The following is a 142,940-nucleotide window of genomic DNA, read 5'->3' on the forward strand; positions in this document are numbered from 1 at the left end:
TCTGTTGGGGTCTCCCAAGTGGGTGGCAGGAACACGGATCCTTGAGTCATCCCCCATGCTTCCCAAGAAGTCCCTTACCAGGACGCAGAAGTGGAGCCTACATTAGAGGACCCAGGCACCCTATGGGGATGTGGGTGCCTAGACTAGAGGACCCAGGCCTCCTAGAGGGGATGTGGGTGCCTACATTAGAGGACCCAGGCACCCTATGGGGATGTGGGTGCCCCAGCCGCTGTCCTGCCTTTACTTCATATCTTAACAATAATAAATTAGTATTCCAATGAATTCCTGTGTGCCAGGCATGGAGGTATCAGCTATACGTGCACCAGCTCATGTTACACTCCTCACTAGAGCCTCTGAGCAGAATTATTATCTAAATTTCTTTCTCTTTTTGGAGATTTATTTTTATTGGAAAGTCAGATATAGAGAGAAAGAGGAACAGAGAGGAAGATCTTCCATCTACTGGTTTACTCCCCAAGCGGCCTCAATTGCTGGAGCTGCGCCTATCTGAAACCAGGAGCCAGGAGCTCTTCCAGGTCTCCCAAGCGGGTGCAGGGTCCCAAGGCTTTGGGCTGTCCTAGATTGCTTTCCCAGGCCAAAAACAGGGAGATGGATGGAAAGTGGGGCTGCTGGGACACAAACCAGCGCCCATATGGGATCCCAGTACATGAAGTGAGAATTTTAGCTGCTAGGCTACTGCACTGGGCCCTATCTACACTTTTTTTTTTTTTTACCATTTCTTTTTAAATGTATGTATAATTGCAACAAATGTAACATGCAGTTGACTATTTTAATCACTTTTGTTAAAGATTTATTTTAGGACCCAGCACAATGGCTCAGTTGGCTAGTCCTCCCCTTGGAAGCAGCAGAATCCCAATTGGACGTGGGATAGTCCTGGCTGCTCTACTTCCCATCCCAGCATCCTCCTTGCTTGTAGCCTGGGAAAGCAGTCAAGGACTGCCCAAAGCCTTGGGACCCTGCACCCACGTGGTAGACCCAGGGGGAGCTCCTGTCTTCAAATCAGCTCTGCTGCTGCCACTGTGGCCATTCAGGGAGTAAAGCAGAAGAGGGAAGATCTTTCTGGCTCTCTCCTCTGTAAATCTGCCTTTGTAATGAAAATAAATGAATCTTTTTTAAAAAGGAGATTTATTTTTATTTGAAAGGCAGATCTACAGAGAGAACGGAAAGATACAGAAAGAGAGATCTTCCATTCACTGGTTCACTCCCCAAATAGACACAAGAGCCAGAACTGGGATGGTATAAAACCAGGACCCAGGAGTTTTTTTCTCCAATACAGGTGCATAGTTCCAAAGACTTGGATCATCTTTTGATGCTTTCCCAGGCACAGTGGCAGGGAAATGGGTTAGAAGTGGAGCAACCATGATTCTAACCTGCACCCATATGGATGCCAGCACTGCAGGTGGACGCTGAGCCTACTACACCAAGGCACCAGCCCCTCTCTTAACCATTTCTGATTATGCAGTTAGATGTATTCACATAATTGTGTAAGCAATCTTTAGAACGTTTTCATTTCCGTAAACCAGCAACCTTCCATTTCCCCTGTAAAATGAAAAATAGACCTGCTATGCCATCCAACTGCCAAGCTTCTGGATGTGTCCTCTAAGGCAATGAAATCAGGCTGTTAGAGAAGTACTTGCAGTCTGTCCACTGCAGCACTACTCACAATGTTAAGAATATGGGAGCAGGGCCTGGCACAGTAGCCTAGTGGCTTAAGTTCTCATCTTGTACACAATGGGATCCCAAATGGGCACTGGTTCATGTCCCGGCAGCTCCACTTCCCTTCTAGTTCCCTGCTTGTGGCCTGGGAAAGCAGTTGAGGACGGGCCAAGGTCTTGGGACCCTGCACCTACCTGGGAGACCCGGAAGAGGCTCCCGACTGCAGGCTTCAGAACAGCTCAGTTCCAGCCGTTGTAACCATTTGGGAAGTGAACCAGTGGATGGAAGATCTTTCTCTGTCTCCTTCTCTCTGTAAATCTGCCTTTCCAATAAAAACAAATAAATCTTTTTTGAAATTAAGATTTTTAGTTTCGTTGTATATATGACATACATAAACACATTTTGTTTATCCATTCATTCACTGAGAAACACTCGGCTGCCATGAATTCACTCCCATTTTTTTAAAGAGAAACGTGAATCTTTTCTGTTAAATTAACCTTGTGAGTTGTGTCTAACCTTCCTATCATCTTCTAGAAGGAGCAGGTATGCGTCATCCTCCATGAGTTCTGAAGGTCAGAATATAGTGTGGGCTAGCATTGGCCAATAGCTCCCTCTATCAGCCGATCGGCCAAAAACATTTGATCACAGGTTTCCAATGAAATCTGTGAGAGAGGGGACTCAGAACAAGGGGCCCAGCCAAAGAATGTTCTGTAAGGCTTCAAGGTCCTTGAAGTTCAGGAGTAAGTCAGCCTCTGGCCACTGTATTCTAAGAACACCTAAGGATCCCCCCAACAAGTCTGAGGGAGCCCCTCTGGCCCTAGTTCTGTTAAAAATAAAAATTATAGGGGCCTCTTGTTTTGGACCAAACTTCCGCACAGACCAGGCTGGAAGTCAAAAGGAGTCGCTTATGCTGACACTGTATGCCACTAAACTAAAACCCAACTGTGTGTCTGAGTAGCCAAGAAATCGGTGGTGCAGGAGTGTTGTTGTTGTTGTGTGTGTGTGTGAGCACTGTAGTGTACCAGGGTAAGCCAGGGCTCATGACCCCAGCATCGACTTGATTGATCTAGCTCCCTGCTAATTCACCTGGGAAAGCAGCAGCCGAGGAAACCTCCAAGTGCTTGGGCCCCTGCCATGCTTGGGGGAGGCCCAGATGGAGTTCTGGCTGCTGGCTTCACCTGGCCCAGCTTTCATTATTGTGATGAACTGGGGAATGAAGGAGCAGCAGGAAGGTAGATCTCTCTCTCCATCATTCTGCTTTTTAAATGAATAAATAACAAGTCATTAAAAAAAAAAAACAGAATGAGAGAAGTGACAACCGCATTTCACAGGCTGGCCAATTCAAGCAGCACAGTTACAAAGTCCCTGAGTCTTAATCCTTACAGCGAAGCAGTGACTGAAAATAATAACCTTCTATCTCCTGGACTCACTTTGCCCACTCCCCAAGAGAAGTAACTTTGAAGTGATCAATTGGCTGTTTGTTTGTTTCTACTTTCTGTAGCCCTTCCTTGGCTATGTAAACAATATCAATAAAATTTTAAATGTTAAAAAGATCTGCTTTTATTAAGTCAGACATTAAAGAATCTTGTAAAAATGCAATAGGAAGTCATCCCTCTTCCTAACATGTTTTTGTTTGCTTTGGAAAAGATAAATATCTTCTATTTAAAAAGTCTTATTTATGCCAGTATGCGATAAGCTAACTGTTGCTATTTTTAAACTAACGTTAGAAAATGTTAACAGCTTCTGTTTTAATTTCTAATTGGAAAACAAATTCACATACATTTAAGCTTCTGGGGTCCTTAGTCATTCCTTTTTTTTTTTAAACAAAGATTTATTTTTGTTTGAAGGGCAGATTAGTAAAGAGGAGACAGACACACAGAGAGATCTTCCATCTGCTGGTTCATTCCCCACATGGCTGCAATGGCCAGAGCTGAGCTGATTCAGAATACGGGAGTCAGGAGCTTCTTCCTGGTCTCTCATGTGGGTGCAGAATTCCAAGGTCTGAGCCATCCTCTGCTGCTTTCTCAGGCCATAAGCAGAAAGCTGTACTGGAAGTGGAGCAGCTGGGACATGAACCAGCGTCGATATGGGTTGCTTGGCACTACAGGGCAAAGAATTTGTCTGCTGTGTCACCACGCCAGCCCCCTTAACCATTCTCATGTGTAAAGAAGTAGGGTGGGGCACTGTGGCACAGCATGTTAATCCCAGGGAAGTGCCAGGTCAAGCCCTGAATGCTCCATGTTTTAAAAGATGTATTTTTATTTGAAAGGCAGGTTTTACAGAGAGAAGGGGACAGAGAAATCTTCCATCTGCTGGTTCACTCCCCAAATGGCTGTAACAGCCAGAGCTGAACTGACCCAAAGCCAGGAGCCAAGGAACTTCTTATGGGTCTCCTGTGTCCCGAGGCTTTGAGCCATCTTCCACTGCTTTCCCAGGCCACAAGCAGTGAGTTGGATGAGAAGTGCACCAGCTGGGACATGAACCAGCGCCCATATGGGATCCCAGCACTTGCAAAGTGAGGATTTAGCCGTTGAGCCATTGCACTGGGCCCTGGTCCACCTCTGATCCTGTTGCCTGTTAAAGTGCCTGGGAAGGCAATGGCAGGTGGCACAAGTGCTAGGGCTCCTCCTTCACATGTGAGATCTGGGTGGAGGGCGAGGCTCCTGTCTGGCCTGGCCCAGCCCTGGGTGTCAGAATCCAGTGGCTGGAATCTCTCTCTTTGGCTGATTTAGCTATTTTTGAGGAAGGCTATTTAATTTCATAATTGTACACATTTATACTGTAGTTATGGTGTCCTAGCAATAACTCAAACAGCTATTTATACTTGGACTCCTTGCTTGACTGGTGAAAACTTCTTTAAAGAAGCAAGCTCTCGGCCCGGCGGCGGGGCCTAGCTACTAAAGTCTTCACCTTGAACGCGCCAGGATCCCATATGGACGCCGGTTCTTATCCCGGCTGCTCCACTTCCCATCAAGCTTCCTGCTTGTGGCCTGGGAAAGCAGCCGAGGACGGCCCAATGCTTTGGGATCCTGCATCCGCGTGGGAGACCTGGAAGAGGTTCCAGGTTCCCGGCATCGGATCAGCGCGCACCGGCTCGTTGCGGCTCACTTGGGGAGTGAAACATCGGATGGAAGATCTTCCTCTCTGTCTCTCCTCCTCTCTGTATATCCAGCTTTGTAATAAAAAATAAATAAATCTTAAAAAAAAAAAACAAAAACACTGTACTACCTGATGCCCCAACGCAGGGCAAGCGCCGCCCCTGGGCCCTGGGCGCCCACCCACCTGGCTTGCCAAGGTCCCAAGGGCATGCCGATCTGGAGCTCCTCCCTAGTCAGCCACGCGCGAGGGGTGCTCCTGACAGAGGCCGGGACAGCCGAGGCCGGGGCAGGGGCACGGAGGGCGATGCACCTGCACCTCATCGTCCTTGGACATGGAGTGGATGCTGTACTTCAGCCGCAGCTCCTTGGACAGCGGGGAGGACATGATCCTCCGACGCACATGCGAGGGCGCGTTGAAGTGGGGCGTCATGAAGGGGGTTGAACTTCATGGTGACCGTCTGCGGACAGTGGCTTGACTGGGGGTGTGGGGGGACTCCTGCCCCGTTCTATCCTCGCCTGAAGTGCTGCCCCCGGCGGACGGGTGGCCTCGGAACGAGAAGGGTGAAGGAGCAGAGTGGAGGATGCCAGCGGTGTGCCAGTTACAAGCGCAGACCTGAGCCAAGGGGTCGCGCGCGGCGTGGAGAGGGTGGTCCTTGGGCGCCTTGCAGCTCTGAGGAAGGTTCGCTCGGGCCAGGGCAGTGCGCAACTGGGGGTTCGCGGAGAGATCTCGGGGAAGGAGGGGCCCAACGGGGTCCAGGGCTCCTGGAGTCGGAGAAAACAGCTACTTCCACTCGCCTTCTTGGAGCCGGATCCCGCCCGCCAGCGCGCCGAGATCCCGGGAGGCTCCCTTGCCTTTGGCGTGGAGCAGACGGGCGCCCTCTGCGGCCCGGGGGTGAGGTCGCAGCGTCTCGTTTCCTCCCACGCTGGGAACCCCAAAAGGTGTCACCTGGAGGGATGAGCGCCTGTTTTCCCAAGGTCTGTGGCGGGAGCGGTGGTGGTGGGTTCCTCCTGGGTCAGTAGTCTGTCTTGCCCCTGTAGTGCGCGGGGCGACCTCCTCCGTCCATCAAAGATTTGCTCACACCTCATAACGCAGGGTCGCTCCCAGACCCGAGTTTCAGATCCAGCTTTCCGCTGATGTGCCTGAGAAAGCAGCGGGAAGGCGGTCACAGGTTTGGTTTTTTTGTTTGTTTGTTTGTTTGTTTTTTGGTTCCCGCCACCCACGCAGAAGCTCCGGAGGGAGTTCCTGGTTCTTGGCTGTGGTCTGGACAAGCCTTTAAGGAATAAACCCACAGAAGGAATATCCCCTCTGCTTCACGTCTCTCCCACAGTGTCTATAGGACCCCAAACTCGGGTGTCTGGGACTCCATCCCCAGAGGACCCCAGCTTAGGCTGGCGGCCGCTGCCCCGCGCCTGCCTTCTGCATCCCTCGGGGGTCTTCCTTCGCCTCAGGTTGGTCGCCCGCGGCCTCCTTCGCTGACCGCCCAAGGCTGGGGGTGCGGACGCCCCCTGGTGGCTGAGCCCAGCCTGTGGAACATCTCCAGGTCTCCGGGGTCCAGGCTAATCCACAGGCAGACAGCCACCATGTGAAGGGCTTCTTCGTTCTTTGGAAAGGTAGGTTGACAGAGAAAGATCTTCCGTCCAATGGTTCACTTCCCAAGCGGCTACAACAGCAGGAGCTGAGCTGATCTGAAGCCAGGAGCTTCTTTCGGGTCTCCTATGCAGGTGCAGGGTCCCAAGGCTTTGGGCTGTCCTCAGCTGCTTTCCCAGGCCACAAGCAGGGCGCTAGATGGGAAGTGGAGCAGCTGGCATCGTATGGGATCCTGGCACATGGAAGACGAGGATTTAACCACTGAGCCGTTGTGCCAGGCCCAGCCCCTTGGTTCTTGAACTCATCCATTCACTCATTTGTCTCGTATCTACTGAACACCTGCTTTGTGTTAGATGTGAATTTGTGTTGCTCAGTTACTAGAAGGGAACCCTGAAATTCGCAGGGGAAGAGTACCTTGCCCTCCCCAAATCCCTTAGCCACACTCCGGCAGCTCTTCTACACTCTCTGTTTATTCATGATGCCCAACGCACGGTGGTGAAATAGTCAAACACCCAGATGGTCTTGCACCACCCATGCAGGGATCAGTGTTCATGCCTGGGGCGGCTCGGTCCTACCTCAGGTTTTAGTTCAGATCCTGTGCAGTCAGTGTTGGACGATGGCCACCCCTGAGCTGTCTGCAAAAGCCTGCCACCGAACAATAAGCCGAGGTAAAGTGATTAAGGCAGCAGCAGCCACTCTGCCACCCAGTGAGTGTGCCCCAATCTAAAAGTAGGGAGGAGTCGATCCTAAAAATGAAAGTCACCCCGTTTAGCAGTGCAGGGACAGATACTGGCATGACCGAGGGTACATGAGAGGGGTCAGAGGTCCTCTGCAGGGTGGCCATTGTAGAGCCATGCCCGCTCCCTTCAAGCGCATTCTCTCACTGGCTCCGTCTCTGCTCACGCCTGCATCAGACATTGCATCTCCTGTCATGCGTGAACTCACTGGACACATCCATTCATTTGCTCATCCATTTTACTCGATGCAGCCAAAGGAGAAATCATAAAAATGATACCCAGGGCCAGGATGTGGTACAGAAGGATGTGATGCCAGTGTCCCTTGCCATCGCCGGTGTGAATCCTGACTGCCCCGCTTCCAGGCCAGCCCCCTGCTAATGCACATGAGGGCACATTGGAGGATGACCACCCAAGTGCTTGAGACCAGATAGAGTCCCCAGACTTTGGCCTGGCTCAGCCTTGGCCTTTCGGCCATTTGGGGAAGTGAACTAGAAGATGGAAGATGTGTCATTTTTGTTCTCCATGCGTGTGGCAGGGACCCAAACAGTCATTACCAGCTGTCTTCTTGGGCTTGCATGAGTAGGAAACTGCACTCAGGAAAGGAGGGACTGAACCAGCTGCTGGACGTGGATTCCTGACAGGCGCTGTCTGCGCCCAACGCCCACCGCATCCCTGGTGTTGACCCACACTGATGCTGTTCAGGTGAGGGCCTGGACCATAGGACCGGAGCCATTCTCAGTAGCTGCTGCTGCTGTCTCTTTGTGGAACTGCAGGCCAACTGTAACAGGAGGATGCCAGGGCCTTGGGGAATTTATGAAACACGTTATGGATGGAGCTGCTGGTTCAAAGCCATGGGAGAAGTGTTGTCAAGGAAATGTTACTATATTAGGGAGTTACTCACATGCAGCAGCAGCTGCCGCTTACAAAGGCTTTCCTAACTCCTAGGCAATTTCTTCATACCTACTCAAACTGCATTTCCACAATGGCCCTTTGAGGTCGTTTCATTTCCATCCCTGTTTGCATCCAAGGATACTGAGGCATGGAAGGATTAAGGATGTAGACCGAGATGTCAGGCAGACGGTGGCAGACACAAGCAAGGGCTGAATCCACACGGTCCCAACTTTCTCACTATCCTAGGACCTTTTCCACACTTTCAACTCCTCCCCTTGAGAACAGCATCCCCTCTGCTCTGACAGCAGTCCCCCACAGCCCGCTCCTCCCAGGGCTCCCCACCCCCAACTGAGGCAGTAAGACCCACGCAGCCGTACTTGAGAAAATCAGACTTTTAATCATCTCATATTTGAATCCAACAAGGAGGGGAAACATTAAACATTTGTTTTTTTTTTTCCTTGAGATCTTGGTTGCAAGAGGTGCCTCTTGCATAAGAGACTGACATCCCTTATGTCTTCAGGGTTTTGTTTTTAATATATGCATACAAGTGGGATTCTGACCCCTGTGCATGCCACACGTAACCTACCCCACCCTCCACAGGGCACGCACTCATACCCGGGTGTGTGTGTGTGTGTGTTTGGAGGGGCGTGGGGGGAACTCCCTTCTGTAACCAGAGAACAGAATGTGAAACAAATCCATTCAAGTGGCCCTGGATACCAGAAATAGCCAAAGACCATTTATATGCACAGCACTGGTCAGTTCCTATGCCCAAAGGGAAGCTCCAGAAGCAGAAATCTGGAGCCCCAAACTACAAATGGTCAAGGCTTGAGCTACCTTTATAGATAATTAAAAAATAATAACAACAAAAAATGTCCTTCCACTGGCACTCCCCTTCATTACAAAAGTATGCAAACCATCTTGATATAAATGGAAAACAGGCAGGCTGCTGTTTCCTTGGGACATGGGGCCTGGCTAGAATTCCTTGTGTGGAATTCTAGCCTAAATCAGTACCCGCCCCCACACCTCCTTATAGCACAAAAGGGGGGGGGAGCAGTGGGGCAGGGACCCAACTCAGGAGCCACAGGGGAGACACTGAAGTCAGGCCATGGGGCCAGTCAAGGTCAAGTGAACCGCGGCTCTGTGCCCCTGGGAGCCTGGGAGGTGGAGCTCCAAGAAGGGAGGAGGGCTGGACCACGTGGCTCGCCCACATGTGGGCTGGGGATCACTGGTGGCTTATTTCAAGGCTAAGGGGAAGGATGTTGTGTCCTGGATAAGTACCTGGTCTCCAAGTCCCATCACCCCCATCCTTGCCACTACAGACCCCAGCAGAACTGTGTGTGCGTGTGGCGGGGTGTTGGGGGAAGATGGGAGGGGGAACCAGCCCCTCTACCAAGAGCTATTAGTGCCAGATGGGGCACGAATCACTGAGACACAGTGGTGACCAGAGGAAGAGGACCAAGAAGGGCTCACCTAGGACCTGGAAACGCAGTCTGAGTCTCTATTGTGGCACCTGCTCTCAGGAGAACAGGGGTGAGGATGAGTGTGAGACCCACGTGGGCTCTGGATGGGCAGGAGAGGAAGCGCGGGTTCGATCGACAGGGCCAAATCTCAAGGGCACCGAAGGCAGTGCCAAGTGGGAGACCCTCTGGGCAGTGTAGTCCCAGAGCTGAGAGCCCAGGCAGAAACCAAGCCATGAATGTTTTGGGGGGTGGCGGTGAGGGGGAACTACACTCTCATTCCAAGGATTGAGGGGCTGTACGATTGTCAAAGCCAGGCTGACAATGGAGCTGTGGGGATTCTGGCTTTTTCCCCATGGGGTTGTGGGGGAAGGACTGCAGTGAACTGGGGTTGGTGGGCAGGAAGGTGGCGGGGTAGGGGTTCCCAACCTCCCTGGGACTTCTCTCTTCAATGCCTGACTCCTGTCTTAGGAGTCCCCAGGGAAAAGGGGCACAACTTTTCAGGCAGGGACATTTGCCTAAAAGCAAACACGAAGAAAAAAGGTAGCTGCAGAACTTGGAGCCACCCCTTTCCCTTTAGCCCCAATTCGGGGACACAGCCAGGTCCTCGGCCAGGAGTTGGCCCCGGCTGCTGGTCCTCGGGGCCCGGCAGCAGACAGCATGGGCGGTCAGTGGATCTTGCCCAGCTGGATCTTCTTCCAGGCCTCTGAGGCCGTGAAGATGCAGGAGTCCAGGATGCCGGCGACAGTGAAGGTCCCGCCAATGATGGCACAGATCTGGAGGAGGGCAGAGGGAGAGGCAGAGGCAAGCCCCAAATCAGAAGCCATCAGGAAGGAAACACCAGGCCAGATCCCTCCCAGACCACCAGAGGGGGTGTCCGCACCCACAGAACCTCTGTCCCCCCACTTGTGGCCAGCATGCTTGCCACCAAGGTCATCAGTAGTGCCTGGGACTGCTCAAGTGTGATGATAATGAAGGGGTTTCTCACACCAGTGCCTTGAATTCCCACACAAATTCTCCGAATGGGGAATCATTTCACAGGCGAGAACAAGGCCTAGTCAGGTGATCTGCCTCCATGATGACTGTACAGTGATCACTTGCCCTGTGGTCAGCACTGACCCTGAATCCTACGGTTTTTTTTTTTTAAATTTTCTTTGGAAAGGCAGATTTACAGAGAGGAAGAGAGACAGAAAGATCTTCCATACGTTGGTTTACTCCCTAAGTAGCCGCAATAGGCAAAGCTGAGCTGATCCAAAGCCAGGAGCCTCTTCTGGTCTCCCAGGTAGGTGCAGGATCCCAAATCCTTGGGCCATCCTTAACTGCCTTCCTAGGCCACAAGCAGGGAGCTGGAAAGGAAGTGGAGCAGCCAGGACATAAACCGGCATCCATATGGTATCTAGGCACTTGCAAGGCGAGAATTTAGTCACTGGGCTATTGCGCAGGGCCTGATCCTGTGGTACTTAACCTCTACTTTACACTTATCAAGGACAGGTATTTAATTTGGCCTGGCAGTTAAGACGCTCACAGCCCACATATGGAAGAGCTGAGTTCAATTCTAGGCTCTGGCTCCTACTAGTGTGGACCCTGGGAAGCAGCAGGTGAGGGGCCAAGTCAGGTTCCTACCACTCACAAAGGAGACCTGGATTGAGTCCCTGCCTCCCCACTTTGGCCCCACCTGAGCCCCAACCTTTGGGGAATGAACCATAGGATGGGAGCTCTCTGTATGTCAAGTAAAATAAATGAAAACCGAATAAAATGCTTAACTGGCCCAAGGGCAGAAAGAGGATGGACATTCAGCATTGCGGGTAAGACTCCTGGGTCCTCCACTGGAGTACCCGGGTTCAATACCTGGCTCTGGCTAGGGACTTCTGCTTCCTGCTAATGCAGGCCCTGGGAGGTATCAGGGGATGTTCACATCACTGGGTCCCTGGCACCCACATGGAAAACTTCTGTAGGTTATCCACCTCCTGGCTTTGGGCTGGACTGGCCCTGGCTGTCAGGGGTATCTGGAGACTGAGTCTGTGGATGGAAGAGTTCTCTTTCTCTCTATCAATGAATGAAACAGATGTCCTTAATAGCTATTTATAATCCAATTTCAGATGAGGTTCTGAAAGGCAATGCTACCAGTCCCATGTCACACAGCCAGGAAATGGCAATCCTGGGACCCGAACCTGGGTCAGACAGACTCAAGGCCCAGGGCTGCCGGAGAACAGGTGGAGAATCATCATACAGGTGAGAGAGGAGAGAGATCTCCCATCTGCTGTTTTGCTTCCCAGAGCTAGGATGGCTAGGATGACCAGAGCTAGCAGCCTGGAACTCAGTCTGGCTCTCCCACTGGGGTGGCAGAACCCAAGTACTTGAGCTGAGCACTGCTGCCTCCTGAGTTGGGCATCAGCAGGAAGCTGGAATGGAGAGTGGAGCCAGGATTCAATCCTAGGCTCTCTGATATGGAGATCTTGAATGTGGGTACCACAAGCAGTGTCCCACCTGCTAGGCCAGACACCCATACCCAGACAATTCTGCATCGCAGGGGGTTGGTTGTTCTATGCACAAAAGGCTACTTAGCAGCATTCCTGGCTGCCACTCAGGGATGTTTCCAAACACTGCCAGATGTCCCCTGGAGGTCAGGAATGACTGCAGTAGCAGGGGTGATGATGTCGCCTGTACATCTGTACTTCCTGCTTTATGACACTATGGCAACCACAGACACATGCTACTCAAAGACCCAACACCTTCTTGGGGCCAGGCACAAGAGCTACCTGACCAGCCCCACCATGGCACGCAAGTTCTGTTCTCTCACGGCTAGAGAAACTGAGGCACAAACACCCCAAATCGCTTGTCCAGTGTCACAGCAAGTGGCCAAAGTTAGGTTCCAGCTGTCAGGTCTGTCTTAATATGCCACTGAGCAGTGTCTGAGACGCCAAGCATCCACTTCACTGAATTATAGCTGTTCCTTACAGTGGCTTTTCTGGCCTTGCTATGGTGCCCAAGTGTTTCCACATGTCGCTTCGACCATGGCAATGAATCAATGACACGAACTATTCAACAATTTGATCTATTCAGTAGGTTTTGAGCATAATGGCTGGGCATACCACTTAAGTTCAGGGTGGTGTGGAAAGGTCCTGAACCTGGCAGGCTAGGCTGATTCACTGCACTTCTGACTTAACATCTGCAGCTTACAATAGGGGCTTAAGCTGGTTGTGGCCCCCCATCCTAAGTACAGGAGTACCTGCACCAACTCTGTTTTGAAGTGGCTAAACTCCAGGAGTGACTTATCAAAACCCAACATCTGATGGCCTAGAGATCGCTTACTCATGACTTCAAAGAATCAACTAAATGCCCGCAGGACTCCAGAGGAAGCCACAGTCAGTTAGGGAAGCCCCTGGGGACGGCTTGGAGCCGGGGAGCCGTGGAACTGTGGAGCCATGGAGATGTTGTGGGACTGCGGCCAGCCATGGATGTGGGACCACTGGACGCCTCTGGGGAATGTCTGCACCTTCCTGGGTCAGTAGGTGCCAAGTGATGGCAAGCCAGGACAGCACAGGCAAGGAGGGTTGGGCGAATCGGACGGTTGTTTGTTTCATGAAATGACATTTCCATGAGATGAGCTAAGCAGAGGCCTGCAACGGCCCCAGACGGACAGAGTGGGTCTGTACGGGTGCTCTGTAAGTGGAGCAGCTGGCATTCCAGTAATAACAGGCTGCGACGCTGCAGCAGCCTCCCAGGGCGTGCGGGGGGCCGGCGGGCGCTGGGGGTGGGGGATTAGGTTGAAGTGTTTTGAAGCAGGCAAGGCTCTCCCCACCAGCATCTCCATGCATGACTCAGGGGCACTTTTCGGGGATGATGACGGCAGGGGAGTGGGTTAATTTCAGCGGAGTGGGTCAGATGATAGGAGATTTTTTAGACCACAAAATGCTTTTAGAGCTTAGATCACAGGATAGGAAAGCATGACTGAAGTGCAAGGGAGCAAAAAATAAAAAAACAACCACACACACACACACACAATCTGTATTCATCTATACACGGTTTGGAACCCAAGCACCTATGAGTCACAGGCACCTGGCACTGGCTCTGAAAGCCTTCTTTCACGGAAGCTGGGGCAGAGGGAGACAACACACGCATTGCGAGGTACACAAGGAAACATGTGGCCTGTGGGGAAATGGAGGCTTGGGGAGGATGGCAGCAGTCAAGCCAACCACCTAGTCACACAGCAAGTGACCGTGAGCACCAGGGCTAGGGGATCCTGCGCGAGTTCCTATGTATATGCACTGATGTCACCGAACTTGATTCAACCATGTAGCCCTGTGACTCTCCACATGCTGAAGGATCGAATGAGGAGCTCTGTGTGTTGGGGGAGAATTCTGGCCCATTGCCTGGAGGTCCCTCTAAACTGCCAGGACCTCCTGATCTCATGACACACTCCAAGAGCTCTGGTGCTACTATGAGAAAGTTTCATTTACAAATTAGCATGTGGGAGCAGGTGTTTAGCTTAGCAGTTAAGATGCCAGCATCCCATACTGGAGTGCCCCCAGTTGCAGTCCCAGCTCCAGCTTCTGACTCCAGCTTCCTACTAACACTACCTTGTGAGGTAGTAGCGAAGGTTCAAATCACCGGGTCGCCCACGTGGGAGACCTGGATTGAGTTCCTAGCTCCTTGGCTTCAGCCCTGGCTGTTGCAAGCATCTGGGGAGAGAGTTCTTTATCTCTTTGCCTTACAGATAAATTAAAAACAATGTTAGGGGTCCAGCATGATGGCTCAATTCATTGATACTCCTCATGCATGCACTGGGATCCCCTTTGGGCACCAGTATGTGTCCTGGCTGCTCCACTTCCCATCCAGCTCACTGCTTGTGGCCTGGGAAAACAGAAGAGGATGGCCCAAAGCCCTGGGATCCTATACCCATGTGGGAGACCTAGAAGAAAGTCCTGGCTTCGGATTGGCTCAGCTCTGGCTGTTGCAGCCATTTGGGGAGTGAACCAGCGGATGGCAGATCTTGCCCTCTGTCTCTTCTCTCTCTGTAATCTGCCTTTCCAATTAAAAAACCTATGTATTAAAAAATGGTGATAATCATGTCTGTAATAAGATACATAAAAAACTTACAAATCGTTTATTTATGAAAATGTTCAAGTATTTTTGGACCTCGGGTAACTGAATGTGAGAACCAAGACTGTGCCCAAGACAGGAGAGGGTGCTGCTACATTTTCTCTTCCACCTGTTCTGGCCTCCCTGACATGCTGGTGTCTGTCAGCGGGGACGGATGTTGATGGAAAGCAGGGCCCAAAGGTGGGGCTCTGGGGATTCCCAGGCTGCAGCGCTCCTAGCATTTTGTCACCAGGACACAGACACCCCAAGCGCCAAGATGCAATTCTGCCTTGCTAGAGAAGTAGCGTCCTCGTCCTGCCAAAGGTTCCTACAAGGTCTGAAACAAGCGGAGTGACGCCTCAAGGTTGCCCATGAGGGCACGTGGTTTTAGGTTCAAGTCCTATGGTGGCCGCACCCAAGATCCCTGGAATACAGGCAAAGATGACCTTGGCAGAGACCACCACGAGGCTACAGGAAATGCCAGGGACCCAGAACACAGACTGGACACTGAGCACAGGGATGCCACAAGCAAAAGGGATGGGGCGGGGAAGGGGACTCCACCGCTTCCTGACCGTGAAGACAAGACACACACAGAGCACAATATAGCAGGTAGGCACTTGGCCCGGCAGTTACACTGTCACTTGGGATGCCTGCATCTGACACAGAGGTTCCTAGGTTCGATACCCAGTTCTGGCTCTTGACTCCAAGCTTGCTGCTACCACAGACCCTGGTAGGCGGTAGTGTTCAAGCAATTGGTTCCTGCCAATCAAGAGGGAGACTTGAATTCCTGGCTCTTGGTTTTGGCTGCCAGGCTGGCCCAGAGCTACTTTGGGCATGTGGGCAGACAACCAGCAGATGGAAGCTCTATACTTGTCTCTACGAAACAAATACTCCTCGGTCAATGGCTCAATCGGCTAATCCTCCACCTCTAAGTGCTGGGATCTTATAAGGGTACTGGTTTGTGTCCTGGCTACTCTACGTCTGATCCAGCTCCCTGTTAATGTGCCTGGGAAAGCAGTGGAAGATAGCTCAAGTCCTTGGGACCCTGCACCTGGGTGGGGGGCGACCTGGCTCCTGATCAGCTCAGCTCTGGCTGTGACAGCCATTGGGGGAAGTGAACCAGTGGATGGGAAGATCTCTCTCCATCTCTCCTTCTCCCCATAAATCTGATCTGCCTTTCCAAGAAAATGAATAAATTAAAAAAAACATAGAAAATAAGCAAATCACTCCTACAACATGTTGTTCTTCGTACAGACAAGCCAGGAGGAGGGCCCGGCGGCGGGGCCTAGAGGCTAAAGTCCTCGCCTTGAAAGCCCCGGGATCCCATATGGGCGCCGGTTCTAATCCCGGCAGCTCCACTTCCCATCCAGCTCCCTGCTTGTGGCCTGGGAAAGCAGTTGAGGATGGCCCAATGCATTGGGACCCTGCACCCACATGGGAGACCCGGAAGCGGTTCCAGGTTCTCGGCATCGGATCAGCGCGCACTGGCCCGTTGCGGCTCACTTGGGGAGTGAATCATCGGACGGAAGATTTTCCTCTCTGTCTCTCCTCCTCTGTATATCTGACTTTGTAATAAAAATAAATCTTAAAAAAAAAAAAAAAAAAGAAAAGCCAGGAGAATGAGGCCTCCTTGGGGGCGCTGTAGGCAAGGCTGGGAGGTGTGTACCTGCAAGGCAGGGGGTGTTCAGTGAGGCCCAGGGAGTTCCCAGCGGGTGAAGGTGGCCTTTGGAGGCCGGGTCCTGAGTATTGGTATCTGTGGTGTGGAAGCTCAGTGGGAAAGCCACTCCTGAAGTCAGTAACACACATGGAGAGAGGGAAGAGACAGAGAGAGAGAGACAGAGAGAGACATATCTTCCATCTGCTGATTACCTCCCAGTTAGCCCAAGTTAGGAGCCATGACTTTGTCCCAGGTCCCATTAGTGATGGCAGGAGTCCAAACCCTTGGGCCAGCTCCCACTGTTTTCCCCAGGCCATTAGCAGGGAGCTGGACAGGAAGTTGAGGAACACGAACCGGTGCCCATGTGAGATGCTGGCGCCATAAGTAGTGGCCTTAGCCGCTAAGCCACATGCCATTTCCTGAGATTTAGAGTTTTCTAAGCCTCTCTGAAGAACACGGATAGAAAAAACGGGCAAAACACCAGTAATTCCCCTGGAGCAGACCCTTGTGCACCTGGCACCCCAAGCAGAGGAACAAGTTCACTCCCTGATGATCAGGTTCGAAGAGGAACCTGAGGGTCCCCCGAAGCCCTTTCAGCACCCCATAAACAGATGGGGAAGCTGAGGCCCAGAAGGAGTTTTTCCCAAGATGAATGAGGGGGAGGGTTCTGACGTGACAAATCAGTAAAAGAACGACTTAGGGAAGGAGCAGAATTCCACCCTCGGGGCGGAGCCAACGCGGGGGTGGGGGGGAAGGCGGCGCTGACGTTAAGGTGGGTGGGGAGAAGATTTCATTCTGCCCACACTCAGTCGCCAGCGCCCTCCAGCTGTGGGGCAGGGGGCCCTGTGCCACCACCGAGAGCTGCTGGCTTGGCAGCGTGGCACAACTTGCTCTGGATTCACCCCATTCACATGCCCCTTGGTGTCCCCATCTCCCCATGCCTCAGGTTTCTCAGTTTTCAAAACAACACTGTCTTCGCCATCAGGCCCTAAGGGAGGGGACAGGCTGGGGTACAGGGTCGCCCGACAAGGGCTGAGGGAATGGGACTGCTGAGCCAAGAAGGACCACCCCAGCCCTGCCCTCTGGTGAGTAGCCCCTAGTACCAGCGACGACAGCAAGGACAAGTCGAATGCCAGGCGACAGCACATCTGGGTAGAGCACCTCCAGGATGCCCATGCAAAGTCACCAAGGGTACCTCCCTGTCCCAGCCACTCATGGGGACAATAACCAAGCCAGGGTATCTAGTAAAAGGTGGGTGCTGGGGCAACACCCCTTCCATTCTGCTCACAGCCCCACGCTCCTTCTCACATGGCAAGGACGTGTTCAGGCCATGCTGGCCCCAGCCATTCCTCACTCACACACATGGGACGCAACCCCTGTGGGACGGGTGGCCTGGGTGACTCCCTCAACACTCCCGGGGTGGAAGCCCAGCTTTGCGAGGTTGGCCCCGGGAAAGCCAGGATTCCTTCCCTAGCCTCAGTGTCTCCCATCTGTACAATGGGGCCTGCTGGGAGGGCCCGGACAGCTGCTGACCAGCTAAGCATCCGGAAAGGGCTCCTTTCCTTTCCTGCTCTGCTCAGCTCAGGTTTCAGGGCTTGTGGAAAAGGCACAGTCTAAGGAAATAAATAATGAATGGAGGCTCATCAGATGGCAGGGCGGCGGCAGACAGGCTGGAGCCGCGGATGAGAGCAGCTCTCTCAGGCGGCAGAGGCGGGGCAGTCGCACAAGGGTGGAGGGGAGGGCGTGGTGGTCTCCACCCAGCTGTGTGGGTGCCTGCCAGACCCCATCACCCGCACCTCCTCCCACAGGCCCGGAGCAAGGCTCCTGCCCCCGCACCCCGCCACTTACAAGAGCTGCAAAATAAGTCCTGTCGTCAAACTCCCACTTTGGTTGAACACCTACTATGTGCTGGGCCTGAGATGTTTTTCTGCCATTTCTCAGATGAAAAAGCAGAGACTTGGGGTGAGGGAGGTGGGGGCTGGTCCGAAGGCACACAGCCACCAAGCAAGGGACACGGGATTCAGGCTGCTGGGAGAGGAGGGGGGCTTCCCTTCTAGCCCAGAGCCCCTCAGGGCCTCTTTTCTGTATTCCTCCACCAAAATCAAATCCCCTGGGGTGGGCGCTGAGTGCAACTGTTAACTTGCTACCTGGAAGGCCTGCGTCCCACCCACCCACAGCCAGAACAGAGCTGATCAGGAGCCGGGGGCTTCATCCGGAGTGCCAGGGTTCAAATCCGGCTCCTCCTGCTAGTCCACCTTTCTGCTGATACATGCTTTGGAGGCAGAAAGAGATGGGTTTCTACCCCTGTAGAAGACCCGAGTGGGACTGCAGGCTCCTGAGTCTGGTCCAGCTGAGCTCTAGCTGTGGGGGTCTTTTAGTACATGAACCACAGAGTGGAAACCTCTGTCTACCTTTCAAATAAATTAAGCATACACATAGGATTAAAACTTTCAGTTGTAAAATATAAAATATCCTGAAATCAGAGATGCCCATCCAGGAGAGTCAATGAAGTAAGAAAATTGTGTGGCCATGAAAATAGGCCTCAATTTGCCCCTTGGAGCTAGCAGGCAGACATTCCTTGCACGCCCCCAAACCTGCCTTAGAAAAGTGACATCTGGCACAATAGGTCAGTAGGCTAAATCCTTGCCTTGTAAGCACCAGGATCCCCTATGGGCACTGGTTCCTGTCCTGGCTGCTCTACTTTTCATCCAGCTCCCTGCTTGTGGCCCGGGAAAGCAATTGAGGATGGCCCAAAGCCTTGGGACCCTGCACCTGCGTGGAAGATCCAGAGAAATTTCCTGGTTCCTGGCTTTGGATCAGCTCAGCTTTGCCTATTGCGGCCATTTGGGGAGTGAACCAGTGGATGGAAGATTTTTCTCTCTGTTTCTCCTCTCTGTAAGTCTGACTAACTTTCCAATAATAATAATAAAAAAAACCCCAAACATTAAAGAAAAGAAAAGCAGGCAGCAGGGCTTGGTGCCGTGGCACAGTGGGTACGGGTGCAGGCTGTGATGCTGGCGTCCCCCATGGGCACCTGTTGCTGTTCTGGGTGTTCAGCTTGCAATCCAACTCCTTGCAAATGCACTTGGGAAAGCAGCTGAAATGGCCCAAGTGCCTGGGTCCTTCCACTCACGTGGGAGACCCAGATGGAGTTCCAGACTCCTGGCTTCAGCCTGGCCCAGCCATGGTCATGTACAGCCATTTGGGGAGTGAACCAGTATATACAATCTCCATCTCTCTCCGCACCTTCCCGCCCCCCCGCCGTCCACCTCCTCAAACTCTACTTTTCAAATAGAAAGATAATTGGCAGGGGCCTGAGCTCTGGCTTCAGACTGAGCTGGATCCACCTGTCCCTAGTACGCTACCTTCTTGAAGTTCTTTTTTAGCTTCAATGCCCTGGATGGACAAACGGAAGTTGATCACAGCTGTGAAATTCCTAACTCAGGTTCTGCTCTGGTCTTTGGGGAACCCAAGCTTAGCCCTTAGTTATCATCCCCTGCTGCTCTAGAGCAGGGACAGCCAGAGCCCACCCTTGCTGGAGGTCCGAGTGCACATAGGAGAAGCCCAGAGAAGGAGGCATTGACCGGGGCAGGCAGGGACAGAGGGTTGAGTCCAGCATGCCTCCTTCCGCAATGGGCACGGCGGCCTTCCCAACTCAGTCCATCGTCACAGGTATGACCACAGTCAAGTTCATTTCCTATCAGTTCTTCTTAGCACCCCCGCTTCCCCCACAACAGCATTGGCTGCATTTTCTTCCCACTAAGATGCTCACAGAAGGGCTTACAGAAGGCCAAGGAGAAGCACCAAGATGCAACCCAGCCAGTTGGCTGCTGCGTAGGTTTGCAGGTGGGAGTTCCCCGACTTCACCACACGTGCTCACGGCATTGCCTTGTGGCCTGCTATGGAATTTCTTCCTGACTCCCAGGAAGGAAGTCACTTGGATCAAGGGACCCTGATGTTCTGCCAAGGGCTCTGGGACCTCAGGGCATCTCTGCTGTGGCTACACCCTGGAGAGCCATTTTTTTGGGGGGGTAATTGTGGTGGGAGGAAACGCGGGGAAGATGGAAGCTCCTGAGCCAGAGTGAGGGGCTGGATCGGATGATGCGGGGTCAGGCCCTGGAGTTAAGTCCCAGCCTCGCCATTCACTGGCTGTGTGCTGTGGCATGTATTTCTCCACCTCTCTGAGCCTCAGTTTAACTCACACCCCGCAGGATCACCCATCTCAAAGGGTCTCTGAGAGGAGCCACAGGGGACTTGAGTGGGATGACCTGGCCTAGAGCAGGTGTTTAAGAAGGAAAGCCCCTATCATCACATCTTCAGGCAGCTGCCCCTTGGGTCAAATTTGGGCTCCTCTGTTCTGGCCAGGCCCTGGGCTGGCTGCAGGGCACATGCAGGTCTTGTTTACCCCCGGCAACTGCAGTCAAGTACAATCTCAAGTTTGTGGATGACTTCACCGCTAAGGAAAGCCTGGGGGAGTGGGTGGGCGGGGCTGAGAGTGCCAACCCTCCTGCTCTTCCGGGCTAGCTCTGGCTGCCACTTGAACTCAAGGAGCTGCATGATGCTCCCGGCATGGTTTGAAGTAGCCACTCAACAAGAATATGTCACTGCCACCTGGTACTTCTTGGTAGGCAAAAACCAAACCAAATACAACAAATAACATAATAAAAGCCAACCAGAAAAAAAAAAAACCTGCCAGATGGGCCTCCAAAATAAAACAAACCCCTCCAAAATAAAACAAACCACATTGGGCAAGTGATCTGACACTTTTGAAGCTGGTCAATCTGTCAGCACGGCCCACTTATCTCCCACAGGGCATGTGGGCAAGTGCCAGGGCACAAATGTGTAGGCGTGGGAGGGAGGGAGGGCAGCAAGCAGAAGGGAGTCCTTGGACGCTGGCCAGCGGCTGGCATGGCCCTTTGGGGGTGGCACTTGCTGGTAGAGCACCCAAGGTGGGGCTGAGTCATGGAGCCCTACAGCACAGAAAGGGCTAGCCTGGCTGGAGGTGTGCAGGAGGACCACCTGTTCAGGCAGGGAACACCCCAGCCCTCTCCTCATTCCTGCCCACCCGCAGCTGCCTCCCACATGACCACGTGCCCTAAGCCCCCTCTTCAGGAGCAACCTCTCTGGGGAGCTATTTGCAGATCTCCCTGTTTGGGGAGCGGGGGCTTGGCACGCAAGTGCGTGCAATGTTACAAAGAGGGACACAGAAGCCACAGCAGGTGCCACCGCCTCCAGCCCGGCCCCACCCTGGTCTGCTGTGTGTGTGTGTGTGTCTGAGTGCCAACGTCATCCCACATCTGCAGCCTTGTGACAAGGGCCTTTGAAACCCTCCAATGATACCATTTGCCAGGGACAGCCAGCTGCCTCACTCAAAGCTGACCCCACGATGGCTGTGGTCACCATGATGGTGGTCCTGGGAGACTTCCAAGATACTGTCGGGCCGCTGGTGTGGGGCAGCTCTCTGCAGGAGCCTGGGATGTCCCTGACCCACATGGTGTGCAGGTGGGCAGGGCAGAGTCAGGGGGAAGAGAGGGAAAAGGCCTCATGAGGCATGGGTGACAAGAGAGGGGTCTCCCTTGTGGCTTCCAGGGCCCCCAGCTCTGTCAGTCAGTGGTTCCCCTGCACTTGATTGGGGGTCCCTCACCTGCTAAAGCAGGCTCTGTAGCCTTCCTGAGCCTCGTTTTATAACCACCCCCAACTCCCAGAGCTCGTGTTTGCCTTGGCGATCCCTGTGCCCAGTACCAGGCCTGACACATTCAGAACTCCAGCCAACAAGAGTGGTGGAAGGGTGCTCTCTGCTGCTGTCAGTGCCAGGGCCTCTGTGGAACCCACATACCTGCAGGCATGGAGGCACTGGGGTGCCCATTTGTGGCTGCTTGTGGGTATGCAGAGAACTGGAGTAACACAAGGCTGGCACTGTGGCTCAAAAGGCTAATTCTCTACCTGAAGTGCCAGCATCACATAATGGAATCAGTGTCCCAACTTCACTTCCCATCCAGCTCCCTGCTTGTGGCCTGGGAAATAGTCAGGGATGGCCCAAAGCCTTGGGACCCTGCACCTGCATGGGAGACCTGGAAGGAGCTTCTGGCTCCTGAATTTGGGTCAGTTCAGCTCTGGTCACTGCGGCCACTTGGGGAGTGAACCAGCGGATGTAAGATCTTTCTCTCTGTTCTTCCTTCTCTCTGTAACTCTGCCTTTTCAATAAAAATAAATAATTTTTTTTTTTTTAATGAAACAAAGAATCAGCACCCAGGGGCTGGTAGTATCCCATAGCAGGTAAAGCTGCTGCCTGAAATACCAGCATCGCACATGGGCGCCTGGTCCCACACAAGCACCTGCTAGGCCTCCTGGCCCCCGACACCTGCCCCTTCCAGGAACAGGCCCCTAGCTTCTCTCCTGAGGGTATCATCCGTACCACCCTCGAGGTCTGCCTTGGCTTGGCCCTAGATGGGGTGTACAGCTCAGGCCTGGCTAACTACAGCACTCTGGTCCCCCAAGCCACAAGCTTGGGCCTATGAGAGAACCGCCCTTTCTGGCACATGAGGTGGAATTCCCAGGAAAGCAGCCGTTTCTACTGATACATCCTGAGAATGAAGCCGGAGGAAAGACGATAAAAACAAAACTAAGCGAAATGCAGACAGCTGCATTCCTGAACTTTGTTGCTGGATCCAGCCATGTCTGAGTCCTCCCTAACCAGAAAGGCAGCATAAAGCAGGGTCCTTTCTCTTCTAGAACACCATCCTGACAGACACAGACCCACTTGTAGTAAGAAGTGAAAGAGTGGGCCCAGTGTGACAGCCTAGTGCCTAAAGCCCTTGCCTTGCACGTGCTGGGATCTCATATGGGAGCTCCACTTCCTATCCAACTCCCTGCTTGTGGTCTGGGAAAGCAGTCAAGGATGGCCCAAAGCCTTGGGATCCTGCACCCACATGGGAGACCGGAAGTTGTTCCTGGCTCCTAGCTTCTGATCAGCTCAGCTCCAGCCATTGTGGTCACTTGGGGAGTGAATCAGTGGATGGAAGATCTTCCTTTCTATCTCTCTTCCTCTCTGTATATCTGCCTTTCCAATAAAAACAAATAAATATTAAAAAAAAAGAAGTGAAAGGGCACAGACCATGGGTTATTACCAGCAGTGTGAGGAGAGAGGTGCTGTGTTTAGCTCTCAGCTTCCAATTGCGGAAAAAACCCTGAATGTGGTACAGCAGCCGGCTAGGCTCCGTCCACATCTCCTGGATCTATTGTCTGAAGCAGGGCAGGCTGGCCCTCGGCTCTGACTCCGGGGACACTCGGAGCAGACAAGGTCAGAAACCAGTCATCGTGACAGAGACGGGCTGATGTGCAGGAAAGGCAAGTGACACCCAGTGCAAGGTATCTTTGAGATAACTGGATGAGAAGAGACAACATAAAAAAAGAACAGATAAAAGATGAAAAAGAAAAAAAAAATCAGGCAAGAAGGAAAGAAAAAATCCTGAGCGTGTGAGCAGCTGTCATTGTACATCAGGCATAGGTTAAAAAAGCTAGCAAGTCAAGTCTTCGCTGTAAGATGTCTATAATGAAGGGTCAATGTGGCCACGAATGAGTTCTACAAGAGAAAATTGTCAAGCCCAGCCCAGTGATTTGCTGCAGGATTAAATGGTATCCCTCTCTCCTCCCTATGACATCTCCTTGACACTGACGGGCTAAGCTCCCGCCCAGCCTGGCCTTGGCGAGAGCAGGTGCCTCGGGACGCTCACCGTGGTGATGAACCTGTACAGTGGCTGCCGTCTCTCTGTGTACTTGACTGTGATGGGGCTCAGGTCGTAGCGGAACCAGATGGCCGGGATGATTCGGCCCGTGTGGCTGTAGGCGACGTACTCCTGGCGTGAGGGAGGGACAGCAAGGTCAGATGTCAGAGGCCCAGGTTGTATATCCTCGGGGGTTGGGGATTGGAAGCCACCCTCCTCCCCAACGGAGCCAGGCTCCACTGGCCCCTCTCATGGTCTTTCCTGCCCCTAGATTTTGCTGTCCACACATTCCGGTGGGCAACACCATTAGGGGTGTACTGGACCCCCCCTGGTTATTTGGAAACTGACCTTACACCCTGGAAGTGGCACCTGTGTCCAACTGCACTTGGGTACACAGGGCTGTAGCAGGCAACATGGCTTCCAAACAGGCCTGAACAAAGGTCTGTGTTCTCTCCCAGGCCCCTTTAATCCAGGCATACTCTACCATGCTGGCTGCTGCTGGGGACCCTGAAGTTGAGCAAGTTTCTTCCCTAGAGGGGGTCAGAGTCTGCAGCAGGACAGCAGGGCTGGCACTGAATGGCCAGCTGTCCCTAGGGGCTCCTGGGAGATGCACACAGCCCACAGCAGGCCAGCAGGAGCTCGGGCGGCTGCATGTACGTGAGTGTGAGCGAGGGTGAGCCTTCCAGAGAAAGCACGCAGCAAGGATGGAAGGGGTGTTCTGGGGCTGTGACCACCATGCCCCTGGGCCGGGCCCTCAATCCCCAGGGACTGCCCATGGACTCTCTCTCCAAGTTGGGCACTGGAAACCTCTGGGGCTGCGCCCACTTGTCCACAGCAACTGGAGGGCAAATCCAGCTGCCAGGGTGCCGCCAGCCCCAGCAGCTGGGCCTAGGCACTTCCACCTGCCCCCGGGGATGGCAATGCCACCTGATGTCCTGCCTGGGCACTTGTTGCTTGCTCCCTGGGCAGGTTGGGACCAGGGTTGTCCCTTAAGAATGCCAAGTGAGCTGTTCTGGCTGCCTGGGGCCCTGCCAAAGCTTGGGGGGGGGGCAGGAGCGGGCAGGAAGGAGTGAAGACGACTCCTCTTTCTCCAGGGAGATGGGATGGGCAAGGTAACAGCCTGGGTCTCCTCCAGGGCTGCTGGAGGGAACAAAGGCTGGCGACAAGCAGCATCAACATCAGCTTGTCACCTCCCTGCCCCCATACCAGAGCCTCCTCGGTGGGCTCGGCACGTCTGAAAAACAGGGCCTCATCTCAGACAGCGCGTACTGTCCCTATTTTACAGATGGGACCACTGAGGCACGCAGGTGGCAAGGGACAGTAAAAATGTGATCCTAGTGCCCCAGCTCTTCCTGCTCAGGTTGCGCCTGTATCCTCCTGGCTGTCAGCGGGTCTCAGTCTGGCCAAGTCCTGCCTCTCATGGGGGTCCAGCCAATGCTTGGGGGGGAGGCGGGGTGCTGGGGCATCCTTGCCAATGGACTGTGAGTCAAACAACAGTCAGCCCGGTGGGAGCTACCGACTTGTGACTTACACAAAGCGCTCTGCTTGCAAGGTGCTGTGGTGGGCTTGCCAGCAGAGGGTCTGAGTGTGCAGGACCCAGGGAGACGTGTGCAGCCACGGCGCCCATGGGGAAGGCTCCCCACCTACTCTCTCTCAAACAGACCAGGTCAGGATATCTCGCACTGACTCTGATCAACAGGACGGCAGGGACTGTGGTCTCCACTTAGGGAACTGCGACAGAGGGTGCGGATGCAGCCAGCCGGCACCTCCACTCTGGGCCAGCAGAGGGCGCGGTTGCACACGGCTGGACTCCCCCTGCCAGCCCCGCGCACCTTGTTGGCCACTGTGTACTGGTAGGAGTACTGCTGCTTGCCGCTCTTGTCCTCGTACACGGTGGGTACGATCTTCAGGATGTAGTCGTGGGAGGCCAGGGCTGTGGGAAGGACACAGCAAGGTGAAGACAGAGGGGGACACAGACTGCCCGACTGTCATCTCTCGGGGGCTTGGTGTCCACTGCTCCCCATTAGATCTTGACCTCTTCCTGCAGAGACGGGGTGGGGTGCTGTGAGACCCCACCTGCCAGGATCCTTCCTCCAGCACCATCTCTGACACTAAAATACTGCTGGTGGCCCAGGGGCTGCCAGCAGAGGGGCTGCTGGGACAGGACTTGTGTGGGGGTGGGGATGGTGGTTAAGGGACAAGAACCCAGACAAGGGAGCGTAAGCACAGCCTGTTTTGTGGCTGGGGAAGACAGTCTTGGCAGACACATGTGAGTAGAGAGAGGGGGACTTGGGGAGAGGCTCCCAAGTGCTGGGCGGCAGCAGACAGTGCTTGACAAGGGTCCCACTGCCTTAGACACCTCCTGGTGTTGTCTGAGCATTTGTGCTTTTGAAGTGAACTGATTTGGTTATCTCTCACCTTTTTAAAAAATCTATTTCCCTTTTGCATTTGAAAGGCAAAGACGTACATACACACACAGAGAGACACACACACACACAGAGACAGACACACACAGAACAATTTCCCATCTTCTGGTTTACTTTCCAAAGGCCTGCAACAGCCTGGTTAGAGCCTGGAGCCAGAACTCCATCTGGGCCTCCCCGGTGGGTGGCAGGGGCCCAGCCACTGAGCCATCACTTGCCGCCTCCCAGGATGCCGTGTCTTCAGCAAGCTGCCATCAAGGAGGAGTGAGGACTTGAACCCGGGTACTCCAATACGACAGGTGAGAGCCCCAAGTGGCGTCCTGCCCGTCCCCAGGTTTGCGTTTTTTGAAAGGACAGAGCCCACCCACCAGAAAATCCGCCTCTGCGAAGAACAGATCAATGGCTCCCTCCCTCTCCGTGCCCTGTCATGTTCCCCTGCAGCTCTCTGCCTGGTGGCAGGGGGAGGGCAGGGCTTACTCATCCACTGGTCCCCAGGGCTCTGCACGGGGCCTGGTACAGCGTGGACCTTAGCAAGCACTTCCTGGATGAATGAACCGGGGGGAAAAGATGACATGGATGAATCAGCTGCTCATAAGCATGAGGCACGCGGGATCAGACGCTGGGACCATGTGGGCCCGCGGCCGCCAAGCACCACCCAGGCAGGCGAGACTCCGGTCGGAGCCTCCTGGGATGCTAAGAGCCGCAAACCTGTCTATTCTTTCTTCCCTTTGCTGGACTCTCGAGTCTGGAGCCACAGAATTTTATGTTAAACACCATGGAAATTCACTCCTGTAGGCTTCAGTCCTTCTCCCACCTATCTGGGTCCTTGGATGTGTAAGAGGGGTGGGCAGGAAGAGAACATTCTAGGCCCTGACATGTCCTGCCGGTCTTTTCCTGCCGACAGCCTATCTCAGGCAGGGACACTGCTGCTTCCTGCACTGTTGGGCGGTGACGTCCCTGTATGCCTGGCCAAGCCCTGCAGCTGGGGACCCAGAAACACCAGGGTGGTTCTCAGAGCTCAGCTACTGCTCTGATCAGAGGCACACGCCCGTACCTGCTCTCCGGGAACGGGGGATGGGATGGGGAGTGAGGAGCTCCTACCAGGCAAGGCGAGGCTGAGGCTTCGAACCCATGAACTGCCCTGGAAACCCAGCATACCCAGTGCCTGCTGCTCTAGGGCAGAGATGTGGTAGTCGGTAAGGATGAATGATTCCTGAATCCCAGCTGCAGTACGTCTCACACAAGGAAGAAGAGAGACAGAGTGAGAACACTCCCAATGCTGGTTCACTCCCCGCATGTCTGCAACAGCCAGATCTGGGCCAGGTCAAAGCCAGGCGCCTGCAACTCAATCTGCGTGTCTCCAATGAACGGTCGCCATTACTGCTGCCTCCCTTCCGTGCCGTGCACATCAGCAGGCAGCCGGCCCTTGAACCAAGCACGTGGAGATGGCATGCCAGGGGCCCCAAACGGCAGCTTCACTGCTCCACCCAACAACTGCTCCTCCATCTTTAAACCAGCTGCCTGCACGGGTGAGGGTTCATTCAAAAGTGGGAGTGTTGGAGCTGTTGAAATGCTTGCACCCCTTGTCAGGGTGCCTAGCTGCTGCCCAGCTCCAACTCCCTGTAAGTGTAGACCCCAGGAAGCAGTGGGGATGGCACCAGTCATGGACTGTCACCCAGGTGGAAGACCTGGATCGACTCCCTGGCTCCAGGCTGGAGCTCAGAGCCCCCTCCTGGCCAGTGTGGGGATTGGGGGAGAGGAACGATGGGGCAGGACTGAGCACTGTCTGGCCGTCAAAAATGAAAGTTGGTGGGAGAAGTGTTAACTGGTGCAACGGCTGAGAGCATGTCTGGATGCCAGCAACCCATATCACAGTGCCTGGGCTGGCGTTCTGGCTCAAGAGGCTGGGTCCTGCCACTCGCAGGGCAGACCTGCACTGCTGCCCCGGCGGCTGGCTTCTGTTTGGTCCAGCTTTGGTTGTTGCGGGCATTCTGTGGGGAAGCAGTGGATAACAGGCTGCTCTCTGTCTGTCTCTACTTTGCAAATAAACTTAGAAAACCAGATTAAGGGGGCAGGGTAATTTTGGTTCAGAAAATTCTCAAATCCACTTTTCCCTAACATGCCTATTCCATGAACTTTCCTGAAGCTCTCGTGTGTATTCACTCACAGGTGGGTGACCTCTGCGAGTGATGAGCTTATTTCCATCCAGTGACAGCATCCGGCTCCACATCACAGGAGACCATGTCACGCACACATGATCTGCCTTAGATTCTGCCCCAGGATATCTTGGACCTGCGAACCTAGTGGCTTTCATTTGCTGAGCGCCCAGGACACACCCGGTCTGTGTCCGTAACCATTTACACATCTCTCAGTTTTACCTATGGCCAGGCTGTGGGTGAGGAGGATTCGCCCCACTTGACAGATGCAGAAACTGGGAGGAGCTGGGGACAGAGCCCAGGGCAAGGCCGAGTGCCTGAACTGGAGGTGGGGGACACTTATGCCTGCTTTGGGGTGACAGCTCAGTGGGGACACAACAGGGGCTGCACGCCAGGAGGGCAAGCAAGAGTGTTCCTGGGAGGGGGGGTCACGTCAGTGAGGTGGTCAGGGGCCTAGCGGGACAGCTCAATGGCTACATTCTCACCTTGCAAGTGCCACGATCCCATATGGTCACTGGATGGTGTCCCGGCTACTCCACTTCCCACCCAGCTCCCTGCTTGTGGCCTGGGAAAGCAGTGGAGGACGGCCCAAAGCCTTGGGACCCTGCATCACCCACGTGGAAGACCCAGAAGGAGCTCCTGTCTCCTGTCTTGGGATTGGCTCAGCTTTGGCCATTGTAACTACTTCGGGAGTGAACCAGCAGATGGAAGATCTTTCTGTAAATCTGATCTGCCTTTCCAATAAAAACAAATGATCTTTAAAAAGAAAAAAAAGGTAGTCAGGGAGGACTTTGCTGAGGTGGTGGTGCTTGTGCTAGGGCCTGAATGACAAGCAGCAGTGCCCACAGGAAGACCCAGGGGTGGAGGGACTACAAAGATGGAAGGCTAGTGTGGGACTGGAGCTGTGGAGCCAGCCCTGCCTGTGGCTGGCTTTTGGCCGATGGCATGCTTTTTCCTTTCCATTGAAGCCAGCCTGAGACAGTCTTTGCCACGAGCCCCATGGTGGGCAGGATCTCTGCCCACACCCCATCTGTTCTCATAGCTTTGTAGCTTGATCCTTCCCCAGCACGAGGCAGCTGAGCAGTGAGCCCTGGCCACCTTGGCACAGCTCCCTGGCCATTCAGGAGAGCCAGGAACAGGGACTGCATCGCCCTGGGAAGTCACCTCTCTGGCTGGCAACCGGATGCTCACATTCAAGCAAGGGTGCGTGTGGCCTGTCGGCGGAGGCAGCAGGAATGGCATGGACCTGACTGGAAAGGAACTGGGTACTGCTCAGAGCAGACCTCATATGCATCAGAAGCAGGGCTGTGTGGGCACAAGACTGGGAACTCGGGCAAGACAGCGCACGCAGGAATCACAGCAGAGCTGCTTAGGCCAACCGAGTGGCTGTGACACCCACAAGTACAGACCCTGTCAGGATGGGCTGGTGTTAGGGCACACCAAGCTACATGACCCCTGCCATACCAGCATCCCATAGGGGCATTAGTTCAAGTCCAAGCTGCTCTGCTTTTACTCCAGCTCCCTGCTCACGTGCCTGGAAAGGCACCAGAGATTGGCCCATGTGCTTGAGAACCCTGATTCTGGACGCAGGAGACCTGGGCAGACTTCCTGGCTCCTGGCTTCTACCTGGCCCAGCCCTGGCCATGGTGGTCATTTTGGAGGAGTGAACCAGCACATGGAAGATGGATCTTTCTTCTTCTCTCTCCATTTCATAAATAAATAACAATAAATACATAAGAACAATAACATCAAAAGCCTGCTGGAATCGAAGAATGCCAAGCACACAGGTCAGAAGCGAGCTGCCATCTGTGCCTGGGAAAACAGAAATGCCTTCCGGCCGAGGATGCCACGGGATAGAGACAGGTGCAGAGTCAGTGAGGTGTAGGGGCAGCTTGCAGAGGGGTGGGTTCCTGAAGGTGGGAGCAGAGGTGGATTTGTGCTAACAGTAAGGAGATCTGCAGGGTGGGAGAGGTGAGCTCTGGTAAGGCTGACAGCAATACAGAGGCAACCTGGGCCGCAGGACCCGTCCTACGGGTAGGGATGCATGGGCAGCCAGCCTCCTGGGCCCCGGCTGGGCACGCACCTGTGTGTGTGCATCTGTGCCTCTGTGGAGAGGTGACCCCATGTCTTTCAACTGATGAGGTGTCCAGGAGAGAGAGGACCCTGGGAGGGGTCGCTGGCAGGTGGGAGGGACCAGGCCAGAAGGGTATGTGTTTATGTGGGGACCAGGTTACTTGCAACAGAGTCCCTGGGTTCTCATGCAGTGTGACTTGCGACCAACATGGCCTCTGGCCGTGGGAGTCACATGAGCTCTCAGAGTAGTGCTGTGTCAGTAAGGCTGATGGCCGTGGCTGACAGCAGTCCTGTGCAGGATGTGTGGCTTTCCAGCCACACGTTAATCTCCTTTCCTCCCCCGGGAGATGGGGAGAAACTCATTTTTCACCAGTCCAGCAGTGGGCCTGGCGCTCACCTTGACATTGAGCAGCCCTAATCCCTGCTCCCCCGCCCTGGGCTGGCGTGCTGCATGGGGAGCCGAGGCTGTTCCAAGGAGAGTCTGAGGGGACTTACGGTTAGAGGTGAGCCTGTCTGCCCCGCCCAAAGCATTGAAGGCTCCATGGACATTCTGGACCTGGGGGAGAAAACATGGTGAGGTCACTTCTAGGCTTGACCCTGAGCACAGGGACTGGGGGAGGGGTCACCTGCTCTAAGGTCCTCACTTGGTCTCAGAGAGAAGTGACGGAGAACAAGTGACAGTACGGGCTGGGCACCTCGAGGGCAAAAGCTACCTTCCACCCTGAGCACCTGCCGTGAGCCACTGTGTCCTGGCCACTTCCTGTCGACTAACTGAATGCCCCTCTTGGTGAGTCACTGGGCCCATTTTACAGAAGAGTAAACCAAGGTAAAGAGAGGCTTGGGGGTCCAGCAGCTGAGGAGTGGTAGAACCAAACTCTGTCTGGGTCTGACACCAAGCCTGAATGCCTCCCATGGAGCCTGGCAGAAATGCCCAGCAAATGGAGCTGGTGGGCAGCGGCTCCTCCTCTGGAAAAGGCTTCCCCAGCCCCCCAGCCCTCAGAAGAGGCCCCCGTAGGAGCGGGGTTGGGAGTTCCTCACTGTGTCTGCTTGAGACACATGTGGGCAAGAAAATACTTACCATAGCAGGTGGTGAGAGATGTTCTTAAAAAAAGTTTTTTTTTTTTAATTTTTTGACAATGTTTACATAGTTCTTTTCTTTTTTTTTTTTTTAAAGTTCACGGAAAATGCCTGTTATGAAAACCTTAAGTGTGGACTGAACACTTTTTACACCAAAGTCAACTCACTGTAAATTCCATTTCCATAAAGTTTGTGAAGAACCCTCAAGGCGTGGAGCACAAAGCCACACACATCTCCCTTTTTGGAGGACATGGAACATCATCCCACAGGCCTGGTGAATAATGCATGAGACACTCTGGAGGACTTCCTGGAGGAAGTGATGCTGAGCTCTCAGAAAGCAGGAAGCTAACCAGACAAGCATCCCACACAAAGGTCTTAAGCCTAGACACTCATGGGGCAGCCAGAGGCTCCTTGTGGACACAGGGAGGAAGGTAGAAGGACTAGAGAGGTGAGTGGGGACAGGTTCCTACAAGAGAGGGCCACTCCAGGGGCAGCAAGCAGCAAGAGGTGACCTGCTGGGGCATCCTGGTCTCACTAGCAGCTGCATGCTGAGCGCGTTCCTGGCCAGTGTTCAGATACTGTCCCCTTTGCTATCCCGGGGAAGATTCGCTGTCTAGCTCACCAGCATGGTGGTTAGACACCTGGGTGCAGGGCCATTCCTTCACACACATTTATCCAACATTCACTTGTCCCATCCACATCTGCCTTCCCCCAACGGGCATGTGCAAGGTCCATCACACAGCAGGTGCTCAGAACAATGTACCAAGTGGGCGGATGGACAATGGGTGGAAGCGTGGGTTCCTCCCTAGGTTCTGTGCAAGCCAACTTCCTCTAGAGGCATGACCATGCATTTGGCTGCAGCTGTCCCCTCTGGCAGGTACTTCTGCACCCTTCATGGGCTTGCAAAAGCCTTCCTCTGTCTCCAGTCCACAGCATCCTCTGGGCTTAGACACCTGCTGCTCCTTTTCTCTCAAAGGAACCATGATTGTGATTGGTTGAATGGGACTCAGGGGGGGTTGTTGTTTGAGACCCCACTGCCTGGGATGCCTTGCTGGCCCCAAATCCTCCCGATCCTCAGGGACTGGCTGAGCCCACTTTCTCTGGGAGCCCCTCTCCCGATTACCCAGGCTGAAGGGGGGCAGTTCCCAAGGCCAACATCCCCATGCAGGACTCTGTGGCTCCCTTGCTCCATGATATCCTGTTCATATTCTCCCCTAGTCTTCCCTGGGGTGAGGGAGACCCCACCTCCTGTTGATATCCAGCACAGTAATCATAGGACCTGGCACCGAGTACAGCACCCAGGTCAGATGATGGAGACACTGGGAAGGGGAGAGGTGGAACCAGACAGCCCTGGCTTCAGCTGGGTGGCTCCACAGGACCCCCAACATCTCTCTGATGCGCTATACTTCATCAGCTACAACTCTGCCATGCAGCCTGGAGCTGTCCTGAGCTAGCTGTGCTGAAGGTGTGGGGTGGGGCAGCGGCTTGGTCCAGACCTTGGCTGTGAAGGGAACTGTGGGGCCTTGGGGTGTGACACTGAGCCTCAGTATCCCCCCACGCACACTGGAGGGCGCCCTGTCCCAAGCCACCTCAGAACCTGAACGTGTGTAATCTCCTAAAGCAAAGCTTGGGCTAGGATCCAGGGGGTCGGGGAGGGGTGGGGGGCCTCCGACCTTGGCAATGGAATTTACATTCAGCCTGGACCTGCTGTAGGGGGTAGAGAGGTAAGAGAAGAGAAATCCCCACCGCCACCCCAAAGCTGGTAGGAAACAGGTGGCAAACGTTTGGTCCTTTGGTGGGTCAGCGTTGTGGCTCAGTGGCTGAAGGGCCCTTCATGAGGCAGGGGTCTCCCACTGGAGCTCCAGTTCGCACCCTGACTGCTCTGCTTCCAATCTAGCTTCCTGTCGATGGGCCTGGGAAGGTGGACGAGGGTGGCTCCTCATGCCCATGGAAGACCTGGATGGAGCTCCTAAGTCTTTCTGGTCTGGCCCAGCCCTGACTGGTGCACTCATTTGAGTCTTGATCTCTCTCCAAGCCCCAATCCATATCTTATTATAAACAAGTAAATCATTAAAGAAAAGCTTGGTTTCTCTACTGTGTGTTTATAGCAAAGAACCCAGGGCCCCTGCTTACAGGGCAGGAAGCTGGCACTGGCACCTGCCAATATGGCCACCTGCAGCACAAGGACTCTCAGATTCCATCTTTCAGCAGGAGCTGCATCTCACAGAGAACACTGAGGTGCAAGAGTGTCCCCCAGAATGCACGTGTTGGGAGCTTAACAGCATTTGAGAGGTGGGATTTAGTGACAATGCCTGGGGGGCCAGGGAAGGCTCTGACTTCACAACCCGATGAATCCATTCATGGACTAGTGGATGAAGATGCTATCATGGAAGTGGCTTGCTTGCTTGGCCCAGGAGGAAATGCCCTCTGTCACATCAGGAAGCAATACAATGTTCTCACTGACATCATGTACTTGGGCTTCCCAACCTCTGTAACCAGGAGCAACATGAACGCAGCTCTGTGCTCATGCGAGAGGCAGAGAAACACCAGGAGACAGCAGAAGAGAGAGACAGAGAGCATGTCTCCCTGTAGGTTTACTCCTCACACACCTGCAGTGGCTGGGCCTGGGCTGGGAGTCAGAAACTCTCCCATTGTCTGCATTACCAGGAGGCTGGAGCCAGGGGCCAGAGGTCAGAGCCAGGTGTAGATGTGGGATGAGAGGGCGCCTACAGGTGCCTCCTGTGCAACGCCAAACGCCTGCCTCATAAACTATTCCTGATCAGTTTCTGGCAATCAGTGGCATTCAGTTACAGCAACAGAAAACAAACAAGACAGTCATGGAGGAGAGTGGGCTGAACTCCTGTGTCAGACACACCTGCTGGGGCCCCTGGAAAGATGCTATCCTAATGCCCATCCCCACATCTGCAAAAGGGGGGTCCTGCCACCCACTTCTTAAGCCTGCTCTCACACCGAAAAAGCATGGGGGCATGGAGTACCGCCTTGTGAAAAGCAAGCCTTTGCTCAATCCTAGGCCCCAAAGCCTGCAAGCCTGGGGCATGATCAAAAACTGCACTCCAGATGTGGTAACAAGGCCAGAGAGGGTGGCATCTCTATGTCCAGGGAGGACAAGGAGCACCCAGTGACGTGGCCCCCCGCATGCTCTCCCCGGCCATGCCACCCACCAGTATCCCCTGCTCACCTGCAGTGTGTCCCCAAAGGAGAGCTTGTGGATGACATGTGTCATGTCCGGGTTCTGTGGTTGGGCCGTGGCACTGTGTGTGGACACATGGAAATTGCCGGGGACCTGGGGAGAGAGGACATAGATGTCAGGAGTCTTGGTGGCTGTTCCGGTGTGTAGGGGCCGTGTGATCCACAGGACAGGCCACATACAGTACACTCAGCAGGCAGGCTATGAAGCTAACACTGGAAGTGGTGCTGCTTCCCTGCTTTCCCCACAACCCCTGTGGATTCTAGGGGTCCCGTGGGCACCTTCTCTGGCTCAAGGACTGAGTGTCACCTGCTGCTTTGTCCTGACCTTGGCCTTCTTTGTCTTAAAATGCAATTCCGCACAGGCAGGGAATCATGTCTGTCTTCTTCCCAGGTCCTGACCTGGCACAGGTGTCCAATGCCACCCAACGCTGGCTGAATAAATTATATGAAACTCTGAAATGATTCCAATTTTACGGAAAAACACGCTCAAGGCCAGGGCAGTGAGACACTTGGAAAGGTCCCATGTCAAGGGCAGTTTGCACTTGAACTTCTGCTGCTTGCTTTGCATATATTCCTTCCACACACTGGTGCTCGGACCCAGCAGCGCCAGGTCTGGGGACGATGGGCCACAAAGCAGCCCAGCAGACCCTGAAGGATGCGCACTGCCCCAGACACCTTCATGAGGAGGGCCACTGGCTCAACCAGGAGTGTTGGATGCACTCAGGGAGGGCTTCCAGGTGACTGGGCTGAGGGCTCACCGTGAACAGCAGTGGAGATCAGAAGTCACCCAGTGTGTGGGCGTATGCAGGGGGATGAGGAAAGCTTGCAAACAGGGACAAAGGGAGGTGGGGTCATTGGCTGAATATCACCCCAAGACAATCCGGTCCACCCAGGGTTTAACTCTGACTTGGCAAGGGTCGCCTAAGCTGCATTGTGTGCATGGGTTCCAGGCGCCACGGGGTGGACTCTCCCTAGGCACTCTGCTGTGTTCAGTACGGCCAGGCTCCCGACTGACACCAGAGGCATCAAGTCAACAGATGTGGCCCCAGCTTTGACGAGCCCTTGCTGTCGAAGGGCATAGTTCACGAGGGTCTTGGGAAGGGAGACAGCTTGGCAAGATCTCCCGACCAACAGAATCAAACTCCAATACAGCGCTACCTGGCCTAGGAGCCCAAGGCAAGGTGAACAACCATTATGCACCTTGATTTCCTTCCCCCGTTAGGAATATGGGGGCTGTAACCCAAGGTCACGGCGACGACCGAACTGAGGCATCAGCCGGCAGCTGGTACTACGGGGTCAGGTTTGCAGGATGCTGGCATCACACCAGACAGATGAGGCTCTTTCCAAAGAGAGGATGACATAGATGCTGGCAACCCGTGGGGGAGAAGGGCCCAGGGCGTTGAAAGCAAGTTGAACTTCATCTCCACCAGGATTAAAAAATACCTGGTTCCCATAATGCTAAGGGAAATGAGCCAATCCCAAAAGGTTAAACACCACATGTTTGCCTTAATTTAAGATGATATGATGTTATGTATAACATATTATGTTATATATGTTATATGTTGTGTATAAACCAAAATTGAAATGTCAACGAAGTGGTCACAGAAGGTGGTTAAGAACTTGCATTTACTCTTAACATATTGGTTACTCATTACTATGTCAATTAATTCCATAATGATGGAAATTTTTGCTGATGGTATGTTGGAGCTTTTAATGGACTGGGATGATACTCTGCTGGCTCTGTCTTCAGACCAGAGAGGGTACACCTAAGAAGCCGTTGAACTTGACTGGACAATAAGATGCTGGACTCTATGTTTGGTATATGCTTGCAATGGGGGATTCTCAACTGAACTTGAACTAAGGTTATGCAACAAGGTGGAGGAATCCACCTTGGTGGGAGGGTTTGGGGAGGGGTGGGGAGAATCCAAGTACCTATGAAACTGTGTCACATAATACAATGTGATTAATGAATTAATAATAATTAAAAAATACCTGGTTCCTGTAAGGTGGGCGGAACACACATTGTGTTGCCTACCACCCTTGCAAGAAAAACTGCTACTCTCATATGTAAAAAGCCCACCACAGGAACTCCCAGAGTTCTCTGCAGGGCCATGGGTAGACTTCAACCCTGGGAGCAGGGGCCTGGGCCTAACACAGACGCAAGGTGCAGTGTGCCTGGAGCTTGGTCCCTGGAGCACCTGCTGCCTGCTGGCTGCAGCCTGCAATGCTGTGACTCAGTCACCCGCTCTGGCTACACAGGTGGCTGAGTCATACCGGCACCCACTGGGGACCAAGACGGCAAAGACGACAGTTTGAGAGCCTGTGACTTAGGAACCTGCGTCAGCATCTCTGTCCCGATTTTAAAAATATATGGCTGGAGGGCAGGTGCTGAGCCAGCCCGCTCCCTTCCCATTCCAGTCTGCCCAGCTCCTGGGGTGACTAAGAGGGGTCACAGTGTGCCACTGCAGTTTCAGACACGGGAACCCTGACACCTGGCTGCCGGTCAGCTTCTTGATGGGCAGCCCGACGGGGCGGGTGGGTGCTGGTAGCGTCAGCACAGTGCATGGCCTCACCACTGGCTTCTTCCCTGAGCAACCCTCACTGGGCAGCTGCTTGGAGAAACAAACAGTTAAAGAGGAGAGCGGGTGGACTGTTGGGCTCCTGTCCGTGCCCGCCAACAGGGTGGCCTGGCTGCGTCCTGGTGTCTCCAGGCACTGGTCTCAGCATGAGTGATTTAGGTGTTGGAAACAGCAGCCACAGGTGCTTGGGCTATTCAGCCTGTGTCACCTTGAACTTCGGCACCAGTGCTTCAGGCTCCCCAGGGCTGCTGTGAGGGTCAAGGGTCACAGGGCTGGCTGGCAGCTGTGACGGGAGGGCACGTTTGAAGGATCCTGGCCCTCTGACAGGACTGGACTTGCGTCCAGGTGACAATGGATGCCACCTGATGAGACCCTGTGAATGGACTGCTCCGGTGCCTGTCCAGTCCCTGCTGCGTTAAGTGCCTGATGATTTGAATCTGTCCCTGCCCTACAACCTGTGAGGCATTCCCGTTACACAGGCTAGGACACTGAGGTTTGGAGAAGCCAAATCACTCGGAACTCTGGATGTGAGAGCAGGAGCAGGTACTGAGCCTGCTGGGGGCCCCGACATCGCCCATGGAAGGAGGGCAGGCTGCAGCCTCAGGAGTGTTTGCAAAGAAGGAGGAGGTGAGTGATGGTAGCTGGGCTGTCTCCTGGGTCGCCATCCTGGCCTCTGGACATGAAGACCTGAATAAACACAGACCTTCTTGCTCACTGTTTGGGGAGTGCATGTGATTTTTTTTTTTAACCTCAGAGGTCATACCTCTCTGGAGAAGTTCTCAAATTTGTGCATGTATGCCTGTCAACTTCCCACAGGTGCCCCTCACAGGTCTTCCCTTACAACTCTCTCTCTCTCTCTCTCTCTCAGGCTTTCTCTTCTACCAGGACATCTACTTCAGACTCTCATGGCTGCACCTGTCACATTGTTTGTGCCTTGGCTTGTTGGCCTATGTGTGGACTGTGACCCCACCACTGCTTCTAGGTACCAAGTGCCCAGGACACCCTTAATGGCATGGGGGTATGGCTCAGCCTAGAAACACAGGCCTGGAGAAAGTGGCAGCAGCAGGTGGAGCAGGGCCGAGCCAGTGCTTACCCCATGAGACCTTTGGGTGAGCAGCAGCACCGTAGGAGGATGGGAACAGGCAAGAGCATCCGAGTGGAGCCAGGAGCTGATCCCACCAAACACACCCAGACACCTGCCTTCTGCTCTGCGGCCACTGGTGCCTTGTTTCGCAAGGCCGGAGCTCCCATGACAGCCTCAGTTCCTCCTCATTTCTCATTTTCCCTGACTCTTTCCCTCCGCAGAGCTCAGGGCCCTGCTGTGGCACCATCTGTCCCCTCCTTTGGGACATGGCCTCATCCGGATGCCACTGCCTGCCTAGCCCTTGTTCCCTCTGTCTGGTACAACACCTTCTGCTTGTGCCAGTGTGAGCTTCCCGCCCGAGTTCTCCCTGCTCCAACTTCCTGGTCCAGAAATGCTAAGGTGCTCTGGAAACCAGCCCTCCAAGTGCATTTCTCTTGAGAGCTTATGTTCTTCACAGCTTTCCTGCCAAGTCTGATGAAACCAACACTGTTATTGTGTAAAATGTTTTTAATGCCTGAAACACACAGGATGGTGGCAGGAAGAAACAGTGTCTCAGCCATAATGAAGATATTAAAACACCCTTGAGCATGTTTCAGCTGTAATGCTTCCAAGAACACGGCCCGGGCACAAACACTGCACAGAGGCTGCCTGTGACAATGGCAGTGTGGTGGCAACCCCAGCCCTGGCACGGCTGTGGCCATGGTGGCCTGCAGCCTCTCCTCACTGCCAAATAGAATGCTGGATCTGAGACGGAGCTTCTTAAAAACGCAACTGGGATTTTTTTTCCTCCATCTAGGTTCAGTGTCTATGGACTCCATTTATGTATTTTAAAAATTTTATTGGAAAGTCAGATTTATAGGGAGAAGGAGAGTCCAAAAGAAAGATCTTTCATCCACTGATTCACTCCCCAAGTGGCTGCAACAGCTGGAGCTTAGCTGATCTGAAGCCAGGAACCAGAAGCTTCTTCTGGGTCTTCCACGTGGGTGCAGGATCCCAAGGCCCCAGGTCATCCTCCACCCAGGCCACAGGCAGGGAGCTGGACGTGAAGCAGGCCTGCCGGGACTCACACTGGTGCCCATATGGAACCCCAGCATGTGCAATGTGAGGATCTAGCCACCAGGTTTCCGTGCTGGGCCCATGTGAACCCCAATTTTAGCACAAGGCATTGCACCCTGTCTCTAGGCATTCTGCTTTGACTGGCAGTCTTCAGACTGCTTTGGCATCAGAACTTGGGGAGAGGAGTCAGAATGGGGTCTGAGAAATGGTGAGGTCCTGGGAGTGGGGAAACTGAGGGTTACTGATGCTGCTGGTCTGGGGGTCCCACTTTCAGGGACTCTATGGACCCAGGCTCCATGATGACAGGTGCAACCCTGGACTCCTCTGAGCTCCTGACACTCATGTCCCACCTCCACCCCTTCACATCTCTGTGGAGGTGCTCCCAGGAGTCTCCAGATGACCCCAGACCTGAGCTGATGCTCAACCCCACCTACGTCCTGTGTGGGTCACATCCAAGAACCAGGCCATCTTCCTGACTAGAGGGAACTCTGGATGGGTCTCATCCCCAACCTGCACCCAGTGCATCACTGAGTGCTACGGACTTCCTATTCCTGATTGGATCCTGCCTCCCATGGCTGTGATCTCTGGTCCCCAGCATGCAGTAGCCAGAGGGACCTCTCTTGGCTGTGCTTCCCAGCACAGCACTCTGGGGATAGAGACACGGTGGCTCTGTGCTGGGGACCAGGGGTGGCTGCCTGGCACTGGCTACGTGGCTACTGGAGGGACTGAGTTTTACATTTTACTGAACTTTACCCAACGTGAATTAAAATAACCTGTTGTGACTAATGGAGAGTCCAGTTCTAAAGCTTGGTTCTCACGACATGGCCTCCCCTGCTTAAAAGCCTCAGAGAATGAAGCTGGCATCGTGGCATGGCAAGTTAAGCCTAAGCTGCCACCTGGGATGCAGGCATCCTGTATCGGGTCCTGGCTGCCCCATTTTTGATCCAGCTTCCTGCTGATGCTCCTGGGAAAGGCACCAGAAGATGTCCCAAGTGCCTGGGTCCCTGCCAGCCGCAGGGGAGACCAGGAGGGTTTTCCGGCTCCTATCTTCGGCCTAGCCTAGACCCAGACCCTGTGAGAAGCAAATTTGCACAGAGAGCCACCCCCTCTCCCAAACTGCTTCCTACCCTGGCCATGGGCTGCCCAAGGACTCACTTAACACATCAAATGTAGCAGATGTGTTTTTCCCCTGTTGCAAGTCTTCAAGGCCCTCACACTTAGTGTTTCAGCAACACGTAAGCCTAGGCTACTGCCTAAGACATGCACGGCTGGGCAGAGGTCACTGCTCCTCAGTGCCAGGTCACTGTCACCAGAGAGTGCATCCAGTGTGGCTCAGGGCTTCAGAGCCTCCTGGTCTCTTCGAGTCGGCTCCCTGATGCATTTCCATGTGGACCGACAAACACAACTTGTCCTTGGGTTGCACGTGGGGAGTGAGTGTGGAAGCTTGGGCTCCAGGGGAGGGTGTTCTCAGCACGAGCTGCAACAAGGGCCAGCGGAAGCCAGGAGTGGACAGGGGCTCAGCGCGGCTGGCAGTGGACTGGGGCTCAGCGCGGCTGGCAGTGGACAGGGGCTCAGCGCGGCTGGCAGTGGCCTGGGGCTCAGCGCGGCTGGGAGTGGCCTGTGGCTCAGCCTGGCTTGAAGTGGCAGGGGGGTCAGCCTAGTTGGGAGTGGTCAGGGGCTCAGCCAGGCTGGAAATGGTCAGGGGCTTAGCCTGGCTGGGAGTGGCAAGGCGTGCTGTGGGGATTGGGAACTGCTGTGTGATCTCAGATAAGACATTCAGCCTTTCAGTGTCTTAGCATCATAAGGGTGATAGGATGCTCCCGCAGGGAGGTGGAGCTGGGAAGGGTCAGTGGCTCCCACCAGGGCAGCACTGCCATTCCAAGCCCCCTGCACTGGCAGCCTGAGGCTCACTGTCAAACAACAGTGACACCCTAATGGTAACGGTCCTTCCGAGTGGACACGGCACTTCCCAGCCCTGCCCTTCTCACAATGCCCTCACAGCTGCTCTAGCTACCCTCTGAAATGCTCCCTGCAGGTGGGCTGTCACCTTTTGTGACAATGCAAGTCCCACCAGCCCGCAACGGTTGCTCCTCCATTCACTGCACTGCCCCCAGGCCTAAAACACAGCCTGGAAAGGAAGAGGTGCTCCAGGACAGCGCTGGCTTCTTTCATCCTTGCAAAGTCTGGGGGGCAAGGAGGAGTGGGTCATCATCTTATTGCTATCTTCATAGCCTCAACCAAAAGGTGTGAAACCTGGGCCCGGCGTGATGGCTCAGTGGCTAAATCCTCACCCTGCACATGTAGGGATCCCATATGGGCACCGGTTCGTGTCCCAGCTATTCCACTTCCCATCCCTGCTTGTAGCCTGGCAAAGCAGTTGAGGATGGTCCAAAGTCTTGGGACCTTGCAACCATGTAAGAGACCCGGAAGAAGCTCCTGGCCCTGGATCAGCTGAGGTCTGGATATTGTGGCCACTTGGGGAACAAACCAGTGGATAGATCTTTCTGACTCGCCTCCTCTCTGTAAATCTGCCTTTCCAATGAAAATAAATAAAACTTAAAAAAACAATTAATAAAGGTGTGAAACCTGAGATGAAGATCATCTGGTGACTGGATGCTGCCAATAATGGGGCGAAGCCAGGGCTCAGGGCTGCAAATCCTTAGTTAGGTCTCCTTATTGTCCACCAGGGAGAAGAGGAGCCCCTTCCAGGTTGGGGCACTCATTGCTCAGGGCGGGACATGGAAAGCACATGAGGCCTGGTCATGTCTCCCTACCTTGTTGATGCTGAACTGGCCCTCGAAGCGGCAGCCTGCCCCGTTGTTCAGAGGGATCTTCATGGAGTTGTCAATGTGGCCCACCTCGTGCCGGCCCATCTCATCCTGGATGTCGAGCCCGACCACTGTGGGAGGGGATGAGAGTCAACGGTCACACACATTCCGGGAAGCAGGGTGAGGGGCATTCATCCCCAAAGCCATGGGCAGCAGAGGCTCTGGTGACAGGGAGCAATCCACTACCCCTGAATGTCCCCACACCCACAGCTCCTGTCACCCACTGTAGCTGGAGAGCAAGAAGGCAGAGCTGGGGGCAGCCGTGGCTGCGGGGTCACAGGGTGCTGAATATGAGGGGCAGTGGACAGGAGGGCTTAAGAGAGGAACGCTGACTGAATCCAGTCTATTTTACCAGCTCTGCCTGTGACCTTGGCTCAGGTACTGAAAACTCCCAATGTCTTAGTCTTTTTCTCTAAAAACTGGACAAGAGAGGGGCTGGCATTGTGGAACAGCTGGTTAAGCTGCCACCTGCACCCCTGTGGGAGACCCAGAAGTGAGGATGTGTCCCAGGGAGGGAATGTGATGTGGCTGCTTCCAAGTATGAGCATGCCTGCTTAAGGCTGGCCCACCACAGGCAACATCACCCGAACCAGTGACAACCAGACGCAGGTATAGAAAAGGAGTCCCCTCCACACATACATACGGGGGTGGGGGCGGCGGGGGTGGTGTGCAGGGCAGCCTCGAGGCCTTGGCAACTCACTGTGCCCCTCTGTGCCTGTTTCCTCATCTGCCTCAGCCTTGGGGGGATGGGGTTGGTGGGTTCTAGAACACTGGAATGGCCTTGGTCACATTGTAGGGGCTTTTGGGACATGTGGACAGCCCCATAGAAAGAACTGGCATGAATGCTGCTGGCCTTGCCCTCCCTGGATGGAACTGGCGCACAGCGCCCTTGAGGCTAAGAGACGCAGGAGCGTGGGCGGACACTGGGGAGCCTGTTCACGCCCCTTCCCAGAGATGGTGGGAGGGTGTCATGTACCACCTCAGCACATCCTCCTGCCTGCTCTTCATCCCTGAGAACTGATCACCTACAACACAGAAGCCATGAACACGCTGGCTCGGCCATGCTATTTGGGGAATCAGAACACACACAGTTACGTTCGCCCTGCAGGTGGCTGACTGTGGGGGTTTGGGATTCCAGCACACATGTGGGGGTGGGCAGGGAGGAGGGCATGCTGGGAACAACTGAAAGGAAACAGCCAGAAGGCTCCTTCGCTGCCTAGGAACTTCTTTCTTTATGTGTTTTGTATTTTGAAGGCATGTCATTTTTTTTAAGAAAATAAAAATATATTCCCGTATCAGCTGTGTCATTAAGAATATTATTTTTAAAAGCAGAGGATGTAAGAGCCTCCGTGGCGCATGAGCTCAGCCGTGTTTGGACAGGATGATGTCACCGTGTCAACAGACACTGTCGCCGGGGTGGAACCGCAAGGACTCTCTTCTCTCCAAGGCTGTTTTCTGGGGCCCCCATGATGAACAAGCACTTTCTTCTGTAGTACAAACGGGAAGCTCTTTGTAAAAACAAGAAGCTGGTGGGGGGTGGTAAGTGGTTGCTGCGCTCTGGTGGGAGCTGCCAGGATTCCCAGCTGGCAGGGCATGTGGGCAATGGGGCAGAGATGTAAAGACTAAGGAGGCTGCCGCCTAAAGCCAGACTGATCCTGCAACCACATCCCTTCACTCTCCTGCCTCCAACAGGTTCCAACTCCCTGGCTTAAGATTTCTCTTGTCGGGCCTGGTGGCGTGGCTTAGTGACTAAAGTCCTCACCTTGCACGCACCAGGATCCCATATGGACGCTGGTTCTAATCCCGGCAGCTCCACTTCCCATCCAGCTCCCTGCTTGTGGCCTGGGAAAGCAGTGGAGGACGGCCCAATGTTTTGGGACCCTGCACCCGCGTGGGAGACCTGGAAGAGGTTGTTGGTTCCCGGCTTCGGATTGGTGCAGCACCGGCCATTGCGGTTCACTTGGGGAGTGAATCACTGGACGGAAGATCTTCCTCTCTGTCTCTCCTCCTCTCTGTATATCCGACTTTGTAATAAAAATAAATAAATCTTTAAAAAAAATAAAAAAGATTTCCCTTGTCCCAGAGACACAATCCAACAGTCAAAGTCGGCCAGGTGAAGTCATTTTTTTGTAAAACTCCCCAAACCAAAATAACTACAACTGACCTAGTCCATCAGGTTGTCTGTCTAGCTCGGGGTGCATTGTGTAGATTCCCATCTGAGAGTCAATTCTCACCAGCACTGGAGCCTCTCCCTGCCTTGAGCTGCAGGACCCAGCCAGTGTTCTGCTCTCAGTTGTGTCCTTCGCCGGGGAGGGACCAGTGTTCACTCACCAACAAGTCCAGGAACCACCCCATTGGATAGTCCCTGATGCTCTCAAACAACAGGTGTTACTAAGTCCAGTATGTAGGTGAGGAGACCAAGGCTCTGAGGTCACCTGAGCAGGGATCACACAGGAGCCCAGAGGTGATTCACAATCAGACTGCATCACAGAAGTAAAAACAGATCCATTCTCTTGGCTAAAACAGAAAGTCAAGAGTGAAGTGGAATGCCAAGTTTCCTGTCTTTTTCCTAAAACAGATACTGTCAGAACTTGCCTCGTTACTGGGGCTCATGGTGCCAAACACAGCTGGCTGTTGTAGGTGCCGGCTGTTGGTGGCTCAACGCTGTGCCCTGCTCCTGACAACTTGGCTGACTCCAAGCCTCCCAGCTTTGAGCGGCTGGAGGAGGTCACGTGATTCCCAAGCACCTAGCACCTTTTGTTGTTAGCCAGTGCCGTAGGTCTAAGAGGCTGGTCCCATTGCTGCTGGATGGAACCAAGCTGATGGTTGTCATTGACACTGCAGAGTCCCGTGCCACCTGGCTAACACTGGACATCAACTGAACACACCCTGGACTCCCTTAGAGCCCACTCCTTACAGCCAATCACCTGCACACGAAACTTGGGTTCTGCTGCCAAGAGACACCCTTCACCTCTGGCTTTCCAGTGGTGACCCCTAGGGATAGTGTGTTTTGTGTTTAACATACAGAAAACCTCCAGGCACATGCACGATAGATCACACTCGCTTCCAGAAATAGTGAGGGGCTCGCCTGCAATGCTGATGCAGCTTGCCCTGCTCACCTGGCCTGGCCAGACATCCTACAGCATAATCACACATCCAGCTGCCCAGAGAAGGCATCTTGCTGAAGCAGGGAGTTGCGGGGGAGGGCTGCCTGGAGGGTACTCACATTCACAGTGCAGATTGGGCAAACTGATGTTCAGGCTGACGTCAATTTTGCCCCCGCTGTCCTTGTCTGGGTCATCGACGTACAGCTCGTTCACACTGAAGGAGACACAAGTACAAGAGCCATTGTTGAGACGGGGACAGCGATCCCCAATTGCAGGGCACACCCTAAAGGTCACCACTCAGATGATCAACCCTGACCTCTGACCTGGCAGAGCCTGTGCAGCAAAGGCTCCCAGTTCACTCAGGACAGGGCAGTTGAGGAGCAGGTAGACACTGGCAAGGGGACATTGTTTGGAGTCAGACAGATTCAAGTTCAAACTTCGGTTTTCTGGCACATCCTATGTTCAGCTCCGTGACACTCTTCATTAAGTAATGAGAGTATCCCCCATAAAATGGTGTGCTTTGAACACTACAATGAGAAATGGAGGTTGTGGACACACAGTATCCACAGCCTCCTGTCTTGAGATTCTGCTGACCTGGCTGGGAAGTCAGAAATTCCTTGGTACTCATCCCTACAAAGCCCTTGGGCTGGGACTTGAGTGTAAGACACGCCCACATCACCGTGTTAATGTCCGGTGGCTGCTGTACCAAATCACCATCCAGTCTCCAGTGTCCAGAATACTTGGCTTCTTTGACTTTCAGAGGTTAAAGTGAAAATGGGTCTGCAGGGCTTTGTTCCTTCCATGGGTGCCAGGCCAGAATTCCTTCTGCTTTCTTGCTATCACCTAGACTCAAGGCCCCTCCCTCTCTTTTATTTGTTTGAAAGTTAGAGATCTTCCACCTGTTGGTTCACTCTCCAAATGGCTACAATAGCCAGGGCTGGGCCAGACCAAAGCCAGGAGCTTGGAACTCCATCTGGGTCTCTTATGTGACTGGCAGAACCCAAGCATTTGGGCCATTCTCTGCTCTTTTCCCAGGCACTTTAACAAGAAGCTAGATTGGAAATGGAACAGCCGAGACCCAGTTGGCACTCATTTGGGATGCTGGCTTTGTGGGCAGCAGCTTTACCTCCTGCATCACAATGCTGACCCCCAGCTCTTGGGGTGATTTTCTTGGTTCATCTAGATTACCCATGACCGTCTCCCCTCCCAGACATCCCCAGTGTGGTCACATCCATCAAGTTCCAACTAAAGTTGCACAGTCTGGGGCTGGTGTTGGGATGCAGCTTGTTCAATCTCCACTTGTGATGCGGACATCTCTATGGGTGCTGGTGAGTGTCCTGGCTGCTCCACCTCTGATCCAGCTTCCTGCTAGTGGCCTGGGAAAAGCAGCAGAAGATGGTTCAAGTCCTTGGACCCCTGCACCCACGCGGGAGATCCAAATGGAGCTCCTGGCTTTAGCCTGGTTCAGCCCTATTCACTGTGGTTATTTTGAGAATGATCGGGAAATGATTCTGTAACTCTTCAAAAAAATATATATATATAAAGTTACATGGTCACAGCAGCTGCAGGGACAGGGACAGAGAAAACTCAGTGATTGTTTTGTTGACTAAAACAGCAGGAAGTACGGTCCAGCCCCACAGGCAGCCATGTCCCCTGGCCATCAGGGACAGCAGCACCACGTCGGGATGTGACTGCCACACGCATTTGCTCAACACTTTTTGGGCACCTGCTACTCATCAGGTACTAGAAACGTCCCTGGGCCAGACAGATGCGGTTTCTGCCTCCATCAGGCTTACAGACACGAGAAGCAGACATCACTCACTTCCTAAGTAAACATGCCGCCACTAACAACACTGAGTGCTTGGATGGCGGACCCTGGGGTGACTGCCAGGATGATGCTCAGGAGACAAGCACTGGGCTCTGGGCGTGGGGATCCGCTGTCCTGGCTCACAAGCAGAACCAGACACAAGCCACCCTGGCTGTGACAACAAAGGCAAGTGTGGTGATGCATTCAGAGTGGGAGGATGCTGAGGACAGCCACAGTTCCAAGAACCAGCTGCAGGGGCCACCTGGGACAGGGAGGCCATGCCTGGTGGGGTGCAGGTGGGAGATGGTGCTGGCCTGGACTGAGTGCAGTGAAGATGGAGAGGAGGCTGGGATGCAGGCCACGTTTGGGGCAAATAGGACTTGCCAATGGACCATACACATATGGGGCAGTCTGAGGGTAGCCACACTTTTGTCTAGACCCCTGTATGTTGAGCTGGGAGCCCCCTGCAAAGAGGCAGGTGCAGGACTGATGTGGAGAGAGCGACGCTCAGCTCCAGGGGCTGTGTCAGGTTGAAGGGTCCAGGGTGCATGCCTGATGAGCTCCCTGGTGGCTGGGGACAGCTGCTCTGAACCTACTGGTGGCTCCTCCCTGGGAAAGTGCCAGAGATGGTGGGGCTGGGGCTGTGTCACTTGGGGCAAGCAGGGAGGACAGACACAGGGGAGATTGGCCAGCAAGTACAAAATCATGATTACACGGGGGGAAGGATAGGCAAGTGCTCTGCCATGCAGAGTGGTGTCTGCCAAAGGAGTGGGAACCGAGGGCTTTAGAAATTTTCAGCCAAGAAGTGTAGCCTCACTGTATATTCCCCCATGTTTACCTGTCCTGAGATACCACGCTATACCCCCATAAATTGCCCAATGATGAGTTGCTAACTGAAAATACAGTTTATTACGCCTCTGGGGTCCTTCCCATAGCTGTAAAGGGGGGCGGGGAAGCATTGGGCACAGCAGGTAAGACACTAGCATCCCACGCCAACCACAGTGTTGCGTTTGTGCCCCGAGCTTCTCTGCTTGGGATCCAGGTTCCTGCTAACAGGTGCATTGGGAGGCAGCAATGAAGACTCAAGACCTGGGGTCCATGTTGCCCTGGCCCAACTCCAATTATGGTCATTGATGGGAAGTGAACCAGTGGATGGTATACCTCTGTCTCTCTCTTTCAAATAATCCAATCGGTCAGACAATCTGGGGGAACATGGTTGGCATGGTTAATAGGGAATGGAGGCATTCATCAGACAGACAGGGATGCTTCCTCCTGGGGTCTCTGTGGGTGCTCCTAGAAACACTAGATGTGACTTAGCCTTCAGAAGACTGAAACCCAGTCCTTTAAGGGGTGTGTGTGCATGTCTAAGCGGGGGTGCTATCTGAGAAGGCCAACTGTGTGCATTTATATGGTACCATCTGCTCCTAGGAAGTGCCCTGATGCTCACTTTATATTTTAGTTTTTATTTCTTTGCTTGAGAGACAGGGATGCGAGAGCTCTCCCATCCACTACTCCACTACCCCAGTGCTAGCAGCAGCTGGGGCTGTGCTGGTGCCAGGGCTAGGGAGCCAGGGACTCAATTCAAGCCCCCCAGGTTGAGTGTCAGGAACCCCAATGACTCACACCATCCCCTGCTGCCTCCTGGAGAATGCATTATCAGGATGCTGCAATGAGAAGCAGAAGCCACAATCCAAAGCCAGGTGCTCTGATTCCAGATGAGAACTGCCCCAGGCTGTGTCAACTGCTGTGCCAAACACCAGCCCCCAGACCCTTACTTTAAACACAACAGGAGACACTGGAGCCAGAATCTCAACCAGGTCTGTCTTAACCCTGAACTCCAAGTGTCTCATAGCTCCCACAACCTCCCTTGCTCTCCTCAATGCCTGGGAGAAGGAAATGGGGGTGCAGAAATGAGACAGGGAACACCCAACAGCAGACAAGGCAGTGGGAGAAGGGCAAGCAGCATGCCAGGGACTGGCTGTCCCTGCAGTTCAGACAATCTCCCCGGTTCCCACCCCAGTCTTAATACTTGGCTGGAGAGGCTGTGCAATCACAGACCGGCTGCATGGTTAACCTAAGGTCCTAGAGCCAGAGCCCAGTGGAGTAGCCTCTTCTGGAAGCTCTTCACCTCTCCCAGCTGGCCAGGCTGGTGGACTGTGGAATGATGTCACCCCTAGCAATGCTGGGGAGGTGACCTCAGCCAACAGCGAGGTGAATCCCAGGTGTGACACCTAGGTGAGCTCACCTGTGAAGCCCCAGGGGCCCCTCCCAGGCACACTTCCTGTCTTCTGGACTAGACTGGGCCTCCAGGGAGGAGTGCCCCAGGCTTGTTATGTAACAGTGGCTGCTCCATGCTCCCCCTTGAGGTCCCCTGGCTGCGGGACAGACATGGCTGAATCACCCATGCCATTGCCTGATGAGGTCAGCCTGGCGCCTGCCCACGGCCACCCCTCGGAGGGCCACCTTCACTAAGTGACCTCATTGGTTGGGGATGAACTGGTTTTCCAAAGCATGCTTCCCTGCAGGTGGTGACTCTTGCGGGCAGCGGCGGGGTGTGTGTGTGTCATTCCTCCTGTAAGTAGTGGCTGGGGCCACCCAGATGTGGCCCTGCTCCTCGGGAGCTGAGGCATCCAGGGGCAAGCAGCATCACCTCTAAGCCTCTGCTCCCTTACTCAAGAGTGGAGCAGCTTTCCTGTGACTCCGGAAGCATGCCCAAGGCAGTCACAGGACTCCAGGGGGCCTCTGGGGAGATGGTCCCAGCCGTGTCTCCATTGAGGTGTCTGGGCGCACAAGTTCTAAATGTCTGCCGGGGTTCCCGTACTTCGCAGGGAACACTGGAGGACAAGTGGGGAAGCTCTGGGCTGCCCAGGGCAGGAGTGCAAGTGTGTAGTATGATACAGTAGTACGTATGTATCACTGTGATGTGAGTTTACAGGAGTGCCTATGTATGTGTGGTGTGAGAACACATGAGGCTGAGTGCATGTGTGATGTCTGTGTATGTCACTCATCTCTCACAAGGGCCTACCACGGCTATTCTTGGTAAAGAAAGTACAGCATGACAGGGGAGATGCCGGTTGGCAGAGAGTTCCAACTCCAGCTCTGTCACCTCCTGAATGACTGACCCTGGGCGCAGGGCTTCATCTCCAGCAGCCTCAGCCCCGTCGCCCTACCACCCCTGACAGGCTGGTAGAAAGCAGGGAGGTGTCAAAGGGTAGCTGACAAGATGAAAGACAACAAAAGGGTGCTGAGCACTCTCAGTATACAGCAAGTGCTCAATCGATGCCCACGACACGGTCATGATCAGTCTTGATACATAAGGAGTTGATGAGAGGTGGGGCTCTGACTGCCCCCACCTCACAGCCCCCTAGAGGGTATCAGGTGTTTAGCACTGCCCCCAGCTGGCATTTGCCCAGGGCCCGGTAACAGCAGGGAGACGTCTTGTCCAGAGTACCCAACCCATCCCAAGGACCATGGGGTGAGTATGGGGCTTTCATATCAGTGAGAAATGGTTCGGAGGAGACAACTGGCCAGGGAGAGGCGGAGACAGGATTTGAACCCTGAGACCTGGGGCTCAGAGCCACACTCTTCACACTTTCTAGCTGGGACAGGAATGGCTGAGAAGCCTAGGGCCATGTGGCCCCCAACAGACCCGTGAACTAGGCTTCGCTGTTCTTTCTGATCATCTGCAGGTGTACTCCAACCCTGCCGTGGGCAAGCAGCTGCAGGACCTGGAGGTGGTCGGGGCTTATTCCCTTTGCATCCCACGAATCTGCCTCTGTCACCTCTGACCTGCCACACCCAGGAGGGCAGCAGTGACTGGGGCTTTCTGCTGAAAGAGGAGGGCGCTATAAGTCCGTACTCCTGGGAAGCACGGGGCATTCATAGGTCAGACAGGGGGTGCACTGATCAAGGAGTGGGTAGGCAACGCCAGGCTGGGGCGCAATAGGCCCAGGCTGTGTGCGTGGGGTGGCCTTGTAGGGAGAAAGAAAGGTACGGGTGCTGCGGGGTGGGTGGGTGGGTTCAGTGGAATGTGCCAGAGGATCTTGTAATCCCTATGCTGTGGCGCGAGGCCGATGACATCTACGGAAAAGGATTTTATTTACTTTTAGAAGAGCGCTTGAATAGTTCAGATTCCTGCTTGAGGTTGCTGACCTATGGGCTGAATTATGTGATTGAATGGAAATGCACTCCTCAGTGGCGGTGGGGTGGCAGTGAGGCCCACAGCGAGGGTCCGGTGACAGTAGGGAGGGAGATAAGTAGGTCACTCCAGCAAGCACACAGGAGGCCTCGACTTTTGAATCTCAGCTCCTCTAGATCTTCCTTGGAGGAAGCCCGTCCACCCAGGTGAATGTGCAGTAGGTATCCCTGGACCTCCAGCGGCTGGGTCTTGGCCCACCCCCTGCTCCTCTTGGGCCTCCTCCCCAGATCCATGCTTTGGGGTAGCCATGCCCTAAACCTAACTTCACAAGAGGTTTGCTCGGAAGCCTTCAGGCCTCCGACAGTGAACAATGGGGGGGAGGGATGGTCCTTGACACCCATTAATGTGGGCACCAGGCTTCACCCAGTCCTGTCCTCAAGCTGGGCTCAGGACAGATAACCTTGGCTCAGCTGTTGGCCTTGCCCCTCTGGGTCTGCCATGGGGAGTGTGTGAAGACACCCGATTCCAGGTCACCTCCAAGCTGCCACCTCCTGGGGTGCCACCTGTTTAAACTACTTCACCCCAGGAAGGCATATCTAAATCAGAAAGCAGCAGGATCCCTGTTCTAGGACTCCAGAATGTTCTGGATGGAGATGGGCATTATTTTAGGGTAGGTTGGTAGGAGAGGGCGGTCTGCTGTTGGTTTCCAACATCCTCTGGGCTTTACCCAAGCTCCCCTGAATTGCCAACCTGCTGCCTCAGTTTCCCCAGCCATCTCAAGGACCGTTGTGAGGATGACGAGCGGTATAAGCTGCTAGCCAGGGCAGGTACACCTGGCATGTTGTCCTTGCCCGTGCATCACCGTGGAAAGTACCCTGAGTGGTATTAGCCCATCAGTGACAGGTCACCATGATTCATGATTATGAAGCCTCACTGGGTAAATGATTATGCAGAGCTGTCAGACTGAGGACAGGCAATGGCTGGAATGTTCTGTGACCACCTTCCCTGAGGAGGGGTGGCTCCCTGGAGATAGAGCGTTTCAGAACATTCCATGGGGCCGATTGCCAACGATCCTTCCCAGCCTGGCTGAACCCAGGTGGGAGCAAAGGCACCCAAATGGGCCTCCCTCCCTCTGGGCCTAGGCCAGAATAAGCCTCTTATGTCACTGATAACTGCAGGTTGGGGCTGGGGCAATGTTGACCCAACCAGCGGTGACTTCATTTCCTTGGGGTTACAAGCGCAAGGTAGGTGGGAGGAGGGGACAGGACACTGACCCTCTGTGGTCACAAAACGGTCAGAGGCAGCTGTGGAAGAAAAAAAAAAAAGAGTACAACTGTCACCTTAGGTTCTTTCCAAACCTACAGGGTTTCCCGGGGTAAGTGACCCTTCTGTAAAGGAAGACCCTCTGGGCGGGGGCCACCAGGGCTCCAGCATCCTTGTGGAGGCAGCTTCCGGCCCTTCCTTTCTCCCTCTTTCCAGCAGCTCGATGCAAAGGATGGGAGGTGCTGAGCCTAGGGCAAACACAGAAAGTGGACCCCCCACCTGTGTTTTTATTCCTCCCACCCTTCCCCATGTTCCTCCCCTTCAGGGGTACAGTGGGATCCCAGTGCCTGGGGTGTCCCCAGGGCTGCAGCAGGGGAGGGGGGGAACACACTGCTCATGGGAGGGCATAGTTCTGCCCTCTGCCTTCGGCAAACCCACAGCTGTGGGGCTGAAAGCCCTCCGCCTCTCCTCGGCGGTGTGCTGGGGCTCCCGGTGGTGACAGGGACACCTGCTCAAGTCTCAAGTTCTTTTTTTTTTTTTAAGATTTATTTATTTTTATGGGAAAAGGAAAGGCAGATATACAGATAGGAGGAAAGACAGAGAGGAAGATTTTTCACCTGATGGTTCACTCCCCAAGTGGCTGCAACAGCTGGAGCTGAGCCTATCCGAAGCCAGGAACCTGGAGCCTCTCCCAGGTCTCCCATGAGGGTGCAGGGTCCCAAGGCTTTGAGTCATCTTCCACTGCTTTCCCAGGCCACAAGCAGGGAGCTGGATGGGGAGTGGGGCTGCCGGGATTTGAACCGGTGATCATATGGGATCCTGGCGCGTTCAAGGCAAGGACTTTAGCTGTTACACTATTGCATTGGGCCCAAGTTTCAAGTTCTAACAGCCAAACTTGCACATGAGGCCAAGCATTTGGCATGGTGGTTAGGTGGCTGCCCTGGAAGGCTGCGTCCTAGCAGTCTGGATTGGAGTGCCCTAGGAGGCAGCAGGGGTCCCTGTCACCCACGTGGGAGACCTACAGTGTCTGTTGCTTGCTGGCTTTGGCCTTGTCTAAGCCTGGCTGCTGCAGGCTTCGGGGGGGGGGGGCGTTATGGAGTGGAACAACAGATGGAAAATCTTCCTGTGTGTGCATCTCTGTCTTTCAAATAAACAAAAGAGATATCTTTAAAAACACAACAATATGCGTATCTACAGCTCTCTCCTCAGGGCCCTGGCTAACCATGGGCTGAGCTAATACCACTGCTCACACTGCTGGTGGGAGGCACTTCGGGGTCCACTCTTAACTCTAAGGTGGGCAGTGAGGGGCCGGAGTGCAGGAAGGGGCAGGGAAGTTAACAATCATTGAGGGGCAGGGGACTTTAAAGTGTTCATGGAAGATAGAACTAGAAGATACACTGATTTGCATGCAGAAAGGTGACACTGACACACCGTGTTTTCACAGTACACACTCTCAGCTAACATTTCAAACGCCGCCCCCCATCAGTCTGGGGAGAGCAGCCTTTGCACCTCGTAGAGTTTAGTGGAGAACACACAGGATGTGAATAAATGCAGGTAGAGACGGACCCACTGGTCCTGAAGTACGGCAGGTGCCACCTGAAGTACCTGGCAGTGAAATCCTTGCATCCCATGCCTGCACCTGTGTCCTCTTTCTGTCTGCCCGCTGCCTTGACTTATCACCAGTGGACACACAACCGGGCTTCTAAATCTGTGGGTTCCACACTCACAGATTCTATCTACAACCATTTGTGTAGCCCCTGCCTCATGTCAGTGACTAAGACTCCCTGGCATGACGATTTACGGTCTGCAGCGAGACAACCCCGCAGCACAGAGAACACATGCCTTTCTGTAGAAGGGCCTTGAGTATCCTCGGATTTGGGGACCTCTAAAGGGATGGGTGAAGTTCCGGTGATGTGGATGTGGAGGGAGATGAGATGTTCTTGCAGTTAATTGTCTGGCTGTACTTTGTAACTACCCACTTCCCTGTCAATCAAATACGCCCACTTTGCTGAGAATTACCTGCTTCTACACCAGGAAGACAACCACCTCACAACAGCTATGTGGAAGTTAAGCTCCAATGGAGGTGCAAATCCCCAAAGCCCTCTCCAATTCCACCCTGGTTGCTTATTCAATTAGGGTACCACCTGTTACCCCATAATAGGGATTATTACATATTAAGAGTGGCCCCCTTTTGCCTTCTAGCTTCTGGCCCTTGGTGCTTCTTCTCTCTGGTCTTCTCCCAGACTCTCTCCTCACGGGCAACTTTCTGTTCACTGAAAGTGGGTATTTGGAGGGGTGGGCAGTGCTGTAGCAAAGGAGTTAGAGCCTCCATCTGTGGTGCTGGTATTCCATGTGAGCATTTGTTTGAGTCTTGGCTGCTCCACTTCCAATCAAACCTGTTAAAGTGCCTGGGCCCAAGTGCTAAGCCAACTACACCCACATGGGAGACCTAGCTGGAGCTCCTGGCCCCTGGTTCTGGTCCAGGTCATCTCCAGCCATTGTAGCCATCTGGAAAGTGAACCAGCAAATGGAAGATCTTTCTGTTTCTTATTCTCTCTGTAACTCTTTTTAAAGTAAATAAATATGTCTTTTTTTTCTTTGAAAATTAGCCTGTCAGTTTCTAGTGCTTGTGGCCAAGAACCTCATTTGTTTATTGTTTTTTTTTTTTAAAGATTTACTTATTTTATTGGAAAGGCAGATATACAGCGAGAAGGATACAGAAAGATCCTGCATCTGCTGGTTCACTCCCAAAGTGGCCACGACGGCCAGAGCTGAGCTGCTCCAAAGCCAGGAGCCAGGAGCCTCTTCTGGGCCTCCCATATGAATGCAGGGTCCCAAGGCTTTGGGCCATCCTCTATTGCTTTCCCAGGTCTCAGGCAGGAAGCTGGATGGGAAGTAGAGTAGCAGGGACATGAACCAGTGCCCATACGGGATCCCAGTGTATGCAAGGCGAGGACTTTAGCCACTAGGCTACCACACCAGGCCCATAAACATATCTTTAAGAGGGGGTTGGTGTGATAGCCTTGTAGCTAAATACTCTTTTTGCATCCTCCAGGGTGCCAAACGGGTGCCAATCATGTCCCAGCTATTCCATTTCCTACATAGCTCCCTGCTTGTGGCTTGAGAGGGCAGTGGAAGATGGCCCAGGGCCTTGGGACCCACATGGGAGACCCGGAGGAAGATCCTGGCTTTGAATTGGCTCATTTCTGGCTGTTGGGGCCATTTGGGGCATGAACCAGTGGATGAAACATCTTTATCCTTCTCTCTGTAAATACACCTTTCCAATAAAAATAAATAAATCTTAAAAAAGAGAGAGAGATGAGCATCTTTCCATGTGGGGTTGCCCACACTCTGGAGTGAAGTACATTCACTCTCACTTTAAATTTACTGTGACTTGTGCACAGCCTCACTTATGCCTCCACATTGCATGCTGGTAATGTGGGAACAAGGGCCTGGAATATCATCATTGGGATACAGGTAACACTACAATCAATCCTCTCCATGCAAGGACAGGTGCACTGCCCTGGAGTCACATGTGTCTACCACCGGCACCACAGCTCATCAGCCACTCCCACCCAGTGCCATCTGCAGACCTGGCCCTGCTTCCCGGAGCCCAGGGCCCAGGAGTGGTGGAGCCCATTGACGTGTTGCAACAGGGTCCAGCCCACATCTGTATTCTCACTCCTGCACCTCCCACACCTGTCCCTCCAGCCACCCCACAACCTCCTTCTGCTCCTCACATAGCAGCTCATTCCTTCCTTGGGGCCTTTGTTCATGCTTGGTGCCTGGGCCTTGGGGCTGCCACAACTTACTCCTCCCTGGCTCAGGACCTCACAGCTGGGCAGAGCAGCCCCTTCTCCCAGGGGCCAGCAGGTGCCTGAGACATGGCAGGTACTTCGCGGTGCTGCAAATCTGGATCTCTTTGCTGCTCTCCCTGCTCCCACCTGACTCACAGATGCTGGGGCCTTAAACATGCATGGGGGCGGGGGGCCCGGCAGTGTGGCCTAGCGGCTAAAGTCCTCGCCTTGAACGCCCCGGGATCCCATATGGGCGCTGGTTCTAATCCCAGCAGCTCCACTTCCCATCCAGCTCCCTGCTTGTGGCCTGGGAGAGCAGTTGAGGATGGCCCAAAGCTTTGGGACCCTGCACCCATGTGGGAGACCCAGAAGAGGTTCCTGGTTCCCAGCTTCGGATCGGCGCGCACCGGCCCGTTGCGGCTCACTTGGGGAGTGAATCATCGGACGGAAGATCTTCCTCTCTGTCTCTCCTCCTCTCTGTATATCTGACTTTGTAATAAAATAAATAAATTTAAAAAAAAAACATGCATGGGGGAAAAGATGTTGGACTGAGAACAAGGCTGGCCCCCAGTGGGGAGGGGTACACTATCCCTTCTCCAACCCCTACACGGCTGAGGGGGTTGTCTTGGGAAGCAGACAACACCTCATCCAGAGCTGGCAGGGAGCTGGAACCCCAGTCTCCCTTCCCTCACTTGGCCAGCAGTACAGACAACCATAGGCTGGGCAAAGCTGGGGCCACAGCAGAGCAGTGCTTGGGGAGATCTCATTCCATCTCCCCAGGCCTTGGCTGGAGTGCTTCCCCCCATCCCTGCTCCCCCTCGACTGTGTGGAGGGCCACTAGGCCTGGGTATCGGGAGGATTAAAGACAGGACTAGGGCGTCAGGAAGCACCAATGTGCTCCTGGCCAGCAAAGGGTTGGGAAGCTACACCCAGCAGTGTGGCATGGGAAGGCAGAAGCAGTGGGCTGAGGACCCAGGCTGACTCTGGGGTCACGTCTTTGCTGTGTGACCAGAGGCAGGCCCCTGTACCTCTCTGGGCCTCAGTTTCCCTCTCCTGTGATGAGGATACAGCACTGGCTGGCATCATCCCCAGTCAGAGTCACTGGCTGAGGGGGAGGCAGCACAGGGGGGAAAACCAGGAGCTTTCCATGAATGGAAAAAGCAGAGTCCAGCATGGAGCAGGGCTGGGGGTGTGGCCAGGGCCTAGGTCTGTGATGACTTTCTGGATTCTGGAAGGCCCAGGCCAGTGCCTGGGGCAGGAAGATCCTGGGGTCGAATTTCACCTCTGAGGAGTGTGACTGAATAATTCCGATGGCATCTGTGTCACACACACACACACACACACACACACACGCCCCGGAGGTGCTGACTCGGCTATCCTGGTGTTGCATGATTCTAGGAATTAGGGCCGATTAACTCTGCGTCACAACCGCCAGGAAGCCCACGCTGAAACCACCCCCAGCCCAGCTCCTGCCCTCTAAGCGTGGGCCTAAGAAGTGAGCATGTTTGGGCTTCGGTGTTGGGGGACTCCAACGTCAGCCCCCTCGCCCCCTTGGCAAGCAGGAGGCCCCTGTTGCTCCAAAAGCCTGCAGCTCCAGCAACATACAGCCGTGGCATGACTCAGAGGCAAGAGGGCCCACCGGCCAAGTGGACGGCTGCCAAGGACAGGGAGACGGAAGAGCGCCACCCCTCCTCTTACCCCAAGATACTCTCTTCTCCAAGTATACGACCCTTTTAGGAAATGGGAGAACGAGCCTGGAAAGAGTGCCAGGAAGGTTCTAGAAGTTTCTCTCCTTTTGAAGCCCTCCCTCTGACTTGGCATCCCAGAATCCCTGGGTGTATCATCAGGATGGCATGACTTACACTTCTGTTGTGATGAAACCGGTAAGCTCCGAGAGGAAGAGGAAGAGGATGAAGAGGCAGCAGCAGATGGAAACTGGAAGAAACAAGACAAGACCCGCACGGTAAGGGCAGTGGGCACTGCAGATGGCAGCCCGGCCCCCCCCAGCCCTCTGCTGTGGGGAACAGAGGCCTCAGGACACACAGCTTGCAGGTGGGGTCCACTTCTCTGCACCCTCAAACCCCTTCTTACTCATGGAATCCTCTGTGGCTGGCACAGATCCAGCCATGGAATCCCAGTCTCCTATAAAAGCTCTTGAAGGCAGACATCCGGGATTCATGTGGAATGAGCCACAGAGCCCACACAGCATCCAGAACACCCAGTCCTCACGCCCACAGGAGGGCTGAGCCCACCCATCAGCTTGCCCCTGGTCTTACCTTCCCCTGCTGCCTCCCCACTCCCAAGACTCGGTACCAGGTCTGCTGGAGGGGATGCCGACATCGCCCTCAAGGGAGGACAATGACGACCCCAAGAGCTGTGCTTCTGACAGTTCTTTTTAAGATTGATTATTGATATTTCAAAATCATTTTGACAGAGAGTGAACCCCATGGCTCCAGGGCCTGGCCTGGGGACACGGGAGGCATCCTTGGGCATTGTAGACGGCAGGGAATCAGTTCCTAGGTACAGAGCAAGGGCTGACCACAGCTCACCTGAGCTTATCCCAGAGGAGGGCACAGGCTGGCAGGCCAGGGCCATGCTCTGTCCCACCACTTAAGGGCTGTGTGCCCTGGATTACCTAATAAGTCTCACCTAGAGAACTGTCACAATCATAGTATCTGCATCCAGGGATTTATTCCTTCAAAAAGTCTTTTTTTTTTTTCATTTATTTGTTAGAGAGATAGATGCAGACAGCGCCCATTCATGGGTTCACTCTCCCAAATGCCTGCCAACTCAATGGACGGCTGCCTGTGAGCAGCACGGAACCAACCACATCAACCATCACCCTGACCTCCCAGGGTGTGCCCTGGCCAGCAGTTAAGGGTCAGGAGCCAGAGCTGCCTATGGAACACAGGGCATCTCAACTACAAGGCCAAACACTTGCCTCTCCTTCAAAGGTTTACTTAATTTCGTTTTATGACACCATTTCACAGGCTCTGGGATTCCCCCAACCCCTCCCCATGCCCTCCCTCCATGATGGATTCCTCCACATTGTTGCAGTAGTACAGTTCAAACCCAGTCATGGTTCCTATACTGCAAGCATGTACCATGCATAGAGTCCAGCATCTTATTGTCCAGCTAAATTCAACAGTTTCTTGGGGAGACCATCTCTGGTCTGAAAGTAGAGCTGGCGGAATATCATCCCATCCAATGAAAAGCCACAACATAAATCAACAACAATTTGCAACATTATGGAGTTAACTGACAATGGTATTGAGCGACCAATATGTCAGAAAATGCCAGTTCTTAACCATATCTTGTGACTACTTCATTGACATTTCAATTTGTTTATACACACCCAGCTGCTATACACCTTATACTGAACTTGGTGGATTTTAGGATAGTACCAACCGGCTTATAACTCTAACTAGGCATATGTTAACAATTCAGGTGCAAAGCAGTTTTAGGAGGGGTGTGCAGAGAAATCTTCAATACCTTAGTGAAGAGTAACTAATCTTTGTGTCCTACCTAGTAAGGTATATGTGAGTCCAAGCTTACTGTTTCCTGTCTGGTTCTAAGCTTTCCTTATTGGTCCCTGTCTATCCTTCCTCACAGAATCTAATGTCAGAACAACAGCCAGGAGCCCTGAGCAGTCCTCAGGAACAGAACAGTAAACTTCCTTCGGGACTTGGGAGGGGAGCTTTCTCTGGTCCTTACTTAGTTCCAACTTTGGATCCCCACCCCCTCTCTTGCAGTGACCATCACGGTTGCTCTGGTGCCCTACGCCCTCAACACAAACAAACAAACAAAGGGTTTTTTTTAAAATTTATTTATTATTTTTAATTCATTAATTACATTGTATTATGTGACACAGTTTCATAGGTACTTGGATTCTCCCCACCACTCCCCAAACCCTCCCACCAAGGTGGATTCCTCCACCTTGTTGCATAACCACAGTTCAAGTTCAGGGCTCGGCAGCGTGGCCTAGTGGCTAAGGTCCTCACCTTGATCCCATATAGCCGCTGGTTCTACTCCCGGCAGCTCCACTTCCTCTCTATCTCTCCTCCTTTCAGTATATCTGACTTTGTAATGAAAATAAAATAAATCTTAAAAAAAAAAAAAAAGACAAACAAAGGTTTTAATAGCACAGACACTAGGGGTTGAAACCGCCTGTGCAGGGAGCCAGTGCTTGAGTGCTGTAGCTCAACTGGAGATGCTGAAAGGGAAAAGGTCTGGAGACATGGAGAAGCCGACTTGACAAACTGGCTGGTCCTTGTTTTTTGGCCAGCAAAATGGCCACAACAGTCAGGGTTGGGCCAGGCTGCAGCCAGGAACCAGGAACTAACTCCATCCTGGTCTCCCTCACGCCTGGCAGGGTTCCAAGCACCTGACTCTGTTCCCTTGCTTTCCCACGCATTGCAGCAGGGAGCTGAACTGGAAGTGGAGCAGCTGGGACTTGAACTGGCACTTCAGTATGGGATGCGGGAGTCATGCGTGGTAGCTTAATGTGCTGCACTGCACCAGCTCCAGTTGCAAAACATTTTTGAAGTTTACTACACAGTGTCTTCACGACACCTGTTTACCATAAAGGTCACCAGGATGCACAGATTTTAAGATGTTTTGCAGTTAAATAAACTCAGGTTTTAGTCTCATTTGTCTATGAACTTTCTGGAGTCCCCACATATGTAAGTTCCTTTTTTTCTCTTGGTGAACAGCAGTGTCACCTAGTACCCTTATCCAGCTACACCCTGCCCACTCAGGGGCAAATGTCCCAAGAAACTCCCTTTGGTTTGTGCACAATAGCTATAGTTGACTTGTTTTACATTGTAGGCATAGAAGCAATTTTTTTTCAAGATTCATTTATTTTTATTGGAAAGTCAGATATACAGAGAGGAGGAGAGACAGAGAGGAAGATCTTCCGTGCCCTGATTCTCTCCCCAAGTGGCCGCAACAGCTGGAAGTGAGCCAATCTAAAGCCAGGAGCCAGGAGTCTCTTCCAGGTCTCCCACGTGGGTTCAGGGTCCCAAGGCTTTAGGCCATCCTCGACTGCTTTTCCCAGGCCACAGGCAGGGAGCTGAATGGGAAGTAGTGCCGCTGGGATTACAATCTGCACTCAAATGGGATCCCGGCATGTGCAAGGCGAGGATTTTTAGCCGCTAGGCTACCATGCCAGGCCCAGAAGCAAATTTCAAATGTCTTGATTGATTGGCTGCTGAGAAAACTGGTTAGAGGAGATCAGCTGGCCCTCCAAACTTCATGTGTCCTGTTCTTGTGCTGGCTGTAGCCCAGTAACCTGCTAGGAGAACTGCAGTGTACACACACATGATGAACTTCATCCTCAAGTTTGCACCTGTTCTGCCCAGGATCATATAGGAGCCATGTTTCAGATTTGTTCCCAAGCCCTCAGGCTCCCAGCAACTCACTGGGTGCTACTGGGATGAACAGGTACAACAAGGGAGTGTGTCTGAAGAGATGGCCCTGGAACCAGCAGCCTGTCTTGTCCCTCCAGCCCGCCTTGACAATGCACCCCAAAATTCTCTTTCCAGACAGGAGGTGGGGGGGGCATGTTGGCGAAGGCTTCTTTCTCAAAGGCAGTTATTATGTTCAAGGCTCTGAGCAGGCCAACAGGACAAGCACTGGGTCTACCTGGCTGTCACTCCGGAACTTTAAAGGTCTAATTTACACCTGCCCTGCTGCACCTGCTCCTCTCAGCCCTGTCCTTGATCTGGGGTCTCACGACCATTGCCTTGACCTCAGAGTCTAGCACCTGGCTCAGAGAAGGCACAAAATAAGTACCATATAAATGAATCCCTCTCCACCCGCACCCAGCCAAAAAATGGTGGACAGCAGAGACAGCAAGCATTTCCATCAACAAGAAAAAACAATCATTTGGAAACTAAGACTTGAAGGTTTTCCCATCCATGTTGGAACACAATTCGAAGATTCTCTGTGACTCCAGATTCCTTCTGAAAATCACGTGATGCTGTGCAGCAGGAACGTGACCCCAGGAGAAGACGGGCTCACAGGGCTCAGCAATGACCAGTGAAGGGGGCATGGACCCAAGACCCAATACTCCACGAGGTCTTGGAATTTGTCCAAGGTCACCTGGCTACATACGTGCAGGCTGCACAACTTGACCCCTGGCCTGGGAGTCGCTGGCACCCTGGGTTCTCTGGTTATCCACAGCATCAAGCACCCTGTGGTGAGACAGCAAGTGTCTGGCGCCGCCCGCCCTGCGGAGAGCGTTCCTCAGGATGCAGACTTGAGCTGTTCGCTGACGCAGCTGTAGCACTTGGCCTGGGTCCTGGTTCTCGGGGCCTGCTCTAATAAATATTTGCGCACTGCTCGGTAGCTAAGGGCTAGCTTCCTATGCCTCATGCTCTTCCTTCGCTGGCTGGCCCTCACATCGCATCTGGGACATCTCAGATCCTGTCCCGCTGACGGCCACTTGGCAAGAGCTTGTGCATGTCACAACCTATGTGCCCTTTGCCCCAGTGAATCCTCTTCTGGGAGGGGTGCCCTATAGAAAAGAACTGCTCAAGGCATGCAGAAAGATACAGGCAGGTATGTCTGCCGGCCGCAAAGTAGACTCAGGGCGCCAGTGACAAACCACAGGCCAGCCAGGTGGCAGGGGAGGGACAGCACATGCGGCTAGCTGGGCGAACATGATGGTATCTGCGCTGGTAGCACAGGGTCCGATGTCTTACAGGGTACAGTGTGTGCAAGGGTTGGAGATGGTGAAGCAGGTCACCCCACCCCACAGTGCTTCTCAGAAACACCTCTTGGGGGGCACACGTCTGATTGCTAAACATCCTGGACCAGAGGAAAATGAGATCCAGAGGAGGAAAGAGGTGGGCTGCTGGGAGGTGCCGGGAAGGAAGCCTCCGGCATCCTCCGCAGACTGCTTGAGCAGGTGTACAAACTCTGTTATACAAGCCCCCTTTCTCTCACATGCCCTCTACGTCCCTGCCTGGGGGGTGAGACCCAAACTTGTGGGGTTTTTGGAGTTGCAGACCTTGGAGGAATGGTGGGGGGATTCCAGCAAGATAGACCTGAGGGGAGAGGACTCTGTGCCCTCAGGGCTTAGCAAGTATCTGGTGCTAGAAAAGTCCAGGGACACAATCTGGAGATGAAGGCTCAGACAAGTGAAGTGACCCACCAAAGGTCTCACAGCAGCTCAGTGGGGTACCGAATGCAGCTCTGCTGACTGGAGGACCGGCTGATGTGCAGCCAGCCACTCGGCTCCCTACCTGGCATTCAAAGAGCATCCCTGCAATTTCAACAAGACTGGTGTGAGGGCGAGGAGGGGCGAGTAAGAGGGGGAAGGGTAGGTGAGGTCATCTTCCAAATGAGAATGGCTGCCCTAGAAGCCAGTAGTCCCCTAATATGCCTGTTGGCCCCAGGGCCCTGCTCAAGCAGCGGGGCTGGGACAGTCCATGGGGAGGGCCTTAGCTCTGCCTCCGCCTTTTGTGAGCTGTGAAACAGGAACACTGTGCTTCTCTGCGCTCATTTTCTCATCCAAAGAATGATGCACACGTGCTTACAGACAGATGCCCTGGATTTAAGTATCATTTTTTAAAATTGTGGAATAATGACCAATGCACAAACAGCAGAGGTCTCGACATGCAACCTTCAGCCAGCCTGCTGCAGCATTCATGTCCGACACGACCACACCACAGTCCATACAATCAGGACACCAACAGTGGTGCAGCACAAACACCCATGCGCAGCCTCACCAGTCTTCTCACAAATGCCTTGCTTCTGTCCCAGGAAACACATCCAGAACCCTGTTTGTACTTATTCCTCCTGGGTCCTCAGTCCTTAAAATCTGGGATAGTTCTTCAGTCTTTCTCCTGATCTACTTCTGAAGGTCTCTGACAACTTTCTGATGATCGGGCATCTATGGACGTGTTCCCGGAGTCGAGGCTGGCACTGTTACACTCAAGCCTGGCTGGAAGAGTTCTGGATAGATCCCACTGAGGAGAGGTGCCCACACTTACCCCATCACAGATACAGAGGTGACATTCAGGTGACTCGGCACCAGTGACACTGGCCGCTGGGGCCTGGGGTAAGGTGCTGGCTTCAGGTTTCCGTACGGTCAGGCCCCTACCCCTGCTTTCTCATCTCTATTCTTTGGAAGTGAGTTACTTAGTGTATGCCCACTCTTAGGGATAGGAGAATTAAACTCTTCCTCTTAGGAGGCAGAACTCAGGCTTTTATCACCTGCTTCTCCACGGAGCCCTCATTTGTTGCTTTAAAGGACGGTCTTTAGACACCCATGTCTGGATGGGTTCATGATTTTCAGAACAAGCAACAGGAGAAAAGCATATTTAGATCTGTTTCTTCCTCCCCGAAACCTGTTTTGCTCCCCACCAGAGGCAGTAACTTTCCGGTGAGGATCCATTATTGCAAGTGCTTGGGACCAGATGTGCTTCGGACGGCAGCTTTTCTGGGGGTTGTGGCATCTTTGCAGATATGTAACAAGATGGCTCGGGGATGGGATCCAGCTCGAACTGCAGAATTCATTTATGTTTCACGGATCCCTCACACAGGTGGGTTGAAGGTGACTTCACACACAAAGGTTTCGAGATGCCTGTGTTTTCCAATGTGACCCTGTTAGCATGAGATTCAGGAATGCAATTTGGCACCGGTGGCAATCCTGCCGGTGCTCAAAATATTTCAGCTTTGGAGCCCATCAGATTTTAGATTTAGGAATAAGGGGTTTTTGAGCTGTGTTGGTGACATCACACGTATCCTTCTAGAAGCAGAAGATCCCCGTGCATTGCAGGGTTACGGCAATGAGAATGGATCACGTGAAAGGCCCAGAAGGAGAACTTTGCTTCTTCCCTCCATGGATCAAAAGTTCTGCACAGTGCCTGGCATCGGGACCTGGGCACCGCATATCAGGGTGCCATCTGCAGTCGCAGTTGCTCCATTTTCAATCCAGCTCCCTACTGATGCACCTGGGAAGGTGGTGAAAGACGGCCCAAGTGCTTGGGCCCGGCTACTTATGTGAGAGAATCAGGTTGAGTTCTTGGCTCCCGTGTTCAGCCTCGCCCAGCCCTGGACTACTATGGCCATTTTGGGGGAGTGCTCCAGCACACAGAAGATCTCTCTGTCTCTCCCTCCCTCCCTGTCACCTTTTAAATAAACGAATTAATACACCTTATAAGCTCTTTGCAGAGAAAGCACACACAAGTGTCAGGGGGGACAGATGAAGCAGGTGCGGGTAACCATCCCCAGAGGGACTACTCACTGATGGCCCCGGTGTACGTTGGCTGCGTGAGGTCTTTGGGTACCTTCCTGTAGATGTCAAACCTGTAGGGAAGAGATGGGACAGAAATGAGGTGGGCAGAGGATGGGGCTCAGGCAGTGGAAGGCACCACGCAGTGTGGGTCTGTAAGGCACCGTTTTCTCTAGAACAAGCCTCCTTCCATCCCTTTAAGAGCCCTTGCTCCCCAAGGCCTCACAGGAGCCCTCTGCTGGAAACCCACCCCCTCCATCCTCTGATCACATGCCCTGCGTATTCTTCATGGCACTTCTTACCCAAGGTTGTTGCAAACGACCTTGCCCCCTCATCTGCTGATGCTGATTTATTCCCTATTAGACTGTAACCCCCCCGAGGGTTGAGACCTCGTTAGCTTATCACTCTTGGTTGTGTCCCCAGACCGCAGCATGGGCTAGCACATAGTAGGCCTTTGACAGACAAGTGTGGAATGACCCCACAGCTGTCTCGGGCGGCAATGACGCGACAGGAAGCAGGGAAACGCACAGTCCCTCGAGTTACGCGGCGTCGCTGATTCTCGCGTCACCTCTTCCACCCCCTCTTCCCCTTCCTGACTGCACCTCCTCCTCCTGGCTCCATTCCCTGACTCTCTCCCACCAGCTCCTGCCACCTGCTCCTTGCAGACTCTTTGGAATTCTAAGAAATGATGAGGTTAACACAAAACCCTGCCAGGAGTCCTTGGCCCCGACTCCCAATGTTTCCCTCCTTGCCTCCCCCCCAGGGCAGACAGACGCCTTTCTTTCCTGCGGATCCCAGCAGAGCACTGGGAAGCTAGGTGGAGGGGTTCGGTGGGAGAAGGCAGGGTTTCCACATCAGGCGGACATGGGTTTAACTCCAGCTCTGCTTTGTATCTGGCTAGGGGATGAAGAGGTACCAGGTTACCCTAGCGCACATCTTAGCAGTTCCTCTGCCTCACAGCTATGTCTTTAGGCAGATGACTGCTCCTCTTGGAGCTGTACTCTCTTCACCTGCAAAGTGGGGTACATAAGACCCCCGAGAGGCTGTGGAGCAAAGGAAGCACACATCTGTGGGGGACCCATTGCAGGCAGCTGGCAAGGCAGTCCCCACTCTTTCCTGCACTTGAACCTGTGTGGGTGCAATCTATCCCTCAGGTGGCCACTATCACAGAGCCCTCTGGCCGCAAAGGTGCTCCCAGGCTCCCAGGCAAACTGACTTGGTGGGGAGGCCAGCGGCTGGGCTGCGGCCTCAGGCGACGAGGAAGAGTCTTGGGTGCTTGCGAAACAACAGGAGCCTGCTGAGCCCAGCACAGGGGCCTGCCTCTCTTGCGTAAGTGCCTCAACTCCCATAATCACACACGACACAAGCTGCTTCCTGCCACCTCCCATGGCAGTGGAGGAAGAATCCCCGTGGGCTGCTCAGGTAACAGACGTCACTTTCTCTGCTGCCTGCCTGGCCCCAGTCAGCACACTGAACCCTGAGACGCCAGGAATCTTAGGAGGCATCTGACCCCTGAGTGCACACAAGCAGTAGTAAGATCAGAATGCCTGGCTTCCACAGTGATTCTGTGGGACCCCGGACATGTCACCTAACTAACCACTGGTTTCCTTAGTTCCTTTGTAAAGTGGGGACAACAGTAGCCATCTCCCAGCTTGCTGGGGAAGGCCGAAGGAACTGAGCACTGACAGAAACCCCTAGAACTGTGTCTGGCATCCAGCAAGTGCTTCGTGGGCATCTGCTGTTAGTTACTATTTCAATTTGAGATTAGCTACATTCGTGTTGAGAGACAGGGAAATTAAATCTGTTAACTCACTCCCCAGTGCCCACAATGGCGGGGGCTGGGCCTTGGCCAGGCCAAGGATGCGGAATAAGGAACCCAAAGCAGGTCTCCTGCACGTATCTGGGCCATCACCTGCTGCCTCCAGGGACTGCATCAGCAGGAATCAGTCAGGAACAGAAGCCAGGCACACGGGTACTGGACATGGGCACCCACACTGGTGTCTTCAGCACTTGTCTGTGCACTACCATGTCGAATGCCCATTTGACCGCCCGTCAGAAAGCACCTTCTGCGTGTGGATTTCTCTTCACAGGCATTAGGGACATGGAGGTCAGATTCAGGCTGTGGCTGTCGGAGCCTACAGGCTAGCAGCATGGTCAAGGGAGTGTCTCTCCAGGGGGATCAGCAGGAGGTGCTAGGGGAACCAAGCAGGGGCCCTTCTGTGAAGCCTCCTGCTGGAGGGCGGAATCTGAACAGCGCAGCAAGAGAGGAGTGTGGGTGGAGGAGGTGAGGACGGATGCGGAGGAGTGTGACAGGAGCACTGACATCCATATGGAGCAGCACACACAGCCTGGGAGGGAGGGGAAGAGGTGGCAGAAGTGGGAGGGACTGCAGCCTAAGGTGAGTGCCAGCTTGAGCCAAGGCAGGCAAGCCGGGGGGCGGGGGGGCACTGCAGCCAACTGCAGATGACCTCTGGCCTGCAATGGCTCAACTCGGGATGCTATGACTGAATCCTGGGTTTGCATCTTTTTCAGCCCTGCAACATGCGACCCAGTCATCTCAGGCGACACCGGGTGGCGGCAGCAGGAGCAGCACAGTCAGTCCTGCAGGTACTGACACTTTACATTCAACCAACGACACAGGCTGCCCAACACCTGCTGATGACACAGCAGGTGGATTCGATGACTTTGTCCAACATCAGTGTCCTAAGCATGCGTGCAGAAGTCAGAACGTCTGATGGATCAGATGCAGCACATGGTGTTTTTGATTTAATATTTCAGCGTCCAATGAATTTCTCAGCACTGGAAACCCAGGAGTGTCTACACCGCCAGAGAGAGGTGCAGTCTCAGAGTGGTCCTGGGAAAGTGAATTCTTCTGACTTTTCAGAAGACGACTGGCAATTTTAGACTCCAGTGTTAGGGGCCAAAAATTGCGCAGGACCAACGAGGAGAAGCTGCAGATGGAATGAGGCTGGGGAGCCCGCTGTGGGGCCATCCAAAGAAGTCCTCGCAGAGTGGGAGACAAGGAGACGGGCTTGACAGTCTTGTGACCTGCACGCCATGCCACAGTGCTGTGTGGACTCCTTCAGAGGCTGTGGCGTCCAGGGGTGGGGCTGGCTAGGAGGCAGGGAGGGGTTCTTGTCCTCACTCTGCCTCAGCCTGGTCTTGGATCAACAAAACACTGTTAACTCTCGCTCGACCTGGGTTTCTTCGGGTGCAAACCAGGGAGATATAAGCAAGATCTGCAAGGTCTTCGCAAAACTAGCATCAAAGCCCTGACACTAAAGATATCCAAGTGACTGACGACCCAGCTTCCGGTCCAGGTCCTCATCAGGGACTCCTCGGGCAGATGCTGGCCATCGCAACTGACAAACCACTACTGCTTTGAAACTGGGAGTCTGGCGGGAAGTCAGGAGGCCACGTGTAACTTGGGGGAGCAAGTCTGGCAAACTGGATCATGGTTCTTTGCCAGAGCCACTGGGGGTTTCCCAGAAGGCATCAGCCTGTTCAAAATGCCCAAGTTCATGGCACAGATGCCCATGGAGCTCCCTACTGAGAACTGATGGAGGCTGATGCTGCCACTGTCCTTACAAAGCTGCCAGTCCAGCCAACCCCTGGAAGTTGCCCCTTGACTGGCAGGTTGTCCCTTGACTAACTTGTGAGTTGAGCACTGCAGTCCCATTTCACAGATGAGGCTTGGAGAAGCTGGTGGCTTGGCTGAAGTTAGGATGAGCTGTGGCAGGGGTCTGAATCCGAGCCTAAAATACACCCTGATAATGTCTCCATTCCCACGTTGTCACAGACCCAAGCTGGGGAGTGGCATGGAGGGGGCGCTGAACAAGACCCCAGTCTAAGGGCTGACCACAAGCCAAGTGAGTCAGCCGCGAATGTCTCTGAGAAAATGGGCTGCCGGGAGGCCGGTGAGAATGCAGGCATGTGATAGACCAGGAAGTGAGCCGTCTGTCTCCTCTGCCTCACATGAGTCAGTGTGATGATGCGACCAGTGGCGGCCAGGGCGTGGAAAAGACAATGTGGAGGAAAGAGGAGAGGAGATGGGGGAAAGCGATGCTAGCCCCTTGACTGCAGGTTCTCTCTTGACTAATCCGTGAGTTGAGCACTACAGTCCCATTTCACAGACAAGGCTTGGAGAGGTTGGTGACTTGGCTGAAGGTCACACACTCAGGACGAGCCGTGGCAGGGGGGTCTAAATTCCAGGCCTAAATGATGTCCTTGCTACTTTTCCCAATAATGTATGGATAAAATCAAGCCCATTTGGGTGGATGATACTTCTTAGGAAGAGAGATTAAAGAACTGGAATTGCTTAACTTCCAACAAGACAAAAAGCTCAAGCATGGTGTGTTGATGGTTGTTCCCAAAATGCTCTCTTTCAGTCCTCCCTCTAGACCGTTAGTGTCTTGGGGTCTGGTTCTGGATCTGGCCCTCCCAGTCCTGCTCAGCCCTGCCCGGCCCTGGCCCTTTATGGGAACTGAATCAATGAATGGTACTGCAAGGGCCCAAGATTCAGAGCCTGGTAGTAAGAATGAAATAAGTCTGCCTGTGGTATAGCGATAATGAGGTGCTGGCATCCCACACGGGTACCAGCTTAAGTCCTGGTTGCTCCACTTCTGATCCAGCTCCCTGCCAGTAACGCACTTGAGAAAGCAGTGTGAGATGACCCAGGTGACTGGGCCCCTGCTCCCACATGGGAGATCCGAGGGAAGCTCCTGGCTCTAGGCTTAAGTCTGTTGCAGCCATTCAGGGAATGAACCAGCAGATACAAGATCTTTCTACCTCCCTTCCTCTAACTCTGCCTCTGCGATAAACAAAAAAACAGCCTTTCTTAAGAAAAAGAATAGAGGGGCCTGGTGCAGTAACCTAGCAGCTGAAGTCCTTGCCTCACACACGCCGGATCTCCTATGGTCACCGGTTCTAATCCCAGCAGCCCTGCTTCCCATCCAGCTCCGTGCTTGTGGCCTGGGAAAGCAGTCAAGGACGGCCCAAAGCTTTGGGACCCTGCACCCACACGGGAGACCCGGACAAGATTCCAGGCTCCTGGCCTCAGATTAGCGCAGCTCTGGCCGTTATGGCTGCTTGGGGAGTGAATCAATGGACAGAAAATCTTCCTCTCTGTCTCTCCTCCTCTCTGTATATCTGACTTTCCAATAAATAAATAAATCTTTTTTATAAAAAAGGAAAGAATAGAAGAGGAAATGGATGGTGGTGAAGATGGCTGGCTGGCACATAGGGGTTTCTGTACACTACTGTTCTCTCAATGTTTGTGGAGATTTAGATGTTTTCACTTAGAATAAAACAGAAAGACAGGATGCTGAGAATAGACGGAGAGGGGGTGGTAGCTGGCAGGTAAGAGCTTTATCTGCTGGGACAGGATCTAGAGACCTGGGGTCAGCTTTATTGGACACCCTGAGATCACAGTGTACAACCCAGACATGGTGGAAAACAGAAGCTCCATCCCCAGAGGCTGGAGTAGTTTGACACGCGTCCCCTCCCTGCACATACAGGAGAAAAAAAAATAATTGAAGCATTTATCTCATCCATGTTCCTCTCTGCCTAACCCTCCTCACCCTAGTCGGAAGCCCCTGTGGCTGTGTAACCCTCTTAACTATATCAACAATGTTGCAAATAAAAAGGACAGCCTCACTTCATCCATGTGCTCATTTGACTCAGAGTATTTAACATAATAGGCAACCCAGCCAGCAAAGCCTCCTGGGTCCTGTGCTTTTCGTGTCCTTGAAAAGCTGTGAGCCAGGGGGTTTTCAGCCAGGAGTGACCAGCAATATCCAAGCATACCCTGGCTATCACAACTCCCGCTGGGTAGAGGCCAGGACTTCTGCTGAACACCCCACAAGGTACCGTGTGTTCCCACTGTTCAGTTACTCCCAACAATCCCAACAGTGCTGGCAGAGAAACTCCACCCACTGCTGACCAAACTCCCCAGGTGGAAGTTCACGTTCCCATTAATCCTGAATGACAGTGGGTTACTTTTGCATCTACTGGGTGGTCTGAGCCACCCATGGCTTCCATGGACCCCAAGAATTCAGGTTAAGCCATCTTCTACCCCTCCCCCTTTGATCTGAGAAGGTGGAGCTCATGTGAGAAAAATCCTGGCCAGGGTACCCATAGGGAAAAGATTTCTTGGGTGACTTCTACTCGAGTTTGAACCAAAAATATAACAAATCCACGCTCTGGCTCCACCCCATCCTGGCACAGAGTAGACTCCCTGAGGACACCTGCCAGGGTTGGATGTGGAGCCCACAGGAACATGAGCACAAGATTTACTCGACCACGGGGCACTGGACAGGTGCAGTCGGACCTCCGGAGCAAGGAACATCTGTGTGACCTCAGCCCAAACAACACCTGTGATTTCCCATGCCCCCGAGAGATGTGACTGCCCCTGGAAACAGCTGACTAATAGGTTTCATTTGTAATGTCTTTTCATAGCAGAATGCCTCAGCTGTGCTATTTTGGCTTTTGCTGCCGGGGAACCTCACTTCTCCCCGGCTCTCACCAACCCAATCTCTGCTCACTCTTCTGTGGTTCATCCATCGTGGGCGGTTCGCAGGCAGGCACTTCTGATGTCACTGTTTCCGAGGCTTTAATGAAATTAGATGCCATTTAGGACCAAGTCATTGGAAGTGGTGGGTCACTCATCCCAAAAATAGCCACCAAGGCTTTTAGGTGTAGCTCTAGCCTGCTCAGTCATGGTGCCCACCAGCGTGGCTGAACCCTCGGTGCCGAGGACCAAGGACTTAGGTTAAAAAAACAAAACAAAAACAAACACCTGCTTGTTTGTTCACTTATTCCCCTCTAGTACACAGGGAATGCTTCAGTATGTGTGGACGTGCCCAGGCATGTATATGTGCCTGCACGTGGGGGTGCAGAGGTAAATGAAGACATCAGAGTGGAGTTGGGAGACCAAACACAATCTCTGGAATCATTCTCTCCTCTTCCTCTGCAATCCTGCCCTTGACACTGAAACTGCTTCTATGAACTCACTTTCCCTTTGCCAAAAGGGAGGGAAAGTTGATGCTCTCTCCAGCCCATAGAGAGGGTCTTGGAGGCAGTGGTAACAGTGACAGCCATGGCAGGTGCAGCAGCTTACCGTGCATAGGGCTGTGGGCTCAGACCCTCCCTCCCTCATCATCCTTAGAACTCAGCTTCAGGGGGGTCACACTACTGTCCCTACTTAACTGGCTCTGGGTGGTGACCTAGGCGCACTGGGCAGTAGACTGCAGAAGTCGCCAATGTTTGTGTCAGGCCTCCTCCCACTCCATGCCCGTCTAGCCCATGTTCACAGCCCAGTTTCCCAGTTCCATCACCCCCTTGGGACCACAGAGTCCAGGCCCTTCCCTTCCTCCTCCTTCCCACCATCTGCCTGGGACTCGCTGTGTCCCCAGCTGCTTCTCCATCTTTCCGGTTCTACAGACAGATTCCTGGCCCGGCCACTGGGGCTGGCTATAGGGTCTTCCACTCCTGCCGGGCCAGGCCTGGTTAGATTTGTCCCTGTATCTCCCATGGGTCATGCAAAACCTGGCCCGCTCGTAGCACTTGTCAGCCTGTGCCAGTTTACAGCAGCACTAGCTGCAGAGGCAGACACGTCGGCCAAAGAGGGCTGGGTGCGCTATGCACATCACCCAGGGTGGGGAGGAGATAAGGCTGGGAAGTCCCTAGGACCAAGCAAAAGACTGTGGCCCAGGGCAGAAGGCTTCCTGCTGTGAGACTCCATGTGCACGTGTGTGTGGGTGGGGAGTATGAGAACTACGAATCTACAGCCTCACTTGTATCTTCAAAAGCAAAGAGCAGACGCAAAGCCAAGAGCGTACACACTGGTTCCTCTCGGTATTCTTTGCAGATGCATAAACACTCAACGCTTGGGGACAAATCTGACGGAAAGAAGTGCAAGACCCACCTGTGGTACGTCAGGAAATACAGCTGGGGGAAATGAAAGCCGACAGCAACCAGAATAATCCCAGCACTACACTACACTGCATAAAGGGCTGTAGTTCGGGGCATTCATAAGTCACTTACGATTGCCATCTGGGGCGTGAACCAGAGGATGGAAGATCTCTCTCTCTACCTCTGCTTTTCAAATACATAAATACAGCTTAAGAAAAATAAATTAGGGCCCAGCGTTGGTGGCCTAGTGGCTAAAGTCCTTGCCTTGAATGTGCTGGGATCCCATATGGGCGCCGGTTCTAATCTTGGCGGCCCTGCTTCCCTTCCAAATCCCTGCTTGTGGCCTGAGAAATCAGTGGAGGAAGGCAGGCCCTGCCCACTGTGCAGCCCTCGTCCAGCTGACCTGGCTCCTTTATAGTTTACAGCACACCAAAGCTTGTGCCTGAAAAAGAGCCCATGTTGGGAAAAGTAAATATACAAGCAATTCCCTGGGGATTGTTTTTTACAGAGAGTAAACACCTTTCCCTCTGCAAAGAGATTCCAGGGGAAGCCATGCTTAAAGGGGAGTGAAAAGCAGCTCACATCCACCAACGAAAGACAAGCAGGCACCTGCAGCTCTCTGCAGCAGAAAAATGCCATTCCTCAGGGCAGACACACCTCAGAGTGATGTGGGCTGGGCAGGCCTGAGACTCCACAGGGAGCCTCCAGGCAGTGGCCTGTGGCAGGGACAGCCCCAGGGCGGCCACGGCAAGGAAAACAAAAAAGCATGAAAGCAAAAATCTAGCTTAAGACCAAATACTAATAATAACTTTTTTAGACACTTCCTTTGGCCTGGAGAGCCGTCAGTTTGTTAACTTGGCCTTCAATCTTGCACCTGGGGTCTCCAGCTAAGAAGCTTCTGTACAAGAAAGGAAACAATCAACAAAGTAAAAAAGCAGCCCACAGAATGGGAGAAGATCTTTGCACACTACGTAGGTGATAGAGGGCTAATCTCCAGAATATACAAAGAACTACAAAACAGCCAAAACACCAAAACAAACAAACCACTCAAGAAATGGGCATGGGAAATGGGCAGACATTTCACAAAGGAACAAACCCAAATGGCAAATAAACATATGAAAAAATGCTCAAGCTCCCTGGCAATAAGGGAAATCCAAATTAAAACATCAATGAGGTACCACCTAACGCCAGTAAGAGTGGCCCACATGAAAAACACCAACAACACTTGTTGGTGAGGTTGTGGGAAAAAGGGAACCCTACTCCACTGCTGGTGGGGCTGCAGATTGGCAATCTGCATGGAGAATATTGGCAATCTGCATGGAGAATATTCAAACAACTCAAAATCGACACACCGTATGATCCAGCAATAGCACTCCTAGGAATATATCCAAAACGCCTGTTTTACGAGAAACCAACATGCACTCCTATGTTCATAGCAGCACAATCAGTAATTGCAAAAACATGGAAGCAGCCAAAATGCCCATCAGCAGAGGATTGGATAAGAAAGCTATGGTTCATCTACTCCATGGAATACTACTCAGCCATTAAAAGAAAAAAATGCAGTTCTTTGTGGCCAAATGGGCCAAACTGGAAACCATAATGCTAAGGGAAATGAGCCAATCCCAAAAGGTTAGATACCACATGTTTGCCTTAATTTAAGATGATATGATGTTATGCATAACATGTTATGTTATGGATGTTATGTCATATGTCGTATATAAACTGAAATTGAAATGTGAATGGGGTGGTCACAGAATGTAGTTAAAAAATCGCATTTATTTTTAACATGTTGGCTGCTCAATACTATGTCCATTAATTCCATAATGATGTCAATTGTTGCTGATGGTATGTCAGTGCTTTTATTTGATCGGGATGATACTCTGCTGGCTCTGCCATCAGACCAGAGAGGGTCTACCCAATAAGTAGTTGGACTTGACTGGACTATAAGATGTTGGACTCTATGCTCGGCATATGCTTGCAAAGAGGGAATCTCAACTGAATTTGAACTATGGTTATGCAGCAAGGTGGAGGAACCCACCATGTGGGGAGGGTGTGGGGAGGTGTGGGGAGAATCCCAGTTCCTACGAAATTACAACACAATGTAATTAATGAATAAAATTAATAAAAAGAAAATCTTGCACCTGAAAGATTCTTTTTCAAACAACAAATAGACAATAGAACTGAAGAGTCAGCGAGAGGACAGAGAGGGTGGAGGTGGGGGGGAGTGCTGAAATCACAGAATTCTCAAGTGGCCAGAAAGGCACATCTGTGATTATGTGAGCAGGCCGCCCAGAGCTGCAAAGGCTGAGTTTGTGTGTGAGTGCTGAGATGGATTAGCAATGCCTGCCAAGGACGCAGGAATGGGATCATTCAAGGCACACATGCTGGGTAGCCACTGAGGCTGTTTTAATCCAGCCCTATTCTAAAGACCTATTCTTTGAAGCCCCTCAGCCTTCAGGCTTTTGGATTTGTTACCCACCAGAGCCCTCTCCAAACCAACACTGTAAGTCCATCAGAAAATTGGGTTGTTAAGGTGACTCATTTTTACCCGACAGCATCTTTTCCAAATAGCAAGGGACATCACTGGCCTCATGAAGCAACTGAGGAGGCTGCCCATGGTGCACGCGCACACATGGTTCCAGTCGCGGGCCTAGAGCTGGCCAAAGGGGCCCCCTGGAGGCCAGCCACTCCCCCTCGCTATTGAGTCACACCCGGCCACTGCAGTGTGCTGGCTGCAGAGTCTTCAGTTTTCCTTGGCTCCTGAGCAAAATGTACTTTTCCAAAGGACATGGGGTTGAACTGAGCCTCTATTTTGCAATGCCCTGGCTGTGGCGAGGCCAGCTTCCCTCCGTTGAGCACATGCTGTCCTGTGGAGGGAGAATGTAGTTGTGACTTCTCTTCCACACTCCTCTCTCCTCCCCCAGGTCTACACACTGTCCTGGAGCAGGGCTACCACCACCCCTGACAGCAGGCCGGGAAAAGCACAGCCATGGTCCCTTCTCATCCCGGCTGTGCACATGGGCAGCACACAGGCTTGACTACCAACAAGTGGATCAAGATTTGGTATGTGTTTGTTTTAATGGGTTGTACTGGGTGGAAGGTAGAGATGTGCCATGTGCCTTGGCCCCCATGTGTCCCTGCTACTGTCCGTGGTCCTCGTGAAATGCCAGTTGTGTCTCCATCAGCAGAGGATCTCCCAGAATAAGGTCCCTACCCTAAGAAGTTCTCTGTGCTGCTCCTTTCATTGTCCCCAAGTGTCACCCTCAAGGTGCGTGTGTAACCTGTGCAGATCAGCCTCTTCCTCTGAGTGACACCTGGACACACCATGTCCACTCATGCCTTGAGGGCTCCTCTGCACTGGCTACTATGCCTGTGTCTGCACGGAACCATGCCCTTGGCCTTCGAATCCCCAGCGGTTTCCTAAGCCAGGGGCTCTGCTTGCCTTCTGTACGAGCTGCATGTCTTTGGATAAATTTGTCTGAACAATCAGGGTTTTCAGTGGGGATAAAAACATAGTCCTAACTGCCGCCCACAGCTTGAAGTCAGCCACAGCAGGTGTTAGCCAAGGTTATTACCATCACTGACCCCATGGATGAGATGGACATTCATGTGCTATTGACCTTTGCTCCCTGCAGAGAGTCACATTGGGGGTTGGGCTGCAGGGGCAGGAAGCACAGACAGTACAAAGCTTGGTTTCCAATCCTGACTTTGCTTAGGCAACCAACTAAACTTCTTGCAGTTCCCATTTGATGACTGTAAAATGGGGGTGGTGACAAGGTTCCATTCCCCTGCTCGGGGAGGTTTGGAGACACAAAAGAGATCACTGTCATTGGAATGCACAAAGAACTCCCAGCACACAGCAGGCCTGCACAACAAGCCAGTTCCTCTGACCCTGAGGGTCTGGCCATTTCCCACCAAAGACACTGCTGCAAGCAGGGGTTGAAAGGGAGCCCCACCCACCCAGGTCTGAGGAGTCCCTCTGCCAGCCAGAGGGCAGTGCCAGGATCACCAGGAACAGAGTGATCCAGAAGGAAGATGAGAGCTGCCCAAGATGGTACTGCCAGGAAATACTGCATACTGCAACCAGGCCCCAAAGGCCTGGAACTGGATCTCTGTAGGCCAGAGGAAAGGTCCCCACACCCAGGACCAGCAGAGATGACACGAGGACAGTCCTGCTGCCTTGCTGGGCACACCCTGGGGGCCAAGCAAAGGCTGTCCGTGCCTGCCTGCAGCAAGAGTCAAGGAATGCTTATGGGGACGTCAAGGGGTCCAGAAAGGCCTCTGGTCTTTGGGACCTCTGCCAGAGATGAGTCGGAGATGGTGTGCACAGTGGGACTTCTCTCCTTCTCTTTGCAACTCCGTATTTCAAATAAAAAATAAACTTTTAAAACAAATTACTTGAAGAAAAAGAAGTTTGTCATGAACTGGTTTAAGGAACACAACTGGCACTGGCTTAATGTCATATAAAAGGGACTGCTTTAGCTTTTCATGTTTTCTTTTTTCAAACATTTATTTATTTTAGATTTACTTTGATTTTTAAAATTTTTGTTTGAAAGGCAGATTTTGGGCCCGGTGGCGTGGCCTAGCGGCTAAAGTCCTCGCCTTGAAAGCCCCGGGATCCCATATGGGCGCCGGTTCTAATCCCGGCTGCTCCACTTCTGATCCAGCTCCCTGCTAACGCACCTAGGAATGCAGCAGAAGATGACCCACGTGGGAGACCTGGAGGAAGCTCCTGACTCCTGGCTTTGGATCGGCTCAGTGCTGTGGTCACTGTAGCCACTTGGGGAGTGAACAGTAGACAGAAAATCTTTCTGTAAAATCTGCCTTTCTTTTCTTTTTTTTTTTTTAAAGATTTATTCATTTTATTACAGCCAGATATACGCAGAGGAGGAGAGACAGAGAGGAAGATCTTCCGTCCGATGATTCACTCCCCAAGTGAGCCGCAACAGGCCGATGCGCGCTGATCCGAAGCCAGGAAACCTGGAACCTCTTTCGGGTCTCCCACGCGGGTGCAGGGTCCCAATGCATTGGGCCGTCCTCGACTGCTTTCCCAGGCCACAAGCAGGGAGCTGGATGGGAAGTGGAGCTGCCGGGACTCCACCTGAAGCTGCAGAGGCACTGCAGGGGCCAAGCAGACAGACCATCTTCTGCTGCCCTCCCAGGCACACCAGAGCAAAGAACTGTATCGGAAGCAGAGCAGCCAGAACTTAAACCAAACTCCGATATGAGATGGCCGTATCACAGGCAGGGAGCACCATCTGCAGTGCCACCATGCCAGCCCTGTGGCAGCATTTCTCTGTACACTAAGCTGAGATGTGGGTTCTCCGCTCATTATCTATTGATCACCTCCTCTGGCGACCACCTACAGTACGGCCTGATGGGCAGAAACCCAGGGGCAGGATGCCAGGGCGCCTGGGGATAGACGTGAGGTCAGACTGGCCCAGGTAGGCATGCAGGTTCCGCCCTTCCTGCTTTGTGAGCCGGGCTAGGTGATGATGCTCTCTAAGACACATGAAACACACAGCTACTTACTTCCTGCCACCACAGCTCATGCTTTGTCACTTCAAAGTGATGATGATGATTAGCGAGGCTAAGGGGTCAGTTTAATGGGTTGCAGTTGGCATGAGAAACCTGGCAATAGAACAGTAAGCATCAGTGTACATTCTCTGAGACCAGGGAAGCAGCATGGTGCAGAGCTTCCGGACAGGGCTGGTCCCCTGGGCTGGGGCTGAAGGCTACTTGTCACAGAAGAAAGAGACAGAATGTCTTTCATCCTCTGGTTCACTCCCCAGAATGGCCAGGCATTGTAGTCCCATTCAGTTCTCCCACATAGGTGGCAGGGGTTCGTGTATCTGGGCCACCCTTTGCTGCTTTCTCAGGACATCAGCAAGAAGCTGGATTGGAAGTGGAGATTCCAGGATTCAAACTGGTGCCCATGCGGGATGCTGCTGTAGCAGGCAGTGGCTTCACCTGCTGAGCTGTAATACCAACCCCGAAAGACACCTGCCTTTTAAATCTCCTATGTTCAAGTTTTAGAAAATGAGTCCGTTTAAACAAAATACAGGGTTGAGCGTTTGGTCTTTCAGTTAAGATGCCAGTTAGGAGTCTTGGCAGAGTGCCTGGGTTCCAGTTCTGACCCTGCCCCGCATTCCAGCATCTAAAAAATTCACACCCTGGGAGGCGGCAGGTGACGGGAGCCATCAGGCAGCTGGGTCCTTGCCACCCACATGGAGGACCGGGATTGAGTCCCAAGCTCCCAGCTTCAGGGCAGTCCCCAGAGCCTGCTCTTAGAGGCACCCGGTGGTGAATCACTGGATGAGAATACACTCTCTCTATGTCTCAAATAATAAACATAAATCAATGCTAAAATAGAAAGTGTATCATAGTGTGAGCAGATGCAGACCCAATAGAAATTGTGATAGTGGCCCAGGAGGGGTTGAAAGTTGGGAAACAAGGTTAAGGACTTTCAGCACCTGAAGTTGGGGACCATGACCTTGAGTTTTCATAGTGTTACATGCATGAGTGCCACTAAAGGACACCACCCTGTTAAGAGTGTGGGGACAAAGGATGACAGGGCTGGGATGGGGGCGGAGGGATACATCTAGACCCCTTCAAGCCAAGTCCAGCCCAGTCAGCCAATGGCGGCAGAGAATTCTTCACGGGAAGGTCTGATGGCTGGAAACCTTCCATCTCGACCTTTACAAAATTCTCACCACTGTCTGTCCCAGCCCAACACCAGGCCCCTGTATAAACACAAACTCACTTGTGTGGTTTTGAGAGCACAATGCAATCTTTCCTTAGCATTTTTCTGGAGTCAGGAAACAAGCCAGAGGCCCTGGCGTGTGGGATGTGGGCTTCCTGCTGGGCTGAATGAGCGCCCGCCCCAACACAGTTCTTTGACCACCCCCTTTCCCTTGTTCGTCCTTTCACACTTTTCATTCTGAGATAGACATCATCACTGAAGTCTTGCAGAAGGGCCGCCCGCCCGAACAGTACAGAAAGTTCCCACACACCCTCAGCCCGTTTCCTCTCACGTTCACATCTTACGTAATGACAGAAAAATTCTCCGCCACCAGGAAATAAACCTTGGCACACTTCTCCTAAGGAAATCATGGCCTTTGTTAGGATTTTGCCCATTTGTGCTTGGCCCCAGATTCTCCCACTGCAGTTAGTTGCTGCATTTTCCCCCTTCTGGGCCAGCTCCTGTCTCCCCTTGCAAGACCATGATCTCGGGAATGCTCTGAATAGCAGCTGTCAGCTGTTTTCCAGAATGTTCCTCAGACTGGGAGTGCTTGATGCCTTCAGGCTGTGTGTTCCTGGGAGGTGTCCCCCAGATACGGGCTCTTTTTCCTACACCCCACTGAGGACATCATGCTAGTAACTGTGGAAATACGTAACCAAAATGCAAGTTGGTTTTGGTGTAAAATATCCAAAATCCATGCATAATTATTTTCATAATATACAATTTCCATGATTACTTCAAAGACTTTGTGTGTGTGAATTTCAAATTTTTTGCACTATAGTAGGTTTAATTGCTAACTCCAATGTTGTAAGTTTGAACTACTCTTGTTTGCTTAGAGTATTCAGATTCTGCTTTTGTGTGCTAATTTTAGCATCCCACCAAGGGGCTTTGAACTGAAAGCAATCATTACTGTAATTATCCTTATGGTGATTTTCAAATTCTAGTATTCCTCCTACATTTATTCACTGAATACCTATTATTGCTATGATTATCTTCCTCTCAAAAGGAAGCAATTCACAAACCTTTCACTGGGTCTCCCCTAAGCCACATCTTTCTACTGCAAATCAGATATCTATGTCCCACAACTTCTTCTTTTCCTTCTTCTCCTCTCTTCCTCTTTCCTTCCCTCCTCGCCTGCTGCCCTGAATTTTGGAGCTGGTAAATACCAGGCTGGCTCTTGCGATGTTGAAAAACACAGCTATACAGTATACCCTGAGGTTGTTACATACACCTTTAATTCACACCTGCACCTCAACGCCCTGGCTGCTTACCAATTTCCAAGCACTGACCTTATGTCTGGCACCATACCAAGTCTGGGACCCAAACATGCCCCTGTACCTTTTTTTTTTTTTTAAGTTTTGAAGTTATCGTTTATTCGGAAGACAGAGAGAGACTGCCTTTTGCTGGTTCATCCCCCAGATACCCACAACAGCCCAATGCCAGAAACTCCATCTGGGTCTCCCACATGGGTGGCAGGAAACCAGGCACTTTAGTCATACCTGCTGCACCCATCTCCCAGGGCGCATACTCGCAGGAAAGCTGGACTAGAAGCAGAGGTGGGATTTGCTCCCAGGCACTCTGCTATGGAATGCACGTGTCAAAAGCAACACCTTACCATGCTGAGCCACACAACACCCACCCCCCTGCCTTCCACCAAGTGTCCGAGCTCATCTTCTGCCACTATAACAGGACCCGAGGTTGAGTCATCCAAAAAGGAAACCGTCGCTCTCTAGCTCGCAGTTCAGCAGGTGGACTGTCCAATGTCCTTGCATTGGGCGAGGGCCACACACTGCTTCCACTCATGGTGGAGAGAGGAAGACAAGTAGGCAAAAAGATGGATGAGGGTTCCCACTAGCTCCCTCACCACCTGCCCCACTGTTGCATTAAGAAACGAAGCACACGCCTTAGTGTCAACTGCAGTAGCTGAGCACAGGACCCGATCAGCAGTGACCACAACTGCAGGGCCCACACATGGATGGCTCTGGGACCAGAACAAGCACAGCCCACATCCACGTCCTGGCCAGCTCATACAACAGAACACTGCCAAGGAGAAGTGGTAACTCTAAGTGTGGGCGGAGCTCTGCATAGGAAGGGGGCGGGGAGGCTGAGGAGATCAGAACTTGGGCTGGGTGAGTGCAGGCAGACATCTCCCAGCAGAAACCCACTGGCAGGGTAGGAGAGACCTGGGAACAATGCCCCTGGCAGGGGGACAGCTGGCACTTGGCAGAGGCTTGGGGTGCAGGGCAGCCCTGGAGGCTGCAGCTGGCAGTGCAGGGGAAAGCAGATGGTACAAGATGAGGTCAGTGTGGCTGCTGGAGGACAGGTCACCCTGGACCCTGCAGGCCGGGCAAGAACTCTGATGTCCTCCCAGTGGTGGCTTTAAAGCAAAGCATGGCAGGCACCAGAGGATGATTAGTTACACCCAGGGTGATCCCAGTGGTCACCCACAATGAATATGAATCCAGGTGCCGATGGAGGCTGGCCTAGACTGCATCTGCCCCAGCTGGGCTCTTCCTCCTCCATGTAGCACCAGAAGAGGCTCTCGGGCAGAGCTCCCAACACCTTGGAACTCTGGGTCTGGTGGCGGAATATGCTTCTGTGCTCACAATGAAACGGGGTGCAGCTGACATCCCAGGTTACTTCCTCACACAAGCTCACTGAGCAGCCCCACCATGGTCTCTGGTTCTCAAAGGATCCAAGGTCTAGTCCTGCTCCTGGCTCTGACCCCAAGAGCCCTGCTTGACATCAAATTTCCACTCAGGACGGCCTATTTACATCCCAGCCCGGAGAGGTGCACACAGTATTCCCATTCCTCTTTCAAGCAAGCGCATGTTCAAGTATTAGGGTGCAATGGCTGCAACCAGACACAGAACACAGATACCGTGCTCGGTCCCCAGCACAGGCTGATGCTGGGCAAGTCAGTTTAACTGCTGCGTGCCTCAGTTTCCCCACAGGCCATGACAATCGAGTGGGTGCCAGATGGGAGGAGCAGAGAGGCATGCTCTGAATCTGAAATGGCTGTTGTAGCATTGGTTGCCTTCATTGTCGTCATCGAGGTCCTCACTTCGCCCTGGGCTCCATGGCTCTCCCACCAGAAGAGTCAGCTCACTGCTTAGACACCTGAGCTATCCAAGGCTGTGGCGCCTGTGTTGTTCACCCCTGCCCCTGGCAGGGAGCTTAGCACTGAGTTAAGAGCTGCTTGTTAAAAGCATGAATAAGAAACAAACATGTAGGAGTTCGGGCGGGCTGGTTCAACCTGCGTCAAAGGTCAGATTAAAAGCTCGTAGCAACTTGGGACAAATACCTTTAGCAAAGCCGCATGTGGCAGAGCTGAGTGGTTAAGAAAAGGCCTATTTGCACAGCCACAGCTCAAAGGCAAGAAGCCAAGCACGAATGAAAGAGAGCACCCAGCTGACTGATAATTGGGTCCTCCATCACCACCATCACCACTAAAAGCAATGACTGGAATTGCTGCTTGAGACACCTGTGCCTACTGGCCATGCTGTCATCTTGGCAAGGCTAAGGTCTTACCCAAGGTCACCTGAGCAAGGGCTGAAATCTAACTCTCACTCACCACCAGGAGACAGGTGGGGTGCAGACAGTTCCAGGGCCAGGAAGAAGGGGGCTTTTACAGTGACACCTTCAGCCCCCAAAGTGACAGCTGCACCAGGCAAGCTGTACCCAACACTAAGCCTGTTTACCCAATGAAGAGAAACTGACGGGCACAGCCACGTTTCTCGGGGCAGGGAGTAGGGACTGTTGCCTCTGAGATCCTTTATGCCCTGGGCAAAGGAGTGAAGAAAGAAAGGAATGAATGAGCAAGCCGATGCCCAAGTGCATCGTCCTGTCCTTCCCCTCCAGGAGTCTGCACACTCACACCATGGGCTAAGCGTGTGCCCAGACAATGAACTCTAGTGAACTCTCACACCCTCAGTCTACAAGGAAACAGAGCAAGGGCCAGGTTAATCAAGGCCGGAATGTGGCCTTGCTCGGTCAGCTGGGAAGGGTGGTAAGGCGGAGGCCACGGGAACCCTGGGAACTGGGGGTGGCCAAGGGCCGGCTCCATTCACACAGCCCCTGCGGAATGCATGTGGCTGGGTATGGGGCAGGGGTTGGAAGCAAAGGCTCCAGAATGACTGGCGGGGCTGGGGCTGTGGCCTCTTTGGTCCCCTCTTGGGAACTTGCACAGCCAAGTACAGTGTCTCATCAAAACAGGAAGAATCACAGGAGAGGAATGTGCTTGTAAAGGGGCTGGTATTTGCAGGGAATGGCCCAGCCTTCCGAGTGAGTCTCTGAGAGGCCCAGGCACCAGGAAGATGGAGACTGGTGACTAGAAGCACCAAGTGGGGCGCTAGGGACACAGCCCCCACTGCTGAGGTGAGCATCTGTGCAGCCACTGCTGGAGGGTCCTTGGAAGCCATGCACTGAGCCAGCATGGAGGGGGCACAAAGGCATGGAGATGCAAGTGGGTGCAGGTCACAGATCCCATGGCCACATAAAGTTCCAGTAGCCTCAGGACTCTGGGATAAGGCCCTCCCAAGCTCCCAAACTCCATGTCCCAGCTCTGGAGGTCCTTGGGGACTCACATGCATGTCCACAGGGGAGGCTAGCAAAGAAGATGAACTTGGACCTGCCTGGTATATAGTGGGGCCTACATGCACGTCCTCCTTGCCTCCCCAGGAGGGCCTGGGACTGTGTGAGTGTCACCATCAGTGTGCTGGTCTCCTTAAAGGCAAGTCATACACAGTCATTCCCCTGGGTGTGCCTAGGAAGTCTTGGGGGAGTAGGAGTACATACTCTCTCCCCGCTTGGCCTCTGCAGGAGACCCCTAACTGGTCTGTTGCCCCTTTTGGCCAGAATGGGCCAAGGACAGACTCTTCATCCTCACAGCCTGTCCCAGCTGTTCCTTCCATCTCCCAGGCTTGTCCTGCAGCCGCTTCCACCTGCTGAAGGTAGCCTGCCTACCACAAGTGGCCTGACTACCACAGGGCCTTTGCGCATGCTGTTCCCACCTTCTCTATTACCGGTGACTCTAGGCGCCTGCAGGCAGCCACTCAGATATCACCCCTGTGAAATTTCTGATTGCCCCAATTCCACCATCACCCCAATAAGATGCCAGTCTCACAGCTCCAATATGACACAATAGCCTTTGCATCAATGGATAGGTAGTCAGATGTTTGATTTCATTGCTGAAACCCAAAGCTCTATGAGGGCAGCCGTGCCTTCATCCCTGTCATCCTCTCTTGAACCCAGAAGCCTGGGAACCCTGGGAACCGGGGTGACTAGTGAACACCCACAAAAGAGGGAATGTATAGATGCCTGAGTGATAGGACACCCTAACAAGATGTACCAGACACCAGAAGGGGATACTTGAGTTTTACTCCTGCTGCTCAAAAAACTCCCCTAGGTGCTAGAGTCCCAGACCTTGGTGAGGAAATCCAAGACATGGTTAGGAGGGGCTGCGTGGGGTCCTGGGATCCCCATAATCATGAGACGGTGGCCAAGCCCCAGAGCTTGGGGAAGGGGGTTGGAATGAGGAATCTTTGTTAACCCATTGCTACAGACAAGGAAATTGAGTCCCAGAGAGCCAATGGGCTGACCCAGGGCTCCCATAGTGAGGAGGGGCTGGGGTTAGGAGCTGGAACTGTCCACAGACACCCATCTGTGAGCTCCAACCCAGCAAACAAATGGAACCAAGCACTAAGCATCTCTCGGAAACCACTGGAGCAGAAGCGCTTCGACCTGACAGTGAGTCAGACCCAGGTCCTCCAGGTCCAAGGTCAAGTGCTCATCTGTATCAGCCCATCTCACCCTCCTGGTAGCCCTAGGGAGCAGGCACATTGCTTGTTCCATTTTACTAATGGGGAAACTGAGGCTTTGAGACATTCTCTTATGTAAGGAAACGTAAGCCACTGAAGCTAATCGCTTTACTGCATTCCTTTCATTAACTTCAATGCGTTCCCAAGGCCTGCTTGTGGCCTTGGAGCCCCCTCACTGGTGTTCCAGGAAACCGTACTTCCCCAGCGCCAGCTGTGTGCCTGCCATGCGCTTGGGGCTTTTTACATGGACAAGTGAACCTCTCTCCCCATTGCCTGGGTGTTGGGGCAGGGAGGTAGGCTGCAGACGCGTCTCAGGCCGGCCTCTGCGCGGTCTTCTGTCTCTGGGAGGGTCTGAGTGAAGAACAGTTGTCCTGAGGGGAGCACACGGACCCCACCCTCACTCGGAAGTATACATGAACCCATCAGAAGGGGATCCTGATGCCCTTCCTCCAGGCACTTGCTCCACTTCTTTCTCCCTCAGCTAGCCCAGCTCAAGAAGCTGCTCTGGGTCCCCAACTGCTGGGCAGCACCTGCAGTCCCACCTCACCTGCCCTCACAGCCTTCACCCTTTCCCCACACTGATTCCTCTGCAGACTCTTGGGACCGTCACCCTGTCCCCTCCCCGGGGAAGCCCCTAACTCTCTTTCTTGTCTGTGCACATTCTGCCACTGGCTTACTCCCCAGCGAAGCAACAAAGCATAAAAGCACAGAATCTTCTCTGCTTGCTCCGTGCCACTTTCAAGCAGGGCTCTTGGTTTCTGTGAGCAATGCAGCCTTGAACTAGTCTTGTCCCAGCTTCCCCAGGCTCCCAGCTCCCCTGGGCTCTCTAGCTGCTCCCCAAGGCAGCCTCTGGCCAGGATACTGAGGGATCAGGGATCTGATAAGGCCCAGGTCTTGTCTCCCGCCTCCAGGGCTTCAGGTTCCTTCCTGCCAAACTGAGTCACCCATCTATTGTCTTCATTTAATTGCGTGGGATGTGACTTATAATTTAATAAGGGACTGGAGGGGGGATCAAAGGTCAGTGTTTTCAAAACATTAAGCTAATGTGGAAAATGTGAATAAAAGAAGCCTCCTGGCAAAAACATTGGAGGCTGGCCAAAGCCAGGAGGGAGGGAGCTGCTGCCTGGCCACCCCCGCCTCTCCAGCCCAGCTACTTGCACTCAGGCCTTGGAGCCTGCCTACACCTCATGTGGTCCATCCCCACTAGGTGCACAACGTCCTGCCCCACTGTGTACTTCCCAGGCTGTGCTCGCACATCAGTTCTGCTCTGACCCCTCACCTGGGCACTCTGCAAACTGCTCAGAATCAAGGACTTGGGGTGAGCATTGTGGTGTATCTGTGTGTGTAGGAGGGTGCTCCTCAAATCCAGCGTGAAGCTAAATCTTGACACTCACCGCATCCTCTGAGCTCTCTCGCTAAGAAAAAAATAATAACTATCCAGCATGTCCACCATGCACGTCCCTTTTGGAATGTGAGCACCACGTGCCGGGCCAGTGGCTAGCACTGGCACCACCCCAGCCCAGTGTGTGGCACAGGGCAGGTGACCACTCCAGGCAACTGCTTGCTGCCTGGATGAAGGAATGGCATTACAATACCCCTGTGCAAGTGCTGTGGTGGAACTTTGTGTCCCACCCACCCTCCCCATGGCCAGTAGCAGCGCGAGCCTGCAGATGGGAGGGCTCTAGAGAGGGTCCATTTTTGGAGCTGGGTGGGTGCTACGCGGGCTGCAATGCCTCACCAACCCCCTCTGAGGTCTTATCCCTGAGCAATCCTCATCTCAGGATTCCAAAAAGCCCCTAATTTAAAACAGAAAGAAGGAAATAATTAACTGAGTGATGAGGCAACCTATGGAATGGAGGAGAAAAATTGCAAATTGTATCTGATAAAGGGTTAATAGCCAAAACACCTAAGGAACTCCTTAACAGCAAAGAACAGAACCCCAAATAACTCTTGTTAAAAACGTGTCAGGTGAGAAGGTCCGGGGATGTGACGGTGGTTCATGTCTACTTCTGATGCCCCATATCACAGTGCCAGTCTGGGTCCCCACTGCTTTGTTTCCGGTTCCAGCTTCCTGCTAATGTGCCCTCTGGATGCCAGCATGTGATGGTCCAAGGACTTGTGTCCCTGCTCGGCCTCTGGGAGACTCCGGTAGCATCCTGGACTCTTGGTTTTGGCCTGGCCCAGCCCTGGCTACTGCAGACCTCAGAGGAGTGAACCAGCAGACAGAAGATCTCTGTATCCATATTTCTGCCTTTTAAGGAAAACGAGATTTTTTTTTTTTTAATGTGCAAAGAACTTACACAGGTCATTCTCTGGAGCCATACAAAGGACCAAGGGGCATTCAAAAGGATCCTCAACATCATTATCAGGAGACAGGGAGATACCAGCCCACATCTGTAGCGTGACTTACTAGAAAACCAGAAGACAACAAACGCTGGCGCGGAAGTGCAGAAGGGACCTTGGCACTAAGGGTTGAGCCTTTAGGGATAGCAGTGTGGAGCTTCCTCAAGCACTCAAGAACAAAGCTGCCCCGAGACACAGCAGCCCCAGTTCTTAGTTTTTGCACAAAGGACATAAAAATAGGATGTCTGAGGGATACTAGCAGTCCCATGTTTACTGCCACATTTGTCACAATAGCCAAGATAGGAAAACCTCCTCAATGTCAAGCAGAAGGTGAGTAAAGAGAGTGGAATGTTATTGGACCAGAGAATGTTATTCGGTCATAAAAATGGAAATCCCTTCATTGGTGATAACTGATAAACTTGATGAACAGTGTGCTAAATCAGATTAATCACAGCAGGGCAAACACTGAACAATCCACACATACACACAATCCCACATACAATCCCATATACACACAATCACACACACTATCCCATACACACATATACTATCCCATACACACACTTTCCCACACACAGAGATTTATTCATCTATTTGAAAGGCAGAGTTAAAGATTAGGGGAAGAGTGAAGAGAGAGATCTTCCATCTGCTGATTCACTCCCCATATGGCCACAATGGCTGGAAGTGAGCAGGCCCAAAGCCAGGAGCTTCTTCTGAGTCTCCCACATGAATGCAGAGTCCAACCCCTTGGGGCATTCGAGAGCTGGATCAGAAGGGACTGCCAGGACTGCTGCGGGTAGGAGGAGGCTTCAGTGAATGTAAGCTCATTATGCATGAGGACTGCGCTCTAGAAGCCTGCTGGCCATCACTGTGCCCATGATACCGCACAGGGTGCACTTCCAGTCCCTGAGGGTGTTGGCACGGTGGTACAGCTGGTTATGCCACAGCTGCTGACTCTCGCATCCCCACATCAGAGCACTGATTGGAATCCTGGTTGCTCAGGTTCTGATCCAGTTCCTTGTTACTATGCCCAGGAAGGCAGTGGCAGATGGCCCGAGCAGTTGGCCCCTGTCACATGGGAGACCTGGATGAAGCTCCTGACTCCTGGCTTTGGTCTAGCCCAGTTTCAACCACTGTGGTCATCTGGGGAATAAATCAGCATGTAGAACATCTCTTCCCTCCCTCTCTGAGAATGCTCTCTCCCTTTCCAAATAATTAAATAAATCTTTAAAAAAAATATTTTTAAGTACTTATTTTACTTGAAAGAATAACACAGAGGGCCCGGCGGCGTGGCCTAGCAGCTAAAGTCCTCGCCTTGAACGCCCTGGGACCCCATATGGGCACCAGTTCTAATCCCGGCAGCTCCACTTCCCATCCAGCTCCCTGCTTGTGGCCTGGGAAAGCAGTCGAGGACGGTCCAATGCTTTGGGACCCTGCACCCGTGTGGGAGACCCGGAAGAGGTTCCAGGTTCCTGGCTTCGGATCGGCACAGCATAGGCCGTTGAGATCACTTGGGGAGTGAATCATCGGACGGAAGATCTTCCTCTCTGTCTCTCCTCCTCTCTGTATATCTGACTATGTAATAAAATAAATAAATCTTTAAAAAAAAATAACAGAGAGGGATGGAAAGATAGAGATCATCCACCTGCTGGTTCATTGCCCACATGGCTGCCATGTCTACAGCTCAGCTGGTCCAAAGCTAGGAGCTTCCTCTGGGTCTCCCACGTGGGGGGGGGGAGGGGGTAGGGCCATGGGTCACCATCTTCTGCTTTCCCAGGCTACCAGGATGGAGCTGGATGGTAAGTGGAACACCTAAACCATGAACCAGTCCTCATGTAGGATGCCAGCACCACAGGCAGAGGATTAGCCTGCCATGGCACCATGCTAGCTCCTGAAAATATCTATTTTTAAAGAACATGCTAACTCATGGGAAGTGGTCTCACCGCATTAAAACAACGGAGTTCATAGTGTAACTACAAGAAAAGTGTTTTGGAGAGCTATTCTGGACAACGATGAAAAATCTGACTTCAAATTCACAACACACACACACACACACACACACACACACACACTTCTATGGGTCAATTCTACAAAAACAAAAGAAAACCAAGTACTAATCCTATCTATCCCGAAGGTTCAGTGGCACGACTAGCACCGTGCTCAATACCTTACAAGCTTAGGAATCAGTAGGCAGGCCTAAGGCTCCTCCCCCAGAGACCCAATGGGAGGAAGAGAAGCTAATTCGGAGGGGTGACTGCAATGCCAGCCCCTACATGCACACACACAGCCAGGGACTATACCTGAATTTAACTACAGCCACACCAATCAGCTCCAGCAGGGTTGCCACCTTCTGCACAAACAGAACACTGATTGCAAACGGATCCTGCTTCCTGTCTAGGTGCCAGGAGGCAGGCCAGTGTTCAAGGACCAGGGCGCTTATCCTGTCAGATGTGCTGGGCCCCCTACTTTGTGCACCAGCTTGGATAGCTAGCATTTCTGAGGGCCTGTTTCCTTGGATGCTGAGCCAGGAATGCTAATGCCCAGAGATGGAAGTGCTGGTAGGGCACCCTATGGATCCCCTGGCTCCTGAGAGCTCAAGGAATTGCAAGTTCCTCCTTCTCTCCCAAGTGGAAGAGTTTTCTCCCTCACACCAAGGGAAGTAATTAGGTTAATAGACCTAGATGTTCAAGTTGACAACAGACAATTAGACTAATTAGGACTTCCATAAAGAATCAATTAGGGCCCTCCCTTTCCCCCCAAGACTGTGTTCTGAAAAATGGTACTAGGCACTCCCCCAAAATAACAGACAGCCACAGGCTACCTATGTGGCTGAGAACTGGGCTGAGTCTGTGATAGGTGTAAGCTGTGAGCGACCTTGGGGCTCTGGCTCACACACTAAAAATTGGGTCTGGCGAGATGACTCAGTGGCTAAATCCTCACCTTGCTTATAGCAGGATCCCATATGGGCACTGTTCCACTTCCCATTCTGCTCTTTTTGGCCTGGGAAAGCAGCAGAGGATGATCCAAAGCCTTGGGACCCAGCACCTGTGTGGGTGACCCGGAAGAAGCACCTGGCTCCTGGCTTCGGATAGGCTCAGCTCAGCTCCAGCCATTGCAGCCACTTGGGGAGTGAACCAGAGGAGGGAAAATCTTTCTCTCTGTCTCTCCTTCTCTCTGTAAACCTGCCTTTCCAATAAAGATAAATAACTATTTTTAAAATTCAAAAAATTTGTAGCAGGCTGTTTTAGGCTGATGATTTTGGGTGGCCTGTTATAAACACCCTAAAGGGCCTTCGCACAAAATAGGTTCCCAATCCCTGCCACAGTAAGGTGCAATAAGCTGGTGTAGCAGAAGTAAGGTAAAGAACATTCCAGAATAGGAAGCTAGTAAGAAAACAAAAGCTGATGGCTTCAAGCTGCTTTACTGAGCATTGCTAGGGAGAGGATTAGCAGAAAGAAAGCCAAGGAATCCAATTAGAAGAGCTTTATTTAGTGAGTGAAGAAGGGGGGAGCTCCCAAGAGCCCACAGGGATGAAGAGAAGCTTGGGAGCCATGAGGAAGCAGGGGTCCAGCCCCACGTCCCTGCTCTGCAGCACTTCACCTGGCTCACCTGGAAAAGGGGCAAGAGTACCTGCCTTGGGGGTGGGGGGATGGAAGGGGCAATTATCAAACGAGTTTATATACGAGAGGGTACCCAAAACATTCATGGAAAATTTCAGGTGTGAAATAAGGCTGTACAGATTTCCCATATTTGTGCACCAAAATAAATGTATCTTTTCACAACCTCTTTCTAGAAATGCCTGAGATCCTGAACTAAAATCCCATTACTTTGGAGAGGCACAGAGACAGAGTGGGTTTCCATCCACCAGATCTCTTCCTAATCGCCTGCCAGCAGGAAACAGCTGGGCTGGGAACTCAATCAAGGACTCCCAAGTGGGTGGCAGGGACCCAAGTACTTGGTTCATCATTACCTGTTGTCTCTCAGGGTGCCCATGAGCAGGAAGCTGGAACTGGAAGCAGAACCAGGATACAAACTCAGACGTCCCTTGGTGTCTTGACTCATGTCAGACACCAGTCCCACTCAACCACACATTTTGAAGTGCCCGTCAACAAGAAAGATTCTTACAAACCGTGCCTGGTACTAGTAAATGTTGAACGCATACAAAACTCTGGCTCTTTCCACATACTATTCTCTGTGGCCTCACTTTGTATTTCTGTTTGCCCTGTCAACTCTATTTATATTTTCTGAAACGTGTTTTAGAGTGGTTCTTGCTGGCTTCCTGGATCTTGTTGTGTAACGAGGCAGGGCAGCAAGGCACGCATTCAGGTCTGCTGCTCTCCTCTCACTGTGTGTGTGGAGTTCCCTTCAACAGCCATGGCTAAGTTTGGTATGAGGAGTGAGGGGCAAGGGGGAGCTCTAGGGACCCTATAGAGAGGCCAGACATGATCCTAAGAGCAAGGAGACCCACTTGAAAGCTGAAATCAGAACACAGAAAAATCAGGGGCTGGCTAAGCCTCTGCCTGCAGTGCCACATCCCACACGGGTGCCAATTCATGTCCTGGCAGCGCCATTTCCGATCCAGTTCTCTGCTAATGGCCTGGGCAGGCAGTGGAGGATGGCTCAAGGCCCTACTCACCCAGAAGACCTAAAGGAAGCTCCTGGCTCCCAGCTTTAGATCAGCTCAGCTCTGGCCACTTCATGTGAGAAGTGAACCAGCAGATGGAAGACCTCTCTCTCTTTGTCTTTTCCTACCTCTGTAACTCTGCTTTTCAAATAAATAAATAAAATCTTTTTTTTTTTCTTTAATCAGCCTTAGGAAGCTGGGTTGGGGGTCGTGAGGATGGTCTTGGGGTCTCTTGGAGCGGGAGAGACCACCTGGAAGGCCACAGTGAAGGGTGAAGACTAACCCAAAGACACTGCAGTAGGCCCATGGTCACGAGCAAACCATCTGTGTAGTCCTGCATGGCCACCTGCTCAGCCCCAACCACCCCGGGCTTCATGCTCTGCTGCTGCCGTCCTGAAAACAAGGGGCTCCACCACCTGTGTATTTGGGGACCTCTCCCCTATCCCACCAGCCACTCTACCAGGGGAGACACCCAAGGTCACCAGCCATTCCTTAGACCGAACAAGCCGAAACTGAGGGAGGGCAAGTCAGCAGACCCAGTGCACAGCTGCCCTACGGCAGGGCTGGGGTGGACCCATTAGGTTTGCGGGTTTCGCCTTGAGACAGGAAGCCTTCAAGCTCCACTGGGCTTGGGACGCAGGGACTGCCCCAGAGCTGTCATCTGTGCCCTCCCCCCTCCAGGACACAAGGTGGCAGGTGCAGCTGGCCCCAAGCCAGCCGGAACTGGGTACAACGCCCACGGATCTAGGTCACGAGGCCAGCTCCACAAATGCACAGTACAGCTAATAATGAGACAATGTCACAGGAGCAAAGCAGCAATCATTGAAGGCTGAGATTCCCCTTCTCCTGGACCTTCCCACCCAAATCAGTGGTCCTCATGGGCACGCATCCTTATCAACTATGGAAACAACACCAAAAATAAAATAAATTAAAAAAGAAGAAGAAAAAGATTCTGCTTCTGCCTTGCACCTCCTCCCCCAGCCACTAAAACGACTTTGAAACAGTAAACCGGAGGTCAGAGGTGTGAGAATTCTCCACCAAGGGCTGAAAACCTGCAGAGGGGAGGAAGAGCTGGGGAATCCATTCACTATGCCACAGGCTTCCCTGGACAGACTTCAAAAGGCATTTATTCCTAAGGAATGCATCTGGCCCAAGCACTCACCATGGCACTAGAACTGTAACCATGCATACACCAGACACAAATTCTTGCCCTTGGGAGCCCAGGTACTAATGGTAGGGGGAAAGAGAATAAGCATACTAATTAAGTGAATTATATAGTGTCAGGAGATTACTTGCACTTAAGTGAAATGATACGGATAATGAACACGGTGGCCAAAATTCACTGGATGCTTATCTGATGTCTGAATGCTGTATACCCACAGCCTGCTTCAGTACCCAAATCACTCCCATTTCACAGACAGGAAAGCACACCAGACCTAACTAAGCTGCGCAAGTTTCTACAGGAAGTGGGAAAGCAGGACCCATACACCAGAAAGGGCAAGGGATGGTAGGGACCCACTGCCTGGCTTTGTCTCCTTGGCCTGGGGCTGGGCAGGCGCTCTTACCACAGCCTGCCCCAATGCACACCCAGCATTCTTCAAAGCCTGACAGAAGGATGGCACCCTGCAAGCCCTCCCTTTTCTCTCATAACTGAGACTTTGGAACTCACAGCTCAGAGTTCAGATCCCAGCTCACACACTCTGGTACCTGTAGCAACAACCCCTACTAGATGGAGTATCTTTCTCTTCTGACTGAAAGCAAAAATGTAGCCTTCCTCTCTCAGATCACAAGCGAAGGACAACCTACTGGCCCCCGCCATGCACAAACAGTGCTGGGAGCTGCCTGCAAGCTGATACGTGCACACCCCAACTCCTCATACGCTGCTGGGTCCTCCTTCTGCCTCCTGTGACTGCTGTGAGTGGAGGTGTGAGAGGAGTTAGACTGGGTGGTAGGCAGTTAGGGTTTTCTGGGTCCCCAAGTCATTTTTCTTCCCAAATATAAAGGGGTATTTTCCCCACCATGTCTTGGATTCACCAGAACATGTCTCTCCCAAGACAAATGCATATCTTATCAGGAGTGTTTCCCCCAGGAGACAAGGGTGACATTAACATATCTATTCCCCACCTGAAGCCTCCACCCAATTCTGTCTCCAGCCATTGCCAAGGGGGAGGGCTTCAGACTGGCCTCTTTATCATTAGAAAGGGACCAAGGAAGTTGGCCAGTGACACCTTGCTGGCCTTTTGTCCCAAGGCCAGGTACCATGGAAACCAGGAATTTCCTTTGTTTATGGAGAAACATCTTTGAGGGGAACCTTTAAAAGATGCTTTCTCCACCATTAATATGGGTTTTTCTCTCTTAGCTTTTCCTCCTGCCACTATGGCAGAGGATCTCGAGACCCCCTCCCATCACTAGGATGGGAGTCTACTTTCTCAACTATTTCTAATAAATCTTACTTTAAAACTAAACTGTGTCCGCATGAAAATTCTTCTTTCCTGCGAGACAAGAATTTGAGGTTGCTGCAGTATTCGGGGTTCAAAAACCCTACAACAGAGGGAGACACTCCACAAAGGCCAGATGAATGAACACCAGACAGAAGCAAGGTGAACCTGGATGGTGGAATGTGCTGTAGAACCAAGCCCTGGAGCCTGGCAATTAGCAGATTGCAGGTTTGCAGGGCACTAATGGCACCAACTCCAAGGTGCAAAGAGGCGTTGAACTCATTTTCTCCACTCTTTCAGGAGCCTACGCCCTTGAGGAATTTATTGAAACACCTCTTCAAGCTGGGGCCTGATGGTATCTGGGCACTCAGGACTTGGAGCAGGTTAGAGGGGGTGGGGGCATGGGGCAGCATTGTCCAAGACAGTCAGCTGTTCATAGCATCAAGGCCTATTACCAGCTGTCCACAGAGCAGCTCCTCCAGGGCCAAAGGCGGCATATACCTGTTTTCCTTGCTTCAGCTTAACTGTACCCAAAATTCAACTGAGCAACACCAGGATGGGGGGCCATGTGTGACCTGAGCCCCCAGGCCCACCCTTCCCATGTAGTACCCATGAGATTCAGGACAAACCCTCAGCCCTGCGGGCCACCCCAACTCCTTTCTGCAACATGGGGGTGCAGGGTGAGATACGAAGTTAAAAAAAAACCTAACGGATCAAAAGCATTGACTTCCCCAACAAGCCCCAAGCCACCAGCACTTACACATTCACCTGCGGACTGAGGAGGATAGAAGAATTTTGACTGTCAGCTGAGATAAGGGGAGGCTTTAGGAGACCAGAAATATACCTGTCCACTCCTGCTTCCCCAGCTTACATGTGATCTGGTGGGATCCGAGGGCTCGCTCTGGGGTCTGCAGGGGTATGTTTCAGGGACTGGTGACCTTGCCTCAAAACCTGCCTGCAAGGTGCCAGAAGTTAGCAAATATTTGCCTGATGCTATCAGCGTCCAGGATAGGTTGGAAAACCACGTCATCGAGTCAAGAGGTCCAAGACCCATATCCTTTCCAGGTCCTAACCTCCAACTTGCTACCAATGCCATGGAGGGGTCCTTGCAGGAACCAGAATTTCCGTATTACACATAGACACAACCCTTCTCCCCAGGGGAAAAGTCCCCATCCACTGCAGTCCTACTGCTCAGCTCCAAGCCATGCAGACCCGGCTCAGCCTGTCTCACGCACTCAGGGCTTGCAGGTGGGGACCTAATTTTCATCCCAACATGCAGGTGGTGAAACAGCTCAGAGACCTAAGGTGGGAGGTCTGAAGCCACAGCGTTTGCATCTAACTTCCAGAACTTACAGAGCTGCTCAGCAGAGGGGGGCAGGGCCAGAGTCCTCAACCAGCTCCTCCCTCAGTGTAGTTGCGTGCATGAGGCTGGGGTTCACACCTCATTGCATTGGTCAGGGGGAGGCCCCTTCCTCAGGAGCCTTCCAGAATCCCTGCTCCAGCCAGCACACAGGGCTGTGCATCTCAAAGACCCATTGTGGGGATGCAGGAAGCAGGGACTCCCAGGCCTTGCCTCCTCCCTGTCCCCACACCCAGAGCATGGGGCCAGGCCTGGGGACAGGGGTGGAGGCAGGGGAGGGCCAGGCCTCCGGATCTGCCTCCTGGGTGGAAATCTAAAACCCTCCAGCTGTTACTAGGCCGGAAGGGGCTGCAGACCCCCGTGGATTCTTGGGGGTTTCTTTCCAGGCGTTCCACCCCACCTGTCGGCTACAGTCCACTGAAGGAGGTTCTGGGGTAGGAAGGTGGGAGGTGGGGAAGGATACTGGCCTGCTCCCACCTAGGGTGTGGAGGGGTTCATCCTGTTCTGCAGTTTTGAGGCTTGATGCAAGGTGTCCGGGCACACAAGAGACGGGACTGAGCGGAAGGAGGTGGGTGGGCTTGTCCCTCACCACACGCAGGAATGACAAGGGGCTCCGCGGGCAGCAGGGCCACGCCGGGAAGGGGGCGGGAGCTCCCGAGGGCCTGGCGGAGCCTGCACGGAGCTGAGGGGCCGTTTCTGCAGGCAAGGCTCAGCAGCATGCGGGGCGCCCGCAATGGCCACACTCACCTCCTGAAATCAAAGGGCATCGTGCCGCCGCAGCCGCCGCCGCCGTCGCCGCCAAGCCGGGAACGCTGCAGGCCAGGCGGGCCACGGCGCCGCGTGGGTCCCAGCCCGCCGCCGCCGCCTCCACGCCGCCCCCCGAAGACACCGCCCCGTCCAGCCCCCACCGGGAAGTGACGCCCGCGCTGCCCATTGGACGCCGCGCCACCCGGCCGCCCCTTCCGCCGCGCCACGAAAGGGCCCGCGGCCGGCTCGGGGTTGGAGCAGAGCACGGAGGGGTGGCTGCGCGTGTGGATGCCTGCAAGCCTTGGCTTTTGCACGTTCTCTGTGCTTGGTCCCGGGCGCGTCTGCCTGGCTCTCAACGCCCCGGCTTTTGTCTTTGACAATCATTTGTCCTGAGCTGGGGGTGGTCAGGGGGTGTATGGTCCAGGTTTCAACTGGGCACGGCTCCTGCCCTAGGGAAGGGGATGGTGGTGGGGTCCTCCTTGTACCGTGGGGGCCCGCAGAGGAGGTCTAGCAGCACCTGCCTGTTGTGAAAGTCACCCCTGTCTATATCCACAGGACACCACACGTGGAGGGAAGTGGGAAACTGGGAGACGGGCTTGGCGCAGTGCCTGGCACCTGGTGTGGACTCCACTGCCCGAAGCTATTGTGGTTGTTGGCTCCGGAGTTGTTTCCACCTCCACCTGCCCCCTGGGTTCGCTCCAGCAAGTGCTCCTTGTGCACCTGCTCCCAGCCAGCTCCAAGCAGGATGCTCACAGGTGTTTCAGAGGCTGACCCGCACCTGCATGGTGGACTGCGCCAAGCATCCTTCATTTTCTTCTTTGAAAGTGGAAACACGCAACAACTCTCTCGGTACTGCTGAGTTACGGACTGTAGTTCAGACACATGAGACCCGTATATGCTTGAACCACCCTTCTTCTCTCCCAATCAGCAGTGCTCATGCGCAGTCTCCTCCTCTGTAGAAAGAAAAAAAGTGGAAACAGGGTACTTCTGCGAGGATTCAGAATGGACCGTACGCCGTGGCCATACCAATTGCTACACCATGCCAAACACCCACCCTGTTATTGCTGCGTTTGCATGTCGGGATGGAAGCTGAGCGTGTGTGCCCAGAATGAAAGTTGAATTTCCCAGCTTCTCCTGCAGCAAGGTGTGGCCATGTGACAGCGCCAACCTTAGGTCCTGTCGCTGAGAGACACTGCATCTGTCCTCAAGCAAAAAGCTACCTAATTCCCACAAGAGAGAAAAAGAAACATCTAGCCACTGACAGATGAAGGGAATCTTAACACGAGGATTGATTGAAATGAACTTTCCTCTCAACATTGCCTTGATTGTGTCCTGTAAGTTTTGATATGTTGCGTTGATGCCTCATTTGTTTCAAGCGATTTTTAAATTTCCCCTTTGATTTCCTGCTATTAATCCGTGTCCCCCATTTTCTCAATGTCTTCCTCAGTTAACTCAGAGTGGTAGAGGCTTTTGCTCTTTTACCAGAGTCTTCAGTAACATTCATAGTGCCTCTGTCTCTTCTTTTAGCTTTTGTCATTGCAATTCTGATTGGCGGATTATTCTCCTTAGGGCAAGTTTCTAAGATGTATTACTTACAGGTCTACAAGTTCAATTTTTATGTTCCATCAGTGTCCCAGATTAGGAAAATGCTAGCTGTCCTGAATAACTGGGTTGTCTGTGACGCTGATCTTGCTGACATGTGCTGGCTGTTAAGTCTGGGTGCCACCTGGAGTTATTCTGGGTGGAGTCTGTAAAGTGCCACAATGGAACTGTTTTCTCTGAGGGGCCTGTGTAATGCTCTAAAGTGGAAGTGATTTTGTTCCCAGCTTAGCTCTTGCACAGCTCTGCTGTCCTCCCTTCAGTCTAACAGTGCCTGGTCCCGTGAAAAGGGCACCTGAGTCCTACCGATTTAGTGCATGTTCTGTTTACCGCTGCTGCTCTAGTCATCTGAGCCCTTGTCCCTCGGTGCAAATGGCACCTGGCAAGGGGCACCGACAGAGATCTGGGGCTGCCAGCCGTCAGATCCGGGGACCACACAGACCCTGCAGGACGCAAGCGTGGCGCTGCCTTTCCCTGTGCGATCAGCTAGAAACGAGCCCTCTAGGCCGTCCCCTCAGATCCACACTCTCTGCCCCACCACATGAGACAGTGCCTGATCTCTGTGCTGTGAGATTCGCCCTGCCACTGATCCGCTCCGCCCTGGAGTCCGCCACTCCTCCGCTCCTTGCTGGGCCAAACTATTCAGCAGGTTGGGCAGGTCTTAGTCTGCGTTCGCCTCCCTAGCTCCCTCTTCCTACCTGGCTGTCGCAAGAGCCATGGCTACCACTGGAACCCAAATCACTGGAGTCTGGGTCGCTGCTAGCCGGCTGCTGGTGGGTTTTTTGTTTACTGCAATACCACTCCGCTGTTGCCACCGCTTCCCTGTGTCCAGGGGGTCTCCAGGTACCCCTGGCAGCTGCATGACCGCTAACTTTGCCTGTAATCTGCTCCTTGTGCTTCACCCTGTCTAATGATTCTTCGTCATCCCAAACCCGTCTACCCTATGCCACCATTTTGCCTCTCTCAACGACAGAGAATTTTCTACCTGCTGGTTCACCTCTTAAATGACCTCAGTGGCCAGGTCTGGCCCAGGCTGTTGCCAGGAGCCAGAGGCTTCTTTGGGGTCTCCTGTGTGAGTGGCAGGGACCCCATTATTTGGACCATCCTCCACTGCTTTCTCGTGCATTCACAGGGAGCTAGATTGGAAGTAGAGCAGCCCAGCCTTGAATCAATATCTGTACAATTGTGGGCGCTGGCTTCACTTGCAAATCACAATGCCAATTCCTATTTTTGCTTTTTAAGGCACACTTGAACCTATTCAGCCTACTTAAGTGACTTGTTGACTACTCAAATGCTATGTATAGAATAGGCCAGTTCCCTGTCACATGAGCCCATTGTACTATAAAGTTTTGTTCTAGGGAACTTGGCACAATTGATGATGACATGGTTCATTAATGACCAGTACCCACCTCCTTATCTTACATGGGAACTCCCTGGGGGAGTGTCTATGTGCTCATCATCCAACCAGAGCCTTTACACAGGAGGGGCACAGGAGCTGTGCATGGCCGGCCATGGGGAGACCTCTACTAGGGAAGCAGGCCTTCCAAGCCTGGGCAGGCCCTGCAGCAGCAGTAGCCCAAGTTGTTGAGTCCCTGCCACCGTTGTAGAAGACCTGGATTGAGTTTCCTAGCTCCTTGCTTTGGCCTGGCCCAATCCCATCTATGGCAGGCATTTGGGGAGTACATTAGCAAATGGTACTCTCTTTCTTTCTTCCAAATTAAAAAAAAAAAAAATGAAAAAGAGCTATCGTACTGGTGCACAGCTTAGCCATAGCCTGCTGAGAGACCCGGAGCCAGAACCAGCTAAGCTGCTCTCAGATCTCTAATCCATAGAAACCATGAGGACCTGGCACGATGGCTTGATTAGTTAATTCTCCTTCAAGAACCCAGGATCCCATATGGGCATCGGTTCAAGTCCCAGGTGCTCTGCTTTCTATTCAGCTCCCTGCTGGTGGCCTAGGAAGGTAGCAAAGGATGGCCCAAAATCTTGAGACCCTGCACCTACGTGGGAGACCTGAAAGAGGCTCGTGGCTTCAGACTGACTCAGCTCTGGCCATTGTGGCCACTTGGGGAGTGAATCAGCAGATGGAAGAGCTTTCTCTCTGTTTCTCCTTTACTCTGTAGATTTGCCTTTTCAATAAAAATAAATCATTTTGGGGGCCTAGCGTGATAGCCTGGTGGTTAATGTCCTCACCTTGCATGCTCTGGGATCCCATATGGGCACTGGTTCATGTCCGGGTTGCTGTACTTCCCATCCAGCTCCCTGCTTGTGGCCTGGGAGGGCAGTCAAGGGTGGCCCAAAGGTTTGGGACCCTGTACCCACATGTCAGACCCAGAAGAGGTCCTGGCTCCTGGCTTCAGATTGGCTCAGCTGCTCCCATTGTGGCCACTTGGGGAGTGAACCAGCAGATGGAAGAGCTTTCTATCTCTCCTTCTCTCTGTAAATATAAAAATAGGTAAATCTTTTAAAAAGAAAGAAATGATGGCATACTAACTCTGTGTTAAGCCTTTAAGATGTGGGTGGGTGATCAGTTACATAACAGCAGGTAACTAATCCTTACTCTATTTTCATTTTTTCCCCTTTTAATGTTTTGCTTACCTAAAAGGTGGACAGATAGATAGAAAGGCAGACAGAAAGAGAGACCTCTCATCACTGGTTCACTCCCCAGATACCTGCGACAACTAGATTTGGACCAGTCTAAAGCCAGGAGCCTGGAAAACTGGGTCGCCTATGTGGCAGGAACCCAAGTGCTGGAACCACTGCCTACTGCCTCCTGGAATGTGCATCAATGGGCAGCTAGAATGGAGAGTGGAGCTGGGACTTAAACTCAGGCACTCCAGTGTGGGAGATGTGGGCATCCTGGCAGCACCTTAATCACTCCCCAAACACCTGCAGCATCACTTTAGGTCTCCAAATACCTTCTCGTCACCTTCCTCTACTCATCCCCAAATGGCTTGGAGGAACAGGAAAGCAGTTCAGAGTCGCAAAGGTCTCTGGCTGGGGCGACCTGGATGTGTTGCTTCACTTGCTGGGTGTCTAGGTATGCCATGAAGGATATAATCATACTTTACCTGTGCCAGTTAGCCTCTGGACCAGCCCTGATTACTCCGCTTCCTGGTATTCATCCTGTTGCCTAATGCTCACTGTTTTGAAAGCAGGTGGGACTTCCTGCCTCATTTACAAGGGGACACAGGATCAGGCAGAAGGGATGGACTTGAGCTGCTTCCAGAGATGAGGTTGTGGTTGCTGCCTAGGGTACTCTCTCATTGTCTCTTGGATGCACCGCCCTAGAGAAGCCAGCTGTCAGGTTGGGAGACAATCCTGTGAAAGCCTGCCGGGCCCCCGGGACTGGACTTGAAGGCCAATTCTTCAGCTCCAGTTGAGCCTTGGGGTGCTCCTAATGTGGCAGCAGCTCGATGGAACCTTCTGAGCCAGAGGCGCCCAGCTGAGGCGCCCCTGGATTCCTGCGGGATACCAAATGCTCCGTGTCTTCAGCCCCTAACTTTGGCGGTGATGAGTGAGTTTGCCACAGTAAGGGAGGAAGAGGCTTCTGAATGGACATGCACACTATGAAAAAAGCAACAACAAAACTGTGCACAGATGTCATGTACCAAAATAGGCCTAACTTATTTTCACTTTCTATCAACTTTTTAGAATCCCCAAGTCACTTGTCCTAAAAGCTCCTTAGAAAGAGGAAGTGGTAGGTCTAACGTCTGGCACATACTAGGCACTCAGAAGTGCTTGCTTTCTGAGTCAGGAAAGAATCGACAGTTTCACAAGCTGTAGTGTTCCCCGAATCCAGATGCTCTATTATCCCTCCGACCTGTTCTTGTCCCTGAAAAAGTTTTTCTAAGCTGGGGTGAGCCTGGGTCAGATTCATTTTGCTGTAATGGGAGATGGGTGTGTGTCCCATGGGTGTGGCCATGGCATGGACACAGAGAGACGAAAACATAATAACCCTTTGTCAGCTCACAAAGCACTAGGGAGAGCTAAGACCTTGTAGCCGGCAGGTGTCTGCAGAAGTGGCTCTTTTTCCCTCTGTTGAAATCTCTAGACCCACCTAGGCACTCATTCATTCATTCACCCACTCACTCATTCCATAGCTCTTCAGGAGGCTGGCTGTATGGCAGGTTACAGAAATGAATACGGCACGGTTAGCACTGTGCAACGGGTAAAGCCACCACCTCCCACATGGGTGCCAGGCTCAGCTGCCGCATTCCCGATCCAGCTTCCTGCTCATGTGCCTGGGAGAGCTGCGGAGGATCGCCTGAGTGCTTGGGTCTCTGCCACTCACAGGAGAAATCTGGATGGAAGATCTCTGTTACTCCCTCTTTGTAATCCTACCTTTCAGATGAATCAATACTTTTTAAAGATGTTCTTTTAATAAAGATTTATTTATTTTTGTTTGAAACGCAGATGCGCACAGAGAAAGAGGATTTCTCCGTCTGTTGATTCACTTCCCAAATGGCCTCAGACAGCTGGAACTGAGGCAATTCAAAGTCAGGAGCCAGGAGCCTGGAATTCCACGGGTCTTTCACAGGCATGGTAGGGACTCAAGCCCTTGGGCCATCTTCTGTTGCCTGCCCAGGCACATTAGCATGGAGCTGGATCACAAAAGGAGCAGCCAGGACTCAAACCAGCTTGACCCACCATGCCACAACACCAACCCTTCTGCCAAATTCAGTCTTGAAACAATACATTTGTTGTCTCATGGTATGTAAGGGTCAGGAACCCAGGAGCAGTTCAGCCAGGTGATTCTGGCTTTGTCAAGGCTGCAGTGTCCGACAGAGCCGAAATCACTGCCCCTTGGCCAGAGACTTCAGACCTTGCCAGGTTACCAGTCTACAAAGCACTCAGGACGCAGCTTCTCCTACCTGGTGGGAGGGTGGGCATTGGGGCAGCGTGGGGTACGCTTAGGCAGGAGAGTAGGGAGATGGAAATTGAATGGGTGAAGGCCCCGGAGACTCTGTGTTAAAAATAGGAGCTTCTGGGCCTGGCACAATAACCTAGCAGTTAAAGTCCTCACTTTGCACGCTCCAGGATCCCATATGAACACCGGTTCTTATCCTTGTGGCCCCGCTTCCCATCCAGCTCCCTGCTTGTGGCCTGGGAAAGCAGTCGAGGACTGTCCAAAGCCTTGAGACCCTGCACCCATGTGGGAGACCTGGAAGAGCTCCTGGCTTCTGGCTTCAGATCGGCTCAGCTTCAGCTGTTGCGGCCACTTGGGGAGTGAACCATTGGACGGAAGATCTTCCTTTCTGTCGTTCCTCCTCTCTGTATATCTGCCTTTCCAATAAAAATAAATATTTAAAAGAAAAGAAAATGGAACTTCTGGGCCTGAGGCAATGACTCAGTGGCTAAATCCTAGCCTTCCAGGCACCAGGATCCCTTTCGAGTGTCAGTTCATGTTCTGGCTGCTCTACTTCCCATCCAGCTCCCTGCTTGTGGCCTGGGAAAGCAGTCAAGGATGGCCCAAAGCCTTGGGACCCTGCACCCATGTGGGAGACTCAGAAGAAGTTCCTGGCTGCTGGCTTCAGATCGGCTCAGCTCTGGTCAGTGCAGCTACTTCAAGAGTGAACCAGCAGATGGAAGATATTTCTGTCTCTATATATATTTTTAATGGGAGTTTCCTGCTCTAGGCAGTCAGGGCCCCTGGGAAGATTTCAAATAAGGCATTATGGAGGTCTGTTCCAACCCAACATGTTTGTTTTTCTGCTTGTGTTCTGAACAAATATTTTCCACTGGAGAACCCTAAAACTGAGGAGATATACCCCACCCCAAGCGCAGGAAGGGCTGAAGAAGCCCAGGCTGTCAGTGGCAGAGCAGGCCGGCCCAAGGAAGAAGGGAAGGCTTGGCAGTGTGGACTAAGGTGCCAGGTGGAGGGGACCCAAGAGTGGTGACAGGAACTCCTCCAGGAGGGATAGGAACTCCCAGGGGGGAGAGGGAGGAGGAGGGAAGGAGTGGAGAGTGGGTAGCAGGCAGCGGCAGCAACTTCCCTTCAACAATTGGCAAGTTTTGAGAGCACCCCAGTCTTTGTGAAAGAGAGACCACCTGAAGAGATGAGAGGAGGGGCTTAGGGAGAAGGATCTGGAGGCCCAGCCAAGTAACCCCTTGTCAAACTACTCAGAACTATTGTAGAAACCAGGTCTCCAATATAAAGGAAGACTAGAAGAGGCCGGTTTAGAGTTGGAGCTGGAAGTTGAGTACTCAGTAAGTAGAGGTTGATGGGGCTTGGGTTCCCATGACTAGGCAGTGCACAGAGCCCTAGTGAGGGCCCCTTGGGCTGCCTCACAGCTGGGAGAGGAAAGAAAAGCTACCGCAGGGGGCAGGGGCCAAGCCCGAGTTACAGCCCAGTTGCTGGCCCTTGTGAAAACAAAGCCAGTCCCACAGGATCTGACCCACTTCCTTGAGGTGGTGTTGGTCCACCCGTGAGGGCAGGGCCCCTGTGATTAATTACCATCCTCAAGGCCCCACCTGGCCAAGATTCCATCACCTTAACACGGCCACCCGCACAAGCAACGCTCCAGCCTAAGAACTTGGGGGCCAAACCACGTCCAACCTGTACAAGCATTGTCTAGTACATTTTAATATGCACATATATAGAGGATAGGTGTGAAAGGTAGGTAAATACAGGGACATGTGTGTGTGTGTGTGTGTGTAAGAGAGAGAAAGAGAATATGATACATTCTCTCTATCACCTGGGAAGGACTAAAACCAATAGCCTGATTCTTAGTCTCGTAGTACTGATCTCCCCTAAAGAGAAACACGGCTGCGTTGAGGGGTAGCTGCACCCCACTCCTATTTGTCCAGAGAAAGTACCAGATGAGTTGTAAACAATTTCTCAGGCCAGTGTAAGGGCATGCTTAAGGCACCATAGGGGGCACAGGAGCCAGCTCAAAAAATCTGACTAATTCTGGGACCACTTCAACATCAAGGTCACTGATGATCCTGGACGATGACTTACAGTAGAAAGAAAGCATCTGTGAGCAGACAGCGATCGAAAATCAATCGATCAATACACTGTAGGATCAGCAGACACAGGAGCACCAGGATTGGAAAACTCCCACTTGGCAATGCTTTGGTTTGCACATCGGGAAAGGACTCACACTCCTCACATTTTCTTCCCCTCCCTGGTTTCATCCTCTGCCTGGGAGAAAACATACGTTGCAGTGCTTTGGGAGTTAAAAAAGCCCTTGACAGCATCAAGCCTGTGAAGGGGAATCAAAGGCCAAAGGGAGAACTTCCCATGCCTTCCAGTCTCACCCACCTTGGAGCCTGGCGTCATGCTAGGTCCCCTTGGTACCACCTGTGAACCAAGTGTCAGGTGCACCCTAGGTACGAGTTGGTCAAGCTACCATGTCCACAGAGGGAGAGTCATGTCACTGCTACACCAGCAGGATGCGCAAGGCCGTAGGAGTGCACATGCATGCCTGAGTGTGTGCACAGCATTTCCACCCTAAAGTGATTTGCAACTCCCTGCTCTGCCCAGCTGTGTGAGCTGGCTTGGCACCACTTCAGGTGGCAACTCGCTACCGCAATTTTCAAGGTCTCCAGTTGTTCGCATTCCTTGTCTAAATCCTGCCCTCTGCCTCCTCAAGCCTTGACTCTGAATCCAGATGGATGCAGGACTGTCTTGCAAGGTGCTCTTAAGATCCATTTACTCGGGCCCCGTGGCCACGTAACTAAAGTCCTCGCCTTGTACATGCCAGGATCCCATATGGGCGCCGGTTCGTGTCCCAGCCACCCCGCTTCCCATCCAGCTCCCTGCTTGTGGCCTGGGAAAGCAGTCAAAAACGGCTCAAAGCCTTGGGATTCTGCACCCGTGTGAGACCCAGAAGAAGCTCCTGTCTTCTGGCTTAGGATCAGCTCAGCTCCAGCCATTGCAACCACTTGGGGAGTGAGTCAGCAGAAAGAAGTCTTCCTCTCTGTCTCCCCTCCTATCTGTCTATCTACATGTCCAATAAAAAAACAAACAAATCTTAAAGAAAAAAAAAAAAAGATCCACTTGCTTGGCTCTTTTCTGGCTCATGTTAGTTATTCACTGGATACCTGCTCTGTGAGCCTCATGACCCAGTGTGCTTCAGATTGTCCTATTCATGGGCCAACCTGGTTCCCCACTTTATGATGCTGTGTGACCCCAGGCAAGTTACTGAATCACTCTGTGCCTCATTTAATTCTTGTTAAGTTGGGGTTACTAAGGCCCAGTACATAATGTTAAAATGTCCTTTTGCCCTTCTTGTCCAGGGATAGTGCAGCCGGAAGTGGGAGCCTTTGGTCCAAACAGGAAGAGGGCAGGTATTTTAAACAGATAGCAGCCTTATGGGGATGCGCATTTCAGCCACATTTTCTTTCTTTCAGATTTGTGTATTTGAAAGGTAGAGTTATAGAGACAGGGAAGTTTCTCATCCACTGGTTTCCCACAAATGACAGCAAGAGCCAGGGCTGGTCCAGGCCAAAGCAAGGAGCCTGGAACCTTGCCCAGGGCACCCACATGGGCGGCAGGGGCCCAAGTACTGAACCATCTTCTGCTACTTTCCCAGGCACATTAGCAGGGAGCTGGATCAGAAGCAGAACAGCCAGAACTTGAACCCACGCTCCACGGCAGGTGGAGACTCAAACTGCATCCCCAGCCAACAGCTCCCGCCCAGGAGGTCTTTTGCTGAACGTGCTAACTTCCGCTGCCAGCAGTCAGCTCTGCAGGCCTGGGTAGCTCAGGCCACCTGCCCTTTCATGCCACTCTTCCTCACCTGCAGCTCACCTGGACCCCTGTTGGGAGCACTGTGTGGAACTGGACAGGGCCTGCTAGGTGAGCTCCTCCCTCCATCCCTGCTTCTTGGCAGGACCTGGGGAGGCTACGCTTTGTGTGGCCACCAAATATGAGTGTGTGTCACAGTGCGTGGGTGTCACCGTGTACTGTCAGTGCTGACATCCTGGGGCAGATAGCTCTGTGACACTCATCCCCGAGGCGGGTCGGGTGTCAAACTAAGTCTGACTCAGAAGGAAACAGACAAAACCTTTCTTCTCTGGGAGAATATGGGAGATGTGTGTACTCCGAGTGTGATGCCCGAGTCACCACACCTTCCCAGGCCGCCACCCCCTCTTCAGGTGTCAGCTGTACATCTGGAGGCTTAGAGAGCGTCAAGTAGTCACAAGCTGAAGATAAGCTAATAAGGAAGACAGGCAGTATTTGCTCTCTCTCAAAACTCAGCATTCCACAAACACGTGAGCCCAGTACTAACAGGATCCAAGGGCCTCCAGCCAGAACCACATCGTCCAAGATGCTTCAAGTGGAGAACTGGCTCACTGTCACCTCAAAGGCCATAGGATGGGAAGATGAGGGCAAAGCTGCAAGAGACAGTTTGGGGGTCAGAGTTCAGGATCCCGGGCTTGGTCCAGCCCGTTCTGATCTTGGTTCCATGGGGATGTCACAGTCCCTATCTAGCCTCACTTTCATCTTTTGCAAAGTGGAGATGGAGACCTTTTTGCAAGGTGGGTGGGAGGGGGCCATATGCTCGTGTGGCACCCACACCACAGACTGCGATCGGGTCCTGGCTGGGTACATCCCCTTTCTGTGTATCATTGCCTCATGAATGTCTTGGTCAGAGCAGCCACCAAGCCTTGGCCTCCCCACCCACCTACGTTCTCTTTCCACATGGCCCCTTCCATACAAAACAGCTAAATTTAAGCAGACCTCTTCCTTGCTTTCCGCTGCGGGGTTCCAGTCCTGAGCCAAGCCCTGGGAGGTGTCTCAGGCGCCAGGTGCACAGGATACAGACGCCAGCCATGTCATGCTCTCTAGAAGAGTAACTCCCCCTTTTCATGGTCAAAGTCATTTCAACCTTACTGCCCTTTGTAATGTTCATCAGGAGCTCTCAGCTGTCTCAAACTGGAGTTATCAGCAGGGAGCCTGCCTTCATGAAATGTATTTTTTTTCTTTACATCTGTTGATTAAAAGAATAATACTTAGTTACTATAGAGCAGACATTGGATCTAGCCATTAAGATTCCAGTTAAGATACCTACACGGCCCAACAGTGTCTGGGTTCGAGACCCCAGCTCCAGCTCCCAATTCCAGCTTCCTGCTAATGCACACCTTGAGAAGCAGCAGTGCCGGCTCCAAGCGTTGAGTTCCCTACTCCGGCTTCGGCTGTGCCCAGTTCTGGCTGTTTGCAGGCATCTGGGGAGTGAACTATTAGATGGGAGGTGTCTTATTCTGCCCCTCTCTTGTTTCTGCTTCTCACATACATTTAAAAAATAACATATTGGGGCTGACACTGTCACATAGCAAGTTAAACTGCTGGCTGCGATGCTGGCATCCTACATGGGCGTTGATTTGAGTTCCAACTGCTCCATCTCTAATCCAGGTCCCTACTAATGACCCTGGGAAAGTAACAGAAGATGGCTCAAGAGCTTGTGCCCCTGCGTCCACATTGAATACCTACAACAAGCTCTCTGCTCCTGGCTGGGAGCGGGCCCAGTCTCAGCCATTTCAGCTATTGGGAGAGTGAACCAGTATAGAAAGTATAGGATAGGAAAGTATAATATAGGAAGATAGATTTTTCTCTCTCTCTCTCTCTTTCTCTTTCTCTCTCTGCAACTCTGTCTTTCAAATAAACACAACATAGTAAAAAATAAAATAAAATCATACTTTAAAAGATGATTCCACAATGGAAAATGAAGTTCCCCTCTCTAACCCTCTCCTTAACAAAGACAACCACGGCTTATGGCTTTCTGGACATCTTGGTGTGCATCAGTGACCTTGGCCTTTTAAAAAGTTATCGTTGTTTTGAGAAAGCAAGAGAGGCAAACATTACTCATCTTGCCCCCCAGGAGATGTGGATCCCAAAGGGACTGACAGCTTGCCAAGGAGCTGCGGGTCTACCAGAAGGCTGGAGGAACCACATCATTCAGTCTCTCTGCAGTCTCCAGGGTCAGCAGCATGTCCAGTGGGTACAGCAGAGTCCTTAGTTCACTGATCGTGTCCAGAAGCTCTTCTGCAGGTGTCTATTCAGTGATCGGGATAAGCCCTGGGACCTGGGTTGGAATTTGGGAGAATGAGGAAATGGAGTCAGACAGGCACTGCATCTTCCTGTAAATGGGTGGGAGGGAGATAATGGTGACTCAACACCTCACTCAGTCAAAGGCTTTTGTCTGACTAGTTTAAAAATTAGGGGTGGGGCCTGGCGTGGTAGCCTAGTGGCTAAGGCTCTCACCTTGAACGTGATCCCATATGGGTGCCAGTTCTATCCCAGCCACCCTGCTTCCCATCAGCTCCCTGCTTGTGACCTGGGAAAGCAGTGGAGGCCGGCCCAAAGCCTTGGGACCCTACATCCGCATGTGGAGACTCGGAAGAGGTTCCTGGCTCCTGGTTTCAGATCGGCTCAGTTCTAACTGTTGCAGCCACTTGGGGGTGAGTCAATGGATGGAAGATCTTCCTCTCTGTCTCCCCTACTCTCTGTATATCTGACTTTCCAATAAAATAAATAAATCTTTAAAAAAAATTAGGGGTGAAGCACACAAGATGTCAGATACATTTCCTTGTGAGATCAGAAACCTTGTAGAGGTAAGGCTAAGCCTCCCTCCGACCTCCAATCCCCATCTTGATTTCTTTGGCTGTCTCCAGTCGTAATCCTTATTTTCAATTTTGGGTGAATCTTTCCAATTTTTTTGTTCTGCATTTTATATACATGCATATTTTCTTTTTCAAAAAAGATTTATTTGAAAGGCAGAATGACAGAGAGAGAAAGAGCAAGAGAGAGAGAGAAAGAGAGCTTCTTTCAGCTGGTTCACTCCCCAAATGGCCACAGTGGTCAGGGCTGGGCTGGAACAAAGCCAGGAATGCAGGACTCCGTGTAGAGCTTCTACGTGGGTGGCAGGGGCTCAAGTACTGGGACTGTGTTCTGCTGGCCTCCCAGGCAGGGAAGCAGGCAGCTGGGACTTGACCCACTGCTGGGATGTGTGATCCTGCTGTTGCAGAAGATGGCCCAACCTGCTTTGCCAAAATACTGCCCCTCCTTTTGTCTTAACGTCACCCATACAGTCATTTCATCATGTCTGACAGCTTTTATTCAGGTGAATGGAGATTTGCCCATTGCTAATACAGCATCAGATTCTGTGTGCAGTATCGCACTGTATCCCATATCAGCTCCACATGATAGATGAGCAGAGGTTTGAGGAACAGAAGGGCCTCACATGGTAGTAGGGAGAGAGGAATCAACCATGGATTTGTCTCTCTGCAAACTCAAGTTTTATCTGCTCTTTAACTGATCCACCTGTTTCCTTGTGCTTTTGATGTCAACAAATGGACCATTTAAACAGCAGATTGGGAGTCTGGCCTTGAGGCATGATGAGTAAAGCCACTGCTTGGCACATGGGCATCCCATATACACGCCGGTCGCAGCCCCAGCTGTTCCACTTCCAATCAAGCTCCCTGCCAATGCACTTGGCAAAGCTGCAGAAGATGGCCGCTGCACGCTTGTGTCCATCTGGGAAACAAGGATGAAACTTTTGGCTTCTGCCTTTGGCCTGGCCCAGCCTGGCCATTGTGGCCATTTGGGGGGTGAACCAGCAGGTTCAGATCTCTCTCTCTCTCTCATTCTCTGATGCTGCCTTTCTAATAAATACATCTTAAAAATAGCAACCACTGGGTTTGATGAGATGGCTCAGTGGCTAAATCCTCACCTTGCAAGTACCAGGATCCCTTATAGGCACTGATTCATGTCCTAGCTGTTCTACTTCCCTTCCAGCTCCCTGCTTGTGGCCTGGGAAAGCAGTAGAAGATGGTCCAATGCCTTGGGACCTTGCAACTCGCATGGGAGATGTGGCTCCTGGCTTCAAATCAGCTCAGCTCTGGCTGTTGCAGCTACTTGGGGAGTGAACCAGTGGATGGAAGATCTGTCTGCCTCTCTTCTCCGTAAATCTGATCTGCCTTTCCAATAAAATAAAGTTTTAAACATTTATTTATTTTTTAAACATTATTTTTTAAAAGATTATTTACTATGGTTTTTAAAACAACAACAACAAAACCCAGCAGATTGGTCATGAGGCAAAGGATTCACTGGGTCACCTTTCTTCTCTATTAAAATGCCTCCGTGCTCCTCCAGCACCCAAGGGACAGCATCGAAATCCCTCCACCCAGGAAGATAGGATCTTCAGATAAGGAAGGAACAGCCCCAGTCTGTCCTGGCCAGGCTCTGTCCCCACCCTGGTCCCTGGTCCAGAGGGAACCTTGCAGTGGAATTCCCAGCTCTGGCTGTTCACGTGTGCATGTTCTCTGTCATTGCAAGAGGCCCTCTTTGTCATGAAGAACTTCTTCACCCACAAGCCTCTGTCTCTGATTTTCTTTGTAAATGGCTGCTGGGCCCCATGTCAACCCCAGCCTAAGCTGGCTGCCTGTCTTCCCTGGCCAGCCCCAGCGGGTGCTGTGATCAGGGTCCTTCTTCCATTCCAAAAGCTGGGTACACCTGCCTCGTGCTCTGGAGTGGGAGCCCCAAGAAGGGACGGCTGTCATCCCGCTTGGCTGTGTCTGCAGGCGCCAAGCCAGGCCTGAACGCATGTTGCTGCAATATGCCAAGTCCTAAGGAGGGCTCACATTCGGCCTGGCGAGGAGGTTGCAGGCTGGGACACCCATGTTCCACCTCGCCGTGCCGGGGTGCAGGTCCCACTTCCACATTTGGTTTCTTTTTCCTACTCATTCACACCCTGCAAGGAAACAAGTTACAGCTTTACCAGCTGGTCTCTACCAGCTACGACTGGACTGGCTGCTCATTTCCTTGCTTCAGCTTGATCCAGCCTCAGCAAAACTCGGGCATTGGGGTGATGAACTGGTCTGGAAGAGCTCTCTGTGTGTCTGCCTCTCAAGCCAATCAGCCAACAGTTTTTTTTTCTTTTTAAGATTTATCTATTTTTATTGGAAAGGCATATTCACAGAGAGGAGAGGCAGAGAGAAAGATCTTCCCCCTGCTGGTTCACTTCGCAAATGGCTGTAACAGACAAAGATGAGCTGGGGTGAAGCTAGGACACTCTTCTGGGTCTCCTACTTGGGTGCAGGGGCCCAAGGATCCGGACCATGCTGCGCTGCTTTCCCATGTCATCATCAGGAAGCTGGATCAGGAAGTAGAGTGGCTAGAACGTGAACCAATGCTCACATGGGCTGTTGACACTGCAGACGGAGGGTTAGTCTACTATACCACCACACTGGCCCTAGTGTAGGAGGACAGGAGATCAGATCTGTAGGAAAGCAGTTGATTAAAGAGAGGACATGGGGAAGCCTTGGCAGTGTGGAGCCAGAGCTAGTGGCAACTCTGTCGGGAAAAGAACAGGCAAGAAATTCCCTAGTCCTCCAGGGTTCAGGGTTAGATAATAGATAAAAGAGAGGTTCTTCCCCGCCTCCCCTCCCCCGCAGGGGAACAGGAGCTAACAGACTAAGGATTGGAACCTATTGGACCAACAAATTGTGTATTAGGAGACTCTCTCGTGCTGTTGGAATAGAAATTCCTCAAACTCTCGTCGCTGACACCTACCTGTCTTTAAAATGTCTGATGCTGTTACAAAGCACTTTGGTTATTGACCAGCAGTCCACGTGTGTTATTATTGGCTCTGTGCTCTGAGTCCATTGCTGCTAGACAGCAAACACCTTAGTATTTATTTGCTTACTTATTTTTCAAAGAGAAAGAAATCTTGGAGCCAGGGTTTAGCCACTGCGTGTGACACTGGGATCACATACTGGGATGCTGATTCAAGCTCAAGATGCTCCCCTTTGCAGCCAGCTCCCTGTTGTTGTGCCTAGGAAGACAGCAAAGGTGATCCAAGTGTGTGAACTCCAGCCACCCATGAGGGAGATCCAGACGGACTTCCTGACTCCTGGCTTCTGCGGGCCCCGGACCTGGCTGTCGAGGCCATTTGGGGAGTGAACCAGCAGGTGGAAGATTCCTATGTCTGTCTCTTTCTTTCTGATGTTCTGTCTTTTAAATAAGTGAGTAAATAGAAAAAAAATAAAAATAAACAAATACATTTTATTTTAAAATCCAAAAGAGAGGGTTGATGGTGCAGGGAGTTTCTGAGCTGATGGGAGGGGGACTAGGTATGCCAGACAACAGTCCTGGTGGAGACAGCTAAGGTGTATTGAACTTACGCAGACCGCTGCAACGACTCAACTGACTAATCCTCCGTCTGCAAGCGCCAGCATCCCATGTGGGCACGGGATTGTGCCCTGGCTGCTCCACTTCCCATCCAGCTCTCTGCTTTTGCCCTAGGAAAGCAGTAGAGGACGGACCAAAGTCTTGGGACTTTATACCTGCATGGGAGACTTAGAAGAAGCTCCTGGCTCCAGATCGGCTCAGCTCCGGCCTTTGTGATCATTTGGGGAGTGAACTAGTGGATTGCAGACCTTTCTCTCTGTAAACCTGCCTTTCAATGAAAATAAGTTAATATTTGAAAATAAAATAAAATAAGCTTACCCATTAGGCAAGTGTGCCGTGTTGGACACGTGCTGGCTGTGTGGGAGTGCCGTTCGTTAGACCCTCCCCGAGCTCAGCGACCTCTTTTGGTTCTGGTATGTTCCTCCTTCTCAGCTCTTCCCTCTGGGTTGAAGATGACCGAACAGGGCATCCGTGTGGACGCAGTCCCAGCAAAGGCTGACTGAACGCCTGGGTTTCCTCTCTGGTTTCATTCCCTCCTTTCAAAAGGGCACCAAGCCTTCTGGCCCAGTCTGGCAAGGGGTAGGGGGTTCCTGAGAAGAGAGACTGGGGGCTGTTCCTTTACGAGGAATGCCCCCTCTCCTAAGACCATGGCTAACCCCAATTGTCTCCAAGCAGCATTTCACCTCAAAGTCCCAAGGTCATCTCTTGTTACGAGTAATATTCGGGGAAACCCGTCACTTTCACCCGCTTCCTCTCACTTCCCTTTTCTCCGAACAGATTCAAGGGAAAAATCTCTTCTTGTCTCTTTTTCCCCCTCTGTTATAATTTAAGACTCCATTCACAAATAACAGCCTTTTTTTTTTTTTTTAAGATTTTTTTTGGAAAGACCGATTACCAGAAAGACAGGGGGAGAGGATCTTCCATCTTCTGGTTCACTTTCCAAATGGCCATAGATGGTAGAGCTGAGCCAAGTTCAAAGCAGGAGCTTCTTTCTGGGTCTTCCACTCAAGTGCAGGGGACCCAGGCCTGGGGTCTCCCCTGCTGCTTTCCCAGGACATTAGCTGGGAGCTGGATCAGAATTTCAGCAAGTAAGACATGAACTGATACCCATATGGAACGCTGGCTCTTCAGACAGAGAATTCGCCTGTTATGTCACTGCTCTGGCCTCCTGCAAAAAAAAAAAAAAAACAAAAAACAAAAAAAAACCACACATACATACATTTTTTCAAGATTTGTTCATTTTTATTGGAAAGACAGATATACAGAGAGGAGGAGAGACAGAGAGGAAGAACTTCCATCCACTGGTTCACTCCCCCAGCGGCCACAATGGCTGGAGCTGAGCCAATCCGAAGCCAGGAACCTGGATTCTTTTCCGGATCTTCCAAGCAGGGTGCAGGGTCCCAAGGCTTTGGGCCATCCTTGACTGCCCTCCCAGGTCACAAGCAGGGAACTGGATGGGAAGTGCAGCCACCAGGATTAGAACTGGTGCCCATATGGGATCCTGGCTCATTCATGGCGAGGACTTTAAACGGCTACATTATCACGCTGGGCCCCCAAAATATTTTTAAATACAGAATATGGGGGCTTGGTACAACTAGCTCAGTGGCTAAATCCTCCTCTTGCAACTGACTGGGATCCCCTATAGGTGTCGGTTCGTGTCCCTGGCTGCTCTTCTTATCCAGTTCCTGCTTGTGGCCTGGGAAAGCAGTTGGGGATGGCTCAAAGCCTTGGGACCCTGCACCCACATGGGAGACAGGAGGAGGCTCCTGGCTCCCGACTTTGGATCAGCTCAGCACTGGCTGCTGTGGCTACTTGGGGAATGAACCAGTGGATGGAAGATCTTTCTCTCTGCATCTTCTCTTTGAATAGCTGACACTCCAATAAAAATAAATAAACCTTTAAAAAAGGTTTGCAATATTTTTCATAAACCAAAAAGTATATAGAATACATGTATCATGTTAAAATATAGAGAATGGATAGCCATCACACATCTTAAGAAACGTGTAGGAGCTCCCTGAACATCCTGCTTGACCATATGTCTCCCACAACTCACCTAGACTTAGGTGTCATCTTGATTCTGGTATAAAACAACCATCTGCTTTTTCTTGATAGTTTCATTATATCCTCAATGATGTTTTTGGCCTTTATATAGCTGGGTTATATTGTTTTACAGTTTGCCCTTTTCATTTATTTATGATACTCACTCCCTGGTGATGTGTGTGTGTGTAGATCATTAACTTTATGGCTGTGAAGCAGGACATTGATGGAGACACCGCACTCCAGTTTATCCATGTACCTGCTAATGAATGCCTGGATGGTTTCTGGGATTTTTCTTTTGTCTTTGAAACATGTTCTTTAATTAGCAATAACTGTATTGTGTCAATACAGATGAAGGTAAAATGTGTTGTTGCAATTGTGCCTAAGGTATTATTTATTCTGTGATGTTGGGCATGGTCATGTTGCATGACCATCGCTACTGTCCACCCTCAGACCGACTCTCCTCTTCCCTGGACTGGCACTCCATGTCCGTCATACTCCCTGTTCCCTCCTCCTCCGAATCACTGGCAGCTGCTGTTCTGCTCTCTGTCTCTATGAACTTGGCTGCTGTAAAGACCTGGTGCAAGTGGAATTTTACCATATTTGTGTCTCAGTGACTGGCATACCTTACTTAGCAAAACGTCCTCTGAGTTTATCTGTGCCTCCTGGGTCGGAATCTCCATCCTTTGCAAGGCTGAATCATATTCTGTTGTATTCACAACATTCGATTTTATCCACTCCTCTGCTGGAGGACACCCGAGTTGCTCTCACCTCTTGGTGATTGTGGATAATGCTGCCGTGAATTTGGGTGTTCAGGTCCCCACCTTCCATTCTTACAGACGAGTATTCGGAGTTACTGCACATATGGTAATCCCAATTTTTTTGTTTGGGGGGTGAGTCAGTGTGCTGCTTTCCACAGGACCTGGATGGTTTTATATTTTTATAAGCAGAGCATAAGGGTTCCAACTCCTTCTCCATATGCTTGCCAACATGTACTACACTAAAGAAATTGTGTGTGTGTGTGTGTGTGTGTGTGTGTGTACCAACTTGATGTATGTAAGCTAGTTCCAGATTTTTTTTAAGATTTATTTATTTGAAAGGCAGAGTTACAAAGAGAGAGGGGGAGAGACACAGAAAGATCCTCCATCTACTGGTTTGCAAGAGCTAGAACTGGGCCAGTCTGAGGCCAGGAGCCAGGAGCTTCTTCCAGGTCTCCCATGTGGGTGCAGAAGCCAAAGCACTTGACCCATTCTCTGTTGCTCTCCCAGGCTGTAGCCAGGGGGCTGGAACAGAAGTGGAGCAGCAGATGTTGGTACCACAGGCAGCTGCTTTACCTGCTCACCGCAGCACTGGTCCCTTTAGAATTTTTAGTAAATGCCATGGACTGTGACACACAGATGCAGTAGTTTTTCTGGCTACACCACAAGGTCCTGGAGTGGCTGCATCATGAGACATGTGTGTGTGATTCTGCTAGGCGTCAGTACCAACACGCACAGTCATATGAGCAGAGGCCCGTTCCTTGTGTTCCACATCCTACCCCTTGCTGTTTTTAGACTTTCGGTTTCCATCGGTGGGTATGCCATGATATTCCAGTGTGGCTTCAGTTTGCATTTCCATGAGTAATCACAAGATTGAGCATCTTGCCACAGTTCCTTGGTCATGTTTATTTCCTTTTATGTAAAGTATCTGTTTGAATCTCCACTCACTTCTCTGTTGGATTGTTTGTCTCAGTTACACGGGTTTATTGGACTTCAGCTATTCTAGATAGTAAAATTTATTAGCTGTATGTCACAAATATCTTCTCCAAGTTTATAATTTGTCATTTCCTCTCTTGGGATATCTTTTTGAGGAAGAAAAATTGTTTTTGGGGGCCAGTATTGTGATATAGCAAATTAAGCTGCTGATTGTGACTCTGGCACACCATATTGGAGTGTCTGTTTGAGGCCAAACTGCTCTGCTTCTGATCCAGGTTCTTGCTAACAAGCTTGGGATGACAATGGATGATGTGCCAAGTACCTGGGCCTTTGCTGTTCACGTGGAGACCTGGGGGCGTTTCTGGCTCCTCTCTTCAAGCTGGCCCAGCTCTGAGGTTGTGTCTTTTTGGGGAATGAAACAAAGATCTCCTTTCTCTCTGACATTCTGCCTTTGAATATACACACATAGACTTTTTAAAAGATTTATTTATTTTTATTGCAAAGTCAGATATACAGAGAGGAGGAGAGACAGAGAGGAAGATCTTCCGTCTGATGATTCACTCCGCAAGTGACTGCAACAGCTGGTGCTATGCCAATCAGAAGCCATGATGAGCCAGGAACTTCCTCCAAGTCTCCCTCGTGGGTACAGAGTCCCAAGGCTTTGGGCCGTCCTCCACTGCTTTCCCAGGCCACAAGCAGGGAGCTGGATGGGAAGTAGTGCTGCCGGGATTAGAACTGGCGCCCATATGGGATCCCGGCGGGTTCAAGGTGAGGACTTCAGCCGCTAGGCCACCACGCCGGGCGCTAAATACCTCTTTTAGATGAGATTGGGAGCGTTCAGGGTGGTATGGCCATAGACTAAATAACTCTTTTAAAAAGGAGAAAGAAACATGGCCTTTAGAAATACTGCATTTCTTCTGAAAAAAAAAAAAAAAAACCAAAACAGAAAATCTTGGCAACTTATCTTGAGTACTTTGTATTTATGGTGGCCTGTGCAAGAAATATCATGTGTCCATGATGTTTTCCAAAAATGTGTTTGTCACCATGCAGCGAATCATGTGCTTCATGACAGTTACCTGGGGGGTTACTGAATATTTGTGAGAAGTGACTGTCCTACTATTATTGGCCACTGCAGGTTTCTGGGTCCCACTTGGCTCTGGTCTCACAGCTGTTTAGTTTTCCCCTAAGAACTAGGAGTTTTGGGTCTGAGCACTCTGAATCACAATGTTTGCTCTCGCCCATCTTAGACCACATCCTTAGCTCCACTGTGCCTCAGTTTCTCATTCCCAAAAGGCAGCATTGATGAGTCCTCCCTCTTGGGTAACTATAGTGAGATAGTAGGGGCTGGCATCACGGTACAGTGGACTAAGCTGCCCCTTGTAACACCACCATTCTACATCGGAGAGCCAGTTTGCATCCCGTCTGCTCTGCTTCGGACCAAGCTCCCTGCTGCTGCACTTACGAAAGCAACAGAAGATGGCTCAAGTGCTTGGGGCCCGCCGGCTCATGTTGAAGACCTGTGTGGACTTTTGGTCTCTTGGTTTTGGCCTAGGTCAAGACCTGGCTATTGAAGCCATTTGGGGAGTGAACCAGCAGGTGGAAGGCTTCTCTGTGTCTCCTTTTGTCATTCTACCTTTCCAATGACTAGATCTTAAAAACAACAACCAAATCAATAAATGCAATAGTAGAATAAGATGCCCAGCAGGGAGACTGGTACATGAGAAAAGCACAATGTGATGACTTCTTAACAAACCTTTTACTTCTCTTTCGCTCTCCTAGGCATCTACTATTCTGGTTGATATTAGAGTTTTAAAAATTGCTAAAGAAAAACCAGGATTTCTGTTTTGTCTCACCTTCTCCTCTCTCATCCTCCCTCCATCCCTTCTGCCCTGGGCCAGGGTTAAATCCCAGTGGCTCCCAGACCCTCTGGTCACCAGCAGGATGGAGAATAAAAACAGCTTTTTTTGTAATGATGCCACTGCCAGGTTGGCTTTTGAATGTGTCCCCTGCCTTTCCCCACCTCCCCACCGCCCCCCGCTAGCCATTACCTGAGGCCAGGTCTCAAGGCTGTCTCTTGGTCCCTGTCTCCTGACTCCGGCTTGCCACTTGTGCACACCTTCCTTGATCTCACCTGCACCACCTGAAGATTGGAGGCTCCCCTGGCTCCCCAGGAGAAGGTTTGCCTTGGCCCTTCAGGGTCTGACTACCACTTACTGACCAAGCTCATGTTGTCACCCATGTGGTTGGTGAATTGCAATATGAAATTGCTAAGTAGGAGGCATTCTCCCATTGTATAGATGAGGACTCTGAGGCTCAGTGAGGTGAAGTGACTCTGCAGGGACCTCATGATCACGGACATGCCAATGCAGAATTCAAATCAGGCTCTCTGGCTTCCAGCCTCTCTCTCTCTCCTCCTTTACCTGGGCTTTCACCAAAGGAGAGAAGGAAGCTCAGAGGGGTCTGTTGTACAGGTGCACACCTGCCAAGAAGGCTGCCATTCACACAGCTTCACCTGTGTGAGGATCTGAGCTGGGGCACGGCAGAGGCACGGGTCAGAAGGGCAGGCAAAGGTCAAAGAGAAAGTGAGCTGGGCTGCGGGCTCTTTTCACCGCAGGGTGAGCTGGGATGGGGGTGCGCCCCCGCCCCCGGGGACGGGCTGGTGATGTGGCTTCTGGGAGGGACCGGGTGGGGAGCGTTGAGGTCAGCTGGAAGATGACAGAGCTGGAGATGGAGGAAGTGATCATGACCAGGAAATAAGTGAGCTGAAACCACCCCCAGGCCTGGCAAAATATTCCTGGCAGTGAGGGACAGTTAAAAAGAAAAGGAAAGGAAAAAAAAAAAAACCACACACACAGCAAGGTTCCCATTTTACAATTCCTTGTGTCACTCACTTGCCTGTCACTCACTTGTGCCTTTCCAATCACCCTGAACAGTAGTTATTTTCATCTCTGTTTTACAGAACACTGAGGCGCAGAGTGGGGGTTTGTTCAAGGGCTCCCAGCCAAAAACTGATGAAAATTCAAAACACACGTCACTTTTGTCTGATGCCCCAGCCCTCCCCTGGTGCTGTGTCCTCACCCAGACACCTCTCTGAGATCCTCCTTGTTTCTCCAAGTGTAGCCAAATTATTTGGGGGCACACAGGAGTTTGAAGTATCACGGTGATATAGAACTTATTTTTCAAGAATCTTCATTAAATTATTTTTGTAAATGAAAAGCAGAGTGATGGAGAGAGAGATACACACACAGAATCTTCCATGCACTGATTCACTCCCAAATGCTTGCAGTAGCCAGAACCTGGATATCCATCCAAGTCTCCCACATGGTAAGGGCTCAAGGACTTGGGCCACCTTCTGCTGCCTCCTAGGACTCATTAGCAGAAAGCTGGAGTGGAAACAGAATAGCAGGACTAGGACTCGCATTGAGTACAGGATACGGGCAACACACGCGGTAGCTTAGCCTCTCTGTCACGGCACCAGCCCCGACACACAGTCCCTGAGGCAGCAGAAGGCAGCCCCAAGCACATGTCCCCTGCCACTCACATGCAACGCAAGGATGGAGCTTTTGGCTCTGGCTTCAGCCTCGTCCAGCCCTGGCTGCTGGGGTGTTTGGGGAGTAAGCCAATGGATGGAAGATCTCTCTCCTCTCTCTCTCTCTCCCTCCCTCTCTGTCACTCTGCTTTTCAAATCTGCTCATCAATTTTTTAAAAAAGAAGAATCACTTGATGCCAGCAGCAGCGTATACATATACAACAGGCTACACCACATAGAATAATAGAACTGGAAAGTCCTTAGGGCCAGTGATGTCATCACAGCCATCATAAGGACATAGTGCAATACATTACTCACATGTGTGTGTGCATGTGTGTATGATGCTGGAGGGAAGAACACTACTATGCTAACAGTTATATAAAAGAATAGCACACACTTTGCCCAGGGCGGAATATTTGATAAAACATTGTTCTTACTTGTTCTAGCAGCTCCTCTACCAACAGCATATTTTTCTACTAATTTTAAAACAGTTCACGGGAGCACAATATGCTGGGTTCGGCTGACAGCACCCTCTAGCATGTCGAGCCCTTGACAGTCCCCTCTCTTCCTGTGCTCCAGTTGACCTCACGCTGTTTTGTTCTTCTGGACCCCAAGGGCCACAGCTATGTATACACCTGCCACGTGGAAGTTTGTAGCATGTAGCTTAGGTGTAAGATTACAGCCTGTCAGTCTGTGAGAGCACATACTATGATGTGCATATTGTGACATGGTAGCCCAGAAAACTTGGGTGGCAGTGAGTTGAACACAAAAGTGCATTTCTGTATTTGGGTTTCATCTCTGAGTAACTGAGGGAGATGCACTCTCAATCACACAGCCCCGCTGTCTTGGACCTTCCTGGGTCTGGGTTGAATTCGTCTCTCCTCCTGTACCCTTCCCAACTTCCCCTGAGTTTCATTATGTTTAGTGTGGTTTCCCAAGTGTGTGTATGATGGTGGGAGGAGGAAGGGGCCCTCACCTCATTCCAACTCTGCCGACCCTGAAGAAGAGCTGACTACTGTTGAGTTCTTCCTCCCTTCTCAACACTCTCCATAGGAGCCCTCACCTCTCTTAGAACACAAAGCAGCCACCTTTCCAAGGCCAGGTGCACCTGCATGATGTGGTCCCCACCCACCTCTTGGTTAGTGCCCTTTGTCCAACCCTGCTTCTCCACCCCCTTCCACCCCCAACCACACTGGTCTCCTCTGACCTTAGGGCTTTGACACTCACTGTCACCTTTAGCCTGGAGCACTGTATACCTCACTTGTCATCAAACTCCACAGGCCAAGTACTTGAGACTCCATGAGCTCATTCCTCATTTCACAGTGTTGGAGCCTGGAGGCCAAGATCAAAATACTGGTGTTCTGGTTTTTCCTGAGGCTTCTCTCCTCCACCGGCGGGTAGTCCTTCCTCAGCCTGAGCTTCGGTAACACCACCCGACTGAAAGTCTTGGCCCTTCTCGTGTTTGGTACCTGCTCAGGTGCCTTCACTCCTAGGCTCTGAATACCCTGTCATCAATTCCTTCCGATCATAACCCTGATGGTTGGCTCATTCATGAGCAATCTGCTATTTTCTGTTTGCTTATCTAATGATCTATCTCCCTACAGCATGATGGCAAGTAAACAGCTTTTGGGTATAAGAGGGAATACTGGTAGATGATGTTCTGTGGTGTTTGTTGGTCCATTTCTTCTTTGGTTGTTTTTGGTGGGGACCCATTTCTATGATGTAAATGCACTCACATTGGCTGACTTCCATGTGGTTGATTTTCCCAGCCTGCTCTGGCGGGCAGCTATAATCTGGCTCCAACTCCCCACCAGAGTGCAGACCTCCCCAGGCTGTAGCTCCACCTCCCCCCGTGAGGGCAAGAGTGTCACCTGGCTCCTCCACAGTCCCAGCGCCAGTTTCTGGAACAGACCCTAGACAAAAGAATGTCTCAACGAGTGAATTGAGATAATCTCAATCTCTCTTAAGACATGTTCCGGGCCCAGCGCAGTGGCCTAGTGGCTAAAGTCTTCGCCTTGAACATGCCGGGATCCCATATGGGCGCCGGTTCTAATCCTGGCAGCTCCACTTCCCATCCAGCTCCCTGCTTGTGGCCTGGGAAAGCAGTCGAGGACGGCCCAAAGTCTTGGGACCCTGCACCCGTGTGGGAGACCTGGAAGAGCTCCTAGCTCATGACTTTGGATCAATGCAGCACCAGCCGTTGTGGTCATTTGGGGAGTGAATCATCGGATGGAAGATCTTCCCCTCTCTCTTTCCTCCTCTCTGTATATCTGACTTTACAATAACAGTAAAATAAATCTTAAAAGAAAAAAAAGAAAGAAAAAGAAAAAGGACATGTCCCAAGTTTGCCTTTTCCAACACCACCAGTTAGCTGGGTGTTGGCTTTTGCCTGCCAGGTTCCCCCGGTTACCCCAGATCATGGGATATCCAGAAGGTCCCCAAAGGCCATGTGTCTTTTCCTACCTCTTCATCCAACAACCCTAACCCCCATGGCTGCTGCCTGCCATCCAGATGCAGCTAAGGGTGTTGTCTCCCACCAGGCAGGACCTTCGGGCTCCCCAGCTGCCCTTTCTCCTCCTGTCTCTGGATCGTGTCTCCCAGGGAGCTCCTGACCCCAGTTGCTGGTGGCTCACAGGGCTCTCACGAGGGGGCAGAATGCCAATCCTGGGGTGGGGGCGTGGGGTACTGGAAGGAAGGGAGGCCTCACCTAGAGCACATTTTGTTCACAGGATGCTCTTGCCCCAAAGGAATGAAAGACATTCTCTATTCACGAAAGAATGGAGAAACAGATGAGCCACGGGATGCCTGAGCCCAGAGTAATGATGATTAAGGCGGGTTGGGAAAGGGCAGTGTTACAGGGCACAGAACATGTGAAAGCACTCAGGCGGAGAGCGCTGTGGAGGGTGGAGCTTGCTCTTATCAGAAGGTGCCAGGCCCCTCATTCCTGACTGTTTAGGTCACTGACAACTCAGGACTTGGGGGAGTCGGCAGGAGGGGGGATTCAGTGTTACCCTGTCCACTGTGTGCAAAGGAGCCTGACTCACTGCCTTGGGGAGGCCGTGGTCCAAGGAGGAGGAGCTGTGGGAGAGCTGCGACAGGGGGCTCCTGGAGGTGGCTTTGGAGGACAGTAGGGTGTACTCTGTAAAGTGGGCTAGTGTCACATGTTGTGTGCAGCAACAGGAAGTGCTGAAATGAGCCAGTGCCAGCATGGTGCTCAGCATAGGATGGGCTATACAGTAAGTGCTCAGTGCAAGGCATGTGCTCATCCGCCAGGATGCAGTGTGTGGGTCCTGACCTCTACCCTCGGAACTCAGTGCCTGGCACACAGGCGCCGCTCAGCAGCACATGTGAGGATCTGTGAAAGGCCCTAGCCGACCATTTCGTAACCGCCTGCTGGTAAGAGACCCACACAGACAGCCCCGAAGGCCGGAGCGCATGGTTCCCACGGCTTAGCTGCTGCAATCTGCGCGTTTCCCACTTGGCCGCCACAGCCAAACGCAGGTTGCATGAGCAGTGACTCCGCTTGGCCTGTGACTGCTGCCTCAGTCCCTACTTCTCTAAATGCTCCCAAGTCTGGTGGAATTCCCAGCCTGGCCACTCAGGGTGAGCTGGTGACTTGGGGCTTGGGGCAGCCAACATTCCCGTTAGCTGAGAGCTGCTCAGCAGGTTTGGTGGTGGCGGTGGTGGCTTGAGGTTCTGTCTGGGGCAGGGAAGCGAGCAAAAGTCACCACTCCTGGGAGGGAGGCGCCCTGAAGCAGGAACTGAGCCTGGTGTACAGCACTCCACAACCTCTGTGTCTGAAGTGCCCTTCTCTTCCTCTCCTGCCTCTGGGGACTTACACGGGGATGTCTACAGGGACCCGAGAGTATTAGCTAACAGCACAGGGGCAAAGTCATGAACAATACGGTGCTAACTAACTGCCTACAACTTTCACAATCACTGACTTACTCAGGGCCTGGGCATGTGCCAGGTGTAATGATTTTGTTGCATGAACTTGAAAAGGTGACCGGTTGTTCTCCAGAGGCTCAATTCTCTGACACAGCTGGGACTTTGTATGGGCTGCTCCTTGGGTTACAATGCCCTTGTTAGTAAATCCTGACTCTGAAGCACCTGCTAACCTGAGGTCATTGCGCTGTAGCTCCAGTGATCCCCGAGTACCAACGCCTGGAGTTTCTGTGTCTATCTCGCCTGGATCTGTGTTCCAATGACCTCCTTATTCTGGGCATCCAGCTCCATGGCTGTACACATAGTCGGGACCCAGAAAAGCTTGGCTTCCACCTGTTCCACACAGCTAACATTGGAGCTGGGACTGGGGTCCTGTCTGCCTGGTTCCAGCAGCTGGACAGAGCCCCTGGAGTGTGCCTGTAGCGTGTGTGGGAGGGAGACCTGAGGCCAGATGCAGGTGTCTAGGGGGAGAAGAAGTGCAGGGGCCACAGAGGACACTGGGAGAGTGTGCTGTCGCTGCCTTTCTGTTTTGGGTGGCTCCAGATGGTGCTGGCCTGAGGCTCCAGCCCAGATACTTCCACCATGTGTCACCAGTCTCTTGGGACAGCTCTGCTGTTCAAGGAGGTTTTTAGAATGTCTTTTTCTTTCTATTTTTCTGCCACTGGCCTCTGTTCTAAACACTTCCCTCTGACAGCCTGGTTCTTGGGATTGGGCACCCTTAACCTCTCAAGATTGTGCAAGAGCACAAAGGACTCCAGGAACTCACAACTTTTCAATCATGCTGAACCGGGGAGAGTTCCCAGTAACCAGCTCCTCGGGCTGACTAACGCTGTCTTAGCTTGGCGCTGCAATGGACTATTTTTAAGGAACCTAGTCATTTGGTTTTAGAGTCTTTGTTTTCTTTTAATGACCTTCTGAATCATTCATTTTTCTAGTTCTCAACTGATTCACTCCGGACCACTTCCTTGTATAGAAATCCAACCCTCCTTATGAGCTCGGCCCCCGACAGGCACCTTCTCCAGAAAACGTCCACCTCTCCCCCTCTCCAGGAAGTGTTGTCAGCTCCTCTCCCTACTGCTCATCAGGCATTTATGATATTGTTTTCGTCAGCATCACTGGGTTAATCCATCGCTGAGGTCATAGCGGGAGGGTGGCCGTGATTCGCATTCTACAGACAATGCAGATGCTTAGGCCTCTTGGTTCAGGCCTCCCAGTGTGAGAAGCGATGCTCAAAGGCGAGGCCAGCTCAGTCCCTGGATAGGCGGCTGTTTGCAGAGAGCCTCGTGGCTCTGTATGATCCAGCTCTTGATGGCTGTCCTCCACAGACTGTAAGCCCACGTGTCCTGTGGCTCTCCATCAGCCTGTCTGCCAGGGTGATGCCCTATAGATATGGACCCGTGGCTTGAGAACATTCTGTTCCTTCTGCAGAGTTGAAGCTTTGCACAATGTCATGTTTCTTAACCACCAAGGGCCGCCTGGCTGTCTCAACGCAGGCATGTGGGATGAAGGAAACATGCAACAGGCAGGCACTCGTGTCAATATGAAAATTTCAAAAGTGATCTCAAGATCTCAAGACGAACACTGTCAGATAAGATGTACTTGCTACTTTTTTGGGGGGGAGGGATAGGTTGAACTGATGAAATCTCACAGATCAAGAGCAAGTTCCTTATAATTACTGTTCAACTGCCCAGGGCTGGACTCACCCTCCATGTCACACTGCTGCTCATCGCGAGACAAGCTCCCATGGCTCCTGAGAACAGACAAGGCTGATTGCCTAGAAACAGGGGAAGGGGCCGCGGAGGACCAGACAGGACAGAGCAGATGTCACCTGTCCCTCGGCATGGGATGCAGGTGGCTGAGCGGGGACCTGGAGGGGGCTGGGTTGTTCTCCCAGGGTGATAGAGAGGACAAGCAGGCTTTGTGCCATGAGGTGCCAGCTGAGCCAGGTGAGGTGGCGTGTGTCTGGGAAGTGGAATAAGAAGCAAGATGCCATCAGTGACACATGGTGGCAAAGAGGTGTGGGTCCCCTGATCGTTTACCTGAACATGCATTCCTTCCGGTGCTGGTGTGTCTGTCCCCGGTGTGGTTCGGCCTGCTGCCCTTTTAGTGGCCTTCCCTGATCATCCCATGCCTGTGGCCTTTCACTGTGGCCTCTTGGAGGGACACTTGGCTTTGGCTTTCCAGGCTTTGGGAGTCTATGTTGCAAGCCTCATTTTTCTTTTTCTTTTAAGATTTATTCTTGTTATTATTATTATTATTATTATTATTATTATTATTATTAGAAAGGCAGATTTACAGAGAGAAGGAAAGACAGAGAGAAAGGTCTTCCACCCGTTGGTTCACTCACAAACTGGCTGCAATGGCCAGAACTGAGTTGATCCAAAGCCCGGAGCCAGGAGCTTCTTTTGGGTCTCCCACATAGGTACAGGGTCCCATGGCTTTAAATCATCCTCTACTGCCTTCCCAGCCACGAGGAGGGATCTGGAAGGCAAGTGGAGCAGCCGGGACATGAACTGGTGCCCATATGGGATCACGGGGCTTAAAGGGGGAGGATTAGCCAATTGAGCCAGTGCATGGAGCCTAAGCCTCACTTTTTTATAAGTAGCAGGCTCACCACCTGCTGCTTTGTACAGAGTCCAAACCTAGCATACGCTCACCGCCTCCTATTCTGCAGATGAGGAAGAACACCTGCACTTGGCAAATGGGGAAACTGAGGCACAGGGAGGTAGTTGAGACACTTGCTCAAGAACACTTGATAAGAATCTTGACCTGGCATGTGGGAGGGAGCCACACGCCCAGGGTGGACCCACTGAGCCTGCTCCTGTTGTAACTTCCAAGCCTCGGCCACAATGATGGCCAAGTGAGAACCGTAGACCTAATACTACCAGCCGGGAAGACCTATTCAGAGCTCAGCAGCAGGTCTGGCCTGCTTCCCTCCTGATGTTTCATCTCAGCAGGATGGTAGACAGCGAGAACTCGGAAGCTAGAGGGTCTCTGGCAAGCAACTTTAGCTCTCTGGGCCTCAGTCTCCTCATTCTCAAAGTGTGTGGGGGGGTCTGATCTGTCTTGCCCACCAAACACGGTAGCTCAGCCATGCCTCTCTTAACCATGCTTAGAACATCTAGGTTAGCCTACAGTTGGGCAAAGTCATCTAATAATATAAAAGGCTTATCTGATAATAAAATATTGACTCTTTCAAGTGGATGATTCAATATTGTGCTAACAGTAAAACCCAGAATGGTTATATGAGTATACCTTTGCCCTTCTAGAAAGTTGAAAAATCACAGGCTGAACCATTAAAAATCAGAGTCCATTTATATATATATATATATGATAGTTTTTTTTTTAAATGTATGTATTTAAAAGGCCAGCATGATGGCATATGAGGCTAAGCTTCCACTTCTGGTCCTGGTATCCCGTATGAGTACTGTTCATTTCCCGGCTGCTTCACTTTCAAGTCAGCTCCCTTCTTACGACCTGAGAAAGCAGCGGAGGCTTGCTAAAGTCCTCGGATCCCTGTACGCATGTGAGAGATCTGCAAGCAATTTTCAGCTCCTGGCTCTGGATCAGCTCAGCTCAGGCTGTGGTGGCCATTTGGGGAGTGAACCAGCAGATGGAAGATGTTTGTCTTTCTGTCTCTCCTTTCTGTAAACCTGCCTTTCAAATAAAAACAAAATCTTTTAAAAAATCTGTTTTAAAAGATTTATTTATTTGAAAGACAAAGTTTTACACACACACACACACACACACACACACACACACAGAGAGAGAGAGCAGGGGATGGAGAAAGAGAAGGACCTTCCATCAGCTGTGGTTCATACCCCAAATGGTTACAACCGTCAGGGCTAGGCTAGGCTGAAGTCAGAAGCCAGGAGCTTTCTCTAATTTGCTCAGGTGGGTGCAGGAGCCCTAGTACTTTGCCCATCTCCTGCTGTTTCCCCTAGATCATTAGAAGGAAGCTGGATTGAAAGTGCAGCAGCTGGAACACAAACTGGGATTCCCGCATTGCAGGTGGCTACTTAACCCAGTTTATCATGATGGTGACCCCTTGTCACCCATTTCGAAAGGTCTGCCCTGAGCTTTTTCTCTCCCTGGCCTGTGAGAGGTAAAGAGAAACTTGATAGGAAGTAGTAGCTCATTTTTCAAAACTGCAAGCCCAAAAGAGGCATCAGAATTGACAGTTGTGGGCCTCTGGGGCTTGGAGATGGTAGGCTACTTGTTTGAACTCAGTCAGCATGCAGCAGAAGGAGGACTTGAACTTGGAGCTGTCTGATGTCACAGCTCATGCCCCTGAGTTCAATACCATATAGCCAGTGCTGATGATCATGGAAAGATCTGGGGCCTAGCTAGCCCTGCACTGAAAATGGAAATATGAGTCACCACCATCCCGAGGGACGGCTGAGGAGTGAGAGGAGTGAGCCACAGGGCAGAATGTTCTGCCAGATGCTGAGGAACTGCTGCCAGACCTGCTCAGCCTCTTTCATGCTGAGGAAAGGGAGGTGAGAGCAGGAGGAGCCAGGGGCCCCGGCCAGCGGCCAGCAGAGCACAGCCTGGCACAGTGCCCAGCTTGCTGGGTGATGTCAGGCTCCCACATCTGGCTTCTGGAATGCTGAGGGCCCCAGCCCATAGTCCTCTCCTGGCAGCAGGCTCCTCTGAGACAACCCAGGTTACTCAGTTAAGGTCTCCAGCCCCTCTGGGCCAGCCCAGGAGGTGACATGCACAGCGAGCCTTCAGTGCCCACCGAAGAAGGCCAGGGCTCTGTGACAAGCACGCAAAGAAGCTGAGGCCTGGGCCCCCATGACCTTGCCTGTGGCATGAAGCCCACATTCTTCCTAGGCAGGGAACGGGAGAACGGAGAGTGTGTGGAATGCCTGGTGCCTGGTGATGTCCGTGCAACACCTGCTGTCCCCTGCTTCCTGCCCTGCCTGGATCAGGGAGTAAAGGAGCCACATTCCAAGCAGCCCTAGCAGGTGTAGGTCGCTCACAAGCCTCCTGGGAGACTTCGCCCTGACCTCCGTCTTTCACTTTCCACTTTGCTTCCAAAACAGGCCTCATCTGGCCTCTTCCAAGAGTGGTTGGCGCGTACAGAGCGAGGAGGTGCTCACCCTGTTGGCTTCTGTGGGTGCCCACAGATAGGCCCCTTTCTTCACGGTTGATGCCTGCGGTGGTTCTACCTGGGAAACTTTGGGACTGGCCAGTGTGACTTCATGAGATGGGTGATTCATTTTGGTCCTAAAGGGAACAAAAGCCCAGGTCTTCCCAAGACCCCCTCTGCTCGGGTCTAGTCCCATCCCTGCATGGGGGATGAGTCACCCTCCTTTTCACAGGCTCCAATTTTCACTTTGCTAGGGGACATTCAGAAAAGCCAGCAGCAGCTTCCTCTTTATCTTTGGTCTTGGGCGGGTGGGGGAGGGGGGGAAAGGTGAGCATAGCCAGCAGCAGGCTGCAGAGGAAAGTCAGTACTGATGTTGGTCTGGTACCCGGAGGGGCATCTGAGGTCGGAGCTGCATCCTCCTTCACAACCTTCTCGCTTGCCTCGCTGAAGGCTGGGCCTGCAGCCCGCAGTACAAATTCCTTTCCCAAAAGTGGAAAAACAAACCTCCCTTCCAGGATCTGCTGGGATTTTAGAAAGTAGCCTCGGTAATATAATTTAGCCTGAATGGTTCGCTGCTTAGATAAATTTCCTCACTGGCTCAATAGAGACCCTCCTATGAAGCTGGAAAACCATCCCAGCCAGGAGTGGGCTTCAGTATGACAGCATGACAGTTAAGACACCCCCTGGAACACCTGCAGCTGCAGTCTCAGTGCCTCTGGGTTCAAGTCCACTTCTGATTCCAGCCTCCAGCTGATGAGTACCCTGGCAGGCAACAGGTGATGGCTCAAGAATATGGGGACCTTGCCACCCACAAGGGACATTCAGATGAAACTCTGGGTTCCTGGCTGTTTGGGGGCATTTGGGGGAACAAGCCAGCCAGATACAAGCTCTTTGTCTCTCTGTCTTGCACAGGGGGCAAAAGAAGATACTGAGAGTGAAGCATGGAGCCCACGGTGCCAGTGGGATGGACTCTCCGTCCTGGTCTCAGTGGGGAAGCCGTCGGAGGGGAGGCGTGTGCTTGTCTTCCAGCTGCTTCCTTGTGTGTCTTCGCTCTTGCTGGGCTGAGCTGGAGCGTGGACCTGTAGCCAAAGGCTGGAGCCCCGGAGAACTGCAACTCTCTTAGAGGCCCAGAGTAGCTGCAGAGGAATTTCCAGCAGTGTCTAAGGCATCTCTCTTCAAATAACCAGGATGCATGGAGACAGAGGTCAGAGGCAGAATGTCCTCAGGACGGTCATCTGCAACACAGCAACACTGACATGGGCTGTGCCACTTCTCTCTGGACCTCAGCATCTTTTTTTTTTTTTTAATTAGTGAAATAGAGGCAATGATTCCTACCTCACAGGGCTGTACGGATTTGGCATGACTGAATGAGTCTGAGCCTGGCTGTTGGCTTTTCACCAGCCACTGATCATCATTCTTTTTTGCTTGTCTTTAGGGCGAGGATGGTTAAGAGGTGGCTGGGACTTCAACATGGATTGTATAATGGCATTTAATAGCTGGTAGTGACCGTTAGGAGTCTCTGACATATAGTCAGTGTCACTGTGCTGGTCACTATGCAATGAGCAAACAGCACAGAAATGGAATTCTAGAGTCTCAGCCATCAGAGACACCATTGGCAATCAGAACCTTATTTTAGACCATCCCCTAAGTTACCATAGGAGGTGTGGAGGCCCACACAAAGCCACAGGTTCAACACAGAGCTGGGGTTGCAAGACCCTAGCATTTAGACACCTGCTGTTGGGAAGCCCATGTCCCACCTGGGAACTCCTAGGTTGAGACCTGCTTCCAGCTTCTACCTCCAGCTTTCTGCTAGTGCAGACCCTGTGAAGTAGCAGATCTTTTGGGTTCCTGCCACTAACTAAGGAGATCTGGACTGAGTTGGCTCCTGGTGTAATCTTGGGAGAGCTAGTCTGAATGGCCTATGGTATGGCTGAGGGTCATTGTGGAGATCTGGGGAGTGAACCCCAGAATGAGAATTCATACAGTTTCTCTTCAGCTCCATCACACACACTCTCTCTCTCTCTACACACACACACACACACACACACACACACACACACAATGTGTAATATGTATAGTATAGAATATGATATATAAATATATATTTCAAGACAAAACCAAGCTCAAAGCTCCTATTTTCCCATCCAGGACTCTTGACTTTGCCCAGTAGACTGTGGACCATTTAGCGCAAGGATGCTCAGTTTCTCACTAGAAATGCTGTGTGACTCAGAACGCCAACCATGAAGTGCAGGTTCCATGGTACGACCATGCAGTGCATGTGTCAAAGCTGAACCTCCGCAGTGGCTCAGACAGAGCAGTGGACAGCATATCCAGGTGCCCATGGAGAATATGGCAGTCCATCAGAACTTGCATAGTACACCTGGTACCACAACAGAGGACAGAACAAATTGATTAACTACCCCAGCCAAGTATTGGCAGTGAAAATCTAGGCAAATGGAGACACTAAGGTGGACTATGTCAGTCAGTGGATTCTGAAGAAATCTCATTGTGCTTGGAATGGTGAGATTGCCAGCAATTCAGATCAGTTGAACTATCGAAACCACTTGAGCAATGCCCTCGGAGCATACCCCACATTGGGGACTCTGGGATGATTGGGAGGATGAGCGTGGCTTCTCCTTTTGTCTCTCCTTTTCCCCAAGATATAGGAAGGAAAAAAAGAATGTGGAAACAATGGTCTTACCCACTTTCCTGTAACCCTTGACCCTTTAAGGCCTAATCAACTATATGAAGATCATCAACATAAAAAATTTTTTAAAAATGCAGTGTGACCACTCTAGACCAGAGTGAAGGGGTTTCAGGCATCCAGAAAGAACTTGAAGGCGTGTGTAGCAGCAGGGAAACACCTATGTCCAGGTGGCTGCTTTCCTGTGCGGAACAGTCCAGGTCCTGGGAGCCCACAGGCTCCTGGCTGCAGGTTCAGGGCTCGACACTGCCACATGTATACATCCAAGCAATCCTAATGGCAACTGTTTGGCATGGGTGTCCCACAACCTCAGTCAATCAAGACACAGAGAAGCAAATGTAATTTATCAAGGCCCCGCACAGCCAGTCCTTGGCAGGGTTGGGCTCTGAAGCAGGTCAACACAGCCAGCGGCTGCGTCCCTCCACACCGGTCTGCAGTCCCAGGTCTTCAGGCCTGTATCACCCTCCTCGTGTAGCCACATGCTTTCATCTTTGTCGCCCCAGGACTTCCCTGTGCACGGCCCTGCGGGGCTTGAAGGGTTCTAGCCCAGGGTCTAGCGCTTTGTAGGGTCTCATTTGCTCAGCAGGTACATTTGAGATGCGCTGGGGCTGGAGCTAAGCAGGAGATGACAGAGGGAGTAAGGTCAGGCTTGGCACTGGGTCATACCAAAACCAAACCTTCCACAGACTGTCCTTACTGGAGGTAGGCAGGGTAACACCAACCAGAGTGAATGTACAGGAGAGGAATGGGGACAAGGGCAGGGCTTCTGGCCCTCTGATGGGCACATTTAGCAACCCCTACTTCTTACTGGTCTCTGTGTTCACCCACTGGAAGGATGAGGTCAGGGTGGCGTCCACATTCTGCCAAGCTGCTCCCACTGCCCATCCATTGGACAACTAAAGAAACTTGGGGGGCTGTGTGGCCTCTCTAAGGACATAGGGTAAATGGTGGAGTCACAGTGGAGCTGTCAGTGGTGCCCAGAGCCCTGGGTCACCTGCCTCTTTGGAAAGAAGTGTTCAGCAGGTTGCTGGCACACAACAATCACCTCTGGAAGACCGAGGCACACAGGGACAAGCTTTTCTTGGCCTCAGGAGCGGGCCCTCAGCTTCAGCCCTTAGCTCAGGGCTTAGCTCAGTTGATGTGGGGGGCCACACATTCAGCTTGAGGCCACCTCAATCCAGATCCTTCTCTCGGCCTGCTCTCCTGGCCTTCCTGGTGATGCTGCAGCCATGGCCTGTGTCAGGAAAGCCCTGGGTCCCCTCTACCAGTTGGTTGCCCTGTGGAAGACCGTGAAGCCTGCAACTTGGGGGCAGAGGGTTTGCTTCTGCCCTTCTCATAAGGATCCTAGTCATATAGCCTGATGTCGCTGAGCCTCAGTGTTCTGGCCTTGAGAATGGGGAAAAGAATGATACTGCTTTCCTGCAGGAAGATGGCTTTAGACGTCTTGCACTCAACTGTCAGCAGATATCCCAGGAGTGCCAGCACCTGCTCTTCCAGGTGGGGGCACTGGGTTATAGTGGAGATTCTTAGCACTTTTCCATGCTTTTGGCTTTCCTGGAGGGGGTTCTGATTTAGGCTGCAGCCATTCTCTGGTCTGTGTCTAGTGAAGAGTCCTAGGGCCCAGGATGGGGAGGGCGCTGAGCGTCAAGAGGCCGGACAATCCTGCCGTTTATAGGCCACACTGTGTAACCAGGGCCCCTGGGCCTGGCTTGAGCATCGCTTAGCAGCAGCATGGAGCTGACAATGTGGCTCTCTCAGCTCACTTGTGCCTCTGCATTAGGTAGCTAGATAATGCAGCTTCTGCTCTATACTTTTCTCTGAAACACCCAGGGGTTGAGCCTCGCGGCTGGGTCAGGGTGAGGTCACACGGATGACTCACCTGCATAACTAGGGCCTAGTGGGGCCTGCTGCCCCTCTCCCCCTCTCCCCCACCCACCACCTCAGCGCCAGTAATGTCCAGCTGGAGTACCTGGCCCACTGCTGGAGAGGCGGGTGTCCAGGGACATTTGGAGGGGGATTTGAGTACTCAGTCTCTCACCCAACAGCTCAGCCCTCAGGGCTCAGGCTTAGGTCTTTCCTCCCACTGAGTATTTCTGGCTCTTTCATGTCCCTTGAATAGATAAAAGAGAAGGGAAGTGAAAGAGGTTTGGGGTGTGAGTTGATGAACAGTTGGCAACACTGCTTTTGTTATGACTATTGTGAAGAATGGTGTGCCCATGAAGCAACTATGCCAAGGCCAGAGAAGTGTGCCCATGGGAGAGTGAGTGTCCCCAGCTCCAACACTTTCCAGAAGGACTGTGTGTGTGTGTGTGTGTATGTGTGTGTGTGTGTGTGTGTGTGTGTGTGTTTGGGGCTGCTGGGAGCTCCAGCTATGTGGTTATAGGGGCACACACATACAGAGAGATACCACCTTAAAAACAGAAGAGAAGCTACTTTGGGTAGTCCAGTCATTCAAAGACCAGATGTTGAGCATTGACAACGTGCGGAGGAACCCTGCGTGCATTCCTCAGCCTCTTCCTTTCCCCCCATCACATCTGCCGAGCATGGAAGATCATACTCAAGGTCAGATCTTTCAGCCCTGGCTGTCGTATCTCTGTACTGTGTGAGCCAGGAGAGGGGGCTGGGTAGGGGAAAAGCAGGGGTTGAGGTTTCCCCTTTGCTCATCAAAGAGAGCTGCTGGCCAGGGACCAGTGCGGGGCCAGAGAGGGCTGTCCTCTGTGCTCTCGGCAGGTGGGCCAGCAGCATCGCCTCTGTTCATTCATACAGATCCTGGCTCGTACAGTGTGTATCTGTGTGCATGTGTGTGGGTCTGTGTGTGGACCTGCACCTGTGTGTGTGCGTGGCTGTGTTGGTATCTGTTTTGCGTATGTCTCTGTGTGAGTATATGTGTACATGGTTGTATCCCTAGTGTCTGGGCTGGCATGCCCTGTGACGAGTGAGGATCCGTAAGCACCTGCCTCGTCAAGGAGCCCGAGGTTGCAGCCCTGCTTGTCTCAGGCAGACTTGGGGCCCCTGGGCTGTGTGCACCTGCCCCACCCTTTGGGTGACTCACTGTAGATGTCACTGCCACTCCCCCAAGCCCTGGACAAGGAAGAGATTCAGAAGCCCAGGATAGTAAGGGTGCTGGGTGACGTGGTCACCAGTTTCTCATCTGTTCTGTACTGCCAGCACCCTGTCGGCTGGGAGCAGACCACCAGTCCTAGGCTGGCTGTCCCCATAGGTCAGGAGCTTGCTGAGCCTGGCTCCCCTGGGCAAGAGACAGAGTTGGGACCTTGAACGAGAACTTTACCTCCCTGAGCCAGCACATTTGTAGGATAAGACAGGAACGGGGCATGGAGCAGCAGCAGTGGGGCTCACTGCGTGTCCCCGTGTTGAGGACTTGGTGCTGTGGACGCCTCCCTTTGTCACACTCACATGCCATGTGAGGCCTATGACCCTGGCTGGCAGCATGGGCGCCGCCCGCTGCTTGCTCTGCCCAGTCCCTCCTGTGGCCCTACAGACCCGGGCATGTCCACCTCTCAGCCCTCTTCGCGCTCTCACCGTTGGTCCTGCCCTTCCTTTCTCTCCTCCCTTCTCCTTCCCTCCTTTTCCCTCCCTTCTCCTCTCCCCTCCACTCTGCTGCTCCTGCCTTCCTCTCCTCTCCTCTCCTTTCCATTCTCCCGCCCCTCCCTTCTTCTCTCCTCTCTCCTTCTCCTCTCCTCTGTCGCCTCCTCCTTCTTTATCTTCTTGTCTCTCTCTCTCTCTCTCCTCTCCTCTTCTCAACACGTTTTATCATCCGGACACATCAGAACCACAGCCAAGATCTTTTTCCAGCTGTGCTTTCTTCTGGCTTTCTATTCCCTGCCAACCTGTTTGGAGAACGCATTCATGTTCACTCACTTCATCCTCCCAAAGCTGGGCCTCTCTTCCTTTCTTGCTGAACTTCTGTGGAAGAGCTAATCACATGATGTTAAATGTGTTGCATGTTCCATGTTCTTTATTATTATTATTCTCACAGGAATGTATGTCTCAATCAGAAACCCCACCAAATGCACTTAAACTTGGAGGTGGCTTTGATGTTCTCCCTCTGGGGCTATGGATTTCTAATCATGCTTACTCTTTAATCGAGTTGGCCTAGGTAAAGTCCCTGAGCTTTGGACTTGGTTCTGGGATTCTGGCAATAAAGGCTCTTTATCCCCAAGCAGCTGTCCCAGAAGTGGAGGACTCAAACCTGTAAGCCTGATCCCACAGTGCTCTGTGTGTCATCTGTGCTATGGTGTTATGAGGCGTGGCATGCACACTGGGCAAAGGGGGGCAGCTCCCTTGGCATTATGAGGTGTGGCCTGCACACTGGGCAAAGGGGGCGGGGCAGCTCCCTTGGGCCTATCATGGGCAGGTAAAAGAGGCCTTTGTTCTGGCTCAGGTGTAAACAGACTCTCAGGCTGAACCTTGACCCCCTCCACCCCTTGCGGCTCCCTGATCAGAGCTTGGGCAAAGCCCTTAACGCTGAGAACAAAACCATAGGGAAAATGGTGTTTTGAACTGTATTCACTGCTGCCTGGAAGAATTGTATAGGTCTCCCACTCTGCCTATTATTTTTGTATATGTTCCCAATTTGACTTTGTATTTTATCTCCTTTTAAGATTTATTTGTTTTTATTTGAAAGGCCAAATCACAGAGCGAAGGAGACACAGAGATCTTCCATCCATTGGTTCACTTCCCAAATGGCTGCAACAGACAAAACTGTGCTGGTCTGAAGCCAGGAGCCAAGAGCTTCACTCTGGTCTCCCATATGAGTTGAGCAAGAACTTGGTCTATCTTCTGCTGCTTTCCCAGGCTTATTATCAGGGAACTAGATTGGATGTGGAGCAGCCAGAAATCAAACTGATAGAGGATTAATGTGCTAAACCCTGGTGCCAGTCCCCTTTGTGAACTGTAATCCCTACATTTTAGCTACATTCCTTAGTCAACCTGTAGACTTCAAAATTACTGTAGAGTCAACTGATATGCCTGTCTACCACCTCACTATTAAGTACTCAGAACTAACATGACAAGTTTCACTCATTCAACTCCATTCAGTCTGTCACAGATAATTCTGCCAAACACTGACAGCGTAAGAAACACCACCAGGAAGCTATCCCAGATCATGAGAGAGTCCTTCTGGGGAAGGACTTTCTTATCACCAAATAACACCCAAATCTTAATTGTATGTAAGCATACTAATACAGCAAGCCTTTATCAGTTGTTGATACAACTTTGTGATACTGTGATTGTTTTCAGTATTTCTCTTGTTGAGAGCCAATACTGAATTGTAACCAAAAAAGTAAGGTAAACTTCTTTGAGATTAAGTCCCATTGATATTGGAAGTAGCCTCAAATAATCATTATTAGGGAACAGACTAAATAAAATAGTACATTATAATAAAAATGGAGCATCTGAAAAATAGATTTATTGGGGCTAGTCATGCGGTGTACCAGATAAAGCTATCACCCGCAATGCTAGTATCCCATATGGGCTTCTGTTCGAGTCCTGGCTGCTCCACTTCTGATCCACCTCCTTGCTAGGCTAAGAAAAACAGTGGAAGATGGTCCCAGTGCTTGGGATCCTGTTACCTATGTGGGAGACCTGAAAAAGTTTCTGGCTCCTGGCTTCAGCTTGACCCAGTCTCTGCCATTGTGTCTGTAAGTGAACCAGTGGATGGAAGATCTGTCTCTCTCTCTCTTGTCTCTCTCTCTCTCTCTCTCTCTCTCTCTATATATATATATATATATATATATGTATGTATATATATATACATATATACATATGTGACTCTTTCAAATAAATACATCTTTAAATAAAAAAATACATTTATTAAGGTATATTTTGAATATTATATATCCAAGCCAATGAGGTTTTTTTTTCCTGAGACCTCATCAAACAGAGCGACTGTGTTCAGAAATCAGCTTAAGAACATTCTCGCAGTTGGCTAGTGGGATTCCTCCTCCCTCCCCAGCCTGAGAAAACCAGCAATCAACTACTATCCCTCCAAATTTGCGTGTTCTGGACATTTGCTGTATGTGGACTCATATGACGTCTAAGTGTCGTGGGTTTGGCTTCTTTCACTTACCGCAGCAGCTTTGTAGCACGTTCCTCTTTATGACTGAGCCATGTTCTGGCACATGAGCATACCGCAATCTGCTTATTGTTCATTAATCAATGGGTTTTAGGTTTTTCCCGTACAGGGCTGTTATGAGTAACGCTGTTATAAACCCTGACTCATGCGTCCTTATTGTGTGGGGTAGCTTATTTGTATTTCTCTAGGTGGAGAGCCAGGTGTGGAATTGTGGGGTCAGAGTCATTTTATGTTACATTTGTTTTGAGGAAGCTCAACTTTTTGTGAAGAGGTTTCACCATTTGAAATTTCCACCTGCAATGTCTGAGAGTTCAGTTTTTGTTGTCACCTGTCTTCTTTGGCAGTTATTCTGGTGGATGGGAAACAGTAACTCAGAGCGGTTTTCGTGTGCAGTCCCCATTGAGCCTCTGTTCATGTACTTATTACCTATTGGTGGTATTTCCTTCTGAGACATGTCGGAGAATATCTCTTACTCATTTTCGATTGGACTGTGTATCTTATTATTGCATTGTCAGAGTTCTTTGCAAATACTGAATGCAAATTTTTGCTAATCAACGGCCTATCATCTCATTTTCTTAATTCCCCCTCGGCCCCAAGCTTAATTGATGAACAGAATTATGTAGATATAAGGCATACGATCTAATGATGTGATGACATAGATATTATTGTGAAGTAATTGCCACAACCAAAGGAGTGAATGCATCTATCTACTGGTGGCTTAAAATGTAAAAGTTTTCATTCCAGATGAAATTTATTTTACTAATTTATTCTTTTAGAAATCATACGTTTAATGTTACTGAGGAATGTCTGCTTAGCCTAATGTTTTGCAAATAATTTTCCCATGTATTTTCCTTAAAACTTGATTGTTTCAGCACTTCTGTTTAAATCAACGGTCTATTCTGAATTGATCGTTTGCATATACAGGGAGAAGAGGCCTATGCTATTCCCTTTGCCCATGGATAAATAGTCAAAGATTCCAACACTGCCAAACAGACTGTCCTCTTACCCAGGGAGCAGCCTTGGTACCTTTGTCAAAAGCCAGTTGGCTGTGGATCTCTGGCTTTATTCTTGGACTCTGTCTGTTCCACTGATGTCCTTGTATGTCAGCTGCTAGGCCAGGACCACACTGTCTTGACAAATATAACTTTGTAGTGAGTTTTGAATCAGGGAGTGAAGATTCAAAAACTTTCATATTTTTCAAAGATTTATTTAGGAATGTTCTAGATGGTTTTAATTTCTAACTTGTATATATTTTAGGGTCAATTCGTCAAATTTCTGTAAAAAAAAGTCTTTGGAATTTTTGTAGGAATTTTTGTTGAATGCATACTCCAAGATAGAAAATTTTGCTTCCTTAACATTATTAAGCTTTTCAGTCTAAGAACATGAATTGTCTGTCCACTTATACAGACCATCTTTGATCTATCTACCTTAATAAAGTTTGTAACAGTGTACAATTCCTGTACTTGTTTTTTTAATGTAAAAAATTCAGAGCTTTATTTTTTTTTTTTAAGATGCATTTATTTAATTGAAAGGGAGAACTAGAGAAAGAGGGAGAGGCAAAGGAAAACAACTTTCATCTACTAGGTCACTCTCCAAGTGACCACAATTGCCAGGGATGAGTCAGGCCAAAGTCAGGAGCTTGGAACTCCATCCGGATTTCCCATGTGTGTGGCAGGAGCCCCAGCACAGTGGTTATCTTCCACGGCCTTCTCAGGTACATTAGCAGAGAGCCGGATCAGAAGTAGAGCAGTGGGGACATGTACCAGTGCTCATATGGGATGCCAGTGTTGCAAGTAACGGCTTAACCCACTGTGTTACAACACCAGCTTTCGAGTTACTTAATTTTATTTACTTGAAAGACAAAGACACGCACACATGCACACACACACACACACACACTTCTTCAATCCCCTAGCTTGAGCAGGACTAGGCTGAAGCCAGGAGCCACTAACTATCCAAGCCTCCCACATGGGTGGCAAGGGCGCAAGAACTTGAGCCATCATCTGTTGCCTCCCAGGATGCATTAATAGGAAACTGGATCAGAACAGTAACAGGTGAGACTTGTACTGGCAGTCTGATGCGGGATGGGATTGTTCCAGGCAGTAGCCTAAACAACTGTAATCACAATATACATCTCTAATTCTTGCGCTTATTTTTGTTAGATTTATTCTTAAGCATTTTGGTGGTATTATATAAATGGAACTGCATGCATTGTTAATTTTATTTTGGGGATTGTTTATTGCTTGTATGTAAAAAGAAAATCTATTTTCTTTACATTCATCATATAACCTATGACCTCACTGAGTTCATTTTACTTGTTTTTAAAAAATCGTTCCTGCCTCAGGAATATCATTTACTTAAAACATTTACTTATTCGGAAGGTGGAGGAACAGACACTGAGATAGGCAGAAAGAGACCGCCCACCCCCCCGGGTCCTCTGGTTCATGTCAAATGGCCAGAGCTGGACAGGCGGAAGGTAGGAGCTGGGAACTTCATCTGCCTCTCCCACGTATGTGGCAGGGATCCAAGTACACAGCCGTGCCTGCTGCTTCCCAGGAACCTGGAATTAACAAAGACTTGAACTTAGGTATTGTGATACAGGATGTGGGCATCTTAACTGCTTTGGGACACACCTGCCTCCTATCAGTTCTAATGGATTCTCTTAGATCTTCTAGGATTTTCCACATGCAGGAGGAGCAAGTCATCCAAGAGTAAGGCTGGCTTGCCTTCTTCCTTTTCAAACTTGGTGTTACTTTGATCTTCCTTGCCCCTGAAAGGCTTGTTCCTGTTTGGAAGGCATTTACCCCACCTATTCTGTGGTTCTCTCTTTCAGCTGCTTGGATGTGGGCTCCAGTGCCAGCTCGAAGAGGGGCCTTGGTAAAGTGCAACCTCTTGCTCACCGTCCTCCCCATCCAGCATCTGCCCTCCGACTCCTTTCTTGGTTTTTGCTTTTTCCTGTGGACACACACACACACACACACTGCAGGATGACATCGATCAGGGACAGACCTCGCATCCAGTGGTGGGTCCATTGTTCTCGTTTGTGTAGATGCTCTCTGTGGTGTTTGCACAACAGACGAGATCACCGGATGATGAATTTCTCAGAACCCCGTGAAGTGACACTTGACTTATGAAGGAACTCCACAAAGCTCATGCAAATGGAATGAGGTAAGTTTATGTTGGCGTGATTACATTTTGCATCATCTTTCTTTAAAATAGACTTTTAAATCAAATAGAAATTTAAAATGTTCATTTAATTATCTTAGTGCTCATTCATTGCTGAATAATTAACATCCTCTCTATTGGCTCCCTCAACACCCAAACTGAAGCACGGGCCCCAGGAGTTGTCAAAAAAACAGGGTCTTTCTGAGCT

General features: G+C 51.9%; 1 protein-coding gene across 1 annotated transcript; it reads right to left on the reverse strand.

Annotated features, from left to right (window-relative positions):
* Nucleotides 1-9,580: 9,580 nt before the first annotated feature.
* Nucleotides 9,581-97,870, reverse strand: ERGIC1 (endoplasmic reticulum-golgi intermediate compartment 1). The gene is made up of 10 exons (XM_004587421.3): nt 97,732-97,870; nt 65,760-65,821; nt 58,369-58,441; nt 45,621-45,715; nt 42,341-42,465; nt 34,837-34,941; nt 31,056-31,116; nt 25,741-25,841; nt 23,918-24,040; nt 9,581-10,221 (listed from the first exon to the last, which is right to left on the reverse strand). Exons 1-10 carry the CDS (start codon nt 97,749-97,751, stop codon nt 10,114-10,116), a joined length of 873 nt encoding a protein of 290 aa, XP_004587478.3. The 5' UTR covers nt 97,752-97,870; the 3' UTR covers nt 9,581-10,113.
* Nucleotides 97,871-142,940: the final 45,070 nt, after the last annotated feature.

This window comes from Ochotona princeps, chromosome 19, assembly GCF_030435755.1.
Source record: "Ochotona princeps isolate mOchPri1 chromosome 19, mOchPri1.hap1, whole genome shotgun sequence".
Classification (NCBI taxonomy): Eukaryota; Metazoa; Chordata; class Mammalia; order Lagomorpha; family Ochotonidae; genus Ochotona; species Ochotona princeps.

Bases quoted from the DNA above. Each gene is read 5' to 3' on its own strand.
- ERGIC1 (XM_004587421.3), bottom strand. From the start codon at position 97,751: ATGCCCTTTGATTTCAGGAG. The intron at 65,822-97,731 runs GTGAGTGTGGCC...TCTTCCCTACAG, and splicing joins ATGCCCTTTGATTTCAGGAG to GTTTGACATCTACAGGAAGG. The intron at 31,117-34,836 runs GTGAGCAGGGGA...TTTCTCCCCCAG, and splicing joins CCTTTGGGGACACACTGCAG to GTCCAGAATGTCCATGGAGC.